Source organism: Ambystoma mexicanum, chromosome 6q (genome assembly GCF_040938575.1).
Source record: "Ambystoma mexicanum isolate Mex_15411 chromosome 6q, UKY_AmexF1_1, whole genome shotgun sequence".
Lineage (NCBI taxonomy): Eukaryota > Metazoa > Chordata > Amphibia > Caudata > Ambystomatidae > Ambystoma > Ambystoma mexicanum.
In genome coordinates this window covers 362,756,273-362,900,451 of record NC_090937.1, presented here as the reverse complement: position 1 = coordinate 362,900,451, position 144,179 = coordinate 362,756,273, and the positions used below count along the sequence as shown (strand labels likewise).

Below are 144,179 nucleotides of genomic sequence, written 5' to 3'. Positions count from 1 at the left end.
CTCCACCAATGAGTTTGTCATGCTTTGAAAGGATCCATCAGTATGTAGGAAAGGGGATGGGACATAGGAGTAAGAAACAGTTACTCACTGTAGTGACTACTGTACTCCTAGTCCATAGTCCCCTTTCCCCCATTCGCCTCTAAATCGGTTTAGTTGGGCTTGTAGCCAACGAGTGGGAAAAAAGGAAAAAAGGACTGGTGAGCGATGGATACGCCCTGCATTCATTGATTTAAAGAGGACTTTTTTCCGTGGTGCAAAAATGCTCTGGTCCCGTCCCCGTGGGACTAGGTATCCCATCAGTATGGAGGAAAGGGCACTATGGACTGGGAGTGCAGTAGTCACTACGGTGAGTAACTTTCTTTCTTGACACCTGTACTGTTTGCTTCCCTGCCTATTGGTGCTTGTCGTTTTGGGCTTCCTTTATAAATGCAAGTCTAAAAGTGATAGACCACAGAGGAGACTATTCAGGATGTTCTGTTAACACAGTCATGGGATAACTGGAGATGTCTGTATGCTCCCAGGTGAGGTGTCTGACTAAGTCACCTGCAAAACATGCAGGCAGGGCCAATTCTCATGAAGACGCAGCAAATATGCTAACTGCACGCTTCACTGCGCCTTCTCCTGACGCCCAGGTGCCATGCCTAAGTGGGCCTGGGCGTCGTCGCAGTGCATGACAGTGCACAGACTGCAGTCCGCCTGTTTCTGTCCAGAACGGGCGGATTGCAAAATCCATGCAGTACTTTCGTGAAATAACGAGGTAATCGTAATTTTATGAAAGTGCTGTCAAGATCACGTAGCTGCTTCTTAAATTGAATCGCAATTAAGAAAGCCCTTTCCTAGCTCTCGGGTGTCCGGGGTGCAAATTGAGTTGTGAAGCCTATTCTAGCAACCGTCACTTATATTCCGAAAGTGGCGCTTTCCTGCCGACTGCGGAACAATGCACCACCTTCAGAATAGGTGTTAAGTACCGAAAAGGTCACTAAAGCTTTCTGCGACCTTTTTGGTACTTAACACCACCTTGAGAATCGAGCCCTCTGTCTTACAATAAGCCTGTTCTGCAGATGTGATAGCCATTTGTTCATTGTGCAAACTGCTCATAAGCCCAGGTACCAGCAGAGTTTAGCAGACGGGCTATAAATGTGATTATTACATGCAAACGGAAACTGCCAGAGCCTTCCTTCTTCATTTACACCGTTTCTCCTGTTATCACAAGTCGAGGTAGGAACATCTCTTTAAAAACATACCGAGCTCAAGACAACCCAAGCTCAGAGCGTGGTGCGAGTTTGATTAATGCTAGACACTGCTCCGCATTTGCAACTTGTCTCACTTAACACTAATTCTTTCTAGGCCGTGAGTCACTGAGTGAGAAACGAGCTCTGCCCCAGACTTGCTGACTGCCTGGGATCTCTTCAGCGAAAGCTATTTTAGGATGGTGTTCACAAGTGTGGGAAGAGTAAGATGAATAATGAACAAGAATTCACATGAATGCGATTTTCAGAAATGTAGAACCCTGACGACTTCGTCTTTGTTTAAGCTTTGCAGCACTCCTGTAGATTTTAACGTTTGGCACGCTGCAGTATTTCGCTTTGTTTGCTTGCTTTTATAAATTGTATATGTTGCTGCCATGTCTCGTTGAAGATATTGTAATTCGGCATGAACTAAATTAACCACAATTTCTGGGAAAAGTTCATGCTCTAGATCTGGGTTCTGTTACCTTTTGTTTGCCAGAGGTTTTGGACTACCACTCCCAGCAGCCCAAGCCAGCATAGTCAATCTTGAGGGATCATGGCAGTGGTTGTCCAAAACGTGTGTACAACCACAAGCTGCAGACCCCGGATCTAGGATATACTGTGTTAGGTTCCTATTTCTTTGGCTCTTGAAATGTCCTATGTTATGGTACGTGGGATTTGTACAGTGCGCCTATGCCATTAACACACATCTCTAGCCAATGGCCATTTTCTTATGTGATTCCTAAATTCCTTATTTGTGTTTGATGGGCATGCTGTGTGCCAAAGGCTCCATAATGGGACAGACCTGGCTGGAGGCCACACTCCCATTCCAGCCCTCCCTCCTACTTTCCAGTCCAGGTTTGTGAGAGGGTGGGCTAGGAAATGGCCTAGAAACTTAGCAGCCCTCCTATCACCTTCCTGTCTGGGTTTGTGAGAGGGTGGGCCAGGATATGGGCCAGAGACATAGCAGCCCTCCCATCACCTTCCAGTCTGGGTTTGTGAGAGGGTGGGCCGGGATATGAGCCAGAGACTTAGCAGCCCTCCCATCACCTTCCAGTCTGGGTTTGTGAGAGGGTGGGCCAGGATATGGGCGAGAGACTTAGCAGCCCTCCCATCACCTTCCATTCTGGGTTTGTGAGAGGGTGGGCCAGGATATGGGCCAGAGACTTAGCAGCCCTCCCATCACCTTCCAGTCTGGGTCTGTGAGAGGGTGGGCTAGAAAATGGCCTAGAAACTTAGCAGCCATCCCATCACCTTCCAGTCTGGGTTTGTGAGAGGGTGGCCTAGGAAATGGCCTAGAAACTTAATGGCCTAGAAGCTTAGCAGCCCTCCCATCACCTTCCAGTCTGGGTTTGTGAGAGGGTGGGCCAGGATATGGGCCAGAGACTTAGCAGCCCTCCCATCACCTTCCAGTCTGGGTTTGTGAGAGGGTGGCCTAGGAAATGGCCTAGAAACGTAATGGCCTAGAAACTTAGCAGACCTCCCATCACCTTCCAGTCTGGATTTGGTGAGGTGTCTGTGCACCTGTGTGAGCTCCATTCCTATCTGGCGGTGTCAAATTTGGGGATAGGGGCCCTAAAGTGGTGCCACAGCTACTCAAAGGAGTTTGGTGGTGTGTTGACAGGGAGGTTAAAGCGAGTTGTTTGTACCAGGACAAGACCGGGAGAGGAATGGTCAGTTAACATGTGACTAATTGGTTGCACAATTAGTGCCATTGATTGTGACACTGCAGAATGGTAGGCATTTGGAACACATATGTTAATTGTAAATAGGCATTAACATGCAGACCAGCCTACAAAATCGCCAGATTATATGTGGCTGCCCCTTGTTGGCATCTTCCAGGCTTTGTAATTTTACTGTTTTCTTAACGGGCTATGGCAACATAATCAGTAGTTGGTTCCGCAGTGATTGCATTTGAACCTTTTTGAAATGACTGAAATGAATTCCTTCTGTAATGTACATAGAAATATGGTTTCATGCAACCCAACCTAAAAATGCAAGGCATCTACTTCCCATGGAGGTTCTGTTGCTTTTGTGGGGCTCGCAGAAGCGTCTTGTATAGTGAGCACTTCATTCTTTATTGCTAATGATTCATGACTTAATGGCATTGATATTTGCTCGGTTTCACCATGAAAAAGGACATTAAATTAATTATTAGGTAATGCGCCACCCAGTTCTGCATTATGTCCACAGGTGCAGACCACGTCTGACAGCGTGTTGTGGGACACATTCCCTGTTTAAAATAAGCATGGTGAGGACACTGCTGAGTAAACTGTCAGGCTATTATGCAAGTCTATGCAAAAAGGAGGAGCATACTCGTCCTTGGCACTTAAGGGGTTAATAGATTTTTCACCAGAGTAACAACGCCCGTTTCCAAGGACACACACGTGAACGTGATCTATGCCTCCAACCATTACTCTGACTACATACAGTGGGACAGCACTGGCCTCAGGTACCCTTGACCACTCAGGAGTTGTCTGTCCCCAGGTTTTCACGGATACCCTCCACATCTCCGTTTACAGCCTCTCTGTTGAGAGGAGGTACAAATTAATGAAAGGACCCTCTGACATTTCAACCACCTCTTAGACAAGAACCTGTGAATGGAACGAGAGGCACTGATGGGGAAGATGCAACCTTCCTTGGTGAGGATACACCTGTCCATGGACTCCTGGCGACCTAAGGAACTTAGTCAAGGAATTCACAAACATTACAGAGGAGCCCGAGAGATTTGTCGCAGAGTTCTATAGCATCATTCAATATTCCAGCCACTCATGGGCTGATATGAATCAGCTCATGAGGGTGATTATGCCACCAGAGGTTAGACAGAGAGGCCCAGAAGCAGAAGAATGTATAGCGCCTGTGACACACTCCCAATTGAAACAGGGAGTAATAGTTCAGATAAGGACCCTTTGTAGTACCCTAATACCTGCAGTGAAAAAGTCAGGAAGAGATACATAGAGATTTGATTAGGTCCTGAGAGCCATTCGTAAGTAACTATAACAGCTTTGTCAGAAGTTCCAACCCAGTCAACTGTAATATCCTTCATTACCCCGACCTCCATTCATTTCACAGTAGTAGATTTATGTTCAGCTTCATCTCAATTCCCACACAGCAAGATAGCCAGTATGTTTTAGATTTGTCCTACTGTGGAATACAGTCCATGTGAACTACGCTCCCGCAGGGGTATGCAGAATCACCTTTGCTCTTCTCACGGCCGATCAAGAAGGACCTAGGTGACATTAAATTCACTGGAAATTCACCTATGGTTCAGCACATTGATGACCTTTTACTTGCCTCACATTCATATAAAGCCTGCAAACAAGACACACATGCACTGCTAATGGCATTTGTTAGCAAAGGACCTAAACGCAAACTGCAGTTATGCATGGAAAGAGTACATTATTTAGGGCAGAATATCATGTTGGGGCAGATGTTTATAAATGCAAACTCCAACCAAGCTTTACACCTGAGTGCACCCGTATATGCTGAAACATGCTTGTTAAATAATGCATCTCTCTTTCTTGCAACCGTGATCTGCTTTACCGGTGATGTCACTCATGACGCCATAAATTATGTCATATGTGATATCATGTAATTTGTGACTCATCTGGGTGCTTGCGGGCTGCACAATGCAGTCCTCATAGCTATGGTGATTTAGCTTCCAGCCCCTATCAAATTTCAGGGGTTTTGTTGCATTAAATTGGCACCTTAACATCACTTCAACTAAAGATGTTTCACTTGCATCAGATTGTTTCACATTAACAGTGCTTCAACTGACTTTCAAATGTTCTGTTATGCTTTAGCTCCCACCACCTTTAATTCTGTTTTTTTTTCTGATTACATAACTGATGTTGTATCATTTGTTATCAATATCTGTTCTTGAGCTACACAATATCAGGTTGCATCTTTTTGTGTGTACACTAGATAAGAAGGAATTAGTAATGGTGTACTGTAACGAGGAGTAGTGTTGGAAGGGGAGTAAACCCATCCCACCACCCTATGTGCTTTAGGGTGGGGTGAGTTCCATTAGGAGAGCTGCAATAGACCGGGGGGAGGTGGGAGTCCTAAAGGTCCTTACACAATTATAATAGTGTACGCAATTTAGATGGTAATACACGGTGCACGAATAAAAGCAGATGCCATTTTGTAGATATTAAGTAGCCAGAGTTGAAACATAGGGCCTGCACGGCCATGCAGTATTTAGTGCATTAGACACAGGCTGCAAGACTGAAGGGGAAATCTGAATGGACCCAAACCCTGACGAGAGAGGTCCATGCTGATAAATTCTACAGACACCGTTCTGTGTTCTAGAGTTGTTGCTAAGAAAGAATGTGCCCTGCAAGGCTACAAGACAGTGTTGGATGCCTTGGCGTACGTATCACAAACAGGCTATAACAGGCCTCAGATCCCCACCCAGCCAACTACAAATCATAGCCCCTACAACTGTCCTAGTTCCAAGACCCCTGAATTCCGAGACACCAGCTGACCCCAGACCACCAACCATAAACCAATCACCATAAAAGATCTAAGAGCATGGTCATCCTACCTCTATTTCATACTGACATGATTTGTAATGCGAGGTACAAGGAAGGATCAATTATAGTTCAAAAGCGAGGGTTGAAACCTTGGAAGCTGAAAGACATGATCAGAATGAGTGAAATTTGTGTGGGTCAGTGTGACCTCGAGACTCCCCCTGTGCCAGTCTGTGAGCGTGCCAGGTACACTGTATAATGATAGAGTAGCACTGTTAGCAAATGTAGATAATTGTTTCTTTGGCCTTGGTTTCCTTGAGACGATTATTATAATTGGATGACGAGCCAGCAGATCCCACGTGATGGAAATCGGACGGACTGGGCTGGGACCAATGGCCTGGCATCCACTATGGAGCAGACCGACCATGTATAGGGTTGCACCAACCAGCCACGTGGGTTTCCACCATATGTAGTGATGTGTTTTAAGATGCTGTGTCTCTTTTTAAGCTTCTGCATGTACCCTTTTTTTGCAGAATGTTCCATGGCAGCAGAGTTCTTTGCTGGCGCGCATATTTTTGTAGAAATAAATACTTGTTATCCATGTGAGACTTTCTTTGGCTTTTTTCCCTAGCAGGTTGTATTTTTTCTGGTGTGACCGTTTATGGATGTGCCTTCAATTGGTGACCCTGACGTGACCCCAGGACCGCCCATGCCTGCGAAGGTGTCCAGGCAGCTTCTCCAGAGGGGCCATGCCCACGTACAGCGACCTGTCCCAAAAAATGCATATTTCCAAATGGTTTTACAGGAGCCATCTTTGAAAAATTCCTCTCTGCTCCTTGGAGGAAGGCACGGCTCCGAGGAGAGTGCATGCTGGTGTTATTGGGGACCCTGTGATGGAGGAGTTATGGTGAACACGCACATGCAAGTATAAACTTGCAAGTAATAACAATTAGGGGACGGGTTTATAGGAAGGGGAGAAGGGTGTGAGCAGGTGGAAAGTGAGATTGTTGGTGTGGCATGGGTGTGGTTTGTTTTATCTTTTGGTATTATTAACTTTTTAAGGAAAATATTAATGAAAGGAAAATGAAATGTTAGGGAGCCTTCCTGAGTGAGGGGAGAGGGTGATAACATGTATATTGTGTAACAGAGGAAAATGGAAACAAGTAGGAGCCCTGCATAATTAGTGGGCTCGGAATAGTAGTTGTTTTTATTTTAGCTTGTTATTTTTGCTTGTTTTGTTTGTGTTTTTATTGTGTAGTGTGGAGCCCCGAGGAGGGGTGTTGTGTGAGGGTTAGCCATATCGCCAGCTCTATTCCTGCTTTCGGTTTCGCTTCCTTCATGGTACTTGTCCCTTCTGCCCTCTGTCATTCACCTTACAAGGGCACATGCTGCACGCAGAGCTGGTTTGAACCGGTGCCAAAGTAAGGCAGCCCACACAGTTCAAATTTCAACCTTTGGAACAGCACCTAAGGACGTACCGGGGCCAGCAGCTGTGCAGGATCTCACTAGCTGACCCTGTAGCCCTCTTCCGAGTCGCACAGTGCCGAGTGCGTTCGGACAGTTTTGATTTTGTGGGTGTTGAAATCATAACTAAAATGCAACAAGTTGCCTTGCATGCGCTTTAAATCTTTGCTCCTAAAATACCTTAGTGCAGAAAGGCGGATGGGCACTTGTAGATCTCAGGAGTACCTGAGGACAACATTACTCTTTCAGTTTTGAGGTTTCATTTAACAAACAAACACATCTTGGATGATGTAGTCAGTTTTCTGTACCATTCTAACATCAAGTTAGAATGGTACAGAAAAAAATTAAAACTGGCAGCACTTTTTAAATCAACCACCTGACTACGGATACTTCTAGAAGCCTTTCTTTTTTCGATACCTTTGCACCCCGATTTAGCGTTTACCCATGGCGGAAAGCACTACAAACACTCTTGTTTACCTCAGGGGTCCTGCGAGAGCACAAGTATTTTCAACAGAATATTGCAGGCTGACCTAGGAAACATTTAAGTACCCAGTACAATCATTCAGTATGTGGACGACTTACTTGTATGTAGCGATAGTGAGCAACACTGCGGCAGAGACTCTATCACACTCCTACAGCTACTAGCCCGGAAGGGATACAAGACTGACAAAGCCAAACTACAGTACTGCCAACAGGAAGTGCTGTATCTAGGCCAGATAATATCAGCAAATGGCAAAAGAATCATACCAGACAGAGCAGTGGCTGTGCGTGCCACCCCCGTCCTATAACAGTGAAAGACATGCAGACATCCATAGGGCTTTGCAACTATTGCAGAGCATGGATTTTAGACCACACAACATATACCAGGCTACTCCTTCAGCAGGCCCCCCAGGAAGCACAAAAAGGCAATCACTAACTGGAATGGACAGCAGACATGATACAAAAATGTCAATGATTTAAAGGAAGTGATATCTACAGCTCCAGTGCTCGCCACCCCAGACTATACACAGGAGTTCTACATATTCTCACATTCTAACAGTCAACTCATGACTGCAGTACTGACCCAGAAGAGTACAATGGGCCACAAGCCTATTTCAGTGGCATGCTTGACTCAGTGATGCAGGAACAGTTTATGTGCGAGCAAGCGCTTGCTGCAGCTGCGTTCGCGATCGAGAAGAGTCCCACAATCGTGAGTATACAAGGTGTTTTTCTGATTATTTGAAGGTCTGGTCATAACATACTCAGCGGGTATGGGTACTGGGAGATAGGCTATCATTTTGGCCTCTGCAGTAGCATCAGCGTTTCACAGTGAAATTTCATCTGTGCTATTGGTATGGGCAGCACATTTAACAACCGCCACTACAGAGGGTTGGGACAACGCTGAGATCAATATGTCTAGTGGTGCGGCATGTTGAACTGGGGAACCGTCCGCTCTTCAGAAACCCCTCCATTTCCACTGCAACAGACCGGCATGCACTGTTGTAATGACATATTACAACAGCTGTGCCTATTGCCTATTGCACAGCTTATTGAGCTGCAAGGCAAAGCACCAAATGAGGAGAAAGAAATATGGATAAAGAGAGGGTGCAAACAATCCCAGACTGAACTGGTGTGGAGACAGGAGTGCACTGGTAAAGCAGTTACGTGCCAGGAATTTATTCATAATAGCTTTCAATCAACTTCACCACCCCTCCCACAGCTCAAAGCAACACTTTGCATCTGACATAAAGGACGATTGGTTTGTGCCCATTCTCCAGGAGTACCTCACAAACATGACCATACATAGCACCACGTGTCAAGGTTTCAGCAGTTGCCCTGCTGTGGTAACAAACCTGTGCGTGTTTGCTGCATTTGGGACAACCTCGACCCTGACTCCTGCTGTCGCAGAATCTGCACGGCGTCGAGACATCCTGCTGATCGCATCTGAACCTGCCAGTACCGAAACGGAACCAGAGAAGCCTGGGTCTGCCTGCATCGGGACCGGTGAGTAGTCAATACCCTAACCAGTCGCCCTCCCGCAGGAGCCTGTGGCTTTCCATCGCTGTTGTAAACAGCAACCCTTTTCCGCACTCGCGCCCTGCTTCTGTCCACAAGTGGAGGCCGTGCTTGAGTAGCGGGGAACTGTTCTTCATCGTTTTGTTCACCTCTCTGAACTGCCTGATTTCCCTGAAGAGACTCTCCTTTGCCCGTTGGCACCCGCGTTTGCAGGTACTTTTGAGCACAAGGCTCCACTCTTTGTAGGGCTCGGACTTCCTTCTAGTTAGGTGGCCTCTAATGTCGAACTGGGTCTAACGATTACTTGCACTGCCTGTTTTCCTCCCCATCTAGGTGGTCTGCATATTTTGTGCTTCTAAGTCTTTAGACCCCTTGGTCTTGTTTATATATTGTATTGCTTGTGATGTGATGGTTTATTGGAGTTTTACCATGATTCTTTACTATGGTCGATGTTACAAAGGCCTTGTAATAAATGTGTAAGCCAGATGGCAGTGACAGAGCAAGGTTCCTGTGTAGGCTGGTCAGTCCACTGGATGGCCCAGGGACGCTTCCGAAGGCTTACATACAGGATTTGGTGAAGATGCAGAGAATAGTTGTTCCCACTATTCTAAAGGGTCGAAGCGCCAGTACAGGCCTTCTCGTTCAATCAGAGGCAGAGTGGTCTCGCAGGACATCAGCAGTGCAGGGTGCCAAACCTTCAGTGGGTCACCAGCGATTCCTCAACTCAGCTTCTTAGTTGCAGGATACTTGGCTCCTTTTCCTTCGTTCGTGAGAACTCAGGAGATCGACATCATAGTGGGGTTTTCAGCCTCCTCTTATCCAGAGTTCCCTTCGCGCCAAAACGGAGAGGACCCAATGGGAGATCTGCTCACAAAACACTCACACCATACGTGGACCTATCATGGACCACAGTGGTCCCAGGCATTCAGGACACTCTAGACACTCTGGCACCCAGAATGTCTATTGGGAACAGACATCCCAGCCCACATCCTGGAGGCACACACAAGGCATGCAGAAGCCCGCGAAAGCGTTGTGTTTCGCGGGAAAGTGCATGACCAAATAAGGACTGCCCCGGGTCGGCTCAACCTGGGGGAAGGTGAAGGGGCAAGACGGTCAGCGGACAGGACAAAGAACCTCGTGGCATGGCCATTTTGGGGTCCCATAGAGGTGGGGCCTCAGCTTCTGTAGGGCCCACACAACAGAGAAACATTCTTTCTCTACTGTGAACCGTCTGAGCTCTCTGTCCTTAAGCTGGTGACCAATGAAACCAATAGGGTGTTCCTTACCCTTCTCATCGACTTGTGATAGTACAGCTCCTATCCCAGTGTCAGAGGCATCTGTCTGCACAATAAAAGGTCTTTGGTAATCAGGGGCCCTGAGAACAGGGGTCTGGCACAAGGAGTCTTTTAAGCCATTGAAGGCCTTCTCACACTCGTCAGTCCAAGTTACCTTCTTGGGTTCTTCGGAGTGGTGAGAGCAGACAGAGGGGCAGCTATGATACCATTGTCTGCCATGAAGTTGCAGTAATACCCCGTGAGTCGTAAGAAGGCTCTCACTTGGATCTGTGTAGTGGGGGTAGACCAGTCTTGTACTGCTTGTACTTTACTGGGAAGAGGCTGTATCCTCCCTCCACCTCCTTCATGTTCAAGGTAAACCACAGAGCCTTGTCCAATCTGGCATTTACTAGCCTTTATGGTCAAGTGTGCTTTCTGAACAGCCTGTAGCACAATCCCGAGGTGTTTCACATGGTCTTCCCAGGTGGCGCTGAAAACTGCTATATCATCCAGATATGCTAGACAGAATTCATCCAACCCATTTAACACGATTCACAAGCCTCTGAAAAGTGGCAGGTGCATTCTTCAACCCAAACGGCATTACCCTGAACTGGTAAAGACCGTCTTCTCCTTGGCATGTTCTGCTAGGACTATTTGCCAATAGCCTGTAGTGAGGTCAAACGTGCTGAGATACTTGTAGGCACCCAAGGTATCCACCAGCTCATCTGTTCGAGGCAAGGGGTGTGCATCTGTCTTGGTGACAGCATTCAGAGCCCTGTAATACATGCAGAACCTCAAATCAGAAGTACTTGCCTTTGGAACCAAAACCACAGGGCTGGACCAAGGACTAATAGAGAGTTCAATCACCCCAAGATCTAAAATTTTGTTGACCTCCGTCTTAATGTAAGACCGTACTTTGTCTGACATTCTGTATCCTCTACTTTTGGTAGGTACGCTGTCTCCTGTGTCTATGTTATGTTTGCACCGAGGTGTCAAACCAGGGGACTGCGAAAACAGGGGGGAAAATTGCCTAAGCAAACTTTTCACCTCAGCCTGCTGATCAGAAGCCAGGTGAGGGGCCACTCGGACACCCTCAAAGGAGCATCTGAAGGACCGCTTTGGAACAGGTCGGGGAGAGGTTTAGACTCCTCTTCCTCAACATCTGAGGCCAGTAGCAGTGCCGCGATTTCGACTCTTAGGACGAAAGCCTTCAGCCTATTTACATGGAATACTTTTGGGGCCTGTCCAGGCCTTCCAAGGTCCACTAAATAGTTGACCTCACTCAGGGGCTCCACCACTGTGTAAGGGCCTGACCATTTATCCTGTAAAGCTCTAGGCATTATGGGATTCATGATCAGGACTTGCTGACCAGGTATGAAGTTGATGAGGGAAGCTTTCTGGTCATACCAATGTTTCACCAGGGCTTGTCCTGCCTTCAACTTGTCACTAGCCAGACCCATCAGGAGTACCATCCGTTTTCTGTGCCCTAACACATAGTCTACTACGTTGGTAGTAATAGGGGGAGTGGGCATCTCCCATCCCTCCTTGACTATGGCTAAGGGTCCCCGCACAGGGTGACCAAACATAAGTTCGAAGGGGCTGAAGCCAACACCCTCCTGTGGTAACTCTCGGTAGGCAAACAGTAAGCTTGGTAAAAGAAGATCCTATTTTCTTCTTTGGGGTTCTTCCGGAGCGCCAATCATACTCTTTAACGTTCTGTTGAACTGTTCCACCAGACCATTGGTCTGGGGGTGGTATGCGGAAGAGAACTTGTAGGTGACCCCACATTCTTTCCACATATCCTGCATATACTTTGACATAAAGTTGCTGCCTCGGTCAGACACAACTTCTTTAGGGAAGCCAACCCTAGTAAAGATGCCAAGTAACACTTTTGCAACTGACTTGGCAGTTACAGTTTTTAATGGGATGGCCTCAGGATACCTGGTAGCATGGTCGACCAGCACCAGGATAAACCTATTGCCCGAGGATGTTTGCAGGTCAAGGGTACCAACAATGTCGATCCCTACCCTTTCAAATGGTATTCCCACAACTGGGAGTGGTATGAATGGAGCCTGGATTGTTGAGCCACTCTTACCAAATAACTGGCAGGAGGCACAACTCCTGCAGTGACTTTCTACTTGCACCCCCATCTTGGGCCAGTAGAAGTGCATGGGTAACCTTTGCTTGGTCCTCTTAATACCAAGGTGACCAGCAAGGGGCACTTCATGCGCCAACTACAGGAGGAAGGGTCTTACAGCAAGGGGAACCACCAACCTCCTATGGTCTCCTTCTGTAGACTCTGTGGGCTCACTATACAGGAGTCAACCTTCCCAATAAATCCGATGCTTCCCAGGAGGTTCACCCTCAAGCTGGGAGCAGGCCTGTCTCCTTAGGCCTTATAAATAAGTTCCCTAGTCGGGAACTTACATCCCCTGCACGCTATCCTTTGTCTGGAAAACCAGACCAATAATTAGTAGTGTTCAAACATGCCGTTAAAACAATTATATATATTTAGAAACAGAATATTCTTGAAAGAAAATTTCTCAATCAGACAATTTTAGGTCACAAGAAACCATCTTCTTTTTATTCATGATGTCGAAGTCAGGAGAGGCCCAATGCGTTTCGAGTGTTACACACTCTTCATCAGGGGCAATAAGTGATTTCTAAAGAGAAATTACAATTGTGCTTACATTAATGATATGACATAATTTTTAACTATTTTGACAATATATGCTCAATACATAAGTACCATATATCTGTCTTTACATCCTCTTTGTATTTTCAGTAACCACTATACTCATCTTTAAGCATTCGTCTTAACCATTTAGATGCTCTAGTGATAGACATCTGGATGCTATTAAAAAATAGTCCTTAGAAGCCAAGTCTATACTATTTAACATATTATTTGCAAAAATAATTGGTGAATAAGTGCTCCTAAATGTGACGGTCAAGTGGCTAAAGAAAAGAAATTTTAATGTGCAGATAACTAGGCTAAAAAGGAAGGCCAATTGAAGATTCTAACATTGTGTTTTAATCTTTACAAAGCGCTGTCAACAAGCTGATTTCAGGGTGGGTCAGTCCTCAGGATTGTGATTTCCAAATTAAACCGCTTAATACGGTAAGAAGCTATTAAGGCTTCCACTTCACAAAGTGATATCTGTTGAATAAGGCCAAAATGTGACCAGGTTATTGATCAGTGGCTGAAAGGGATAATTTCTATTTAGTGCATAAAAAGGGGCTTACATGGAAGTCCGGATATTCTCTCCTAGTGTGGGGGCAGCGGTAGGCACCGGCTACAACACAAATAGGTCAGGCTGAAGGTCTCTGTGAGTTCAGCCCAGGTCTAAGGAATATAAAATAATAAGGGCTATGGTTAGACTACTGAGGATAACCCGAAGTTGGAGTCCACCAATAAGTGGGTCTAACTCTATCTGAGGACAATAATCTTACCTTCAATCCGTAGTACTGTACCTTGGAGTCAGGATCCCTCGGGATGGCTGGACTCCATTTTGTGTGTTGTACGTGATTTATGTGTCGTTAGGCCATGACGTCATCACGCGCATGCGCGTGTGACGTTGTTGCTCGGCAACATATACTGTTTTGGAAACATATTATAAACTGAGCATGTACATATCGCTCAATGGAAGGGGATGAGCGTAATCATCCCGCACTAAAAATGAAAAATTAAAAATTCGAGAGTTGTGTAAATAGTTCCGGACGTGCTGGCTGTCTGCATAGTGACGTCATCACGTGCTAAACGTGCATGACGTCATATGTAAACAACAGCCATCCTGGTTAGATCCCGGGTATGTTAAGTTCCAAAAAACTAAAAAAGGGGGGTGGGGGAAGGGGGGTGCAACTCTCTCTTGATCTCTATTAGAGGAAGGTAAGTTTTAAGTGGTACTGAGTTCTACTTCCGGTGTAAAAATCTGTAAACACTATTTTAAACTCGAAGTACTCCGGATGTGCAATTGTCATGAGAAAAATAACAAAGATTTTTAAGAGATTAAATAGGCTGCCTATACCAAGTCTCTCATGCTCCTTTAAATGTGACTATGGGGCCCATGGAGGATATGTTAACTTATTATGGAACAATACTAAGAGACTCCCTGGTATTCAATCCATATGTAGACATCTCAACCGTTTTATCCTGCATTATTCAATTATTCATGTTCGTACTTTTGAATGGGAGGTCATGTTGACAATTAGATGTCCGCTGTCCTTCATTGGGTTCACATTATTAACATCAGTTGTTAAAAGGTAAAAACACGGTTTTCCACATGTATGAGCAGAAGTGTTCCAAATGGTAATAAAGGTTCTCCTGTCCTGCAAAACAGGTTCACATTCGTTCACATTCTTTCCACATGCATGAGCAGAAGTGTTCCAAATGGTAATAAACGTTCTCCCCGACTAGGTAACTTATTTGTATTGTCTACATATCACGCAACCTAGGTGTCAAGGTTGCATCCTTCTCCCCTGCACCTTAAAACACATCCTCAGTTACACTCATTTTCCTTTCCATATCTACTATGCCTAATTCGTATTTGACTTAGGGTGTGCTTGTGGTGTCTGTAGTTCTTCTCACTGTCTCCTTAGGCCTTCCAGAGATGGGCACTCAAGTTGGCCTTTACTGAATTCTTCCCTGTCAGGACCACCTTCTACTAACAAGTCATTTAGTTCAGGATGGTCATTAGGGTCAAATACTTCAGGTATCGCCGCCTCCTCGTCAGGTCTGGGCGATTGACCAACTTCCTCCACTGCAGTGGTAGGTGAGTTTGGGGGAATATTTTCTTTCCCTCGTTTTGGTTTTCTGACTCCTTTAGCCTTGGGTTTCCCCTTGGTTTGAGACCTTGTGCAGGGTCTGTCGGCAGTGTCTCCCACGAGCCCTAACGCTCAGAGATCGTTGCCCAACTAGATCTTTCCTGGGCCGTTCCTCTTAATGCTCACTGGAACCCTGACTGCTGTACCATTGATAGTAAGATTTACAGGTATTACTGGAAACATGCGAGGTGGGCCGTCAGCCAACTACGTGGGCATCAGAGTAGCTCTGGCAACTTCCTCTGAGTCTCCCAAGGTAGAATCCACTACAGTTCGACTGCACCCACTATCCCTAAGAGCTGGAGTATCTACTCCTTTGATCAGCACACTGGCCCTCATTACGATACTGGCGCTAAACCATGGCCATATTAGCACCATGGTTGGTGCCGGTATCGTAACGAGTCCGCCAATGTTCAATGGGGAATTACCACCCCATTCCAAGGTTGGCGGGGCGGTAATTCCCCATTGAACATTGGCCCTTCCCCATTCCCATTTTTGCCCCATAGGGCTCAATGGGACTGGGGAAGGCGCTAAGTACGGTACCGCAAATTGCGGTACCGTACTTAGCACCAAGGTCCCTTTGCGGGTCCCTACTTTAACGGCTGCTCTAGACCAGCCGTTCAGGTCGGGTCCCGCAAAGGGACCTCGTAGTAAGGCGCTAATGGGTTAACGGCACCGTTAACCCATTAGCGCCAGGGTCGTAATGAGGCCCACTGTCTTTAAAGTAGTGCTTGGTATTATCTGGAATCCTAGCATAAGCCTCTGTGACTTTAGGCTCCCAGGAATTCAGGAAAACTAAAACTACCTCAGCTTCTATCCCACTGTGGAAGGAGTCTGAGGAGAAGGATGCTCCTGTAATCTCTTCTTCCTCGTAGGAGGAGAAGGCCAGATTAGCAGAGTGGACTCCCAAAGGTTTAACCTTACACCGGGGATCCCCCTTCACGTGGTCAGTTGCTCCACAAGCAAAACAAGATCCATTGGGTCTATTTTCATAGGGAGGCTTATTATAACCAGAGTTCTGTTTCGGAGGCTGACCTCCACTACCCTGTGAGTTCTCTTGTGTCTTACCCTTATTTTTCTTTTTGTGGCCCTTTTGAGAAGAAGATGTATCAGTTTCTCCACCCTCCTTATCTTTGGACTTTTTCCCTTCCTCCTGCTTACCAGGCTGAGTCTTGTCCTTATGGGACACTCGATGTGACACCCACAAATCTGCTGCAATGGCAAGCTTCTTTGGATCTATCTCCTTAGAATCTGCCAAATGCTGCTTAAGCTCAGGGGAAGAAGATGCAAACATATGTTCTAGCATGTTTAACAAAGGTAGCGGGCGCCCCTCTCTCGCAAGAACAGACATGATAACCTGTTCAGTGGTTATTAACCACTTGAGAGTTCGCAGCCACTGCTTTTACCCACTGTGCCTTTCACAGATGGGAAATATCCATTTGCATATCAGTCTTTGTCCTGCCCAGGGGCAGTCCAGCACCGAAATACAATGGCAATTCCAATCTGAACGAGAGTACCACCAGCAACCCCATACACGTGTTTCACCCTTGTTGGGGATCATCAGTGAGGTGAAGCTGATGCCTCTCTAAGCACAGTGAGAGGGAGACCACGTCTGGTTGCCCCCAGGAGACCTAGGGTTACCAATCCCAGGTTCCTTAAAAAATAGTTTAACAAAGGTAGCGGGCGCCCCTCTCTCGCAAGAACAGACATGATAACCTGTTCAGTGGTTATTAACCACTTGAGAGTTCGCAGCCACTGCTTTTACCCACTGTGCCTTTCACAGATGGGAAATATCCATTTGCATATCAGTCTTTGTCCTGCCCAGGGGCAGTCCAGCACCGAAATACAATGGCAATTCCAATCTGAACGAGAGTACCACCAGCAACCCCATACACGTGTTTCACCCTTGTTGGGGATCATCAGTGAGGTTCTAGCATGACAAGACTTATCATACCTTCAAAGGTAGAAACCTTATAACCTTCGACCCAGCCAGTCAAGTTTTTTTAAGGATTCGGTTACATAAGATACCCAAGTACCACCTTCTTTTTTCTTATGCTCTCGGAATCGTTTTAAATATTGGGCAGGAGTCTTTCCAAACTTTAAAATGAGTGTTTGCTTCAACATTGCAAAATCTGCTCGCTCAGCCTTTGACATTTCCATAATGGCACTGCAGCCAGAATGGGGCAGTCTGCTGAGTAACCAGTCAATTTTATCAGCATTGTCAACTTGTTGAACTTCACATGCATACTCAAATGTATTCAGCCAGTCCATAATGTCATTCTTTTCCTCATACACACTGAGCAGATCTTTTGGAAACCGTGGATGAGAGGAGGCCCCAGACCCATGTCCAGGACCCTTGGATCCATTGGCAACTTGAAGCTTGGCCAGTTCTGTTTAAGGGCATGTCAGTTTCCCCGTAAGAATGGAGCGAAAGAGTGCGGCGGAAGGCTGCGCTTCTCCGGCAAAGTCTAGATCATGGTGCAAAACAACAGCAAAAAGTGTGGGGGTTGCCACATGGAAGGAAAATTACCTACAATTATGAAATCTTTCCTAACACATGACCATACACAGCACCAGGTGTCAAGGTTTCAGCACTGGCATGATGCTCCGAACCTTACGGGGTACTTTGCCCTGCCCTATTGGGCTGTTCTGTAAGCTACACATAGATCATGCGTACATGGGGTAAAGATGCAAAGGGTCCCAATATTTGATTGCTGTGGTCTGCCCTTTTTCACGGTGGGTTGAGGTTGGACCTTGTGCACACCCTGATGCCTAATGTGCAGCCAAATTCCTTGTCCATGAAGTTTTCCCTAATGGGGTGTGTGCTATGTGCTAAGGTCTGACAATTGCACACATTTTTTCTATGAGCTCTTTAAAGAGATCACAGCACTACTTGCCATTGAGCAGCAGATGTGTTCAATTTACCACCCCAGGAAAACAGTCATGTGGAGAGTATGAACGGCCTTCTCAAGAGCAAACTATCTAATCTTTGCACCACATTGAAGAAGAACTGAATGCACTGTTGCCTTTTGCCCTCTTCAATTTACGCACACAGCCCAGCAAGGACCATCATTTATCACCCCATAAGGTGGTTACTGGTTGGTGCATGAGCACCCCCATTTCACTTGTCAGGAGGGCATCAGATGCCCATAGGGTGGTAGCGGTCTTAGGTGAAGAATTTAAAGAGTATTTGACTACCCTAACACGTGAAATTAAATGTGTCTCCCAACAGATTGCACTGCCCCAAACAGAAGACAGACTGGACACTGCAAACACAAAAGCAACAGGCCCCCCGTTCGCTGCTGCCTGGAGAACTCATTTACGTAAGGAGTTTTGTCCATAACTGGAACAACCCCAGATTCCTATTGCTATAGGATACACCTTTCTGACATCTGAAGGGCACCTCCAAACATTGCATAAACACCTTAAAGACACCTGATATTGCTCATTTACCTCAGTATTTAAGTAGGTGTCCAGATCACGAAACCAGTTATAAGATCTTTCTCTTCTTCTCCCCATGTCTCTCTCTCTCTCTCTCTCCCTCACTCTTTCATTCTTAACTCTCTCTGTATCTCTCTTTCTCTCTCTCTCTCTCTCATTACTCTCTCATTCTCTCTCTCCCTCTCATCCTTTTTTACTCCCATCCTTTTGTGTACATTATTTTTCCTTCCCTTGTAGGTGAGACGACGATGGAACCAGTATCTTCAAATACTTCTGTGTATACTGGGAAAAATGTTAGTTATGAAATTGACCCTGGATGTTCCAATTCATATATGTGTGGCATGCATTTTGCTGCAGGACTATTTACCATTTTAATGCTCCTGCTGGGAATCTATTGATGAGCATCATTTATATAAAAGAGGGGGGAGGAGGAGGTGCACTTACAAACCCCACACACATTACTGTAAACATGCATAACAACAGTGATGATCGTAATAACAATGATAATAGATCAACAAATACCCCTGTACATATGAGGATGACTGTGGGAGCGATATTAGAACATTTTTTCCCATTTGTTTTAAAAAATATTTTTCATAAAAATAACCATTTATGATGATATTAGCACTAGAAGTGTTGTGAGTAAACCCATTGGGCCACACAGAAGAATGAAATGGCAAGCACAAAGGGTGAAGTTCGACACATACCACGAGCTAGGCCTTGATGCTATTGAAGATGACACCCTGAGATGACTAACAGTTGGTATGTGGATATTGCCGTAGGGAGACAAACAGCAAATGGTAGCTGCTTCGTGTGTTCACTAATCCCACATGCGTCCGGGGCACCCAAAGTATTAATACCACAAGAAGTACCAATCACAGAGGCACGGTGCGTGGTTCATCTTGTGCTATTTATGGTTAAAAACACCTTCCAGGCACACAGAGTGCCACTAGAGCTCATCGATTCAGGTCCCCTGCAATGTAACAATAATCCGAGAGATATTAAATGCCTGCAGAAACCATATTTTGTGATCCAAGGACTTAAATATATAAACAGTAAATGACAAGAGACCATGCTCAGCTGTTTGGCAAAAAGGCCTCTTGAGGTATGAAGAGGAACTCCGACTCGAGTGCAAGCAACCTGCGCACAGATTTGCATAGAGCACATCAAAAAGTTGACATCGATTGCAGCGATGGAAAAACCAGTGAAAGTGCACCCAGAAGAAACATATGAACTTTGCTTCCATAGTGAATTAACTATTTTTATCGGCTCTAACGAACGATGCAACAGGAACTTCCTAAACCCAGACCTGAAGAACGGCACGCAGCTGTGATGGATTACTACTGGGTCTGCGGCCAACAATCATACTTGCACCGCCCGCCATCATGGAGGGGTTATTGTTCGCTGATAATGCTGCACTCAGCACTACTAGTAATCCCAGAAGAACATTTGCAAAGGGGGGCCAATACCCGATACAGCCCCAACCGTCTCTCCTGCGCTTGACAAACAGAATCCGTTGCCATTGCCAGAGTTTCACATGATACCCAGAAGAGGACAGTGCGAAAAGCTGCGGTGGAAGAAGAGATCGAGTTATCTAGAGACTCATCCACTTTGCTTGCTGAAATCCCTGATGAATATAGACTTTTCAGCTCAGCGGAAACCTTCTTTGCCTCCCTATTGTTATCCGGCATGCAAGCAGTGGCCAATGCAAAATGGCTGCAAATTATACACTGGGAGCTGGTCTAGTTGGCAAATGACACTGAGCATGAGTTCAATATAATAAAGTTCTGCTGCGTGCCATGAGGCTGATGACGATGCATAACCGTTATGTCCTCGATATACTAATGGCTGTGGAAGAAGGTGTGTGCTGAACAATTGGGGATTCCGGCTACACATTTGTACCTCCCAAAGACGCAGAGAATGAGTAATTATCCCACATTGGGCACTTTGAAACACAATTTACTTGTTGTACAAGCGCCTAAGAAATGTACAATAAATATAAACATAAACATAATTGCAGCAGTAAATGGTCTAGGAGTTCATATGAACAAAGAAGGAGGAATACAAGAAAATGACTGGTTTGATGTTGCATTTGATTGGGCCCCTTCTTGGCTGGGCACCATCGTGAAGATGCTGGTTCCTGTCATACAGTTCATCTTGGTCATCTACTGTACCTGTCAAATGGGGCTCCGGTGTTGTGCCAAAGCAGTGCCAAGTAGTGCAATGAACATTGTGTCAATTGGGGTTTCAAAGGTACCTTGCAATACAAAAGATAGTGAAATACAAACTGACTACGCATTCCCTCACATGATTCCCATCCCCTATGGAGATGAAGTATACCAATGTTGAGACATCATTTACTGGACGCTCAACACACGGTCACAGTCTTTTCAGGCCATCGTAATCTACTGGCCTTCAAGACCATGAAATGTACCACAGCCAGACAAGCACGTTGGCACTTGTTCTTCTCGCAATTCGATTTCACGATTACCTTCCGTCCGGCCAGTCTGCATGCCAAAGAAGAGGCTCTTGTTAGGGCGAATTCTCAAAATGTGCTAATTTCCCTTACCTTTTGAGACCCGCAGCAACTTTGCTGGATTTCTAGGATTTTATTTTTTACCTTTTTTCCCACTCTTCCATGTATTTTGTGTGTGTTTTACTTTTGTGTTCTTTGGTTATGGAGTTTTAAAACAACTCCAGTGGCATCATCTTTTTCTGTCTGTCACACAGCACCTTCAGTCAGTGGCACAGGGGTGTCTTTCAGACTCCCCAAGGTTTAAATGCCTTCTCTGGGACTGACGACCATCTCCCAGAGCATGTAAATTGGCTTTACTAGTTTTTTTTAAATGTACTGACCAAGCACACACTATCTTCTTATAGAGTGCTGGAGGAGTTGCCTAGCTCTACCTGAGTCAAAATACTCATTTAACAGTAACATGTTACCCTTTCCTACTTTAAATGGCTGGTGGCAGTGGTTTAGATCAACTACCGTGATTTTTCCCAACCGCTAACAACGGTAGCTAAAAATCGGGTCAGCCATGTTTTTCAATATGGCGCCCAAGACCTATCAGTAAAAACAGACTCTGGTCATCTTTTTTCGCCATTTCTGTTAGGAAAAGTCCTTCTTGTGTTTGTCTCTGGGCGCCAAACCAGGTTTGGTCCCTTTACCCATTGGCCTTTGGCAGCTTCAGTGCTGAAGCCCTCCTATGGCGCCAGGGTGTCTGGGGTGGACAGCATGTGAGGGAGGTGGCCAAAGCTCCCTGTGCTCAGTCTCCTAGGAGACCTGAATGCACTCTGGCGTGATTGGCCGGCTGGCTGTCCGTCAAGGACAACCCCACTGCTGTGTGAGTAACAGCCAGGCTGGAATGAATGGGGGAAAACTGTTTCAAAGCAGGTCTCTGGGACTTGGAAAGCAGAGTCGACCACTGGAACGAAAGAACCAAAGAGGAGAGGAAGGAAGAGGACCGCTGCAACTCCTGGATGGCCGGTGAAGCCCTGCTGCAGGTCTGAATTGCCTGAAACTCTGACGAAAGAGAAGCCCTTCAAGGTTAACTTCTTCCCCTGAGTTTGGTGGGAACAACCAACTTAGAAGCCACCTGGACACCGTCCTATTGTGGTCGAATTTTCATCAGAGTGCTCTTCAAAACGGGATAGCCAGAGGGAAGGAAACCAGCTTGTAGACTTTAAGGCACTCACACCTTAAACCGACGTCTTGCTACAGCTTTTGGCCTCTTCCCTAGGCAGTGCAGGAACCTCCCGATGTCCTCCTTTTTGTACCCACGACTGAAGCTCAGGAACAGCGAGATCTGCTCGAACTGCCAGGAACAACTGCCTCCGCTACAGCTTTCTTCATTGACAAGGTACTGTGCAAACGCGGCCCGGACATTTTTTCGGCCATCGAGAAAGTGCGTGAAACTTTCCTCAACTACGAAGGCTTGTCCTTCCCTAAACATTCGTCAAAATTTTCGCCTAGCCCAATCCTTTAAAACTCTGTGGCAAAGACTTAACCGTTATATACCAGAACTGTGCTATCCTATACAAAAGACTCTGAACCATTGACTTTGGCCCAGGCCTGTTGAGAAGAATTGCTGGTTGTATTTAACTGAAACCCTTTGCCCTGCCTATGAATGTATTTGGGCTGTCTATTCTTATAACCTTGTCTTATCCCTCCTTTATTAAGTATCTGGAGTGCCATTTTGCTCACACTTCATTTTGGAGCTAAACTTGTTCAGTTACTTGTTGGATTTTTGTGGTGTATTAGTGTGTGATATTGAACTGCTTATGCTAGAGTAATGTTTTCTAACTGACTGAGTAAACAGATGTATATTCTTGTACCAAGAAACCTTGAGTAAGTGTATATTTGAATCACTGTATTTGTTGGTAGTTTGTGTAACTTGTTCTACTGCTCACTTAAACTCTTCAGATAAGTCTGGCTGCTCAGCCATTTCTACCACTTTACTGTGTAGTACAGGCTTGTACCAAAGGTGAAATTGTGCTTATACTTGTAGTCCTAATTGCATATAGTGTTCCCAAAGGGTACTGCATGTGATTCTGCCTAACAGCTCTCTCCCACCTGGACGTCAACCTACCCTTGGTAAAAACTGCTTCTCCTTTTGTTCTCTCTAATCAAGCTATTTGCAGTTGTACCCCACAACCAACACTCCAAACATGTATCCAGGATTGGGTTGCTCTTGGGCCTTCCGAGATACAGGACCTGAACCTACATGTTGTTAACAGGCTTCCATATGTACAGGGTAGGATCTACATTCACTGCTGGCGAGGCACAATCTCGTGCTCTGCTCTGGTCCCACAATTCTTTATTTGCTGCACACCTTGGCAGACAGAAGTCTATAGAACTCCTGCACAGATGGTGTTGGTGGCCTTCAATGCTATGTGACCTGGTCAACTACGTCTCCTCCTGTGCTATCTGCGCGCAGTGCAAAACCTCACCTGGCCAATCTGTGTGTCTGTTACACCCTCTTCAAGTTCCACATAAACCATGGCACATGATTTCTATGGAATTCTATAGTGGAACTGCCCCCATTGCGGGGCTTTGACACGATCTGGGTGGTTGTTGACTATTTTACCAAGATGGCGCTTGTCATGGCCTTCCTTCAGCTCTTACCTTGGCAGAACTCTTTCTTAGAAATGTCTTCTGCTTCTTTGGTCTACCATCTGTCATTATCACTGATCAGAATTCTCAATTCACCTCCCATTTCTGGAAAGCTCTGTGTGCCTCGTTCCTTATTGAAGACAGATTTTCCAGTGCCTACCACCCACAGACCGATGGACAACCAGAATAAGTGAATGCAACACTAGAACAATACTTACGTTGTCTATGCATACAGCATCAGAACACCTGCTTGATGGTCTTGCAGACTGCTGAGTTTGCCTACACCAATTCTTTTCATTCTTCGACCAAGGTCTCTCCTTTTTATGCCCTATACAGCCAACACGCCAGGCTGTTTCCCTTAGACCTGTCTGTTCCTTCAGACAATCCAGCTACCCGGGCTTGTGTTCAGGACCTGGTATCTGTGCACAAAGACATCAGGAGACACCTCATACAGGAGCAGGAACACACCAATCAGTTTGCAGATCTATGTCGATCCCCGGACCCGGACTACCAGGTTGGCATGCTCGTCTGGTTGTCCTTCAAGAATCTTAAGATCCCTGGCAAGAAATCACTGCTTCCCCATTATATTGGGCCTTTTGCCATATCCAATCTCATCAATCTGGTGGCTGTTCGGCTGGATCTCCCTTCTCGTTGGCGGGTGGACCCTGTTTTTCATGTGTACCTTCTTAAACCTTGTTTGCCTGCCACTTGGTTGCCTTCTCTCCCTGCTTCAGTGCTGGTTCAGGGTTCTGAGGAATATGAGGTCACTGCTATACTGGACATGCAGTTGCGTGCTGGTGTTCCCTACTACCTGGTGAACTGGAAGGTGTATGGCCCGGAGGACAGGACATTGGAACCCCTTGACAATATCCATGCCCTGAGTTTGTGCTTTCATGAGCTTTCACTATTCAATCTGCTCGCTGGTCTAGTGCCCATGTCACCCATCCACATCTTTCTCGAAGGGTGCTTTTGCCCCATTGCTTCCCTCTCACGGCATCTCCTTTTTTCCAACGTTGGAATTTGTCAGGGAAACGTTTCAAGCTTGCGGTTCATTCACACCCTTTTGCTATGCTGCGTTCCTCTATGTCGTGCAGCAGCTACCGTCGCAGTCATGTGACTATTGGCTCCACCCCGCGGTATGGCTCGCACCCTTCACAGCTGCACTTCCACCTCCGTTAGACGCCGCTTCTGATTAAAGTCTTTACTTGTGCTTACGGTTTGTATTTTTCCTGAAGTTCTGACCTTGCCTTACCTTACGGACTGCCTTTGCCTTGTGTTTTTGCTGGGAACTTGCCTGCACGTTGAACGGACCTTCTGCCTGCCCTATGGAATGCCTTTGCCTTGTGTTTTTGCTGTAAACTTGCCCGCTCGTTGATTAATCCGTTGCATGCCTTATAGATCGCTGCTGCCTTATGATTTATGATTTTGTTCTGGAAATGCTCATACAGCAAAACGAACCCTCTGCTTGCTTAAGGACTGCCTCTGTCTTGCTGCTTTCCTATCATCCATCAGGGAAACCATTTCATACTGTTAACAACTCCAAGAGACTATTTGGGACTGCCAATTCGTTCTGTGCACTAATATTGGATGCCTTGCTGCTAACTCAAGTGCACCATCCCACCACTAGCGTGTCACTAGTGTGGCTCGAGTTTTCGTCCAATGCTAATTAACCCTTCCTCTCTTTGTTTCACCTTGTGGATTGACTGGAACCCTGCCTATGACCGGAGTACCTTTAGTATTCTCATTGGGTAAGAAAACTGGGCCATTACTTGTCTTTTCCTTTCCAAATTAGTAGAGCTTGTGTGTAATATTTCCTTATCTCACCGGCTCTTAGATTCCTGAGGGTAATAAAAACAACCTATAGCAGACAGCCCTCGTTGCCCGCATCAGTAGGTTAGTTATTTCCCATAGTGTTATATTACTCCTGGTTTTTGAGGCCTCGCTCTAATGATATTCCTTTTCTTGCAGCCTGGCACTACTGGCAGTGTTTCTGGTGTTCTTTCCCGCTCTTTCAGGTAGAGGGAGTGTATCATTGGAAAGAACTCCCTCAAGTAAGGAAACCTGGGCCGGGGTCAGTCAAGGTTACCCGACGCTGCAGGTTTTCCTTCGTCACCTCCTATTCCGCCATAGGATGAGTACTGACATGCAGCCAGTGGATGTCTCATAAGTGCAGAGAGAAGGGACTGTAGGGTTGTAGAAATAGACCCTTAAGTGATGTGGACCGCGGACGCATTGCAAGGCAACTGGTCATGCAGAAGCCTGGGCCCGAGTTCCGAGGGTGACCAGGTGACCAGTGCACGGAGCAGTCAGGTTCATCAGCACGGAAGAGGAAGAGAGAAAGCGGAAGCGAAAAGGAAGGTCTTGAGTGGCTTCTGGAACTGGAGGTGGTTTTGCTCAAGTTTGAGAGAGGCAGGGAGGGTGTTCCAGAGGGAGGCCCCAGCCATGGAGGTAGATCTGCCCCCAACTCTCTTCTTGGAGAAGAGTCTGACCCTCAGAGAGTTGAAGGTGGATGAGCGAAGAGCTCGATAAGGAAGATGTTTTGGAAGAGAAAGTTGGAGGTAGAGTGGTCCCAGGCCCCAGAAAGCCTTGTGAATGATGCAGAGGGTCTTGAACTTTATCCTTGCAGCCACGGGGAGCCAGTGAAGAGATTTCAGAGCTAGAAAGATACTATCCCTAGTCTCGCAGTCCTGTTCTGTTTAAGTTGTAAAGGTTGAAGAGTAGAGGCAGGAGGATTTAGAAAGAGTCTGTTGCAATTGTCCAGCCTAGAAAGGACCAGAATCTGGAGACAGTGAGCTTCTAGGGGAAAGTGAGAAAAGTAAGAATACTTCTGAGGAGTTGCAGCTAATAATTCGACTTCTTAGAGACATCAGAGATGTGAGGAGAGAAGGAGAGGGTGGAGTTGAAGATGACACCAAGGTTCTTAGCTTCACAGGAAGGAGCAGGAAGAAGGCCCAGAGTGGGCGGCCAGAGAGAGAGAGGAAAGGAGGGAGCAGGTGTCCAAATGAGTCTTACTAACATTAAGGCAGAGATCATTGGTGGCACACCATTCCTGAATTGCGGCCAGGCAGTCAGGTATGAGAGAAGAAGCAGAGGTGGCTGAGGGGAGCCTGAAAGAGAGCTGACTGAGTATCATCTGCAAAACATTGGGAATTGGAGCGGAAAGAAGTGATGCATTGGGCAATAGGTGCCAGCTTGTGGTTGAAGAGCCAGGGAGAGAGGTTAGACCCCTGGGGAACACTACAAGTAGAGAGAGAGATATATGAGAGGAAAGACCCTAGTTGGACTTAAGAGGGCCAGTCGGTGAGAAAGGAGTATAACCAGGCCAGGGCCTGATCAGTAATGCCAAGGTTGTCCCGGAGACAATTGAGCAGGATGGCATGGTTGACTGTGTCAAAAGCAGAGGATAGATCAAGGAGATTGAGGACAGAAGGAAGATTAGAGTCAAGATTGAAGAGCAAGTCTTCACATGTGTTCAGGAGAGCAGTGTCTGTTCTTCTGGCAGCTCTGATACCAGACTGGAGGTCATGGAGGCAACCAATAGATTCGGTATGCAGATTAAGCTGGGAGATGGCCAGCTTTTCCAAGAGTTTTCCCGGGAAAGGAGTGATGGAGATCGGGCGATAGTTAGCCGGAGAGGAAGGATCAGCTGAGGGCTTCTTTAGAAGGGTGTGCACAAGAAAGTGCTTAAGGGGGGAGGAGAAAGTTCCAGTGGCAAAGGAGTGATTGCAGAAACCAGCCAAAGCTGGAGCAAGGGTGTCGATGTGGTCCTTGATAGTTCTGGATGAGCAGGGGAGAACCTGCTTTGATGAGACTTTCATAGATTGGACTTGTCTAGAAACATCGTCACGGGTGAAGAGGGGAAAGGAGGAGAAAGGAGGAGGAGGGACGGCCTCAGATGGGACAGGAGTTGTAGAGGAGGAGGAAGAGGAGGTAGAGGATGAGAGGGTGGACAGGATGTCCTGAGGTTTAGTAGTGAAATGAGAGGCCAAGGCCGTGCAGAGGGCCTGGGAGGGAACAGGAGAGGTAGAGACTGCAGCAGGATTGGCCAGCTCCTTTCAGATTTTGAAAAGTTCAGCCAAGTTGTTAGATGCCACAGAGATGCAGGCTTGGATATGTGCTCTCTCCTTAAGGAGGACAGAGAGTCTGTACTGCCTTTGGAGCAAGCGGCAGGCCAGTTTGTCAGGGGGTGCGCCCGAGGGCCTCCACTTCCTCTCGGCGAGGTGAGGTCGGAATCGTTCCAAGAGTTGCACTTGGATTGGGCTTCAAGTATATCCTCATGACAAGGGCAAGGACATCCAGAGTGTTAGAGATAGAGAGATGAAGGTTAGAGAGGGCTGTGTCAGGGTGTGAGTCAGCCAAAAGTGCCAGAGGAGTAGAGAAAATAGTGGAAAAAGCCTCAACTGACACATGCTTCATGGGTCAGATGACCGAGAAGGTAGGTGGCAGTGCAGGAGTCTGCTTGACCTGCAGGGAAGAGAGAGGTAGGAAGAAAGGAGAAAGTGATGAATCCAAGAGAGAGGAGTGGAGAGAGGGTTAGAGAAGGGGAGGTCTGTGGAGATCAGAACATCCAGGGTGTGCTTCTGCAGAGTGAGCCAGGCTAGAGGGAAGAATATATAGAGAGAGAGAAAGAATCACAGAGGTTGCAGAAGGGCTGGTAGCATCCAGGTGGATGTTCAAGTCTCTGAGGAGGAGAAGTTGGGAGGTAGAGGCAAGGAGCAAGGAGGAGAGCTCAGCGCACTCAGAGAGGAAGAGGACGACCTGGCCAGGCCGCCACTAGATAGCGCCAACATTGAGCGAGCGGCCAGGAGAGATGGAGAGCCCGCAGACCAGGCATTCAAAGGAGGAGTAGTGCTGCATAGGAATGATAGACGCAGGGATCCCCCCTGGGAAAATCAAGGCTACACCCCCACCGAGATGGTCGGTTCTGGGTTAAGAGAGGACCTTGTAGCCATCAGGAAGGAGAGTGTCGAAACTTGTGACAGAGATGGCTGTGAACCAAGTCTTGGTGAAACAGAGTATATCCAAATCAAGCTCTTCCAGGAGATGGCAGATGTCAGAGGAGTGTTTAACAGCTGAACGAGAGTTGAGAGTGGCGATGTGAAGCAGGTTGTCACATTTGAAGGACCTCCGGGGAGGGGTACAGGCCAGAGGTACACGCTGGAGGTGCCCGAGGATCGTCATAGGAGGAAGGAAGAGAAGCCAGGGTAGTCAGAGAGGGAGAAGAGAGTGACTGAGGGGTGGCAGAGGAGGGAGGCAACAGGGTGGCTGGAGAAGCATCAGGGGGTGCCAAAGAGATGGCAGAGGAAGGAGGCATCAGAGGAGCCAGAGAGGGGTAAGAAGGGATATCAGGAGAGGAAAGGAAGTTGATAAGGCGCAGGAAGCACCTATCAAAGAGGAGGAGATTGGCCTGAGGTCCCTGGACCAAGACAGTGCCATTTAAGTAGACATTAATGATGGTCTTAGAGAAGTGAAAGGGGCCAGGAGGGCCTCCCACCGGGTACCACCATTAATGGGAGAAGAGGAAAAAGGAGAGAGAACAGAGACCATATAATAATAATAATAATAATAATAATAATAATAATAATAATAATAATAATAATAATAATAATAATAATAATTTAGCATTTATATAGCGCTACGAACCCTCAGGTATCTGAGCGCTGCTTATTATTACCCACGGTGTGTGGTGCCTGGGGGGTCCATAGGCCTGGAGAGGGAACGACAAAGAGTATGTCGGAAAGGGTCTGTCTGGAGGAAGCACTGGTATAGGTATCAGCAATAGAGAGGCCTGGGTTGGAGACCAGGATGTCCCTTTTGAACCTCTTCCTGCCAGACTTAGTGAGAGGGATAGGATAGTTGATTGAAAAGTTTAGAAAGTTGGGTGAGACAGAGAGCACCATAGGGGTGCAGGGAGGAAAGAGGGGGGTAAGGAGAGGGGAAACCCGGTAAGCGAGGGACTAGGGGAGGTCCCACGGGGGGGCAGATAGGAGGAAGGCACTGGGGGGATGCAAAAGGGAGGGGGGCACAACAAAGAACAAGAACAACAGACCTAAAAATCAGATGCGGTACAGGACCATCAGAAAGAAAAGAGCACAACAGGGAACCTAGAAGTAGAGAATGCAGATTTAGTGCAGAACCAGGCAAAGCACACATCACAACAGGGAGCCCGGAAGTAAAGTAAGAAGATGCAATACAGGGCAAAAAGCAAAACACAGTGGTCAGCAGGGAACCTGGAAGTGAAGAATGCAGGCAATTGCAATGTGATGCCACAAACCATGGATAGCAACACAATATCAAGAACCTTAGAGAGCAAACACCAAGTCAATACAATCATGATGTTTGCCTTCATGACGTTCTGTGATGCACTCCTTTGAAGCTTGGCAGTGGATACCTGCAAACCCTCCACATCTTCAACTAAAATTGTCTGCTCCACCTTTTTTAGCCTCCCTTCTATGTGCACGACAGAACATGGAGCGCTTGACAAACCTCTCAGGAACTGAGAAGAAAGACACACTCCTACCCAAAAGGAACAACCTCACAATCAGGATAACACAACTGTGGGACAGCTCCCCCAAGGCAGGAGCGCTACTTAACATGACCCCTCTATATGCTTGGTGACTTCCCTCAGGAGCTATGTGGTAGGAACAGGACAAAGTAGTAACAGAGGGGTTTACATGATAATATCCCCTTTTCTCTCCAAATTGTAAGTTTACCTGTGGGCAGGAGGAAGCCTGCTTAGAATAGCATGAAATATCCTTGTCCCAGGAAAAGGGAAGAATGAAGTAATAAAACAGATCAGATGTATCCTCTAATTTAACTGAAAAACCCTCTGGAAGGGTCAAAGACAGAATGGACAAGGCTAGGATAGCAATATGCTGGACAGAAGAGAAGAAAAAGGAGTATACACTAAATACCTAAATATAATATGCGGCAGCTCTACGGGAGAAGAACATGAAGTATCCGTTGTGAGAACGCATTGCAAAGTGTCTCATGTCCTCTTAAAGGATCCTGTTGCTCGGAACTGGTCTAACACACTGTGCTATGTACCACGTCACGTACGAGGAAAGGATCCACATGCCGTGGAGTAAGTGTCTGTTGGATTTCCCCGACCGGCTTTCCTGAGGAGCTGTCAGGGAGCTGTCAGGTATACCACCCAGCCTCCGAGGTAAGAGGTGAGTAGGGGATTTCATCTCTCTTGATACAACTCACCAGGTGTAGACTCAACAGTGGCCAGCTTGTCATCCAGCTTGTACACCTGTTTATGGGGAGTTTTCATTGAACGTGAAGTACACACCTTTTCTGGCATCACCTCCTCACCCCAGCCCCCACCCTTCACTTCTTCTGCATTTACACCAGCACTCCCAATTTCTTTTATTTGTGTGGGTTGGAAAGAATCAGAGTGTAAAATGCAGCATTGTAAACTTTTTAGAGGGATTATGGGTAATGCATATCCCTAGGTTACCCTGAAAGTGAGGGCAACTATTGCTCTGTTGAAGAAGTAGAGGCCAATGAACGCACAGTATTGAACAGGATGAGGTTTAAAGAATGAGGAGCAAGTCCAGCCATTGATAATACCAAGCTAGGCTCTTAGGCAGTGAACCCCAGCCGAAGGTTTCATCCCAAGAAAGAGTTGGGGATACTCTGCGTACTGGTGGATTAAGGCCCCAGAACCTGCCACCAGGGGCCCCTGAGCTACTTGTAGATGTTGAATAATTAATGTTGGAGACAAGAATGGCCGATGTGGTACCTAACACATGAGAAGGAGGACTGACTTGGACAAATAAGCAAATCCTGGCATCCCCTCCCACTCACTCCCGTCATCTCTGGAAATGCCCCAGATGTGTTAGGGAATCGGGACAGAGCTTGTGCGCTGCACGGTTGACGCAGGAGCAACTATTGACTCTTGTATAAACTTCATATTGCTCGTTCCCAGACATAGTGACTAATGTGGATATTAGAGTGGACATCAATTAAATGCTGCACACTCCAAATGTATTTTGTGTTTTGTGCACAAGCTCAAACCAGTCACACAACCTCTTTTGGGAAATAAAGCCAAAATTACTATAGTGCCACCACCAAACCCCTAGAGAAACAGCTAGTGTCGCTACACACATGTTCACACAGTATGACATTCAAACAATGTTTTGTAGAAGAGCGGAACGAGTGACACTTTATTTGACTATCATCAGGCAGGTGATGGCAGTGCCTCTAGACCAGAGACCAGAGAATAGACCAGAGGCCTAAAGCCACACCATCTCTCACATGCAACTGTGCTACAGATTTATGGATCCTTATGTTGTGGGAGCTTTAGACTGTGACCAATGCGAGACTGACTCTCGTGCCACGATCGTTGCTTGCTTCAGCAGTAACCCACCTTAGAAATCCAGTGTGCGCGTGCCCAGCTGCAGGGCCATTGCAAGGAATTTTGCTGCGGCACTGGAAGTGTCATTTTTGGTACCCCTCCTTTATCTTATAAAGCGCTGATGTTTTACCCTACCAACACATCTGGATTGAAAGTACATTTCGAGGGGATTGGGTCCTCCGACGTATTCCATATCTATGTCATGTAATCACCACAGCTGTGCTGCTTCGAAAATTTTTTCGGCGTCTGCGTCCTGCGTCGATGACGTCGATGCGCCGTCGTCGAGGACCTCCTCCGACGTCCCACGTCATCCGATGTGATAAGTAGGACGCACGACGCCCGTAGCCTCAGTTCCGTTTTTTCCGCGAACGTGTTGCTTCGTGAATCTCGGTTAACGCCTCGACTCTTTGGAGTTCTGTTCTTCTCGGTTCTTCGAACCTGTTCGTTTTTGTGAAAATCCTTCGTGTGAAGATGTCTTCTACTTCGTCTTCGACCCTGCGTCCGGGTTTCAAGAAGTGCGGGGAGTGTGGGTCCAAGATGTCGGTGACGGACTCGCACGACGCCTGCCTCTGGTGCCTCGGGGATGCCCACGACACGGATGACTGCCAGTCGCTCACGTCCAAAGCCTTACGCGAACGTAAGAAGTTGTTGTCGGTAGGTCGGGTGTCCAAGCCCCAGAAGTCGAAGTCTGCAGGGCTTTCGACGGATGATTCGAGGGGTGACTCTCTGCGTCATCGTCGGAAGTCTCGTGGGTCTCCTTCAGGGAGTCGGTCTCGCCACTCCTCAGCCTCTTCGAGGCATTCTCAGAAGCGCCGACACCGGTCGTCTTCCAGGTCCTCTTCGGAGGACTCTGCCCAGCACGTTGCTTACCCCACCAGCCGTGCGACGCCAGAGGAATGGGCTTCCTTCGGGAAGAAAATGCTGGCGATTCTTGAGTCGCAGGGTACTAAGCCGTCCGCGCCCCCGAGTGGGGTCGGTCGTGAGAGGTCGAGAGACACCGCTCGCAAGAGTGGTCGGCACGAGTCACGGGAGAGGTCCCGTTCGGACAAGGAGACTCGTTCTCGACGTACCCGTTCCAGGTCCCGGTCCTCGACGCGTTCGAGACCGTGTGCACCTGTGAGGTCTTCCAGGAAGACATCGATGTCTGAGGCGTCGAGGGCGTCGACAGGCTTTCTCGAGGCTCCGCTCCGAGGAAGTCGTCGAAGCCGTCGACGCTCAGGTCGTCGAAGGACACGCTCGGGGCTCTGGCTTCGAGGGCTGTGTCGACGCCGCCGATGCTGGCGGCGCTGCATCTGACGTCGACGCGGATTTCCTCGACGTCAACGCCGATCCTCTCGGCGCCGATGCCTGTTCTCTCGACGCCGGCGCCGATTCGCTTGACGCCATCGACGCCTTTCGTGTCGTAGGTACCCCGTGGCATGGGGGAACCCCCTAGGAAGGCTCTGGGTAAGAGCAAGCACTCTCGGGTGCCTTCTTTTCGCCACCTGGAATATATTTCAGAGGCGGATGAGGATTCTGATGGCCTGGTTCCTAGTCAGGTTCCAGATGAAATTGTCTCGGGCCATAGTCAGTTTGACGATTTGAGGCAGTCACTGCATGATGCCAGTGGACTGGACACCTCTCCGGAGGTGGAGTTTTGTAGGCCTGAGCCTGGCTCTCATGCCGATTCCTCGTACCGGTGCCTTATGGCTAGGGTTTCTGAGTACTTGGGATGGTCTGCTCCCCCAGGGGAGTTTGTGCAGGATGATCTAACGGACATCCTTGATGTTGGTCCCCCAACTGATCCGGTACTGCTGTTCCATATGGCTTTACAGAGAAGGGTGGCGGTGGCTTGGACTGCTCCGGAGAGTCTCCCGGCGGTGGGCAGATCCTTGTCGTGAAAATTCCGTCCAGCCAGTAGCGACACCTGCTACTTGACCAGGCACCCCACTCTGGAGAGTTTGGTGGTGCAGGCGGCCACGGCCCGGCAAAGCAGGCGTCGTACCCTACCATCCCTCCTGATAGGGACGACAAACGTTTTGATGGCTGGGCAAAGAAAGTGTTTTCTTCTGGTGGTATGGCGCTTCAGGCGGCCAACTCCATTTGTGCCTTGTCTCGTTTCACACACACTCTGTGGAACTGTGTTGCGTTAGCAGTTGAACATATTCCCGAAGGGGACGAACGGGATGGTTTCCTTGCTATGGTCCAGGATGGTAAGGATGCCATGTGTGAGTCCGTTCAGTCGGGTTTGGACTTAGCTGAATGCGTCAGTAGGTCCGTGGCGGCGAGCACCGTGATGCGCAGGTTTGCATGGTTGCGGAAGTCGGGGTTTGCTCCTGATGTGCAGTCCCAGCTCCTCAACATGCCCTTTGACGGGGAACACCTTTTTGGCAGCAAGGCTGATGAGAGCCTTGAGAGGTTGCAGACCTCAAAAGCTGCAGCGAAGTCGTTGGGCGCTGCAGTTCCCCAACCTCCGCCTTTTCGTCCCAGGGGACAGCAGTGGAGGGGTGGTTCATTTCGCTATTACTCGTCCTTCAGTAAAGCGAGAGGAGGTGGCAGTCAAAGAGGCCAATGCAGGGGTACCAGAGGTGGACGACAGGGTACCCGTGGTGCCAAGGCCGCTCGGGCAGTTGCCTCTTTGCCCTCAGGTAACGCCGCAGCCGCTCCCACTCAGTCATGAGGCCATGTCCCATGGTTCTCCGGTTGGGGGAAGGCTGGCGCAGCATCTTGTAGAGTGGCAAGCCATTACTTCAGATGTGTGGGTTCTGGAGATCATAACCCACGGCTACTGTCTTCCCTTTCGGCACAGGCCTCGCGACAATCCACCGGGGAACCTCTCTTTGCAGAGTCCGGATCCGCTCCTTGCTCAGGAAATTCAAGCCCTGCTGGAGAAAGGCGCCATAGAACTGGTGCCTGTAGCGGAGAGGCACAAGGGATGGTATTCCCCTTATTTTTTGATTTCGAAGAAAGACAGGGGATTGAGACCCATCATGGACTTGCGCGGTTTGAACAAACTGCTCAGGAAGGACAAGTTCAAGATGGTTACTCTCTCTCAAGTCCTTCAGGCCCTTCAGCTTCAGGACTGGTTGGTGTCACTCGACCTCATGGATGCTTACTTCCATGTGCCGATCCATCCCAAGCACAAGAAGTACCTGAGGTTCGCGGTTGGTGACTCGCACTTTCAGTTTCGGGTCCTGCCGTTCGGATTGACCTCCGCCCCGAGGGTTTTCGCCAAGCTCATGGTGGTGGTGGCAGCGCATCTCAGGCAAGGGGGGATTCACGTCTACCCCTACCTGGACGATTGGTTGATCACGGGGAGCTCTCCCGAGCAAGTCCTGGATCATCTGTCCGTCACCTGCCACTCCCTTCACAGGCTGGGCTTCTCCCTCAATTTACAGAAGTCCCATTTGACGCCAACACAGCGGCTCCAGTACATCGGAGCAGTGCTCGACACTTCCCTGGGGCAGTGTTTTCCTCCCCAGGTGAGGGCTCTTCACATTCAGCAGATGGTGCACAAGTTTCAGCATGCCTAGATGCTCCCAGCGTTCGAGTTCTTGAGGTTGCTGGGCCTCATGGCATCCTGCATTCTTCTGGTGCCAGAGGCTCGCCTGCGGATGAGATCTTTGCAGTGGGCACTCAAGACTCAATGGTCGCAGTCCTCCGGCAGGATGTCGGACCCGGTTCAGGTGCCGCCCTCGGTCGGCCGGGACCTTCTGTGGTGGGCCGTCGAAGGCAACTTGATGAAGGGGGCTCCATTTTGGCTTCCTTGGCCGGAAGTGACGATCGTGACGGATGCATCCCTCACGGGATGGGGAGCTCATGCCAACGGGCTGACAGTCAGCGGTCATTGGTCTCCATCGGAGTCCAGACTCCATATCAATCTGTTGGAGCTGAGGGCCGTCAGGCTAGCCCTGAAGGCTTTTCTGCGGACTGTGCGAGGAAAGAGCGTCCTGATCCTGACGGACAACACAGTGGCCATGCACTACCTCAACAAAAAGGGGAGGCAGGGTCACTTCCTCTGTGCAGGGAGGCGATGCAGCTCGAGTTCTGGGCCATCCAGCAGGAAGTTTCGATCTCGGCAGTCAGCTGGCCGGAGACGAAAACGTGATGGCGGACGCTCTGAGCAGGCAGAGCGTGATCTCTCACGAGTGGGAATTGGCTCAGGAGATTCTCCTGGAGATCTTCGCCCTTTGGGGGACCCCTCAAGTGGATCTCTTCACCTCCAGTGTCAACCGGAAGTGCGAAAGGTTTTGCTTGCGGGAATTTCCTCCAAAAGGAGCCTTAGGAGATGCGTTCGTGGTGGAGTGGTCATTCCTGCTGCTGTACGCGTTTCCTCCAGTCCCCGTCATCCCGCAAGTGCTGCGGAGGTTATGGAAGTTCGGTTCCCGGATGATCCTCATTGCTCCGGCGTGGGCTCGGAGGACGTGGTACCCGGACCTTCTCGACTTGTCCATCTGCCCTCCACGTCGTCTTCCCTACCGAGACAATCTGCTCTCACGGGAGGGGGGTTAGGTTCTCCATCCAGAGGTCAGATCCCTCAACCTTCACGCTTGGCTTCTGAAAGGTTGAGGTATAAGGATTGGGACCTCCCTGAAGACGTGATGGAGGTGTTGCTTTCGGCCCGAAGGCCAGCAACAAAGTCTCTGTACCGTTTCCGTTGGCGTAAATTCTGCGACTGGTGCAGAGTTCAGAATGTGGATCCTTTTGCATGTGACATCCCCATGGTTCTGTCCTTTTTACTTTCTTTGACCCACAGGGGCTTGCAAGTGGGTACCATTAAAGGTTACCTGGCGGCGCTGTCCATCTTTAAGCGCTCGTCTGAAGAGTGTTCTTACTTTAAAATCCCTTTAATTTCACAGTTTCTGAAAGGGCTCACTAATGTGTTCCCTCCGTCACCTTTCCTGGTGCCCGGTTGGGATTTAAACCTTGTTCTTAAGTTTCTAATGGGTGCTTCGTTTGAGCCTTTACATTCTTGCCCTTTGAGGCTGTTAACTCTGAAAACTGTGTTTTTAGTTGCGGTTACTTCCGCTCGCAGAGTGAGTGAGTTACAGGCACTTTCAGTTAAGCCACCCTTCACTGTATTTCACAAGGACAGGGTTGTCCTTAGAGTTCGTCCTTCTTTTCTTCCGAAGGTAGTGACAGAATTTCATTTGGCCCAGAAGGTTGTTCTTCCGGCATTCTATCCTCCTCCGCATCCTGGTAAGGAAGAGGAGAGGCTACATAGGCTTGATCCTAGGAGAGCTTTAAGCTTTTATGTTTCACGCATGGCCCGGGTCAGAGTGGACGATCAACTCTTTATTGGTTACGCTGGAAAGCGTTTGGGGCAAGCTGTGACGAAACAGACTTTGTCTTGCTGGATTATTTTGGCCATCTCGGAGTGTTACCACTTGGCGGGTAAGGACCCACCGGCTGGCTTGCGGGCCCATTCTACCAGGGGTATGGCTGCATCTACTGCCCTGCAGAGGGGTGTTCCTATTCGCACATCTGTGATGCAGCCACCTGGGCTTCAGTACATACATTTGTACGTCACTATTCCCTCGATTCCATACGAGGACAGGATCTGGCCTTTGGCAAGACAGTCCTCTGCTCTGCTATTTGATTGGCTATTCTAAATTTTGATTCTAAATTCTTTCCCTCCTCCTTGCTCTGGTACTGCTTTGGGAGTCTGTCATAGATATGGAATACGTCGGAGGACCCAATCCCCTCGAAGAACAAGTTACTTTCTTACCTGGTAACGTTCTTTCGATGGGATGGTCCGACGACGTATTCCATATCGCTCCCGCCCTGCCTTCCCCGCTGCAGAATTTCTTTTGCGATTGCAGCTTACGTTCCGCAAGGCTTTGTGTCTGACTGGCAGTTGCCTAATGTCACAAGTTCTGGGGGAAAAAACTACAACTGAGGCTACGGGCGTCGTGCATCCTACTTATCACATCGGATGACGTCGGACGTCGGAGGAGGTCCTCGACGACGGCGCATCGACGTCATCGACGCAGGACGCAGACGCCGAAAAAAGTTTCCAAAGCAGCACAGCTGTGGTGATTACATGTCATAGATATGGAATATGTCGTCGGACCATCCCATCGAAAGAACGTTACCAGGTAAGAAAGTAACTTGTTAATTTTTGCAGCCATTTAAATGATCTTTTTTATTCATTTTATTGCTTTTCGATTACTTTTTGGATAATGGATTTTTAAATATATCAACAAAACAATGTAACCGCTAAATAATCCTTTAAAAAGTCAGCAATGTGTTGGGATTACCTTTGCCTTAATTAGTCATCTTTATAGTTTTAGGAATTTAAAAAAATCAAAAACAATGTAATCTCCCAAAAATTCTAAAAAAAAGTACATCTGCCTTTTTTGGTTATTGCGGTTTAATGCACTCGAACTATGTATCAAACGTTATTATTCCAGAACCTGAAATCTAAAAACAATGTTAATTGCAAATCACCCCCCAAATCATCCCTTACAAATATGGCATAAAGTAGTTTGGGTGAGATATTCCACGAGGATGTAATCGTGTGGGAATCCTGACGAGGATCTCAATTCTAGCTTGAAGGTTAGCAAGGTTGCGGCAGCGGCACGACATTGGGTTTGTGAGTAGTTCAGCATCTCTCCTTTGCTGCTAACATTTGACAACATAGAGTTCCCTCGCTGCCTTTCCCATGGTTAAATGAAGCGTGTCGGACACACCTTGTCCAAAAGACTAGGTACCATGATTTCACTGGATATGGTTGTGCATTTTAGGTCTTTAAATTGGTGTAAAGTATTTATTTATTTATTGTTCGCTTGTTATGCGCTTATACAGCAAGTACATTCTGTTTCAAAGTGCCCACAGGGCATCAAGGAGGGGACATGGGAATGAGACACATTAAAATACATAAAAATAATAAATACAGTAGAGGGGAAAAAAGGACAAACCTACTATGCCTTGGCCCTCATTACGACCCTGGCGGAAAGTGACTGACCTGACCGCCATAGCGTAAATAGCGTTTCCGCCATTGCACGACGGAGCAAAGTGCGGCTCATTCCGACCCATCGGGCACGAGCACCACGCCATGGCGGAAGTGCAAAGTCCGCGATGGCGGAAATGACCCCAAAACGGCCCACACCGCGCCGTACGGCGCCATAGGTGCAATTCCGCCACCCATCTTAGCGGTCACCGCAATGAGCGGCAATCGGAAAGTACGGTGACCGTAAATATACGGAAACGGAAGTAAAAACATGGTCCCGGAACGGGAAACAGCACGCCGTACACCTATAAAAACACAATTCCCACACAACCATTAAAAATACTACCCTGAGACTCATCCCAACCCGTCATCCACCCTAGTGAAACCAAGAAAAATGGGAAAAGTAGCGAAGAAAGCATGCGACCGCAAGCGGCAGGTCCACTTCTCCCGTGAGGAACTCACCGTGCTCACAGAGACCCTCCAGGAGAATGCTGCCGTCGTCTTCTCGACGCAAATGACCAGGACGGCACTTGCGAACAAGAAGGCCATATGGGCCCTGGTGGCACAGCGGGTAAGTGCGGTGGGGACCGCACCCCGCAACCCACAGCAATGCCGAAAGCGATGGGACGACTTGCGGATACGCGTACAGAGCATACTATCCGCCAACCGTAACATTGCCACAGCTACCGGGGGAGGATCGGAATCACCCATCAAGTTGACCCCCTGGGAAGAAATCTGTGCCTCCACCATTGGAATGGAGAGTATAGAGGGAGTCGGAGGGATGGAGAAAGGAGTGCAGACATCCGAAGAATCAGGTAGGTGGGCCAAATAAAACAATGCTAAATCCACAATGTCCAATCATGTGAAGTACCATGTGTCCACATAGTGCAACAGTAACACATGTCCAGGAGAACGTCCACATACATAGGCCTGATAGCACACTTTAAAAGTCACATTAAATACATAAATAATTAAAAATCCTAAAAACACCCTCTACACGTGCAGCAGGCACACCCTAACTGCAGGCTGCAAAACAACTGCATCCTCAATCCACACAAAAATGAAACCACCTCCAAGGCCCCAACCCAAATCACCCTCAGGTACCACCCCAATGCATGTGATACATTGCCATTCCAATTTCCACAGACCCATTAATAACGCTCGCCCTCCTTTACTCCACCACAGGGTCCGATTCAAACGACGAGCTCCAGGACACCCCTACCAGCACACCTGCAAAGAGGGCCAAGACCAACGGCCAAAGACCCTCCACCTCAGCTGCACGCATCAAGACACGGCAGCAGCACAAATCAAGTGGCAGCACACAGGAGGGAACTTCAACAGGCACCCCAGCAGCCAGCATGCCCACAACAGCACCACCACAGGTCCCCCCAATGGATGCCACAGAAGGCACTGCTTCTGGTGGCAGCAGCACCATAGGTGACACTGCATTAATGGCAGCATGCTCCGACACAGAAAACGGGGATGTCGAAGTAAGATCCATCCATGACCTGTCTCAATCCCCCTGTCTGTTCCATCCCGTACACCATGAGGATACCACGCAGGGGCACCCACAAGACGACGACTGGCCATCCCCCACAAGCCCTGTGGCAAGGCAACATGAGGTGACCAGCCCCTCTGTGACACCACCGCAAATGGCCATGGCACAGCAGAGGCAACAGTCCCTCGACCAGGTGATCGTGCAACAGCAGCAACTGGCCACGCTCCTCAAGGACCATGCTGATGAATGTGGGGGTACTAAGGCAGCCATGGAAACATCAACTGAGACACTTAGGGCAGAAATGGAGAGAAGTACAGAGACACTAAGGGCACAAATGGAGAGAAGCACCGAGAGCCTGAGAGTAGAAATGGAGAGAAGCACCGAGAGCCTGAGAGTACAAATGGAGAGAAGCACCGAGAGCCTGAGGGGGGAACTGCATGCGATGTCCAAAGACGTATGTGCTGAACTTGCCGCTGTGCGCCGTGTGCTCACTGAGCTCTCACAAACCCTTAGGGACATGCATGGACGTGAGCAGGCAGAGACATCATCCGTTGCAAGTTCCGTCCAGGGCAGCCCCCAACGTAGATCTGGGAGGAACCTGCGCTCCACAGGCAGGGGTGCCCCTGATACCCGGAGAGGGGGCTTGCAATAGCGACTGCCCACTGACAATGAGCATCTTTGGACACTGGTGTTCGGGGGGGAGGTAGGAGGGTGGAGGGGGTGTGTTGGGCTCACTTGGGTGGCGGGTCGATGGGGTGTGTAACATGATTTCACATATGCCATAAACAATGCACGATCATCCAATGAGATGTGTGGACATTGATCTTTGTGTACGAGGCCATTATAGGCGTACAGTCCATATTGTGCATGTTCCAGACACACACAGTGCCACAAGTCCCGTGTCCATGTATCAGCCACCAGGCGTGAGTGCTAGAAGCATGCATCTATGATATGCTGACGAATGTCACGGCCCTCCTGTGCCTCGCAGACTCCTTGAGGTGCTGCCACATCCCCACCCTCATCATGGCCATCTTCAGGTGCTTGCAGTTCTGCGTCAGGGGGCACGGGCACATTTCTACGTACGCACATGTTGTGTAGCATGACACATGCCATGACCATCTTTGCAACCTTCTCATGGCGGTACAGGAGTACCCCGCCAGACCTGCTGAGGCAGGGGAAACGAGTCTTCAGTAGGCCGAATGCCTGTTCTATGACTACACGGGTACGTGAGTGGGCATGGTTGTAGTCCTCCTCATGCTGGTCCTGTGGGTTCCGGAGTGGTGTAAGGAGCCATCTCTTCAGTGGATACCCGGCATCACCTGTATGTGGACAATAAAGGATGTTTGTGGAATGACATTGCTACGTACGCACCCCCCCCTTCCTGCCAGGTCATTGCCGCATCACATACCCCACATTATCATGCATGAAATGAGACTCACCGAGTAGCCAGGATCTGTTCCCTGCGTGTCGCTCCATGTAGCGTGGTATTGTAGAGTTCCTCAAGACCATAGAATCATGGGTTGATCCAGGAAATCGGGCACAACAATGTGTAATGATCCTGTTGGAGTCACACACCATTTGTACATTCAGAGAATGAAATTGTTTTCGGTTGCGGTACTGGGCCTCCATGGCATGTGGGACGACCAATTCCACATGGGTGCAGTGGATGGCACCAATGCAACCCGGTATGCCGCCAAGTGCATGGAATCCCACTTTTGTGTTCGTAATTTCCTGCTCCGAGCGTGGTAGAGAGATGTAGTCGTCTGCGTGCCTCAGGAGGGCATCGAGCACTTGCAATAGTGTCCGTGAGAACAGTGGCTGTGAAATGCCATGCAACTGTCCGACTGTGTGCTGGTAGGTGCCTGTGGCCAGGAAGTGGAGTACAGACACCACCTTCAGTAGGGGTGGGATGGCGGTTGGGCTATCTATCATGCTGACAAGGTCAGCCTGTGTCATGTCCACAATGGCGGTTATGGTGTCCCGGTCCAAACGGTAGAGGGTGTGGATCTGCTCATCAGTGAGGTTGAACGGATGTGCTCGGAGGCGTGGGATTGCGGGCTGCCTGCGTGGTGGTAGTGGCTGTGCTGGCGGCCCTTGCTGGCCCTGCCTTGCCCTCCTCCTCCTCCTGCGTCTCCTCCGTGCGGCCGGTTGTTGTAGTAGTTGGGGTTCGTCTTCTTCTTGAAGTTGGAGTACTTGCAGTGCTATCAGGTCCCCCAGGGCCAACATCGCTAGTCCTGCCGGTAGCATTTCGGAGTGGGTGTGGTTGTGGGAGGGGGTTGGGTGTGCAATTTATGTGTTTTCAGGCTGTATAGCCTCCACCTGTGGTGATTCATTCCACCTGTGCAAGCTGCAATCCCCTTTGGGCGAGCACGTCCCGCACATAACGCTGCAATTCGACGAATGGCATCTTGCTATTACAATCATGTATTTGTTCCCGATGGCAGTGTAATATTGGTTGATATGTTCATTCTGCTATGGTCGAGTAACGGTGGACCCTCATGCAACACTGTACCGAGGTTCGCCGACGGGCGGGGCGTCCCATTTGTGAGTGAAGCCAGTTGGCATTTTCACACACTGCCGCACTAGATGGATGAATTTGTGATTTCAAGCGGTCACAGTTGCCTTTTCGACGTGATGTTGCAAATGAGGAATTCGAAGGACGGCGCTTTCGGTTTTCAGCTAGCGGCGAGGAGATGCCCACAGGTTTGACTGCAAATATAACGTTCTATTGTTCAATGTCCTTGGGACAGGGGCCATGGCGAGAATGCAATGATTGATATGAATAGTATGGGATGCGCAATAGCGTAGTGGACGATGAGGCCGGACGTTCCCAAATACATGTTACTTCACAACACTGGAATTACGGGCTGGAGCACAGTGGATTTTGCAGACTGCATAACGCACAGACTCAATGGAAATTTCACATGTTATGTGAGTATGAAATCAGGCGTTTTCATTACGGGATGAGGGAATGATGTATGGATGCATGGACAGATGATTTAATACAGAGTTTGCCATGTACAGGGCTTTTTGGAATCTATCCACCTCCCCTGCGCTATGTGATGCAGTGCTGCCATAGTGGGAACATCGTCTATCTGCCCTTGTTGTACCCTCCCTGTCTCGACGCGCCTTCAAACACTTGTGTCTATGCACGTTACTAATCCCATCTGATGGATTCTGTTTTGACAGACGCATGCACAAAAACACTTGTTTGTAATAGTGTTTTCACCTCGATATATATAGTTATGATTCGCAAGTGGTTTTTGGGTGGAAATAATCCTTTGGAGTGGGCTAGCATGCATATGGCTGTGGATTTAGTGTGATCATTGAAGTGAGTAATTCAAATGAAGTTCGGATGCCCATACTATTCTTTTTCATTTCATTTGGGTGACAGGTATCTCCTCCCCTTTTGCCACTGCCATCTGTATGCCACTCCTGCAGATGGATTTTACTCCCGACACCTGCTGCTTCGTGTTAATCAGTGGAGCACCATTTCGATCTTATGGGACGATCGCCAATGGGCCACATGCCCTTACGCAGTACTAGTGGCTAGGAGCAACATTTCGGCCTTTCAGCTGGACTAGTGCCTACCTAAAGGGCGGCCCTGCGGTTCTAGGCGCTTCCATGTTGCCTTTTTGAACGTGAATGTAGCCCCTGTGTACCATGAAGGAACAGGGCGTCACACAAGAAGAAGCTGGTCATTTATTGCGGGATGCAGCCCACAATGATGAAATATATTTTGGAGTTCATGACCTAATGGCTGTATGGGCTTGGTGATTTTGTTGTGCATTAAATTTCTATTCTGATATGAACCGTGTAGCGTTCTTCTTTGCAAGTGATGTAGCATATTCCTATTTGTGGAGCGATGTATTGTGAGGAGATCTGCATTGGGTTACGGCTTCTGAGTATAGTTGCGTGGTACTGTACTGGGCGCGTTTGCCTACGAAGCCCAGTGAGGTCAGGGATAGGGGCTGCCAATATGACTGTTTTAATGATGTCATGCTCAGGGGCGGGGGATTAGCATTTGTGTAACAGATGCCGGTCAGCCAGGTGGATTGGTGGAATGATGTGATTATCAGGATATGGCTGGTCACAGGTGCCTGTGTTTGCGTGCGTTTCTTGGAGGGAGACTGAGGTCATGTCCATTGGAATAGCTTCTGTATTCGTGCCATCTGTGCCCTGCAGCTCCCATTGGCCCCTCTTGAGATGAGCCTGGCTGCTCAGTCACTCTGCCAACTTGTGTGGTACATGCTTATGCTGATGGTTGGTTTGTTTACTGGCAGGAGTACAGGGCTGGTGCAGTCTCACTCAGGATACTGCTTTGGATGTTGCCTTACACTGGTGTCAGTCGATGGGGGGGCCTGTTTTTGTTTGTGTCATTTTTCTGTTCATGTTGCTGGACTTGACCCTTCACATGCCTGTGCTGCATCAGTGCGGCAATGGTGCCATGGCAATTATGGATGGCCACTCACAAGGCACTTGGAGCCCCTGGATTCATTTGTTCGTTGGCAGGCATGGATGACTTGTACATTTCACTGGTTGCATTGTGTGACTTCATTGCACCTACGAGGATTTGTACAATGTGGCCAGGGAGTGGTGTACAGGCACTCAGTAGGGCCGTTTACGGTTGGTTCGCGATGCCGTACTTCTCACCATGGCGGAATGGTACTTTCCGCCGTGCTTGATGGCGTTAGGTGCATGTCCGCTAGGGTCAGAATTCGCGTACCGTTGCGCCATGGTGGTAATTACGGTTTGGCATGGCGTGCATGCGCGTACTTGGTGCAGTTAGCGTTGGCGTTCACTACGGTGTCGCTAATGGCATCGTACTTTACGGTGACGGGTCATGATCGCACCGAGCGCTATTCGATGGCGGTATTGCATTTCCGCCATCGTTTTTCGATTTCCGCAGGGGTCGTAATGAGGGCCCTTGTGAGTATTCAGAATGTGCAAGTGCAAGAGACGAGGGGAATGGGGGTAGGTGCTGGAGAGTCCGTGCTCGTGGGTGAGCAACAGATGAAGTGCAAGGCATGGGTGTTGCTATGTCTGGAAACAATCTGGGGCTACACTAATGTCAGGACTGTCTGGACTCTGGGCTAGCTAGCCTTTTGGTTGTAGCTCCTCAGATTCTATCCGGGGCTACAACCAAAAGACCTGGGGCTACAGCCCCCTTAGCCCCCCCTAGCAACGCCTCTGGTGCAAGGTATAGTAAGTGCGAGCCTCCAGGATGGAGGGTGTGCAGAGGCAAGTGCTGTGGATAGGCAGAAGCTGGGGGCGATTCGGTGTGGGAGGTCAGGGCCCCGAGGATGCTTAAGGGACCTGGACACCAATCAAAGCAACTGTGAAATTAGCAGAGGAGAGAAGGGGGGCAGGAGGAGGTAAAGAGGAAAGTCTTTAGGAGCTTCCAGAATTCAAGAAAATCCTGCTCAAGACACAGAGGTAGAGGGAGGCTGTTCCATAGAAGGGAGCCAGCTGAGGAAAGCGATCGACCTCCTGCCCTCTGTTTGGCAAAACGTTCTTATTAAAACAATAAACTCTCATTGTGAGTCTGTGGTAGTCCCATTTTTGGCATCAGGTAAAATGTTTAGAATAGAAGATCCTAATGCTACAAGAGACTTGATCGTAGTTTAATGCAATCAATCACACTGCAGTTCACACATGAGTTAACTTTTTGACAACTGTACCATATAGCCCATTTAGTACAGAGAATGCATGAGACGACCAGTTCATCATATCCCCATAATCTTAGATTTATCCTGTACAGCACAATGATGTGCAGAAAGATTACCGTAAAAGCGCAGAAATGTTAATGTGATAGTAGCTATGTTTAGAAAGTAATCACTAAAACGGTATCAGTTAATAATGGCGCCATGAAAAAAACACGTCAGGTTGGCGACTTTTGAAAAAAATGCATTAATGATGCACCCTCCAGGCTATCAAACATTTTCCCCAAATAATCTAGGACTGGAGGTAATAATATATAATTATACCCCTCCTAGAATATTTGGGGAAAGAATTTTGGTAGCCAGGAAAAAGTCACCAGACCCTGACAACTTTTTTACAGCGAAATTATTACATGGAATCACTAAAACGGTATCAACTGGTTTAAAAATAAATCCTATGTATAGATCTATAAGGATATCTGTGTATTGGAAGCTGGGCAAGTGCAGAAGCATCTTTATCCTGAGGCTCTGCCCTTCCTCATCTAAACTTTTACAAGGGGAGGGTAGACATTGGCCCTCATTACGAGTCGGGCGGTACGGGGTTAACGGCACCGGTAAAGGTGCAGGTGCAGTCAACCCCGTACCGCCCGATTACGAGTTCCCCTCGCGGGACCCGTTCTGCACGTCTGGTTCGTAATGGCCCGTTGTTTGCTCCCTCTCCCATTCCCATTCAGCCATATGTTTAGTTTAGGTTTGCATAATGTGATTTGCCAAGTAAGACAATGGGCTCTATCACAAAATTGGTGGTATCCCGGCGGTAAATCTTCTGGGATACCGCCAATGCAAATTGCATTACTGCAACTTGATAGCACCAGATCCTGAGTTGCAGGGGTTGGGAGGTGGTAAGTCCCCTTCACATTGGTTCCATTGGACCCAATGGGACACTCTGGGCACTATTACAGCAGCATAATTAGCGCTACAGTAATTGCACCGCAAATGCGTGGAAAGTGCGCAAAAAGCTGGAGGTAAATTTCCCACTTTCCACCCAAACTCGTATAGGGATGGTTGTGAGTAAAGGGGCAGAGTAATGTGCACTGAACGCCCATCCATCAAATATAAATATCCAATTTTAATTCACCTTTTCTAGCAGTTCAGCAGGCACAGTGCTGAGTTGATCATTTTCAACTTTTTTGTAGTCCTAATAATTCTTACTTTCACACGGTTTGCCCAGACATGTGTACTTCTGCATGTTCCATCTGTCACAAGAGGTGTTTTTCCTAGGCATTACAGAAAAGTGAAAACATCATTAGGTTTCTCAAAAACAGTAATACAGACGAGCCCCCTGAAATTCTTGTAGATTTCAATATATACTAACATCACTTCCCTAATCTAGGTGCTTCTAAACATGGTCTGAGGAAGGAAGCTAATATTGATGGAGGGCTAAGTCCAGAGCCCGAAACAATGTGTAAGGTGGAGAGAAGCTGAAGGGCCTGGGCAGCAGAGGCACTAGAAAGGTGCCGGGCCGTACCAGCATGAAACAGGATGCAGGCCGTAGTCGACGGATAAGGAAGAGGTGGGACTTTCTTCTATGCACTTACTCTATCAGAATTGTCCCTGGACCTACCTTGATAGCAACCTCGTCTGTCTCCTCCCACCTCCACTTGCTTGTTCCCCACAGACCCATCCAGCACTATCTGAAATGTCGTCAGGCCTAGCACGATAGTCGCTTGTTTTGTTTCTCCATTCACTTTCTGCACCCCTCTCCCTCACCTTTTATTTTCTCCGGCTCTACCAGAAATGTCATCAGGCCTAGTATGGTAGTCGCCTGTCTGTTTCATTTCCTTCCCACTCTGCCACTCCCTTCCTTATCTATGCCTTAGCTCTTGTACTATCTGAAATGTCGTCAGGCCGAGTACGATAGTTAATTTCACATCCTTACCCTTCCTGGCCTGTAAGAATGTCATTGTATTTTCCCTTGTTCCCACCCTTGCCTTGAAGCGCTTTGAAATACATTGTGTATAGGCGCTATAGAAATAAATGATCATATCAAGCTGTCCTTATAACCAAAAACTTTATGTGTTTTCCCTTGAAACTAGTTGATAGCTAAATCATTTGCTTGAGAAAATGTGTGTTGTATTATGTTACCTATCATTTGTAGAGCAGCGAGATGTCACAGACATTGCCTTGTATCAATTTGGGCAGTTGCGGTCCCGGCTTGCATGCTTCTGAGTTACTGACGGTCTGCAGTCCAACACTGTGTAATAAACAGCATTAGGCAAGCATTTGGGACATACATCCTTTGCAAATTGGCAACAACATACTACTGCATACAGCAAAACATAAAATGGCAGAACAAACTATCCCTTATTGGTTAGCATAGTACTTCTGCAGCTAGGTTGTGTGTGGTTGTGTCATGGCGGGCTATGCTAATTGCTGGTGCATGGTTCATGTCACTTGGAATGTCTGTGATATGATACACCATGTCAGTTTATGTTATGTGTCAGTGGGCCTTTTTTTCGATGGGTTTATTTACCAAATGTTTTTCTCTCGAAAAAACGAATCGAAAAATATATGGGGTTGTGGGTAAGGGCGCATAAGCGGTAGAGGTCTAGGGAATAATGTTACATTAAGAGGGATGGGTGGGTTTTGGGGGTGCTGACCCAAAATAAAAATAAAAACAAATGTATGAGTTTACAAAAAAAGTTTTGGTAAAAAAACATAGAAAAAGGACTGTTGTTGTAATAACATAGAACCGTGTCAGAGATCACTGTGCATGTTAGTGATGAGTGATGATTACAGTGGGGAAATACCAATGTTCTTGGGTCGCAGACTCGCGGCTCACCTTGACATGTGTCGTTGGGTGCTTGCAGATAAATGATCATCAGCTGGACCTGCTGGACCCACAGCATGCAGTTTTTAGCAGTTTCAGTGACCGGATACACACTTCTGGAGGCGTTTTTAAGTTAAGGATGTGTCATAGATCAGTCTAACAGTCTGCTCAGGGGAGAACATGATTATTAAGAAACAAAGATCTCCTTCTGTGACAGCAGGATGTCCTACATGTGGGGCCACATGGTAATTTCCCTGGTACTGAGCAGTAACAAAGACAGGGAAAGATCTTCAGCATATTCCCAATAGTTGGGTTGGAGACTAATTATTCCTTGCTGCCCCTTTGGATAATCTTTCTATGGACTGGGGAGACAGTCAGTAGGAGGAGCCTTTTATATTAACTGTTCATACAGCCTAAAGTGGGGTGACTATGAATTGGCAAGAGAGGCTGACAATTGCTAAAATCAATACCGTTAAATGAGTATAATATTATTTCTTGGAAAGATTAAATTTGGCTTCTATATTGTGTTTAATGCCAGAGTCCAGCCTCTAAGGGCAGGATCGGGTATCAAACCTATACTGCTCAGTGTTGTTTTTCTTCCAAGACAAGCATTTTGCCCCTGAGCTATCCTCCTGGGTAGAGGACTCCAACATGAAGCATTGTATAACATCCTTATATTCTTATTTTCCTACTGTATAAAAGTCCACAAAACTGGCATAACTCATGCTATACAAGACCTAGTTGCACATATGCCATTTCAGAGTTCTAGTGACATTTGCAAACCAGTCATCATTCTCCCTCCTGGTTTGTTATCATGTCACCAGAAGCTGTTTGCAACTTCAGGGCAATTGGGCACAGTTACATTATTGCGCTCAGTGGCACTGCTGCTATAAGTCTAAACAAAGCCAGGTCAGGTTAGAAACCACTACGCAAAGAGGCTTGCAGAAATCGCTAACTGATCGCGTTCAGCAACCGAGGAGCTGTGTCTTGTGCAAATTTGACACGCTTCCCAGAGGGGCAGAATAAAACAGTGTTCCTGGAGCCCAAACCAGGCGAAACACGTTCCTATCTACAACTTCTCAAATTTCGGAGGGTTAGGCTGAGATCTTGCATTTGCTATTTCTTATGCGTTTACTTCCTAGCGTCTCTTAAAATTCCATCCTTCCCAATACATTTCAAATGGGAGTGGGACTCCTGCTGCTTATAGAAGACTCCTCCGCATCCCTCAGCAGATGGTAGGTCAACACATGATGCAACCCCTTTCTACTGATACACTCTTAACATCCTCCACCACCTCATATAATAAGGAGGCTCACACATGCATCCTCCTTAATGTGTGATCCCTGTCTAAACATAGACTAGAGATTCCTGATCTCATCACAGAACACAAGCCATCTCTCCTCTTCATTACTGAAACATGGCTCAAATAAGAACATTCCCCAGCTATAAAAGAAGCTATACCCACAGGCTGCAAAATAATGGTTAAGCACAGAGACAGAAGAGCGGGAGGAATTGCGCTTAACTTCAAGGATTTGCTACAAATCCCTGGCCTTCCAGAACTCGACTCACCCCTATGTGAAACACTTGTGTATAGGCGCGTTACAAATACCATATCATATCATATCATATCATATCCCTGCTCATTATATGGAATATCACTCACTCCTTTTACATCACCTTTGTTCTCATTTATAGACCTCCAGGCTACAATGCCAAATTTGGAGTTGAACTCGCTGACCACATTTCCAGTTCTCGCTCTGGGCATCACAGCATATGCATTCTAGGTGATTTCAATATCTGGCTAGATTCTCCCTCAAATAGACTTTCGAAGACACTAATCCCTCGAAGGACTAGACCTCCATATGCTCTGCCACAACGCAACACATATAGTTGGACACACACTGGATGCTATCTTCAGTTCTCCCAGTCTTTGCCTTCCCTGGAGATGCCATGGGTAGATCACTCTGCCCTATTCTTTGCTGTGGTTGCATCAACTAAGCAGGGGCTTTCGGGTTCCATGGGAAAATACCCCTTGCAGAAATCTAAAAGGAATGAATCTAGAAAACACATGCATTTCTTTACTGAGGAATAACAAGCCTACCTGCTCTGCTATCTCAAACCCTTTAATAGCAGCAAAGGCATTTGATACCTAGTTGACGGGAGCACTTGACGCCATGACACCCTCTAAACAAGGCAATAAATCCAGTCCATGGAACAAGCCTATAGGTTTTCTGACCACCTGAAGAAGTTAAAGAAGTCAAGCAACTCACTGATTAACATCTGGAGAAAGTACCACAGACTGAGTGACAGACTAGCCTACTGAAGAGATAGATGTGGCTACCATTCTGAGATAAGGAAAGCCAAATCAAAATACTACTCTCAAACGGTTCTTAATTCCAATAACCTCCAAAGGGAGGTTTTCAAAATCATCTCATAATTCAGATTTCCTACTGCCCAATCAACTGCCGTAACCCCTTTCCAAGAACTCGGTATCTCACTCTCAGAACATTTTGACAACAAAACCATGTTGCACACACAAATCCAGGCAAAAATCACACCCGATGGGTCTACCATATCTCCCTACCTTCCCACTCACTCTTCCCATCCTAGCCATAGACCTATTCCTCTCTTTTGCACCCCTCTCAATAGATGAATTTGAGTCTCTCATCTCTAAGAGCTCCACGTCTGGCTCACCAGTGGACCCCTGCCCTCTGGCTGTGCTCAAAGCACTTCTCACTCTTCCTGAATTGGCTTAAGCCACCAGAACTCTCTTTAACTATTCCTTTTTGACAAGCTTAGTCCCCCAGATTTCAAATTATCCTACTGCAAACCTTTACTTAAAAAAACAGGTCTCAATCAGGACATTCATATTAACTACCGATCATTTCCAACTGCTGTTACCTAGCTAAACTGGCACATAAAGCTACTTACAATCATCTTATGAAATTCGTTCAAGACCAAGATATGGGTTTCAGACTTGGTCACAGCACAGAATCTGTTCTACTCTCTATCTGGGATGAGATGAAACTTAGCGGTGAATATAACATGGTCTCAGCTCTTATTCTCCTGGACTTATCAGCAGCTTTTCACCTGGTTGAGATGAATAGCCTGTGACAGCACCTATTTGATTGTGGCATTAGAGATAGAACCCTTGGTTGGCTAATGTCCTTTCTCACTGACTGATCACAGTGCATCTACATTGCTCCTTTCCATACAGAGTTAAAAAACGGTCAGTTTGGCGTACCTCAAGGGGTCTCGATATAACTCTTACCCTTCATCCTCTACCTCAGCGCCCACCCCTCCTTCCTAAAATCTCTCAATCTCTCCTGCTACAACTATGCAGGCGATACACAACTCAGCCTCACAATACAGAACAATTCTGCCCCTCTGTTCGACACCTCAGGATGCATTTAAAAAAACACTTGGATGGCACACAACCATCTCCTGCTAAACCCAGAAAAAACAGAAGTCCGTACAACTGGTACAACTGGGAAAGCATCACTGAAACCCCTTCTCCTAAAACATACAGAACGAACTGTTGCAGCTCTATCTGATGCCCAGACGGTCACAAATCTAGGGGTGACTCTGGATGCCAACCTCTTGCAAGAACCCCATATTACCTTTGCCGCTTGACACTCTTTCGCTCTCCTGATAGATCACCCGAAAGCCCTTAGAAAGATCCTGCCATGTTTCAAAAGATCCTGCCATATCTTGCCTTTCCCCAAAGATACACGGCTATTAAAGCTATAGCAATGACTATACTAGACTACACGAATGGCCTTTACCTAGGTCCTCCAGCATACCTTATTGCCTGACTCCAGAGAATCCAGACAGCAGCTGTGCGACCTTCAGTCCCTACATTGGCTACCCTTAGGTAGTAGAATTGCCTTCACAACCCTGCGCATAACATTCCAAGTAATCCATGGAAAAGGGCCCAAATGTATTCAAGCAGAACTCACTCAATACACTCCCAGCTTAAACTTCCAATAAGCCCTACGCATGACGTTGGCAGTGCCATCCTATTCCAAGAAGAAATGGGGAGGATGCTCCTTTTCTATTACAACACTACCCACAATTTAAAAGAGCCATACAATCTTGGCTTTTCACCTATTAATAGCTTTGTATATTCGCCTATCCTCCTCCGCCCAGATATCGGTCCAACGACACACAGAAGCCACCACTTACATCCTAATTGCTTATGGAAGCAGGAAGTTGGAAAACTATTAATCTTTCTCACGCCACAGCACCTACACTCTACGGTCCTTTTCAATATCCTATGTATACAGTTCCAAACCTCGCAATCAATGGAAGATTAGTCTTCCCTGGACACATCTTGCTCTATATATTTATTTTCACGTCACCTGTGCACCCTTCAATTTTTGATCACCAATTAATCGCCACCAAGAATATTTGTTTCTATCATATCTTACTGTAACCCCACTCATTGCACTCCTGAATGAATGATTTCCCAGCTCACCCAACCATATTTATCAGCAACTCACTTGGCTCTTTCAAATAAAGTTTACTGATCAACCCTAAATTGCACTTTGTGTATTCTTGCTTAGTAACCTGTTTAACATGTTAACGCATTATATGACATTTGACTCCTTCCAGCACTTTCTCTGAAGGATTCTTCAATTATAAGGACCTGAATACCTTATAGCAGCATTCTACATAAAAGAGACACTTGCTCTCCTTGACCTGATGCCTTGATTTCGGCTTAGGCTTTGGAAGCCCGGGTTTGACTATATTATGGCTTTGTTGCTTCAGACCCTATATTATGGCTTTGTTGCTTCAGACTCCATCTGCGCTTGACTACTGCACGGAGGATTTTTACATCCTTGCACTTCATCTTGCCAACATTATCGATCTGTCATTTCGGTGTTTCTGGACACTGAGGATAAGCCTCATCACCCCAATGTCTCTACCGGAATTGTAAAAAAGCCTTACTGGGTTTCTTCCAGACCCCCGGGTAACTCTCTAAATCTGCCTGATATATTACTGTGAATCTCTCACAATAGGCTGTTCCCCCCGGCTTGCTCTCTACCAAATGGACCCTAAATTACCTCTTTTCCTGCCCATCATAACATATCAACTGCCCGTACAGCTGGTATGTTATCGCAGCACTCCCCCCCAGCTCTGAATTACTTTGCCCTTAGCACTGGTGCACTTTCCACTCATGCCCCACTTTCCTGCCCATTTTCTAGGTGCATTGTATATGATGTTGAGATTAAAGCATCATGGTCCCTTCTTAGTTAATGCAACCTACATTTCTGCCTGTTAATTGCTGTTACACACTAAAGGTTTATTCTACACTTCAACACATGTTTGTCATAATATACATGGATATATCACTATGGCCTTCCAGCCAGAAAGCTCCTGCAACCAGTAGGAGCACAGGCTACCCCATGCTATCTACTGCAACCACCATTCTCGCACAGTATAACACCGTTTACCAAATCTCATTGGTCACTCTACAGCAGAAGATAGGGTCATGCCTTTCTGTTACATAAAGTGTGCACTCTCGTTCTTACCCCGTCACAGGATGCTATCTGAGTATGGCTCGAGTTGGGGGAGATTTGTATGTCATTTCACTGTTTTTTGCCCTCCAACTTGTCTTTCAGCACACAGCCAATGCTTGGTGCTGACACCTCTGTCTTCTGACTCAGTAGCACCAAGTATCTCATAAGGGATACAATGCGAATATCCGAGCTGTAAACCTCTTCAACATCCAGGAACTCCTGAGCACATTTCAAGGCCATCACACATCCATAACCTACTTATATAGTTAAACATATAACACATTGCATTCCTTAACTGACAAAAACATTGATTTGGCCAATTATGTACTGCTCCTAAATGTTTTCTTGACCGCTCGGTCTAAACCTATACTACTGTAAATGCTCCCCAGCTTACTCAACCACGCAATCCTCATGTTACCTTCCCCTCTCACTGCCACGCTTGACCTCTGATCTGTCTCCCACTTTTTCACCCACTGCTCCCAATTACTGCTTACCTTTACCCTCATGTCATTCTCACTCAGACCACCATCTGCTTTGCAAAGTGACACTCCTTTCTAAATGGAGAGGTGAGGTATTTTGTGCAAATGTTCAATCAAGAATTTAGAATCACAAAAGTTTCCCAACAGGACAGGCAGACACTCTATTTTTGAAGTTGGGAGTAAAATTATTTTTAGAGAGCAAAACAGTAATTTCTATTCCCATTGGGGGTATCTTTTAGGCGAATAAAAATGTATTTTACGTCTAAAACAGACATGTTTTTGTAATCCATGTGTATTTTTACCTACAAATTCAGGCACAATAATAACATGCATGAGCACCTTTAAACTCCTTTTTTTAGGTAAGGCACTAATAACAATGGTGTTCCTTTTTGCGTCACTGCTTTACTTGTACCAGTGACTCACACATATCGTGGAGCTGTGTTTGGAAGCAGAACCCTGTGAGTCCTCAGTAGACTATTTTTTGTTGTGAGTATTTGTACTAGCATTAGTTTGTACGCCCCTTATCTGTCAGGGCTGGGACCACTTTTTGTATTGCCCACATTACTGCTTTGAATTCTGTTACTTCGAGCCCTTCATCTGTTGTGCGGATGAACTTCTTGTTCTATGGGGAAACCCTGGGATCATTGCACTTCAGGACAGGGTCCAAGCGTGCCGCTCTGGTACAGTGATCAAGGGTACATAAAAAGCAAGCATTGCTCCCTCCAACCATGGCATGCTGCGAGTAATAGCCCCACTGGTCTAGGGATCTCACATTCCTTTATGCTCAGGCAACAGGCCTTTATTTTGTGAGTACTGCTTCCATTACACCAGTGCATTGATGCAAAGCCCCATTGGCTATAACCACATTCCATGGTCCACTCCAAAAAGGCTGTTCACCTGCTCTATCCAGCTCCACCTGAGTGCTCTCTCTGGGTCTCCTCACCTGCACGAAGCAGGCACTCCTGCAGCCCACTATGTTGAGCACTATCAGGCAGATGGCCTCTACTTGTATGGGCCTCCCTGAGACGTTCTGACCTCCTCCAGCTGCTTTCACTTCCTGTAGCATGAACGATGCTCAAAGCTACTTGTGTAGTTCCATCTGATTTCCCTGCAGGCTAGTCTCGCCGAATCCCGGTTCCCTGGATCCAGTTTTGGACCTGTGCTGTAGCACTGGCAGGGTTACCGCCGGCCCCGTAATGAGGCCCAGTATCTAGAAGATCAACTGTACACTGCATTTCAAAGCCCAGCTTCTCCTCACCGAGCGAAGGCTGTTCCCTGCGTTCAGTTCTCTGTGCTCATAATGTCCAGACACGTACGCTAGGAGCCTTCTCTTTTAATCTCGGAATCTCACACATAGCCCCTTCAAAGTACAAGCCTCAGAATGCAAAGTGCTGCTACAAAACATCACTAGCTGAATGTGTCCTAAGTAATGAAGACTTACTTGAAATCCATGAATGTAAAAGAATGCAGAATATTGGGAAGCCAGGTTGTAACCACCCAGGTCTGCACTATTCTCTTGGGGGCACAGAAGAGATCAAATATTTCCAAAGAACATGTTTAAGAAATTACTAACAGAGAAGTTAAGATAGTTTGTGCCAGACATTAAATATGCCCCCAAATCAAGCAGGCTTATCCATAACAATTCTGTTTTCATATATGCCAACATAAAATCACTGGCAAGGTAGCTGAGTGGTTTGATACACCAGCCAAAGAAAGGTTTTTAAAGCCTATCAATAGAACCATTCACAATGAGCTGGACTAACGTAACACCCACCAGCACATTTCAATATAGCTGCATGCCATTCCGGGTTCATTGGTGGCTTCTGGGTTCCAACAAATGATGGACGCAACGCATATTAACTAGAGAAGAAAATGTGTCGTACTTTCAAGACCAGATAGTAATCTACGCCAAAAATGAAGAAACTCAAGATATAGCTCTGGAAAGAGTCGGAAAGCAGGCATCCGAGTCAAACGTGTGTTTTCAAGACATACACTTTTAAGTACTCTTGGTATGCTATAACCTCTGAGCGCTATGACCGAAGCACCCATGCGAATCAACAAGGACGAGCCTAAATCGCATTGCTTGCTGAATGTTAAGCCACATTTGTGCCCAGACTTTCAAAGAGGACCAACCACATGTGGTTGTTACTTAAGAAGGATTTGGAATATGCTACATCCGCCGTACAACTGGGGGAATTTGAACAAGTCAAACAGCTGATCAAGGATGCCCAATGTCTACAACCATTTAATCCAGAATGGGGCACTAACATTACTGACAGAAGTGCACACAGTGTGGGAGCTACTTAGACAGAGAAGAAGGGAGATACGGAAGATGTAGTTGCATTTGCATCAAAAGACTTGAGCACAGCCAAAAAACTCCACAATTGAGAAAGAAATGCTTGCATGTGCATGGGCGACAGAATATATACGCACCTATTTGTGGGGCATCAAGTTCATTTTAGTCACAGCCACAAATCTTCAATTCACTTGTTGAGACCCGGTGGCACTAAAACAACCAAGCCCAGTCTACCCCGATTGTCAGCAAAGCTACAAATACCAGGATGGAAAAATTCACAAGCTGACTAGATGTCTTGCCTACCTTTAAATCTACACAGGAGGACTCCTTATTGAAGGAAGAGTGTATTGGAGCATCCACTGATGATGTAAATGGATAAGACAGTCCCATACTGAGTCAAAACACATTTGAATGAACTGTTCATTGAAGGACAGATATTGTTGCAGGGTGGCAAGGCTGCCTCAGGGAATTTGGAGAGTGATCATTGAAAGGGCACATGAATGTTGTTTGGTTTGCTCTGAGGCCAGGTGCAGGATAAGATAAATGTATTGGTGGCCTTTCATGAACACAAAGATTGCTGATGAAAGTCATGAATATTTGAATTGACATAAACGCCTACAACTCAGATAGGCATCTCTACTCATGACAGACATGCCATCAAGAACCTGGTAAAAAAAACGTTACATGTCTTTACAAAGAAAATTGTATACTGAATGCATGTTTCACCGAAATATTTCCACCACAAATTTATGATTTACCGAATGTATATTCATGAAAAGAAAAGTGTTTATATACCGAATCTCTTTTACCAAAAACATCACGGATTCGATGATACATTGAGAAGTCTGAGAAAAGAACCCTTAAATTGTTACAATGCTGTACTAAATGGAATTGCGTAAACAAACAATAAATTATAACGTTTTTAACAATGGGTTGAGGCAATTTTTTTTAAACGTACAATCCAAGTTTAAAGAGCTTTATTAGACAATTCAAAAGACAACAAAGTCACCAAAAAATGCAAATTGTGCAAGTAAACGCACACAAAAAAACACAAACACAACAGAAACATTATCGAGATACCCAACAGAGACTAAAAGTATGCATTTCATCAAGCGAAAACCAAGAGAAAATGAAATAGTTGAACATACATAGCCTTCAACATAAAATATCAACAAGAATGCATTTCATCATGCGAAAACCAAGGACATAGTTGAACATGTATAGCCCTCAACAGAAAGAGTTAAAAGAATGCATTTCATCATGTGAAAACCAAGAGAAAATGACACACTTGAACATATATAGCCTTCAACATAAAATGTTAACGAGTGCGTTTCATCATGCGAAAACCAAGAGAAAATGACATAGTTGAAAATATATAGCCTTCAACAGAAAGTGCGTGCACTTTCCGGAAATAGCTTTTCTAAGTTGCGCTGTTGGCTGGGAGGAAGCGCTGCTCTGAATTAAAGTCGGACGCTGCTACGAGTATACGGCTGTAACTCTGCCCCCTCCACAAAGGAAGCTAATTATTCAACGTCTGCGCGCTTTCCGGCGCGCGCGCTTTCCGGACGTAGCTTTTCTAAGTAGCGCTGTTGGCTGGGAGGAAGCGCTGCTCTGAATTATAGTCGGACGCTGCTACGGTACGATCCATGTTTACATGACCGTTGAAGCACTCCAAAGACAGTGGATGTTCTCCTTGATGAAAGAAGACGCTGTGGACATTATTGTGGACATTATTTGAATACTGATTAATATTATATCTCTTGATTTATAGAGTATATGGCTGTAACTCTGCCCCCTCCACAAAGGAAGCTACTTATTCAACGGTCCGCGTGCTTTCCGGCGCACGCACTTTCCAGAAGTAGCTTTTCTAAGTAGCGCTGTTGGCTGTTTGCTGCTTTGTGCAGCCTACAGTGTGCCATAGCTTTTAATACTATTAGTCCCTGGCATATCCAGATTTGTTAACAGAAAGTGGCACTTGACCCTTGTGAGTCACGCTGTTGAAAGCAAACTGTATGGAATTACGATCAGTTGGTAGTGCCCAAGATAAAGTCCTAAAACACAATATGAAATTGAAAGTTGAAGCTCCCCAGCTAGAGTCTGGAAATAGACCGAGTAGAGTGTGCAAACGGAAAATCATCTCCAAACCAGGTCTACTTACCGACAGTAAGCCAGCCAAAATGACCACCTTTTTTAATAAAATGGATTTGGCGATTCGAGTAATTCCCACCCAGTTGAGTGCCCGAGATAAGGTAAATACTATGAATGAGTTAATTGAAGAACTGGCAAGCAGCCTACCGTGCATTGGTGCTAAACTGTTTGCTGAAATACTTCAAGAGCCTAATGATTTAGAGCATATGAATAATGAAAAGAGATGTGTGAATGGATTCCAGAGTGACATAGTGCATGATTGTACAACGATTGCAATATGCGAAAAGTCTCTCTTCTTTGATAAACCTAATCCACAAGATAGATTAGTGGGTGACCCAATCATTGGAATAATTACACATGAAGATGGGCAAATGCCGAGCTATGAAGGTGTGGAAAGTGTACCTGCTAAGGTGACTAACCTGTCTATAATGAGCGAAAGGATGACAGTTTCCCTATCTAATTTAAGCTTTGTCTCTAAGAGCTCTGAGGAAATATTAGAAGCGATGAAGATTGCTATAACTAATCTGGGAGACAAATGGGACACTATTGAGTGTAAGCTGGTTGGACACTCTGTCCTACTCCATAAGAGCATTAACAGAGCCAATAAGATGCTAAGAGATGTAGGTGTCAATACTGAGTTTGAGATACTGAAGATGCTTCCAATGGCAAAAATAGATAAATTAGCTGCGGCTAGTAAAGAGTCAGTTGACACTGAGACGACAGCTGATTGTACCATTCCTGATATGGCCAAGACTGCAAATTTTGGACAGGCCGCCAGGAGACTAAAAAAGAATAGACTACCGAAAAAGAAATCTATACCTCAAGCTGCCATGTATAGTAGTGGCAGTGGGAGAGTTACAAAAAATGGATGTATAGTGAAAGCGGCAATTGGTGTGAGTATTGTAGAGAAGCCTATCCCTTTTCTCCCTTCCACTACCCCCAATGTTCCCAATCCACCTAGACCGATTCCACTAACTAAAGAACCCAATTTTGTTGGAGACCACATAGTGTCCATTCATGAACAGTCATCGAAAGTCCCATTAAAAAAAAAAACGGCTATTGAAAAATGTGAACTCTAGACAAAATTCGCAAGATATGAGACTTGTACCAGTTAATATACGCCCAACGTTAGATGAATGGCTAGCAATGACCAAAAAGAAGAAATCAATAAAAAAGAAAGGGGAGAGTCGACAGGGTATAGCAGATACAATACTGCTAGACATGCAAAGGTTATTTGTAGAGCCCAACATAGACAAATCAGATAATACGAAATCAAAAATGGGTAAGAGAAATAAAGCGGATGCTTCTACTACTGAATTGCCATGCGCGCAAAAGAAGACAATGTTAGATGATAGCTACTCTACTCATAAAAATGACCCAACTAACAATGTCAGAGGCGTTGGGAGCACCAGGGACCATGGGTTGCTGTGCCCTCCATCTCTGTTAACAGTGCACTAGCAGCCAGTCGGTGGAAACTGGTAAAAAGGCCCTTCACGCCTTATCGGGGGTACGAGTGACACAACCCACAGTGACACACAGCAACAACCAGCTTGGAACTGTAACATTTGTTCCCATGGAATGGACCAGAACCACATGTCCGCTATCAGCACCCCAACACCTTGGATGTGTTGCAGGGATCACTGGCACAATCACGTAAACCCCTTAACATCAGCCCAACACACCATCTCTTGCAGGGATTACCTGCCAGCACTCAAACAACAGCCCAATACATTATCTCCTGCAGGGTTTACCTGCCAGCACCTAGACTTCGCTGGCCCATTAAAATGCGCACCGAGGCGCCACAGCCCCATTCAGCTGTCCCAGCAGCCAATCAGACACCGCAGCCCAACAACCAATGGGGATCCCGACATCTGGCCAATACACACGGGCCTTTCAAACAATATAACGCCACGGGATAAACTACTCACTTGTAGCTGAACCCGGAGGCAGAAGCACATCAACTATGAGAGGTAAGATGCACCCCAACCTTGCGCACGGCACTTTGCCAAACGACCTACACTCATGGGTAATTGCCTATTTCATTCCCTTCTTATCCTTTCCCATAGCCATCATTCTGGATGGTTCGTCACGCATCGGTGGCTGCCCTTGATCTAATTAGGAGGTGGCGGGTGGCTAGGGACACAGACTCTCACTGTACCTCCCTCCACGCACCAAGGCCAAATATGTTATTAATGGGGCCGCACTATAACGTACACCAGACGTGAGCGCATTACGAACGCTGTTAAGTGCACTAGAATAAATAAAGACACACACATGATTTGTAAACACCCATGGACCCTTCCCACATCCCCCCCTTGGGGCCAACTGAGGGAAGGGTCCCCGGGCACCAGCGCCCTCATGACCAGGACCACCATGGGCGGGTGGCCCGGGACACAGACACCCACTTCACCCGCCTCCACGCACCAAGGCCAACCTCAAATAAACAGGGCCGCACAATAATAACACAAGCCGCAAACACATGGAAACGCTTTATGTGCACTAGCCAATGCACGCACGTATCGTTGTCAACCATGGACCCTTCTCACAACCTCCCTTCTGGGGCATCCTGAGGGCAAGGTCCCCGGGCACCAGTGCCCCTATCATCAGGACCACCACGGGCCACAACCCGCACCAAGACCCCAGTACTTACCAATTGGGGCGGCACTATATGCACATCATGCACTAAATGCACTAAATGGACACGGGCCCTTCCCGCAACAGCCACGCAGGGCAATTGAGGGAAGGGTCCCCGGGCACCAGTGCCCCTATGACGTAGACTGCCAAGCGGCAACCCACCTCAACTTAAGGCGACTTCACTCTCAGGACCGCTCGGTGTTAACTCTCCAAATAATGTGTGCACTTAACCACAGGACTCTGATGAATTCAACACTACACCAATCATTGTAGCCATCAGGCACGAGCTATTGCCAACCATATACAATTTTCCATTATCCTTAGGTATTGACCTCTGAGAACTACCTAACTGGGCGGACCACAGCCCTCACCAACCCAACTACCTAGTATTCAACTGACGTACCTGCACCAAGCAGGACTCAAGACAATCCTGCCTCATTACCTACCAGGTGAGACCCTAGCCAATTGACTCAACCACTGCATTTCCAATACTAAGAACTTCTTGGGACCAATTCCAATCAAACTTACGGAAATCTCTTCTTTTCTCTCCCCCCTATGTATGAAACATTGTTCAGTGAATGCTATATTTAATAATCTGCTTTGAAATGCATGTACCAATCTGCAAACAAATATGAAACTGTATATATATCACCTTCACTGGGAATTGACTCACACCCACGTAATGTGTCCAACCACAAATGTCACATAATGTCAACATAATCACGAATGGTGAATGCCCGATCTGGGGATCACATACTCACGAAATATGTATCCAACCTTTATGTATTAAAAACTAAAACTGGTAGCCTAGAAAAAGACCTGTTAGGTCGAAACACGTGTCGGCACCACTTGCTATACCATCAAATTGATGAATTCAAGAGAATAAAAGATTGGAAGAAATGAAAATCACAAGCTTTGTGGAACAGCATTTGTCATGTGCCAAAAAAGCAATGGAGTAAATCCTAGCATTTTAAACAGCACACGTGCCGAATGAGTGGAAACTATAACAACTCTCGCTTAACTATGTCAGAGCTCTGCAGTTCCAGGCGACTGCTAAGTCTGTTATAGTTGAGATACTGAATAGAAGGCGCCTACTAGAGCTATGCACAGCCATTGTACCACTACGGATGTTAACTTCTAGAGATTTAGTTACACCAAGCGTGGCCATCACCAATGTGTGGTGTATTGATAATGTCACTTTGGATTACATCCTTATCCATAGTGATTTATTTAGCCAACTTGGTTACTCTTGTAAGGAAACAAAAATGCAAAAAGTTAAATATCAGGAGATATTTTCAGGTCTTAAACCGATTAAAAATAGAACTACAAAAGAAGATAATGTGTCAATTAAACTGACACACAATTCTAATAAAAATGGGGGAATAAGTGGAGGAATGAATAACTCTGATCCAAATAAAGCTGGGAGTCCGACAGAAATGAAGGCAAAACAGTCAGACATACCTACAAATACCGTAGAGACTAATGGATATTGGCAATGGCTACCCATAGCATTCAAATCTCATTTTTAACAACATCCCTGATGAGATACGTATAATGCTATCATGGAAAACAAGAGGTAATCATCACTGTGTAGCTGAAGACGGTAGCTAGTGAATCTTGATTCCTTTTGTATGGTTGCATTACAAGAAACATGGCTGCACAAACCTTGTGACATAGATGGTTGGTGCACTATACAAAGTTTGCCAGTGAAGGGACCAAGTTGCAGCCATTAGACACCCATGGGTTGGGAAGAATACGAAATGGTCCACACAAATGGTGCTGGCAGTAGAGATTTGGACTGACATACCTGAGATACCGAAACTACTGTTAGTGAAGACTTATAATCCTCCGTATGGGGCGTTTAATAAAATCAACCTTGGTACGGTGACCAAAATCTTAAATGAAGCGATAGAAGGATTGCCCTGTATATTAGTTGGTGACTTAAATGCAAAGATAGTGATACCTGAGAATGTAATGAATGATGATGTCTGTTTGGGGCCGATAGTCCATGGTTTTTCAAATAGACATGGCAAACCCTGGGCTAACTTATTTCTCAAGTATCACCTGAAAATGCTGAATGTTAATACATGTAGTGATCCTAATAGTAGCGCGACTCGTGTGAGTGGTCGAAGTTTATCCACAATTGATTATATAGTGGTGACCGATAGTGCCAATGATTTAGTGTTTGATATGTCAGTTGGTGTTAGAGAAGAAAGTGACCATCTTCCACTCTATTTGCTGATGAAATGTATTAAAGAAGAGACCTCCTACCAACTTAACGGCAATATTGAATTTAACAACTCAGCAAATCGGATCACATGGAAACCTACTAAATTACGTAAAGCCAAAGTGATAGCTGAAGCCGAAATCACACTATTTAATGAGCAGATGGCTGAATGTGCCGAGGAATATACTAATGAAATAATAATTACATTTGAACAGGTAGTTAATAATATCAAAGAGGTCTCAAATCACAAAAGAAAGAATTTTAGCACGAGTGAAAGATGGAATCTTTCTAATAAAAAACACTGTTTTTGATTGGTCAATTCAAAAGGCAAAACAACAATTTAGGCATAGGATCAATGATATAAAGAATGTCCAACCGAGTGATGCAACTAATCTGATAAAAGCTGCCAAAAAACAACATCATAGCTGGCTTAGACAATGTTGTACACTTAAGGCTAATGGAATCTGGTGAGATATTGCTACACATGCCCGGAACAATAATCATTAGGCCATGTGAGCGGCAATCAATAGAACAAAGAAGAGATGTTTGCCTATTAATGGTGTACCTGAAAATCTATGGATTACACATGTTAGAAATACACTTGGATTAGATGGCCCTAATAGTGAAGGGTGTGAAATAGTTAAAGCTAGATGGCATGGTAGTTTTACGGTTGACAGTTTAACAAAACTGATAAAGCAGCTAAAGATCTTGAGGGCAACAGGCCCAGACGGGACCTGTAATGCTCTTTTACGGATGGCGCCAAAGCTGTGGGCGAAAGCCCTATTCACACTATTTCGCTGGATTGAAAATATGCGACTATCCCTAATTCATGGCGAGAAAGTATAATTCTTCCAGTCCATAAGAAAGGAGATTAGAAAGAACCTGCAAACTACCGGATGTTAGCCATGTTAGGCATTCCTGCTAAAATATTTGCTAAAGTGCTGTTGAATGAATTGAATGAATGGATTAGTAATAATAACATTTTACCAAGTAATCAATCTGGTTTTAGAGCTCAATCGTCAACTATCCATAATATTGTCATTCTAGTGACTGCAGTAGTATATTCATGGGCGGTACGGAAACCTCCTGTATATGCTTTATTTATTGATCTAAGTGCAGCATTTTACACTATTTTAAGAGGCAAATTATGGATCAAGTTAGGAAAATGGGGGATCCCGCCTGGACTCCTACATATGATCCAACTACTATATTCAGATACCTCTGTATGGATTAGGTTAGATGGAGAAGGTAAACTATTTGAAGCGATATCTACCTGTCGTGGTGTTAAGCAGGATTGTACCCTGGCCGCAACACTGTTCAACCTTTACCTGGCAGATATCCCAGATTCAATTAATGGATTAGGAACTGATGATGTTAAGATCTCTTCATTGCAATTAGGTTAGCTTGGGTATGCAGATGACCTAGTGTTACTAGATTATACCGCTGCTGGACTACAAACTAAATTGAATGCATTGGTAGAATATCTAGAGAAAAATGGTCTTTTAATAAATATTGGTAAAACAAAGGTGATGGCATTCTTAGGTAACAGCAAACTGAGTCGATCTAACACCTATAAGTGGTTTGTGATTAAGACTCAGCTTGAACTTGTGGAATGGTATAAATACTTAGGAGTCATCATAGACCATAAGTTGGTATGGAATCAACACTGGTCAGAGACAAAATTGAAATGTAAAAAAATAGCAGGTGCACTGAACCAATTTATAGGCAGACAGGGTGGGTTTTCTGTGCAAACGATTGTATTGTTATACTCTGCTAAAATTGTTTCATGTCTTCTACACGGAGCCGAAGTGTGAAGTTTGAAGGAAATATTTTAAGACAGCTTTTTAGACTGCCAACTAATGTATCGTGTGAATATCTTTTACTTGAATGCAATTTTAGATATGCCAGCGACATTTTAGAATATAAATCAGCAATGTTGTTTGTGAAGTTATATACCCTGAATAATAACACATTTATGGTATACCTGATGAAAATATTCAATGAGACTGAGAATTTTTTGTAAACTCCAAACTATTCACAACATATGTATGATATATATCAAATGGGCTAAGGAGAATATGTTAAGATGGATGTTTGTACCACATGTAAAAGCAAAAAGTCTTTTGAAAATGGCGATATATACTCAAGCAAAAGAACGAGACATGATACATTTAGCATCTATGTCTACTGGTGGGTTATTCCCCAAAAATTGGTCTATAGATAGAGGAATACCCAATTATCAAAAAGCGTTCTCCCACCCGACGACAGTGAGACTATATCTGCAGTTCAAATTGAACAAATGTGATACAATGGAAGTTCTGGGAGCTAGACTTGGAATTACACGAATACTGAGACTATGTCCATTATGTGGTAATGAAAAGATAGAAACAGCTAAACACCTAATGAGTGATTGTGAAAGCCTAAACCAGTTGAGAATTAACTATCTGAAGCGATATAATAATTAATGTAAGGTAGAATATTTTGAGACAATATGGCAGAATCTCCTGGGTGGAAATGATATTAATTTTATATATCATATGATGAAATTTTGTGAATTAAGTGTATCCATTTTAAGAGAATTGTTGGCTGGTATTTTATTCTAAGAGGATATTAACAAATTGTTTTAGATTGTTTGAGATTTTTAAAGTTTTGTCTTTTACCAGAATGTATGTAAATATGTATGTAATATGTGAAGCCAGTGATGGCTGTGCACATATTTAATAATAAAATTGAAATTAAATTGAAAGTGTTAAAAAGAATGTGTTTCATCATGCGAAAACCGAGAGGAAATGACATATTTGAACATATGTAGCCTTCAATATAAAGTGTTAAAAAGAATGTGTTTCATTATGCGAAAACCAAGAGAAAATCACATAGTTGAACATATATAGCCTTCAAAAAAGTCTGTAAAAATTGGAAAATAGACTTACCACAGCAATCTGGAAAAGTGGAAACTATAGGAAGCCAATAATAAATCCAAACATCCAGGGAAAACACCATAAAAAAACAAAAATAGCACAGGAGAACTGGAGAAAAATCAGAGAGAAATCGAAAATAGCCTTGGACATTAATGGCTCCTTAGACTGCATGCACCCAGAACACAAGTACTGGTACTTGTTGTAGAATATCTGTCAAAGTGGGAATAATTGTAATGTGTGCTTGACATTACCAGGTTAACAGAAGTCGAGACTCTCAAGTCAATATTTGTGCAGAAAGGTCTGCCCAAAGACATGGGGCCTCATTGCGAGTTTGGTGTTAAATCCACTGAATTATTACCAATCTTGATTACCATTACCATTACTGCCACTTGGTACTGCAGCTTTACAGAAGCATTACAAGTGGTGGTAGGGTGGTACTCATCCCCATTTTTGGGCTCCATGGCAAATTCAGTAATTCTGTCTGCAGTAATTATGCCGATTTTGCTGATTTTTGGCGGTAAGGTGGAGGATTTACCTCCAGCTTTTTACTTGAGGTAAATACTGCAACTTGGCACCAAACATGTAGTACGACGGTGGGGTAATGCAAAGATAATGAGTCAGTAACTGAATCACTGATGCATTTCTGTAGTTTTTATACGCATCACCGAACTTGTAATGAGGCCATATGGTCACTGAGGTGCGTGCAAACGTAAAAAGACAGTGTTCTTTACAAACACCACCTTCTGCTAAAGAAAGAATGTGGTGCAAAGACATGAAAGCCTCTGCTTTTGCATGTGCCTGATTTACAGCTAGACAATAGCCCTAGCAACCATCAGGAATGCACGGCAGCCACATGGAGGGGATTCTCTTCCCAGCAGCACTGGTTTAGCATTTCTAAGACTGCAGCACCACTTTTCTAGTTTAATGAAGTTTAAGAAAACGTTCATCAATTTGAAAAGTGGCAGTCTTTTAAGAAATGCTTGCAATGCCGCTGGAACACGTGTTTCCACCAGAAGGAGAGATTTTCGCAGCTTTTGCTGATGGAAAGCACGACATCTCCTCTCTAATACTTGCACCCACTTTCCGAATGGTGGTGGTGGTGCTGAAAAGTGAAGGGGAGAATGTTGTATTTTCACACTCTTTTTATCGTGAGCTCAGATTCGGCCCCTGACAATGGAGAGCAACTGACATCGCTGAAAATGGAGAACAGACGCAAGGGAATGCGCAGGGGATGCGCACTGCATGACTGTCAATCTGACCTAGTTATGTATTTTTTTTTAAACGGAACCGCAGTGACATGAACCACAGCTGTCCCACTTGAGGTTGCATCCTTCAAGCAGGGATAGATATGTTAAATGTGAAATGTTTAAGGTATTTATACCATGCACCGTCACCAACGGAGTTGGTCCCCAGGCGCTCTGGCGGATCTGTAAACGAGAAGGTGGGATGGGTTAGTAAGGTGAAGAGGGAGTAGGATAGTGAGAGGAGTGGTGTTGTGTTGGTAGCTTCTACTTGGAAAACACCGGATGTTGAGCTTTGGTGAGAGTATCGGATCGATGTTAGTCTTCGTGTGCTGTTGGTGCATCTTATGTGTTGTTGCGGTCTGGTGAAGTGCGTGCGGATTGTTGTGCGAGAGATGGTTGTGTGAGTTTTTTCAGTGAGGCAAGTATGCAGAGATTTTGAGTTTTTTGGTTAGTGGGTTATATGACATTTAACATGCTAACATTCCCAATTCCGTCCAAGTGCGGCACCTGCCAGCCCCCAAAACTCCATCCAAGTGCGGCAACCGCCAGCCCCCACAATCCCTCCCAGACTCGACTCCCGCTAGTGTCCACAATTCCATCCAAGTGTGGGAAATGTTAAATGTTAAGGGTATTGGTACCGCTCCCCGTCACCAACGGAGTGAGAGTGGTGGTGTTCTGTTGGCAGCTAGATATGCTTTTCTTTTTTTGTTTGCGTTTCACAGTGATGGACAGATAACATTTGTGGAGAAGTTCTGCATTGAATACAAGCGAAAAGAGCGCGTCCTGGGCGCTTTTTTCATTTGGGTTCATTTTTGAGTATCAGCCCCCTATGTGTTAAAAAATAAAAAAAAAACGCTGCTGGTGCTCTTCTGTGTGCGCTTCCTTTTGTTCTGCACTTTTGTATCCGAAGCAGTTCAGTGAGTAGACATGAAGAAGCCTTTTAAATAAAAATACGACACGTATTTTTAGACAAAATTATCTTTTAAAATAAAGCTTTACTGTCTAACTCAACAGCCCCTTCCTTACAGGCACACAGTAATCTATATGCAAATAGCTGTCCCATTTATTTTCAGTGAAAAGCCGTTATCTGAAAATGGGTACATCCCACCCCTCAGGCCCCAATCCCACATGGCCAAGACCACCTGCAAATTATAGGGCTCTAGAATGCTGCTCTGAGGAAATGAAAAACGCAACCTAAATTCTTCCAGCCCACATTTAATCACTCAGCGAATTGACTAACACAACTGGTGTTCCTGCTGTCAGAAGCCAGGCCTTTCACCAAGCAATACGTTGTTGAGCTGCAAACAAAAACACCTCGCATGAAGCTAGCTGTGCTTGAGGGAAACCGCCGACATTTCCTTTTTTTTCAGCTCAGTTAGCAATTGATTTTAAGGGAATCTGAAGTTTTTAGGCCTTGCGCTCTCCATTTTATCTTGCACAGCTTGTTTTGGCAGACCCTATATTTAGTGCGGCGGTTTCCAGCATAGCTCCCTACGCAGGAACTCTTAGAAAGTGCATATCATGCGAGGAGCTTCATCCCCCTGCCCGACGGCGAAGAGGCAGTTCTCCATTGCATCAGGCCCATAAGTGTCTCTTTTCTCAACACGTCGTTCAGCGCTTCAGTTCGGAGCGGAGGTGTAAATGCACGTGGGCGAGTGAGCTCTGGGAACAGAACCCAGAGAGGAAAATGCGGATCTGTCAGCCCTTTGGCTCACTGGGACAATGTGAAGGTACAGAGGAATGTTTTGCTGGGTTTTCTTCAACGGTAATTACCATTATCACCTGCGGTAATCTGAGAAAAATCTGCATCATTAGATAACAACTGACGTCATGGCGGTAACAAGTACAACTTCACTTAAAGCACTGCTGGCAGCATTTCAGTATTGCTATTGTATATATTTTACACATTTTCATCCTCCTCTAAATGATAGAAATTGATTATGTACAGTAGTCAGTCATACCGCTTCTATATATTTTTCTTAAAATGATGAAGGTGCAAATCTAACCATTTTATGCATAACAGGTTAAAAGTGGTCAGAAGGTGGGCATTGGTGGTGCCCACTTTTTCAACCAATTTCAGTGTTCCCCATAGAAAAAAAAGTTTTCCTCTATTGGCGAAGCGCTTCCATTCTGCATGGGGAAACCACAGTAAAAACATCATGGGACTTTTTACCTCGCCTCTTGGGTACAGGCAAAACTTCCAGGTATCACAGAAGGGGATGTGATCTAGTCATTCTGCCTGGACTGCCCCTTTAGGGGTTGGACCAGGCCTGATTTTCCATGTGACCTTTCCTATTCAGTAATGGCATGGAAGGCTGAAAAACGAGGGTTGCCCAGAGCAATGGCAGAAGGTTTCTTTCATTCCAAAATGGCCACCATACTCTTCTGTTTTGATTACACGATGACATTTCTCGTTATAATCAGATGGCATTTAACAGAGGTGACAATCCAGCATTAAATACCCCCACACACTGCTAATGTAGTGGGTGGAAAAAACAGGGTGTATGTTTTGTTAAATACTTGCATCCTTTGCCAAATCACTACCGTAGTCTGTCAGCGCTCTTAGGTTTATCTGTGGAGTGGCGTACTGTAACCCGGACAGAAAAGGAGTGAGGGGAAGGTTTGAGGATGGGAAAGCAGGACATAAATGCAATGAATTCAGGAGGGAAGGGTGCAACTGGGGAAGAATGCTTTGTGATAGCATGTTGTGGGTCAGTCCTTCTAAGTGTACCATGGTTCTGCAAAAGGGAGGAGGTGGATATGTCCTAAGGTGTTGTTATAATTCCATTGTGTTTCCAAGGCAGATTTGGAGAATTGTTAGTACATAATGTAATGTTGGGTTCCTGAGGAGCTCGAGAGTGTGCATGTGCCCAATACCCGATTGCGGTCTTAAAGCCACTTTCCCGGAAGCCCAACGTACAAAAGTCTGCGTCACTTTGTGTGCCACTCAGCGCGTCAGGTTTCTGTGTCTGCGAAATTGAGACCGTCGGGCGAGGCCTCTGGAACTGGTAAGGTCAGTGGTGGGGGTGGGGAAGTGGTGCTGTGGGAGTTGCACAGCAAGAGTAGGTGTGCAAGGAACCCCCACCCCTGTAACAGACAGGGGAAAGGCGGTGTGAGGCAAAGGATTGACCTTGCGATGGCATCCTTCATGGTTGCCTCCTGCAAATTCAGTCTTTTGTTTGCAGGGTTTAGACCCCGAATCGTAATGCTGCTTGTTTTACTCTTACCACCAAAGTTGAATCAACCTATCATCGGTTGTTGTACAGGTAACTACAGCTTTACGGGTTTTTGCTACCAATGTTGTGCTCACTGACCTGTACAGCACTCCGTTGCTCACGGAGCTATCAAAATGTATAATAATACGGTTGCAATCATTTGTTTCAATAAATATTTCCTTGTGCTTGTATCCTGTATAACATATAATGAAGTGCCCAGCTAACCATTGTTTAAAACCTCTCAGCTTCAATAGCTGTTTGCTTGGTATCAGATACAATTTACAGAAAAAGCTAAGGTGCAATAAACTCTCATTAGTTTGAAGGCAGATAGGGTACAATTGATCGACACACCCAGTGCCACTGCTACTGCTTTATGTGGTTACAGTTCTGAGAGGTACATTAAGTCTGGATTGTGTTAGCAGATTTCTCTGGGTTTTTTCTCTGTGAATGGGTCCCAGAAAGATACAGTACTAGCACATTATTGATAAATAAGTAGTGGCATGTGAAGCCGTAGAGAGGGTTTCATACCATACTGTCGACAAATCCCTGTAGGGAGTGAACAAATTGGAATTTCATTTAGGAATCCCAGGGCAACTTATCCTGAAGAGGGAGTCCCGAGACCACCCCTCCGCACCACCAAGTTTATGTCAGGCCGAAGAGCTAGGAACGCCCGCCGCCATTCATCTTACATCAGCTGAATCCTGAGTGCACCAATAATTGACAAGTACACTGAAAGATATCCTCTCAGCCAGTCATATAGATCGATTACAATGCAAGTCTTCCCGAGTGTGGGAGAAGAGATAGTGATCGTGGACGGAAACACCTATATGGACAGCCTTGACTAAGCACCAAGAAGCCATGCTGCTGACGTCATTAGTGATACCATGTCATAGCAGCGTTAGACATGAAGCAGATGTGCAGTCCGCACTGCACCACATAAACACAGACTCATATAAATGAAGAACATGAGCATACAGTACTATAGCTAGAGGACAGATACACATACATGCTGTCAATGCTTTTAATTTTCTGTCATTAGCCAAATGCAGTAACGCAGAACCGCAAGGCACAAGAGATCCTGAGCAAGGTTGCTGATGCTTGAAGATCATTTTCGCATGGACATACAGGAGTATATATGGAACATGATTGAACCACGTATAGCTAACCCATAGGGAACATAGCCTAACATGGGCAATGTAGAAACTGCATTAAAAGGTTTAGGAAAATTACAGCAGGCATCAAGCCACTGAGCAGGAGACAAGTAGAGCTGGCTAAAGCTGCACAGAAAGCAAGACATGTGAGACAGGCTCACCGTCAAGGTCATAGATATGAAGACACATTCTAATCCCCAGGCGACAAGGAACCAGCTGCAGAGAAACAGAGCTCACATTTGTGATCTTTAAACACGTGGTGCAGCCAAGCAAGACAATGGACAGTCATCCACAGTGAGAAAGATGAGTCGGTCTCAGCAAACTAGAAGCAGATCGCAACAAGTGTTGCTACCGTAAGGAGAATATTCTCATAAGGCAAGGTGGTGTACACAAGTTACAATACAGACACATAATCGTTCACATCACCTTGAAGAGGTGCACCTTGAGCTGAGAACTTGATCGAGTCCCAGGCCTGGGGTCAGCCTCTCTAACCAACCACAGTTCAGTATTCCAGGGGTGGATGGCAAAGGGCATGAACCAATGGTAAGATCAATACTCTCCAACAATGTAATAGTTCTTCAGGATGGGACAGTCCAGCCACCTGACATGCGAGGACCAGTAGAATAACACCTATAGGGTCTACTATAGGTGGTAGAGACTCTCGGTGGCCAATCCCCCATGGTGATAGGTTTTTTGGTTAAGAGCCCCAGTGATGACGCAGCAATGCAAGAAAACCGGCCTGTGTGCCGTGGAATCTCGAGCTGTACCAGAATTCTTGCTGTGTTTGTGCACTGGTCCCTGTTGGTTTTATTTGCAATAAACCACAGTCTGACTGAGTCCTCTGTTTATTCTGTGGAGGGTGTTAGGCCCTCCAAGTCCCCCTGCATTGCTCTGGCATACCTGGGAGTCCTACCTAACAAGTTGGTAGCAGAGCTGATGGATGGCTGCGTCAGGCCGGTACAAAGTCATATATTGCGCCACGGAACCTGAAAGGCTGCAGTGCCCTCACATATTTCGAGAAAGAGGGGGAACGCGTACCCATGGAAAGGGCGCCAGGAGCCAACTTGGAGAATATCCTGCCTGAAGTCAGTGAGGAGTCCAGGCAGACCAGGACTTGGAAGTGGCATTTTCTGGGGGACACGGCAGCCGAGTAGCGCTAGCAGACCACGGAGTGTAAGTATTGACCCAGTCACACGGAAACTGTCGGTGTGAGGGACGGTATTGAGTATTGTGAAGTATTGTTTATTATCATCGAGTATTGGCAAAGCATTGCTTAGCATTGTTAAACTTAGTAGGGACATGAGACGTCATTATTTGTGGGCAGGGCATATTCAAGCTTAGAGGTAAACGGTTGTGGCGAATAACCTAGACTACTGACTCGAGGACACGGATGACAGGAGTTATGTAAATAGTGGATTTCTTGTGGGTTGGGCGTTTTAGCTCGGGTCATAGATGACAGTATCCCTGTAAGGTTTAGCAAGAAAAGCTGGCCTAGATTGCGGAAGGTGAGTCGACTTGTTAAGTCTCCTGGAGAGAGACGTTTTGCATGCGAGGCGACGCAGCGGGTACAGTTTGCTCACAAGAGAATATTGGTATACTCTGCTGGAGGCTGGAAGACAGCTTTTGGGTTTGTGTTGGGGTTTTGTGCATTTTGGGAGTAATGGGTTGTAGCATTGTGTGTGCGGTATTCCAGTTTTCAGCACTACAAAGTTAGTAAATTGGTGATGTCACCCATGTTTCTGCATAGGACACAGAGAGCATGAGACGAGCATTGGAAAATTGGATTGGCAGATGAGGTGAACAAGTGGTGGTGCACGGAAGGCGCATGCGGAAGATTGTGGGTGTGGCTGAGGAGGCAGTGAACTTGTAAAGAGGGCAGAGCGCAGAGCATGCCTGGTAAGGTGCGGAGCCAGAGAGGCTCGTAGTAAAGTAATACATTGTGATTGCATTGTGTTCCTGCCTTAACAGCTAAGGATCGAAACCCTTAATTTGAGGTCAGGTAAATGCAAGAGCAATGTATCAAGGTTTGTGCAGGGGGACATGTCCCTCCAGCACATGTGTAAGACACTCCCACCCTATCGGGAGAACATATGCAAATATAGCATAAAATGGTCTAAAGGTACAGAGGGCAAGTTAACTAAACCATGGTCACCTTACAGAAGTGCAGCAATCACTACTGACACACATACAGGGCACCTATAAGGGGAAGAAGCTAACAAGCCAAATAGTGATATTCAAATTGTGACGCATGTTCCAGGAGGGCAAGGGGGATGCAGTGAGGCATCAGTGGATGCTGAGCCAGCAGGAGTTACCGGGGTCCACGACCCCATCTTCCGCTCCCCCACCCATCCCTTCGAATGTGGTCTCTGATGACACAGACAATGAGCTAGGGATGTACCCCATACGAGAATTAAGAGCAGCAGAGGGGTATTCAAATCCAGCATTTAAACCACCACCATATACTCGGGAAGAGGGGCCGAGAGGCGCAGGGCAGCCGATCGCTGAGAAGGGAACGAACAGTGAGGTGCAGAAGGGTGAAAAGGAGGGGCTAAGGGGAATAGCCACAGGCAAATGGATAGGGGGATAGATCCTCCTAAAGCTAGAAGAGAAGACAGATGCGGAAGCAGAAGAGGCAACAAAGGCAATGGAAGGGTTAAAAGGTAGTGGGGAAGCATCGGATTGGGCTGAGATAATGGAGGAAACAGAGACAGGGAAAGAAAAGAGAGGAGAGGTTAGAGACAGAGGACAGGCAGAGAGGAGAAGAGAGGAAAGGATAGAGAGAAAGAATAGGGAGAGGAAAAGGGAGGAAGAGTTGGAGCAGGTACTGAGAGAAAGAGAAGAAAGGATAGAAAGAGATCGTAGAAAAAGAAAGTGAGAGGAATGGGAACAACGGGACAGAAGGATAAGTGAAGTAGAAGCGATTGAGAGACGGAGGGAGGTAGCAGAGCAGGGAAAAGACAAGGCGATTGAGAGGGAATAGAGGAAGTTTCAGGTGGATAGATTGACAAGCGAACACACACGCAAGAAGGAGGACAAGTGAGTATTAAGGGCTGTAAAGACACAATGGACAGCAGACAGAGGAAACAATAGTTTTGAGGGGGAAAGACGAGCAGAGCCAGGCAGCATGGGCAGGAGACCGCAGAAATGACTTCAAAAGATATCAACATTAACTTGAAACCTCACACGGACATGACAACTAGGAGGCTTAGCTTTGTTGACGATGTTTGTAGCAACATGGGCTTGGGGTCTGACAAAGAAGGACCGAACAGCAGGGAAGGTATAGGGGGAGCTGCGTAGGCCTCAGTGCACAGGGTCAGGGACAGATTAGAGGGTTACATGGGAGAGAAGGCCAGGCAGAGGGGGATCAGGAGGAGGCAGCATGAACAAGCAGGCGCAATGACTGATGGATGACTTGTGTTCCCTCAGTGATGTAACAACATATGTAGACAGGCATAGTGACCGCCCAGGACGAAGGAAGGGGGAGACAGCAATAGTATGCCCGAGAGAGAGGGTAACAGGGGAGCACAGCAGTGTCCGAATACCTATACCAGACCCAATAGATGTGTACGAAGGCATCGAAAGCGAGGGGAGACAGGTCAGGCTGACTAGGAGTGCACATGGAGAGGTAGGGTTTACACAGATGCCCTTACTGGAAAGGAGATGGATGTGACCTCAGTATATACCGTGAAAGCACATCGACTATGAGAATGTGCAGTGCAGGTTGCCATCATTATCTGCGGGGGCTGGGAAATTGACATACAAAATGGAAAGGATGACAGCAGGCCAGAGTTTAGCAGTGGGGCATGTGAAAGGACTGTTGATAGTGATCTTCAGGGAAACTGCAGATGATGTAAGGAAGAGGGTGGGATCCCCGGAGAGATGACACAAAACATGGCACATGACAGTTCACCATTCACAAACTGCAGGGCTGCTGTATGGCAAGCCTTGAGGGCACAATACCCTGACATCAATGCAATTATGTCTCACAAAATGGAGGCAGACAAATACTCCTTACACTACATTAAGGCGATTCAAGAGCTTTGGTGCTCTGAAACCTGTGAACTGTGGATCAAAACAGTAGCAATATTTTATCGCATTTTATGCCAGGGGCTACCATAGCCCATACAGAAACAGTTAAGGAAGTTGGTGGGCATGGAAGTAAAGGCATGGCAAGAAATACAAATCACAATCATTCACCATTGTAGGCTATGGCAAGAGAAGCTGAGGTCGACTATGTGAACTGGTTGTCCTTGAATCGACCTATCATCGGTTTTTGTACAAGTAACTACAGCTTTACAGGTTTTTGCTACCAATGTTGTGCTCACTGACCTGTACAGCACTCCGTTGCTCACGGAGCTATCAAAATGTTTAATAATACGCTTGCAATCATTTGTTTCAATAAATATTTCCTTATGCTTGTATCCTGTATAACATATAATGAAGTGCCCAGCTAACCATTGTTTAAAACCTCTCAGCTTCAATAGCTGTTTGCTTGGTATCAGATACAATTTACAGAAACAGCTAAGGTGCAATAAACTCTCACTAGTCTGAAGGCAGATAGGGTAAAATTGATCGACACACCCAGTGCCACTGCTACTGCTTTATGTGGTTAAAGTTCTGAGAGGTACATTAAGTCTGGATTGTGTTAGCAGATTTCTCTGGGTTTTTTCTCTGGGAATGGGTCCCAGAAAGATACAGTACTAGCACCTTATTGATAAATAAGTAGTGGCATGTGAAGCCATAGAGAGGGTTTCATACACTGTTAGTCTTCCATTTGATGAACTCAGAGCTATAATCGAGCATGCTTTGTCATATCCCCATCCCTGGGATCCCATCTGGTTTAGAATATGCTACATAAAGGCTTCTTAAAAGAGATGAGCCAAGTGTTTTATAGGAAATATTATTTTAGTTAGTGGGTCTATGGTATTCAACCAGACAAAGCTCAAAAATAATTGGGGTAGATTTGAGCAAATCAGTAACATACTGTAGACAAATCCCTGTAGGGAGTGAACAAATTGGAATTTCATTTAAGAATCCCAGAGCAACTTATCCTGAAGAGAGAGTCCCAAGACCACCCCTCTGCGCCACCAAGTTTATGTCAGGCCGAAGAGCTAGGAACGCCCGCCGCCATTCATCTTACATCAGCTGAATCATGAGTGCACCAATGATTGACAAGTACACTGAAAGATATCCTCTCAGCCAGTCATAGAGATTGAATACAATGCAAGTCTTCCCGAGTGTGGGAGAAGAGATAGTGATCGTGGACGGAGACACCTATATGGACAGCCTTAACTAAGCACCAAGAAGCCATGTTGCTGACGTCATTAGTGATACCACGACATAGCAGTGTTAGACATGAATCACATGTGCAGTCCACACTGCACCACATAAACACAGACTTGTATAAATGAAGAACATAAGCATGCAGTACTATAGCTAGAGGACAGATACACATACATACTGTGAATGCTTTTAATTTTTTGTCATTAGCCAAATGCAGTAACGCAGAACTGCAAGGCACAAGAGATCCTGAGCAAGGTTGCTGATGCTTGAAGATCATTTTCGCATGGACATACAGGAGTATATATGGAACATGATTGAACCACGTATAGCTAAGCCATAGGGAGCATAGCCTAACATGGGCAATGTAGAAACTGCATTAAAAGGTTTAGGAAAATTACAGCAGGCATCAAGCCACTGAGCAGGAGACAAGTAGAGCTGACTAAAGCTGCACAGAAAGCAAGACATGTGAGACAGGCTCACTGTCAAGGTCAGAGATATGAAGACACATTCTAAGCCCAAGCGACAAGGAACCAGCTACAGAGAAACAGAGCTCACATTTGTGATCTTTAAACACGTGGTGCCGCCAAGCAAGACAATGGACAGTCATCCACAGTGAGAAAGAGGAGTCGGTCTCAACAAACCAGAAGCAGATCGCAACAAGTGTTTCTACCATAAGGAGAATATTCTCATAAAGCAAGGTGGTGTACACAATTTACAATACAGACACATAATCATTCATATCAATTTGAAGAGGTGCACCTCGAGCTGTGAACTCGATCGAGTCCCAGGCCTGGGGTCAGCCTCTCTAACCAATCACAGTTTAGTATTCCAGGGGTGGATGGCAAAGGGCATGAACCAATGGTAAGCTCAATACTCTGCAACAATGTAATAGTTCTTCGGGATGGGACAGGCCAGCCACCTGACATGCGAGGACCAGTAGAATAACACCTATAGGGTCCACTATAGGTGGTAGAGACTCTCGGTGGCCAATCCCCCATGGTGATAGGTTTTTTGGTTAAGGGCCCCAGTGATGACGCAGCAATGTAAGAAAACTGGACGGCGCGCTGTGGAATCTCGATATGTACCTGCATTTTAGCTGTGTTCGTGCACTGGTCCCTGTTGGTTTTATTTGCAATAAACCACAGTCTGACTGAGTCCTCTGTTTATTCTGTGGAGGGTGTTAGGCCCTCCAAGTCTGCAGACCCCCTGCATTGCTCTGGAATACCTGGGAGTCCTACCTAACAAGGTGGTAGCAGAGCTGATGGATGGCTGCGTCAGGCCGGTACAAAGTCATCTACTGCGCCACAGAACCTGAAAGGCTGCAGGACCCTCACATATTTTGAGAGAGACGGGGAACGCGTACCCATGGAAAGGGTGCCAGGAGCCAACTTGGAGAATATCCTGCCCGAAGTCAGTGAGGAGTCCAGGACGACCAGGACTTGGAAGTGGCATTTTCTAGGGGACACGGGAGCCAGGCAGCACTAGCAGACCACAGAGTGTAAGTATTGACCCAGTCACACAGAAAATGTTGGTGTGAGGGACGGTATTGAGTATTGTGGAGTATTGTTTATTATCATCGAGTATTGTTAAAGCATTGCTTAGCATTGTTAAACTTAGTAGGGACATGAGACGTCATTACTTGTGGGCAGGGCATATTCAAGCTTAGAGGTAAACGGTTGTGGAGAATAACCTAGACTACTGACTCAAGGACACGGATGACAGGAGTTATGTAAATAGTGGATTTCCTGTGGGTTGGGCGTTTTCGCTCGGGTCATAGATGACAGTATCCCTGTAAGGTTTAGCAAGAAAAGCTGGCCTAGATTGCGGAAGGTGAGTCGACTGGTTAAGTCTCCTGGAGAGAGACGTTTTGCATGCAAGGTGACGCAGCGGGTACAGTTCGCTCACAAGAGAATATTGGTATACTCTGCCTGGAGGTAGGAAGACAGCTTTTGGGTTTGTGTTGGGGTTTTGTGCTTTTTGGGAGTAACGGGTTGTAGCATTGTGTGTGCGGTATTCCAGTTTTCAGCACTACAAAGTTAGTAAATTAGTGATGTCACCCATGTTTTTGCATAGGACGCAGAGAGCACGAGACGAGCATTGGAAAATTGGATTGGCAGATGAGGTGAACAAGTGGTGGTGCGCGGAAGGTGCATGGGAAGATTGTGGGTGTGGCTGAGGAGGTAGTGAACTTGTAAAGAGGGCAGTGGGCGGAGCATGCCTGGTAAACTGCGCAGCCAGAGAGGCTCATAGTAAAGTAATAACATTGTGATTGCATTGTGTTCCTGCCTTAACAACGAAGGATCGAAACCCTTAATTTGTGGTCAGGTAAATGCAAGAGCAATGTATCTAAGTTTGTCCAGGGGGACATGCACCTCCAGCACATGCGTAAGACGCTCCCACCCTATCGGGAGAACATATGCAAATATAGTAAAAAATGGTCTAAAGGTACAGAGGGCAAGTTAACTAAACCATGGCCACCTTACAGAAGTGCAGCAATTGCTACTGACACACATACAGGGCACCTATAAGGGGAAGAAGCTAAAAAGCCAAATAGTGATATTCGAATTGTGACGAATGTTCCGGGATGGCAAGGGGGATGCAGTGAGGTGTCAATGGATGCTGAGCCAGCAGGAGGTACCGGAGTCCGCGACCCTGCCTTCTGCTCCCCCACACATCCCTCCGAATGTGGTCTCTGATGACACAATGAGCTAGGGATGTACCCCATACGAGAATTAAGAGCAGCAGAGGGGTATTCAAATCCAGCACATAAACCACCACCATATACTCTGGAAGAAGGGCCGAGAGGCACAGGGCAGCCGATCGCTGAGAAGGGAATGAACAGTGAGGTGCGGAAGGGTGAAAAGGAGGGTCTAGGGGGAATAGCCACAGGCAAATGGATAGGGGGACAGATTCTCCTAAAGCTAGAAGAGAAGACAGATAGGGAAGCAGGAGAGGCAACAGTATCCTTTGGTTCCAAATCCAGCATCAATTTTGTGCATCATTCTGGCGGAAACTACCTGCTTCACGGTCATAGACTTGAAACATTCATTTTTCTCAGTACCACTACACCCAGACTCACAAGACTTGACTTCCTTTAGATATCGAAACCAGAAGTGGAAATATGCAAGGCGCCCACAGGGTACTGGGAGTCACCCTCTATATTCAACAGGGTCCTCCAGGTGGACCTAGGCAATGTACAGATGAAAAGCATGGTTTTGCAGTACATAGATGAGATTTTGATTTACAGCACTACAGAAGACACGCGTAGAAATGACTCAGTGCATATGCTGACTGTTTTAGCCGACAAGGGATACAAGGTGGACAAGGCCAAACTACATTACTGTCAGAAAGAAGTAGTATACGTTGGACAGAAAATTTCCCAAAATGGCCGACAGATCATGCCAGAGAGGGCAGAGACAATACACAGGATAACCAAATCCACGACAGTAATGGAAATACAGCCGTTCTTAGGATTGTGCAATTACTGCACAGCTTGGCTATTCCACTACAGTACACACACAAAGCCTCTCACTGGGTGCTCTGGTAGAGGCACAGAAGGGACACAAGACAATGAACCGGACAGATGAGATGACTGAGACATTCAATACACTAAAAGAAGCTATATTATCAAGCTATACTGAGACACTCACCTGAATCACAGAAAAAGGATTCAGGTTGTCTCTCAATCATCTCAGTTGTCTTGATCTATTGTAGAAGTAGTGAATCAATGGAAAGGGCACGGAACACAGGTAACAGGAATTCAACAGGCTGCAAAAAAGACACCATTCAGTATCTATACCAAATGAACATAAGGGTCTTCTAAATTAAACATACTGCTGTACCAGATATTAACCAAGACTAACCTGTACTGGTCTTCAGAAGCAAAGATATCTGTCCATGGTTCCGAATGAGTAATAACAGTTCAAGGTAGTCCAAGAAAAGCAACCAACGACCAGACAAGGAAGGTTAGTGTTACGCTCACTTGGTCTCTGCTGAGGCGTTGGGGCATGGTTGCAGCCCTCTTTGAACATGAATCACCCTCTTCAGGCCTCTCCCTCAGTAGAAAAGCTGTGAGCAGTGGTATGTGGTGATACTGCTCTTGCGTGGAGATAATAGTGTGTGAGTGCGCCAATCTTTGATTGTTGTACCTCTTGAACCCTTCACCCCAAAGTATGGCTTCTGTGAGCATATGCCGGCCCATTAAGCTCACCTGTGAATTATGGAAGATAAGCTCTCCGTCCTGCAACTTCTGTCAGGGGCGCGTCGAATGGGATCTAGTTTCTTCACTGATCCCTGATAAGGATAAGTCCAGTCCAGCTGCGACTATGCTTCTCCTTATGATTGGTAAGTCTTTCTTGAGCTCTTGTGATGCTGTTCGTTCTGTTTAATGTCTTTATATGTTGCTCCTTTTTATGACCGTAATAATCTCTCTCTTCTGTTTTCTTCCCTTAGATGGAAATGCAGCCTCAATTCTGCTGTGAGACGCGAGACGCGGCCGGATGGAAGATGGATGCTACCGCAATGTTCGACAGCAGGTAAGTGATGGTTTAAGGAAAGCGCAAAGTATGGCTAAGTGCAACCTTAAACTGACTGTTTTTTCGATGTCTAACCTTGTCTTCTGTTTTTCCTTGCAGGCGCTGCTGTCGACGATGGAGCGTGTCGTGCTGCGGTGCCAAGAGGAAGATATTGGTGTTCCGGAAAGTATAAAGATGAATACTTGGTTCGCCGAAGAGACGTACAGGTAAGAACAGCTTCCCACAGTTGGTAAGTATGCTGGCAGGAAGCAGGATGTCCAGGAAGCAGGATCTTCAAAGGTAAGTCTGAACTCAGGCGACGGTGAGTGTTACGCGGCTTGCAAGTGCAAAATAACGCAAAGCATCTGTTTTGAGGATCGGAGCATCTTATATAGCAGAGATCGTGGGCACGCCCTTTAGGGCCGGCTTACCAGCCACACCCTGCCACTCCTAGAGTGTGAGCATGTGCAAAGGCAATCCATTAGCAGCCACACCCAAGAATACACTTGGAGCTGCTTAATGGATGGAATGGTCAAGGTTAATGCTTCCTGCTTAATGGATGAAATGTTAAAGGTTAATGGATCTGAAGTGCTGTGTCCATAATAAAAGCTTTTTGGTGTTAAATCGATGCTCTTGTTTACTTTTGTTCTTGAGCCTGGTGCCAAAGGCGCCAGGACAGTGTCCACCCAGGTCTCGTGTGCATGCGACCTCTGAATGCCTGTGCCCCTGACTTCATGACCATGACAGTTAGTATGGGAGCTGCTACCCGAACGTCTAGAGGGACGCACTAGAATTGTGTAGGCGCACTACTGGAAAGCATCCATACAGTTCAGTGCACGTATGTGGTTCTTGGTAAGCAAAGAAAAAAGCAAATGACTGTGGTAGTAGCTGGGAGTGGCACAACCGTGGCAAATAGCAGTTATAGTTCATCAAACGTAACCAGAATTAAAAGAAATCAGGTGCCCTTTTTAAGTCTGCTGAGGTGAGGCAGTCTATTCCGAGTGGGGATAAAAAAATAAAGAGAGGCAGAAAAGGTCTTTAACTCAAAACCAACAACTGAAGACGGAATTCCGGATACCAGTTGTTAATCAGGAAACGAAAGGGCAGCGCAGGTGTATTTCAAAAGAATAAACACCCGTGCTGGAAAACAATGGTGGCGTCGGAGGAATTCTTCCGAGGAGGCGCCAGAAACACTCACTGGAAAACTGCTGGGAGCAATATAGCCATAGAAAAGGCTCGAAGAGGGCTCAGCGAGGCTCCATGAGAGAGGAATGAACACCGGAGGCTGGCGAGCAAACTGGGTACAAAGTAGCTGATTCCAAGCTTACCGATAACAGCTTCAAGAACGGAAAAACAATCAGAAGCAGCAAAATGCCGCCTGAGGTTGATTTAAATAACTTCAACCCCAACGTTCGTAGAATGCCACTCAGAATCATGTGACATCAAGCCCAGCGTCTTTGAGATGAATGCCGTCTCCAAGGCAATTGTCCATTTAATCACCAATGCGAATAGAACGGCCGGGTTGCTGTTCTTTGGGCGAAATGTCTGCGTTGACGCTCCTTTAGAGCAGACAGTCTAGCCGAAGCAGAGAGAGATGCTGAGGCCATAGCAGGCATGACAGTACCATCCCCCAAAGGCCTCGCAACACCCCACCTTGAATGGAACCGACGAAGCAGAATGGGAACATGGATATTAGACAATGGTTTCCAAGTCCTGTCCTCCGGACCATAGCCTTTCCAATCCACCAAGTAATAAGGCTTGCCGGACCGCAAATACATGTCCAAAATTGCGTTTACTTGATACTCTTCAGAACCCCTGCCTGAGACCACCAGAGGACTAACAGGCAACCAAGTAGAAGGCAGGCATGGCTTTATGAGGGATACATGAAAAACCCGGTGGACCCGCCAACGGGTTGGTAGACTCAAATGAACAGCCACTGGATTGACCACACTGGATATAACATAGGTCCAACAAACCATGGAAGCAGTTTCCTCTTTCCGGGGATCTTCAGATTCTTAGTTGACAGCCAAACCTTCATGCCAACCTGACAGGCAGGAGCCGGAAATACTGCTTAGAACTTCCTGTGCTCTTACCAGGTGCTTCTTAATTCAATTATGTAAAGCGGAGAGGTTCCACACACTGTCCACAGTGGCCTGATTGTCAAGAGACAGCATTGGGTCCAAAGGAATAGATCTGTGATGCTGACCATACAGTGAAAAAACGGGTAAGTACTAATAGAGGAATGCAATGAATTATTATATGCAAACTCAGCCGATGGTAAAACAGATAACCAGGTAGATTGGTATTGTAGGCATAGGCATTGCAGATATTGTTCCATGGTACTATTTGTTCTTTCAGATTCACCATCCTTCTGAGGGTGGTATGAAGTAGACATTCTGTCATCAATGAGAAAGGCAGCACTCAAAGCCTTCCAGAAGTGTGACGTGAATTGAGAGCCCCTATCAGTAATGATTATTGAAGGCAGTCCATAAAACCGAAACACTTGTCGCATGAACAAATCAGCGAGTGTAGGCGCTGTGGGTACTTCAGTGCAGGGGATGAAGAGGGCAAGTTTGGTAAAATAATCTACAACTACCCAAATGGTGTCAAAACCTTGGATTTCTGGAAGCTCAACCATGAAATCCATGGAAACCAGATTCCACTGCTTGTGTGGAACTGGGAGATGTCGCAAAAGTCCTATCGGTTTACCGGGATTTACTCTACACTGAGCACAGACGGAGCACGACGACACATAATCTGTTACATCACGTGACATGGAAGGCCACCAACACCATCTACAGAGTAACTCCAGAATCTTCTTCTGACCTGGATGTGCCGCCACCAGGGGATCATGTCCCCATTGTAATGCCTTGTTACGTGTTCCATCGGTAGGAAGGAATAAGACTCCTTGGATGTAAGGCAAACCATTGTGTATGTCTAAATTGTAATCTTGGTTTTCGCATGGTTTCTGGGACACCCAATCTAGCAATGCTTCCTTGAGCAATTGTTGTGCCGAATAGCTGCAGATCACATGATTGGCCAGAACAGGAAGCTGCTCTGGATGGACGTTGGGAGATCCATTATCCAAATGCGATAAAGCGTCTGCCTTGGCAATGTGTCGTGCAGGATGATAGGTGATGTGAAAGTCAAATTGCATAAAAAACACATGCCAGCGAGCTTGTCGGGCTGTTAGACATTTCATAGTCTTGAATACTTGTAAATTACGATGATCTGAGTAGACTGTCACTGGCTATTTGGCTCCCAGAAGATGATGCTGCCATTCCATTAAGGCGTCCTTGACCGCAAGCAGCTCCCTCTCTGTAACGGTATAATTCTGTTCATATGGAGTTAACTTACGTGAGAAGTAAGCTACTGGATGCACTTCTTTAGTTTCCAGACATTCCTGAGAGAGGATAGCTCTGACCGCAATACTGGAGGTGTCGGCTTCCACCATAAAGGGTAGTTTCGGATCTGGATGCTGCAGAATGGGAGCAGTGGTGAAGGCTCTTTTCAAAGAGTCACAAGCCCCCGAGCGGCATCACTCCAGCAAAATGATACCTTGGAACTAGTCAATGCAGTGAGAGGCACCACAATCAGAGAAAATGACAGAATGAAACAACGTTAAAAATTTGCAAACCCTAAGAAGGACTGCAAGGCCTTTGTGTTGGTTGGTATCAGCCAGTTCAGAATGGCTTTTACTTTGGATCGATTCATCCGAATCCCATGACTAGTTAGGTCGTATCCCAAAAACTCCACTTCCTGTGCATGAAAAACACACTTCTCGGCTTTCACGAACAACTGATGCTCCCGCAACCTTTGCAACCCCATAAACACATGTTGATCATGCTCTTGATACAATGAGGAATATATGAAGATATCATCTAAATAGATGATCACATATAGGTCTAGGATGTCCCTAAATATATCATTCATAAAAAACTGAAAAGTGGCTGGAGCATTACAAAGGCCAAATGGCATCACGAGATATTCGTAAAGACCATACCAAGTCGTAAAAGCGGTCTTCCACTCGTCGCCTTCTCAGATAATCACCAGATTGTTTGCTCCATGGAGGTCTAGTTTGGTGAAAATCACAGATGTCCCTAATTGGTCCAAAAGGACTGAAATTAAGGGTAAAGGGTACTGGTTCTTTACTGTTATGGTGTTAAGAGTTCTGCAATCGATACATGGTCTTAAGTCCCCTTCCTTCTTGGGTACGACGAACAACGGGTATGCAGCAGGGGATTGTGAGGGACGTATGAATCCCATCTTCAATGCTTTGTCGATATAGTCTTTCAGAACTACATCTTCCTGACATGTCAAAGAATAAACCCGTCCAGCAGGTATCTTGGAACTGGCTATTATTTCAATAGGGCAGTCGTATGGTCTGTGAGGCGGTAATAGTTCTGCCATGCCCTTGTCGAAAACATCGGAAAACCCAGGATATTCACTTGGTATCCGATTTCCTCCTGTTCCTTTATTTACAATGGAACCGATGGTTGGAGCCAGATCAATGAAAGCTAAACAAGGAGATGACCTAGCAACCTCTTGATCTTGGAAGCAATGGTCATTGCAATATGAAGAAGGATACTGCAGTTTTTGATCCACCCAGTCAATGGGGGATTGTGTAAGGTCAGCCATGCTAACCCTAATATCAACTTGTATTGAGGAGCAGTGATGACATCAAAAACCACCTCTTCCGTATGTCCATTGGACGTGATATCCGTAAGAGAATAGTCTCCTCAGTGACCATGCCAGAAGTCAATGCTGAACCATCGACCGTCTTGATGGTTTCTGGCAATTTCTTTGCAACCACAGGTATAGCGGATGTCTTGGCATAATCGACATCTATATAGTTGTTGGTTGCCCCTGAATCAATAATCGCCAAAGAATTAACACATGTCATGGCAAAGTACAGGTCTACTGAGACAGTAATTGGTGGAATAGATGAGCAGTTACGGGAGTCCAGATTCAAACCCGGCAGAGGGACCCCTGCTATTGCCGAGCTCTTGCGTTTCACGACCGCCTTACTGTTTTTTTTGGGCATGAAACCAATAGATGATCAGCAGAACCGCAATACATGCATAAGTTGTTTTTCCTGCGGTTTTCCATTTCTGCTGTAGATAAACGACCGTGGACCGCTCCGATTGGGTTCGGGCTCTGTTGATGGAACTGCAGGGACATCAGGACGCATAATAGGTTGTATCTTGGGTTTCTTTTCCCCCTTCCTTGCGGATCTGCAGGCGTCTATCTGAAGAACCAGAGCCAATAATTCTAAAAATCCTAAGGGTACAATAGGTACTGTAGATAGAGTGTCTTTAAGCTCTTCGGATAGGCCTTTATAAAACACTGCAGATTTCTTGTCCTCAACCCAACTGGTCCCAGTAGTTAGCTGATTGAACTTAGCCAACAAGAACAGACTACCTTGTTGTAATCTCAATAATTCCAAATCAGTTGCTTCTGTAGCATAATGCATGTCAAACACCTTACGCATTGCTGAGAGCAGGGAATCACAGTTGTAAAGCAGTGGACTGTTAGACTCCAATAATGGATTAGCCGAAGCTGCTGCTGTTCCTCCTAAATAAGAAAGCACAAAAGCTGCTTTGGTAGTCAGATCAGGGAATGAGGCTGAGCGGCAAAGGAAATGGAGGCGGTATTGATTAACAAATGTCCTATATGCTTTGGGGTCACCAGTGAACCTCTTAGGAGGTGCCAGAGGGATCTGCGTGGACATAAGCCCAGAAACAGGATCCTGGTGAGGTAAAGGATAGTCCGACCCGGAGGCAGTAGCAGCATGGGAGAATGCACTGCATTCTGTAATACATCGATACGGTGACGTAAGGCATCTTGCACAGTGATCATGTTGTTTCACAGATCAGAGACCAGCTGCTTCAAAGCTGCCAAGGCGTCCGTGCCCTCCATTATGAATGTTTAAGGCTTCTGATTCTATCAAGCTATACTGAGACACTCACCTGAATCACAGAAAAAAGGATACAGGTTGTCTCTCAATAGTCTCAGTTGTCTTGATCTATTGTAGAACATAGACCATCCAATTGATGTACCTCTCCAACTGATTGAATTAAACAGCTAGAATAGTGAATCAATGGAAAGGGCATGGAACACAAGTAGCAGGAATTCACCAGGCTGCAAAAAAGACACCATTCAGTATCTATGCCAAATGAACATAAGGGTCTTATAAATTAAACAGACTGTTGTACCAGATATTAACCAAGACTAACCTGTAGTGGTCTTCAGAAGCAAAGAAAACTGTCCAGGGTTCCGAATGAGAAGTAACAATTCAAGGTAGTCCAAGAAAATCAACCAACGACCAGGGAAGCAAGGTTAGTATGGGAGCTACTACCCGAACGGCATGAAGGACACACTAGAATCTGGTAAGTGCACTACTGGAAAGTGTCCATAAAGTTCAGTGCACATCTGTGGTTCTTGGTAAGCAAAGAAAAAAACAAATAACTGTGGAAGTAGCTGGGAGTGGTGGAACCATGCCAAATAGCAGTTATAGTTCAACAAACATGACCAGAATGAAAAGAAGTCAGGTGCCCTTTTTTGTGGTAAACCAAATGAATGTTGTTGAGGTGAGGCAGTCTATTCCGTGTGGTGATAAACAAATAAAGAGAGGCAGAAAAGGTCTGTAACTCAAAACCAACAACCGAAGACGGAATTCCGGATACCAGTTGTTAATCAGGGAACAAAAGGGCAGCTCAGGGGTATTTCAAAAGAATAAATACCTGCGCTGGAAAACAATGGCAGGGCGGGAGGAATTCTTCAGATGAGGCACCAGAAACGTTCACCAGAAAACTCCTGGGAGCAATATAGCCGTAGAAAAGGCTTGAAAAGGGCAGAGCAAGGCTCTGTGAGAGAGGAACGAACACCAGAGGCTGGTGAGCAAACTAGATATAAAGTAGCTGATTCCAAGCGTACCGATAACAGCTTCAAGAACGGAAAAACAATCAGAAGCAGCGAAACACCACCTGAGGTTGAGTTAAATAACTTCAACCTCAACGTTCGTAGAACGCCGCTCAGAATCACGTGACATCAAGCATGGCGTCTTTTTGAGATGGATGCTATCTCCAAGGCAACTGTCCATATAATTGCCAACGCAAATAGAATGACCGGGCTGTCATTCTTCGGGTGAAATGTCTGCGTTGACGCTCCTTTAGAGCAGACAGTCTAGCTGAAGCAGAGAGAGATGCTGTGGCCATAGCAGGCATGACAAATATGCAAATCTCCAGTGTGAAGGATCCAGACTAAAAAAAGGATTTATTTCTGTTCTCACACACTGATAGGGCAGTGATGAAGGCAGTACTGTCACAGCCCAGCACAAAGTCATCTCCTCTGCTGTGGAACCTGAAAGGCTGCAGGACCCTCTCATATTTCAAGAAAGATGGGGAACGCTTACCCATGGAAAGGCCGTCAGGAGCCAGCTTGGAGAATATCCTGCCCGAAGTCAGCGAGGAGTCCATGCAGACCAGGATGGGGAAGTGGCAGTTTCTGTGGGACACGGCAGCCGAGCAGCGCCAGTAGAACACAGAGTGTAAGTATTGACCTAGTCACACAGACACTGTGGGTGTGAAGGAGGGTATTGAGTATTGTGGAGCATTTTCTTAGTGTCATTGAGTATTGTCAAAGCATTGTTTATCATTGTCAAACTTAGTAGGGACAGAAGCGGAGGTAGACGTCATTATTTGTGGGCAGGGCATATTCTATCTTAGAGGTAAACGGTTCTGGCGAATAACCTAGACTATTCACTCGAGGACATGGATGACAGGAGTTATGTAAATAGTGGCTTTCCTGTGGGTTAGGTGTTTTAGCTCGGGTCATAGATGACGATATCCCTGTAAGGTTTAGCAAGAAATGTTGGCCTAGATTGCTGAAGGTGAGTCAACTGGTTAAGTCTCCTGGAGAGAGACATTTTGCATGCAAGGCGATGCAGTGGGTACAGTTCGATCACAAGAGAATATTGGTAGCCTGAAGGCTGTTGGGTTTGTGTTGGGGTTGTGTGCTTTTTGGGAGTAATGGGTTGTAGCATTGTGCGTGCGCTATTCCATTTTTCAGCACTACGAAGTTAGTATGGTGACATCACCCATAGATTTGTGCATAGGACTCAGAGAACACAAGACGGTGAGCAGTTAGCATTGGAAACTTGGATTGGCAGACGAAGTGAGCAAGTGGCAGTGCGCGTAAGGTACATGCGCAAGATTGTGGGTGTGCCTGAGGAGGAAGGGAACTTGTAAAGTGAGCGGTGTATGGCGCATACCTGGTAAGGTGGAGCTAGAGAGGCTCATAGTAAAGTAATAACTTTGTGATTGCATTGTGTACCTCCCTTAAGAGTGGATGATCGAAACCCTCAATTTGAGGTCAGGTAAACAAAAGAGTGATGAATCGAGGGATGCGCGAGGGGACACGCCCCTCCAGCACTTGTGTAAAACACTCCAACCCTTTCGGGAGAAAATATGCAAATATAGAATAGAATGGTCTAAAGGTACAGAGGGGAAGTTAACTAAACCATGGCCACCTTGCAGAGGTTTCTCCAAAGATGTGCAGCAATCACTACTGACACACATACAGGGCACCTATAAGGGGAAGAAGCTAACAAGCCGCATGGCGATATTCGAATTGTGGTGCATGTTCCAAGAGGTGAGGGGGATGCAGTGAGGTGTCAGTGGATGCTGAGCCAGCAGGAGGTACTGGGGTCCGCGACCCTGCCTCCTGCTCCCCCTAACGTCCCTCCGAATGTGGTCTCTGATGACATAGATGATGAGAAAGGGATGTAACCCATACGAGAATTAAGAGCAGCAGAGGGGTATTCAAATCTGGCAAATAAACCACCACCATAAACTAGGAAGGAGGGTCCGAGAGGCACAGGGCAGCCGATCGCTGAGAAAGGTCCAAACAGTGAGGTACAGACCGTTGAAAATGAAGGGCTAGGGGGAATAGCCACGGGCGAATGGATAGGGTGACAGATCCTCCTAAAGATAAAAGGGAAAACATATGGGGAAGCAGAAGGGACAATGAAGGCAATGGAAGGGTTAAAGGGGAGCGGGGAAGCATTGGATTGGGCTGAGATAATGGAGGAAACTGACAGACGGGAGAAAGAAAGCGAGGAGAGGTTAGAGAGAGAGGACAGGGAGAGGAGTAGAGAGAAGAGGGTAAAGAGAGAAGACAGGGAGAGAAGAGTGGTAAGGATAGAGAGAGGATATGGAGAGGAGAATGGAGGAAGAGAAGGAGCAGGTACAGAGAGAAAGAGAATAAAGCATAGAAAGAGATCATGGAGAAAGAAAATGAGAGGAACAGGAACAATGACACAGAAGGAAAAGAGAAGTAGAAGAGATCAAGAGTCGGTGGGAGGTAGCAGAGCGGAAAAAATGCAAGTTGATTGAGAAGGAACAGATCAAGTTGCAGGTATACAGATTGGCAAGGGAATGCGCACGCTAACAGGAGGACGAGCAAGCAATACGGGCTGTAAAGACACAATGGACAGCGAACAGGGGAAATTATAGCTTTGAGGGTGGCAGACGAGCACTGCCAGACAGCACAACCTCATGGGACAGGAGAACCACAGTACGTGACTATACAGGCATAGGGCTCTTGCGGAGGGAGGCAGCAGACATGACTTGAGGGATATCGACATTAACTTGAAATCTTGCATCGACAAAATTAGGAGGCTAAGCTTCGTAGATGACTTTTGTAGCAGCATGGGCCCGGGGTGTGACAAAGAAGGACGGAACAGTGGGGACGAGAAGGGGGAGCTGCATAGGTCCCAGTCCACAGGATCAGGGACAGATAAGAGGGTGAAATGGGTGAGTGGGCCAGGCACAGGGTGAGCAGGAGGAGGGAGCATGGATGTGCGGGACACAGGTGACAGATGACTTGTGTATCCTCAATGACATAACGACATATGTAGACAGGCTTAGAGAACTCCCAGGACGAAAGAAGGGGAGACAGCGATAGTGTGCTTGAGAGAGAGGGTAACAGGGGAACATGACAACAGTGTCCGAATACCCATAAAAAACTCCTCAACTCAAAACCCAACTGTCAGCCCAACCTCTCTGCCTGCCTCCTTGATATTGATCGCTGGATAACCACAAATCACCTCCTCTTAAATCCTACCAAAACTGAAATCATGGTGTGCGGCAACACCAAGATTCTTCCCCACCCTCTACCCTGGCCATCATTCATGGGCAATCCACCAACCACCTCAACCACAGTAAAAAAGCTTGGATGCACTCTTCACTCTGACCTAACCCTCCCTCGCCAAACCAACAATGTCTCTAAATCCTGCCATTACCACCTCAAAATTCTTAGACATATTTTTTCGCACCTCTCCGTTCCCAACCAACTCGCCACTGTACAATATATTGTAATGTTAAGACTGGACTATGCCAACTCCCTCTACCTCGGAATCCAAGCATACCACCCCATCAAACTACAAAGAGCACAAAACGCTGCAGCAAAATTGCTTCTAGCACTTGGCCCAAGAGATCACACCTCTCCAGCTCTCAGAACTCTCCACTGGATCCCGGTTGGACGAAAGGTGACTTTCAAAACCTTATACATCTCCCACTGAGCGATGCATAAAACCGGACCTTTGTACCTACAGGACAAGCTAAAACCCTACCACCCACCGCGCACTCTAAGATCAAGCTCTGCACTCCTCCTAGTGATACCGAACACCAACTCAGTCAAGTTAGGAGGATCATCATTCTCAGCCCTGGTCCCCACTCTGTGGAACTCGCTCCCACCCCACATTTGACTCACCCACATTTGACTCACCGAAGACTACATATCTTTCCACAAACTACTGAAAACGTGGCTCTTCCATTAAAGAATCGATGCTTAGAATGAACGGAATAAATAGCCACAACAAATACAAACCAAAGTTGCTGAACAAATAAAACAAAGAGTAAAGGCAGTCGATTGAACAGATGGAAAGACTAAAACAGATAGACTGAATAGAACAAATGAAGTGGATGGAATGAATGAAGTAGATGGAACGGATGAAGTGGATGGAACGGGCGAAGTGGATGGAACGGGCGAAGTGGATGGAACGGACAGAATGGATGGAACGGACGGAGTGGATGGAACAGACAGAGTGGGTGAAACGGACGGACAGAATGGGTGGGACGGACTGGATGGAACGGACGGACTGGATGGAACAGACGGAGTGGATGAAACAGATGGAGTGGATGGAAAGGATGGAGTGGATGGAATGGATGGATCGGATAGAGTGGATGGAATAGATAGAGTGGATGGAATGGATAGAGTGGATGGAACGGATGGAGCCGATGGAGAGGATGGAACAGATGGAGTGGATAGAACGGATAGAGTAGACGGAACGGATAGAGTATATGGAGTACATGGAGTAGATGGTGTGGATGTAACATATGGAATTGATGGAATTGATGGAACTGATGGAGTGGATGGAACCGGATAGAGTAGATGCAACCGGATGGAGTGGATGGAACGGATGGGAAGGATGGAGTGGGTGGATCGAGAGGATGGGAGGGGATGAGTGGATGGAGGGGATGCAGTGGATGCAGTGGATGGAGGGGATGGAGGGGATGGAGTAGAAGAAGGGATAGAATGGATGAGTAGCTGGAGTGGATGGAACGGACAGAGTGGACAGAACGGATGGAGTGGATGGAACAGATGGTGTGGATAGAACAGATGGAGTGGATGGAACGGATGGAGTGGATAGAATGGATGGAGTAGATGGAACCGGACAGAACCGGTTGGAACTGGATGAAGTGGATAGAATGGATGGGAAGGATGGAGTGGGTTGATGGAATTAGATGGAGTGGATGAAGGGGATGAATGAATAGAGTCGATGGAGTGGATGGAGAGGATGGAGTGGACAGAGGGGACGGAGTGGATGGAGGGGACGGAGTGTATAGAGTGGATGAGCAGATGGAACGGATGGAGTGGATGGAACGGATGGCGTGGATCCAACCAGATGGAGTGGATGGAACGGATGAATTGGACGGAACGGATGGGAAGGATGGAGTGGGTGGATCAAGAGGATATAAAGGGATGAGTGGATGGAGTGGATGGAGGGGATTGAGGGGATGGTGTGGATGGTTCGGATGGATGGATGAGTAGATGGAGTGGATGCAACGGATGGAGTGGGTGGAACAGACAAAGTAGATGGAACGGATGGAGTGGATGGAGTGAATGGAACAGATGCAGTAGATGGAATGGATGGAACGGATGAAGTAGATGGAACAGATGAATTGGATGGAATGGATGGATGGAATTGGATGGAGTGGATGGAGTGGATGGAGGGGGTGGGGGAGATGAATGGATAAAATGGATGAGTAGTTGGAGTAGATGGAACGGACAGAGTGGATAGAACGGTTGGAGTGGATGGAACGGATGGAGTAGATGGAACCGGATGGAACCAGATGGAGCAAATGGAATGGATGAGAAGGATGAGTGGGCAGATGGAATTAGATGGGGTGGATGAATGAATGGAGTAGATTGAGGGGATGGAGGGGATGGAACCAAATGGAACAGATGGAACCAGATGGAACGGATGGAACCAGATGGAATGAATGGGAAGGATGTAGTGGGTGGAGAGGATGGAGGGGATAGAGTGCATAGAGTGCATGGAGGGGATGGAGTGGATGGACTGGATGGAGTGGAGTGGATGGATTAGATGGATTGGATGGAGAGGATGAAACGGATGAAACTGATGGAGTGTATGGAATGGATGAAGTGGATGGAATGGATAAAGTGGATAGAACGGATGAAGTGGATGGAACGGATGAAGTGGATGAAACGGATAGATAGATGAATTAATGGAACGGACTGAACGGATGGAGTGGATAAAGCAGATGGAGTGGACAGAATGGATAGCGTGGATGAACTGTATCGAACAGATGAACTGGATGGAATGGATGGAGTGGATGGAATGGATGGAGTGGAAAGAGTGGATGGAATGGATCGAACCGATGAAGTGGATGGAATGGATGGAACCGATGGAACCGATGGAGTAGATGGAACCGGATGGAACGGATGAAGTGGGTAGAATGGATGAAGTGGGTAGAATGGACAAAGTGGGTAGAATGGACGAAATGCGTAGAATGGACGAAGTGGAGGAAACGGATAGAGTGGATGGAACAGATAGTGTGGATAAGACGCATAGAGTGGATGGAACGGATAGTGTGGATGGAACGCATAGAGTGGATGGAATGCATAGAATGGATGCAACGCATAGAGTGGATAGAACGCATACAGTGGATGGAACGGATGAAGTGGATAGAACAGATGAAGTGGATAGAACGGATGAAGTGGATGGAACGGGTAGCTAGACGGATGGAGTGGATAGATAGATGAATGTATGGAATGGATAGATATATGGTTGGATGGAGTGGATAAATAGATGGATGGATGGAGTGGATAGATCGATTGAGTAGATGGAATGGATAGGATGCAAGTGGATGGAACGTATGTAAATGGATGGAATGGATGTAAGCGGATGGAACGGATGTAAGCGGATGGAACAGATGAAGCAGATCAAACGGATGAAGTGGATAGAACCGATGAAACAGATGAAGCGGATGGAACGACTGCTATGTACCTCTATCCCCATGTCACCATATCCATCCTGTCGCTTTATAAACGTATGTCACTATGTACACCCCCTGTCCTGGACTCATGCCTGGCCGCTTGCGCTTCACTGATAAACCACCAAATCTCACTACTACGCTTAGTCTCTCCTATACACCATCACTTAACCAGAACACAGCTATGCTATGACACATTCGGCCTAGCTGTTCTCATACTAACATGAACCGACGAACACCTCATCATCCTGATAAAACACAGCTAGCTGAGCACATTATGGCTAGCTTAGGCATCTCCTCAGGCCTATCACAGCCAGAACTCAGTCTGAGTGTACACCCTCCTGACTGAACACATCCAACTGATTTCCTCAGCACCACTCCTACCGCTATGAAGCAGCTAACATGCAACAACCACACCAGCTGCACACATATCCGGTGCGCCCATGCACCATACTACATTCTCTCTCTCTACTGACTTGAACTGCGGTTCCCGAGAGCGTTCAACCTACCAGCGATTTGAGGTCATACCAATGATACATAAGGTGCTATGTAAATGCCAAGTAACATAACATAACATACCAGACCTAATACGCAAGCATCGAAAGCAAGGGAAGACAGTTCAGGCTGACTAGGAACATGCATGGGGAGGTAGGGTCTACACAGATGCCCTTACTGCAAAGGGGAGGGGTGCGACCTCAGTATATACTGTGGAAGCATATCGACAAAGAGAATGTGCAGTGCAGCTCACTATCATTATCAGCGGGGGTTGGGAAATGGATATACGAGATGAAAAGGTTAACATCAGGCCAGAGGTTAGCAGTTGGGCATGTGAACAGACTATTGGTAGTGATCTTCGGGGAAGCTGCAGATGACGTATGGAAGAGGGCGGGATTCCTCGGAGTAACGACACAGAACACGGCACACAACGGTTCACCATACGCAAACTGCAGGGCTGCCGTATGGCAAGCCTTGAGGACACAATACCCAGACACGATGTCATTATGTCTCACAAAATGGAGGCAGACGAAGACCCTTTACACTACATTCAGGCGATCCAAGAGCTTTGGTGCCTTAAAACTCGTGAACTATGGGATAATACAGTAGCAGCATTTTATCACATATTATGCCATGTGCTACCAGTGCCCGTACAGAAAACAGTTAAGGAAGTTGGTGGGCATGGAAGCAAAGGCATGGCAAGAAATACAACTCACGATTGTTCACCATTGTAGGCTATGGCATGAGAAGCTTAAGAAGAAGGCGGAGGACAAAAAGGTAAATGAAGCAAAATTAGTGCAGAAAGAACTATCGAAGTACACAATGGAAGGGCAGGTACTGAATAGCGCAAGCACACAGGAGACACAGCAACCGCAGCAGCAGTATACACAGTCGCCCATGGGGGGAGGGTTCATGGGGCGCGGTCATTGAGGGGCCATGGGTACAGACCGCAGACACATCACAACCGAGGGAGATTTCCAGGAGGATTTCATGGATACACAAAGCAGGGCCCAGGGAATTACGGGGGTGGTTTCCAAAGTCATGGGAGGGAGCCACCACAGTGTTGGTCACGTGGGCAGCTGGTACACATTTCAAGAGCTTGCAGGAACAGGGGGATGCAGCAGAATTGGGGAAGACCATACCAGCAGACGTTTCAGGAGGATCAAGGTGATTACTATTTGCAGGACCAACCACAGATACAACAAGGACAGACACAGGGGGGGCTCCAGCAGACACACTAGCCCATGACACAGATACCAGAGATGCCAGCACCTGTACCCCAGATACAAGCACCCATACCCCAGATGCTAGCACCCGTACCACAATATTTACAAGCATCACATATTCGAGGAAGCTCACAGCAAGTGCCACAAGTACAGGACAGTGTACAGCTAAACGATGGCACATGCCCACTTATGGACTCCATGGGCACTGTAAACCATTAGGAAACTGAGAGGGGTCACCATGATAGGGAACAATCCATTCACAGGAAAGGCAATGTCCATGTACCCTCAATAGGACAGCCCACAGACAGACTTGATGTGTTCCCTCCTGTCGATCACACCCAACCCTCCAGAGGAACATCACATAGGGGTGGCGATAGGTGACAAGACTTTTTCCTTTCTTGTATATACACGGGCGACTAGGTCCTGCATTCAGGAAGGAGCATTTACATTGTCAGGTGATGCCATGAGTACTCAAGGATTCTCTGGGGCTTGGGCAGTGGTTTGTTTTACAGATGATATCTCTCTTTCTATAGGAGAATACAATCTATCTCTGCCTTTACTATACTTTCGACAGACACCTGTAAATATACGTGGACGAGACATTATGAGCAGATTGAACATAACAATTTCATTTACAGACAAGGGGATAGTGTGTTCCACACCAGGAATACACATGCTCAATGTAAAAGAGATCATTCAAGCCTATTGTGGGCAGAAGGTACAGAGTGGGGTGCCAGTGGACAAGGAGCTGTTCCAGTACGGAACTGACATGGCAATTGCATGGCTCCCAGTGATTGCAGGAAAGATGTGGCAGATGCCAAATGAGTACTTTTTCAGACCAGAGCTCCCTATGGACGAGAAGGAAGGGATGATAGTGCCAATCTAGATCGAGGCAGTAGTTCTGAGGGACAAGTTGATAGCAGTACATGGGATGGATGACACAGGTCGGTCATGGCCAGCAGTGATCGTGGTGGGAGAAGGGTGCAGCCTGACCACAGCGTCAGAGACGAACAATCAGAACACCAGATGATGTTTGAGATGACTGTGACATACTGGCTGAGCATACATTACAGGGAGGTGCCACAGAAGATGGCAATGGCGCTGGAGGCACCACAATCCTTCAGTGAGGAGGATCTGGCCAAGGTACCCAGCATCCTATGGACCACAAGTCCTTATGATCTGTGGCTGTTGACAGGAATAGGGGGAGTGAAGCTAAAGTTGAAACCAGGAGCAATTCTATCCAGAGTAAAACAGTATCCACTTTCCTAGGAGGCAGATGAGGGCATTTATGAGATGATTGTAGCACCAGTGGAGAGAGGCATCCTAGTACCGTCAGAGTCCCCATGCAACACAGCTGTGTACCCTGTCAAGAAAGCAAAGTGGGGATCATGGCATTTTATTCAGGACTTAGCCCCTAAACCATACTGTAGAGGCAGAGTTTTCTTTGGTCCCAAATCCAGCGACAGTTTTGTGCAGTATTCCGGCTGAAGGTACCTGCTTCACGGATATAGACTCGAAAAATGCATTTTTCTCAGTACCACTACACACAGACACACAAGACCTGACTTCCTTTATGTATAGAAACCAGAGGTGGAAACATACAAGGCTCCCACAGGTGTACTGCGAGTCACCCTCTATATTCAACAGGGTCCTACAAATGGACCTAGGCAATGTACAGCTGGAAAGCACAGTTTTTCACTACGTAGATGACATTTTGATTTGCAGCATGACAGAAGACACGTTTAGAAAAGACTCAGTGCACATGCTGACTGTGTTAGCCGACAAGGGGTACAAGGTGGACAAAGCCAAACTACAGTACTGTCAGAAAGAAGTACTATACAATGGACAGACAATTTCCCAAAATGGCAAACAGATCACGCCAGAGAGGGCGGCGACAATACCCACGACAGTAAGGGAAATGCAGCAGTTCTCTTCTTAGGGTTGTGCAATTACTGCCGAGCTTGGGTGTTCAACTACAGTACATACACAAGGCCTTTACTGGGTGCTCTGAAAGAAGTAAAGACGGGACACAAGACCATGAACTGGACGAATGAGATGACTGAGACATTCAATACACTAAAAGAAGCAATATGCACAGCTCCAGTGTAAGGGATACCAGACTGCAAAAAGGATTTTTTTCTGTTCTCACACACTGTTGGGGTAGTTATAATGGCAGTACTGACACAGAGGATAAGTTTGGGACACAAGCCCATTGCTTAATACAGTGGAACACTTGACCCTGTAATGAGAGGATACTATAAGTGTGAACAAGCTTTGGCTGCTGGTTCATTTGCATTGGAGAAATCATCAGGGACTACCATGGGGTGCACTACTATGCTTTACGTGGAGCATGCACTTTTTGCGATACTGCAGAAGCCAAAGAGCACTTTGACAACACAGAGAGCATCAGGATACAAGGTGATACTATCAAACGCCTCACTTAAAATAGTGAGGTGCAGACTTGTCAAAACAGCAACCTTCCTCACAGATGTTCTGCAGGTAGGCTGCTATGCACACGACTTTACAGCAAACATACAGATGTTCAGTGAGACCTGCAAAGACATGAGGACGCACTTGAGGGGAAGACGTGCTGTACATTGACGGGTCTTCAACAAATGACCAGACAGATAGTGTCAGACATACCGGGACAGCAGTGGTGAGATTGAGGGAGCATGGAACAAGTGAGGTAGTGAAACGTGCACGATTACCACCACATTATTCAGTATAAGCAGCAGAATTACTGCCCTTAATACTAGCATTAGAAAACACTAGGGAAAAGGAAGTGACAGGGCATCCGGGCTCAGCGTACGTGATGTCAACAGTACATTTAGGTCTGTCACAGTGGATCAGGAGAGGCTCCAGGAGGGCAGATGGGACACCAGTACAGCATGCACTTTTATTGGGCAAACTGATCGAAGTAATTGATGATCCTACACAGGAAGCCATAGTGAATTGCCAGGCACAAACATGAGGGGAAGACGGTATTTCAAGAGAAAACGAAGCAGCAGACTCAGAAGCAAAATGCGCAGCATATTTTAGAGAATTACTAGAGATGAGGGCAGCATCACATGTCCATAATGCAAGGACAATGATACTAAAGGAAGGGTACAATGTGCTACTAGAATCACAGATCATGGAGTTGCAGGGAGCTGCACCCAGGGAAGAGAAGGACTTGTGGATGGAAAGGGGTTGCACAGTGTCTCCAACAGACACCCTATGGTGGCAAAACAAAACAGGGAAGGTGGTGATACCTCTGGCAGTATTGAACACAGCATTTCCACAGTTACACTATCCCACGCACACTGGGAAAGAGGTCATTGTCGCCCATATTGGAGAAACATGGTTCTGTCCTAATTTGGCAGAACACATGGTTGAATTTGTGAATAATTGTCTTGTATGCAAACAGTACACAGCAGGACATACATTGAGAGTTGTGAGAGGAGCCATAGCACATCCAGCAGGTCCATTCCAACATGTACATGTTGACTACGTTGACATGATTCAAGTGTGCCAAGGGTACCGCTACATGATAGTGGTTGTATGCCCATTCTCTTGGTGGATTGAGGCAGGCCCCTGCTCTCATCCTGATGCCCTCAGGGCGGCCAGGTTTCTGATCAGGGAAGTATTCCTGCGATGGGGCGTGTATGAGGTTCTGCAGTCTAACAACGGCCCTCACTTCACCAATGAAATGTTCAAACACATCACCAGGTTCTCCTGTGCATACCAACCCACAAGCAAACGGGATGTATGAAAGCATCAACAGCCTCCTGAAGGAGGCAATAGATAAGACAAAACAGAGAACAGAGAAAAACTGGCTACACTGCATACCACTTTCATTGTTTGCATTGCTCAACAATATCACAAAGAGGGGGGACTGTTACAGGGAGAGGTAGGTCACTAGATCAGATTATTCGAATCAAATGTCCTAGTGCAACCCAATTGAATTAAATTCATATCCCCTCATATGAAGAGCAACACAATGTCAACCATAAATTATGTCATATCTTATTTTCAACACAATACAATATACTAAAATCATACAATGTGATAATCAAACCAAAAATTATTTGAGAGATAAATATAAGCCCCAACTCATGGGGGCACTTTGACATTTACAAAAACATATAAATATGAATATACATATAGAACAAAACAAATGAGTCAAGAAAAAAATAAATGAAATCATTCATGAGCGAGAGAAGAAAGAACAAACATAATTATACATTTTTCTTGAAAAAAATGTGAGCATCATCGGCTACAGTTGGCCGTTATTAACAAAAAAATGCAAATAGCATAAAGCTTATGTCTACAAAGTCTGTTCAGTTACTAGTTAAACAGGAAGTTTCTTAAACCCAAACGTCGTTGTACATTCAAATGAAACAGGTTTAAAATGGAGAGAACAAGGTAAATCAGTCCTCTTTAGTTTTCCAGAGCTAAGAAGATTCTTGAACTGAAATCGGGTCTGCCAACGCAGGAGGGGGGCAAAGGAAGAAAAAATCCTTCAATTTTTTGGACCCGTTATTACTCGTGGCCCAAACTTATGTTAAGGTCTAGTGCAAGGATCTTCAGTCCCCTCTCATAATCATACGTTTTGGCGGTATGAACATGTGCGTTCAAGTCGTTGGTCAGGAAGATCCACCTTCATCAGGGCAGTGGTAAACAGGACCCTGTGATTGTGGAGAGAAAACAGAGAAAGAAAAAAGGGAGAAAAGACTAATGAGAGGGTGTGGAAGACAGAAGGGGATCACCACTTGCCTCGAAGCAGGTTAACCTGTGTGGGGGATGTGAAAATGTACAAGTACAGAGATATACCTAAAAAATATCTCTATTTGTATTTTATTAATGGGACAACTAAAAAGCTATATGTTGATATCCCTGAACGGTGGTGTTCTGACAGCATAGAATGAATACCACCAAACGGAAAAACAATTCCTAGCTATGTGAGCCCTTTTCAGGCACAACCACAAGGATTCCAGATTGAGCCCCTTATCAATTTGTCACAAGTTGATAGTTGCCGCATTGAATATTTAGAACAGTTGGATCTGCGGGGATAAGGCGAGAGATGTCTCACCTTACAAAATATCCAAATATCAGCATGTGATGCAGGAAGAAAAGTTCACATTGCAATACGAGTCTACGGACGCTGAGATGTCGAGACGTCATACATAGCCAGCTGCTACACACAGTCTAAGGTACCTAGAATTGAAGAGTATCAGTGTCAATGGCCTATGGAGTGGATAGAACCCATATTTTATAAATATAGAATGCTTTTGTACCTGGGTAGCAGGAGAGAAGATGTTACCCAGCGGTCGCCTGCTGTGTTTAACGCGGCGTCTCAAACAGGATCATGAATGGTAGCGGGCTCAGGCTGCTCTCAGTGTGATGTACCTACGAAGCAGGGTCGATACGAAAGAATCGTTTAAAATGATGGCGTGCAGAATACCCCTGAATAAACTGACATGTGAATAAATGCATGATCTCTATACGTTCTCATGCGTCCGGACATGTCTAAAGGTAACTGTGAGAGAGCAACAACAGATCTATGAGCCGAGTCCAGAAACCGAGCGTCGGAAACCCTGTGCTTTACACCCGTGCTCTGGAGCAGCTCTCTGTGGGACACAAATATGCCTACACTAGTAAAAACGCCATGTATGGAACTCATACCTCCAAGCTCCAAACCGGTCTCTGGCCGGGAAAACGAAAAGCCGCGCAGATACGGCATATTGTGGTATGCGGAAGTAAATAAAGGGGTTGTTACAGTAACAAGGTCACGTGTAGGTGACGTTGTGACAAATAATTTGTAGGTGTCGGAAGCGCTGCAGGCGGAGCCGGGGAAACCCGGTGTCCACAGGTCGTGGTGTCTCGCATGTATGAGAGTACACGAAGGGTTGCCGTGGTAACCAGGTGAGGAAAATACAGCAGCGTGCAGGGTAAAAGATATGAGGCTGCCAAGGGCAGTGGTGCGAACGGTGCAATCTCGACCCTTCTGCATAACGAAATGATACAGAGCAGTGCTGGCGTGTGCTGCTGCGAATGAAGCGGAATGTGTTGTATTCCGGCAAAAACGAGTAGCCCAGAGGCACGACCACATCTCTAATGGTGGGCCGGGACAACAGAGAGCAACGGAGGAGCACAGTCTTTAGAGTGGCAGTGGCCAAAGGTATGGGGCCAAGTGTGACCCCCAACTGTCACATGGGGAACATTGGGCCATGCCTTGGTCTCTGTGGGGGAGATTGGCAGATTAGAAGCACAAACTCCCACCGTGTATCTCAAAGTTACGGTGTGCGCTCACAGGAGATACCCAGTAGTGGAGGTCCAGGTCATTCTGTGTACAGTGCATGCTAAGCCACTCAAAAGGTTACTTCAGGAAGAGACCCCCTTCTGGGGGAGCACCGTAGGGGTACTGAGGCCGATGTCCCCACCGATGAGGGCTATATGTGAATGAGTCACATGTTGGGCAGATGTGGCCCGTGTGTCTATTAACCAAGAGAACATTGTTCATTCAGTCCATTTTCAAAGGAATCTAGTCTATGTATCCATCTCTTTTCCATATTGAGTAGTCTGTTCTGTATGTTGGGGCCCTTTTGGATTTTCTCCAGAACCCACCAAAGTATATCATCCGGTGTGTGATGTTCGTTCAGGAAGTGTGTTACCAGAGGGGCTGTGTCATTTTTGCATCGGATTCTAGACCGATGTTCTAAAATGCGGGTCCCAACACTGCGCATTGTTTGGCCTACATAGCGGAGGCCGCATGGGCACTCGATGGAATAGACCACTTGGTTGCTCTTGCAGTTTGATTGATGTTTGAGTGTCCATTGTGTACTGCCAATCTCGAATGTTTGAATCTTTTTTGTAAATTCACATACAGAGTACGAACCACATGGATAGTGGCCCGTGACCTTCCGTAAATTCCAAAGCCCTGTGCGAGGTGTGTCTCGAGTGAATGCTGAGTGTACCAGATGATCCTTAATATTCTTTGCTCTCTTAAAGGCAAATCTTGGTATGGGTTCATCCCAGAGGTGTAGTCTCACTATGGGCCACTGTTGGCGGATCACTCTCTTGAGGTCAAAAGAATTAAGGCCATGTGTGATCACACAAGTAACTCTCTCTTCTCAGGGCTGGTTGGTGTTAGCCCGCGGTGTTAAGAGTAGGTCATGGTTGGTGAACCTGGCTCTTTTGCTTGCATTCTTTACCAATCTCTTGGGATAGCCTTGTGCCCGTAGTCTTGTTTCTAGGGCACTTGCATTGTCATAAGAGAAGAGCAGTTCCTGCGCAGCCATAGAAACTGGCCATACGGGAGATTCTGTTTGATATGTTGCGTATGATTGCTTTGGAAATGCAGGAGGGTGTTCCGATCAGTAGCTTTCCTAAACAGGTGTCACATGAGTTTGTCCCTATTCCACAGAATCTGTTAATCCAAAAAGTGTACTAGGGTATTGCTGTATTCCAGTGTGAATTGGATATTATTGTTACGTGTGTTGAGCCATTCCCAGAATTCTTTAGGAGATGTCTCATCACCAGTCCAAATGAAAATAATGTCATCGATATATTGATGCCAATGATCGATTTTTGAGCTCCATTGATTGGTTTGACTATATACAAACTGATCCTCAAAAGATGCCATGAAGAGGATTGCTAGGCTCGGGGCAAAAGTAGCGCCCATTGCTGTCCCTTTTATTTGTAGGTAGAACTGGTTATCGAATGAGAATTTTTTTTCCCAAGTGCCAAAGTGGCCAGTTCAATAATGAACTCCGGTGGGACCTGTAATTGACCATTCTCTCTGGTCAGATGTTCATAGATACAGTCTATAGCTGCCTCTTGTGGTATAGACGTATATAATGATTTGATATCCATGATCACCAAGAATTGTTGTTCAGAATCAAAGGGGAGATTCTCAAAGACTTGAATAGTATGCATGGTATCCCTAAGATATGATTTCGTTTTAATGCTTAACGGTTTAAGAAAAAAGTCAATGAAACAGCCAATAGGTTCCAGAATGGATCCACAACCAGAGACAATGGGTCTCCGTGGTGGATCTAATAAGTTTTTATGAATATTGGGGAGGGCATATTAACATGGAGTTCGGTCTTGTGATGTGGTCAAAAAAGTGGCGTCCTTGTCTGTGATCCAATTCCTTTCTAGAGCAAAGTTGACCATTTCAGAAATTTCTGTTTTGATTTCTTTCGTCAGATCTTTCCTAAGGGTGCGGTAACTATCAGCTGGGTCCGACCACCATTTAACGCCCCATGAGGTGGTGACAGGACGGCGCATACAACTCCCACTGGCTCCTCCCACTAGTGATTTGAAAGATGCTGAGAGTAGCACAGATGTGTTAGGTCGGGAGTTGTACGATTACATTACTTCCTTGATTGCAAGTGCCTCTTTTTATCTCTCGCCAGATACAACGGTTCTGGGCAGGCCCAGAAGACAACGGAGAAAGCTACTGCAACAATGGACAAACAGTCTCTGGAGTAAACGGACAGGTTAACATTGGAGACGTGGTCCTGCTATGAAATGTTATCTGAAAGTGGGATGCACCCAGATTTACGGGCCCCCACACCATTGCAGCAGTAGCAGATAAAGCTGTCTGACTGGAAGGAAAGACAGTGTGGAACTACTTGTATGGCATCAAGCCCTAGAAAGCAGCGGCTTCGCCTGGCAACGAGTTCAACAGGGCCAATGATCAGCAGCAAGGAGAGCAAACAAACGATTCTGAACGTACACTACCGAGTGGGTGACACCCAATGACTACTTGCTCAAGGGCAGCAGAGTTAGGGACTGGACTGCTTATAGACTTAGAATGAGGATACACTGTCCGTTTGTTATTTTATTCTCTACATACATTCTTCGTGAAAGTCAACTGCAATAACTGATGTTTGTTCATGTTACCCACTGACAATCACCCTGATACTTTCTCAAACCAATTTGTCCACACTGTGAGAAGATCCAGTAGTTTCCAAGCACAATCACCCAGAGTATATTATCTCCCCTTTGTAGAATGTTTGGCCCAAGCTTAGCCACAACTCGAACAAGGCAACCCTACCCTCCTATACTTGCCACACCGAGAGACCCAGCAGTAAGAGCAGTGTGGAAGCAAGTGTTCATTTTTGCTCGCAATGATTATCTAGTTCATAGGGCTTAAAGAAGGGCTTAAAGAATTAACTAGATATTAACAAATAATGCACACTTTCGCACATTTCAGGCAGGCAACTATATCTTCAATCTGCACAAGGATCAAGCAGCACAGGTAACAATGGGTGAAATAATAAAGAATGTGATTATATTGTTGTGTCTCCTTAGTCCAAGTGTGGTATTTGCTTTTTATATTTTGGAGAATTTAACTTGTTGCTAGTGTTACCGTTGCATCCTCTACTAACATTCCCCTGACCCAAGCAGGTGGAGCAACCATGTCAGGTGGACAGGAGAACACTGCAAGCACAGTAAGGAGGGGTAAGCACAGTGCTGACACAGACATGAAAGGAGTAAACATGTATCTCACAGACAAAGCTCGAGTGTCTAACAACATGTGGTACAAACACATGACAAAGGTACGTAAAGAAACCAGTTGAGAGAGCTGTAATGTCTGCTCATTAATCCCCTATGCCATGAGTGCCTCCAAAACGTTTATAGCAACTGAAATACCAGCAGCAAGAGCTCAATGTCTGATCGACCTGTCGTTGGTAATAACCAGATGAATATTTTAGGGGGAAAACAACAGCACTGAGATGGATGTCCCAAGCTACATTCCCATACAAAGACAATTACATAAAGACACTAGACATGATGAATAATTACTAGCAGTTATATGAAGCAATACAATACATAACTGATAGGCCTGAGAAAGGAGAGAAAAAGACAGTAACATTGAAGGAACTGCCATGCCCATGGATGAGAGTGAAAGAGACAGAAGAAGAAACTGGGTGCTGGGAGAGACCATAGATGCTCGTGTATGGTCAAGTTTACACAGAAGATGAATAAAGGATGGGGTGGTGGGAACCAAGGACCTGACACTAGCGCAATCACCAGTGAATTAAGTACAAGAAGAAAATGGCAAATGCCTGAAGGAGTGGGAGGCAAGTGGACCAATGCCTATAATACCCTTGAAGACCCCTGCACTGTGTTACCAAAATGACAGTGAAGTGGAAGTGGGGCAATATACAGGCTGCAGAAGCATAGAAAAGCATGTCTCAATGAAATAGGCACTACAGTTCTGAGGGATCACTACTGGGCATGTGAATCCAAGGCATACAAGAAGCTGCCACCCAAATGGGGAGGTGTTTCTCACTGGTACACATCAATATGCCTTCATTGTTCATGCCGCGAAAGGATGTGAAGCTCGATGAGTTTCCAAAAATGGACACTAACAGAAGAAAGAAGAGGTCTGTAGAAAAGGAACAGACAAGCAAGAGAAAAAAGCTGGCAATATTGAAGAGAGTAAAGAGAGGAGGCAATCACTTCTCAGAAGCATCAGAAACGGCACTGGATGAAGTACCGGCCGAACACCGGCTGTTCAGCTGAAAGCAGAAGTTCTTCACATAATTTATCCTATCTGTACAGACTTATATGAATGCGAAATGGCTTCAGATTACCCTTTAGGAGCTGATGGTGACAATAAACTCCACAGTGAATGGATTCAATGAAATAAAGGAAGAGAACCGAGCAGTACTGTTGGTGGCACTCCAGAACTGACATGTTATGGATTACTAACTGCAATAGAAGGAGGAGTTTGCGCAAAGATTGGAATTTCCTGTTGCACATTCACACCCTGACAACGACGAAGATTATGGGACACTGATGGAAGCAATAAATCAGCTATCATAGTTTCATGCAAAGATGGAGGAAGAAGTCAAGGCGACTGGAAAGGATCAGAGTTGGATAGCATACATATGGTTGTGGATGCCGTCATGGCTATCAGATGGGCTGAAGGTGATACTGAGAGTATTAATGTTGGGAGGAGAGACAATGTGCGTGCTGAGGATTTGCCTCACCAAGTTCCGAAAGAGAGCAGAAGGAACTATTGGAATGAAGGTATTGATGGATGTGAATATAGGAGGCGCAAGAGACTTGATTGTGGAAGAAAGAAACAGGCTAAGGGAATGTATAGTGAACTGTCAGTTATTCCCACACAAGGCAATGAAGCTCGCCAACCTGTTCGATGTGAAGTAAAATGGGTGAAATGGGTGTGGTGCAACCCGGATGGAATGTGCAGCTATATGAAATGGACTTTCCACGATCATGTGAATTACTATGGATACCTCAAAGGAATTACGAAGATATGGCAGCCGAGAGCAAAAGGATTAACTTATAGAGATGTGGTCGACCAGAGGGGAGACTGAAGAGGGAGTCCCAAGACCACCCCTCCATGCCCCCAAGTTTATGTCAGGACGAAGAGCTAGGAACGCCTGCCTCCATTCATTTTATGTCGGACGAATCCTGAGTGCACCAATGATCGACAAGTACACTGAAAGATATCCTCTCAGCCAGCCATACAGACCAAATACAATGCATGTCTTCCTGAGTCTGGGAGAAAAGCCAGTGATCGTGGACAGAGATACCTATATGGACAGCCTCAACTAAGCACCAAGAAGCCATGTTGCTGACGTCATTAGTGACATCACAATTTAACAGCGTTAATCATGAAGCACATGTGCAGTCCGCACTGCCCCACATCAACACACACTTGTATACATGAAGAACATGAGCATACAGTTCCATAGCTAGAGGACAGATACACATGCATTGTCAATCCTTTTATTATTTGTCATTAGCCAAATGCAGTAATGCAGAACCGCAAGGCACAAGATATCCTGAGCAAACTTGCTGATGCTTGAAGATAATCTTCATGTGGACATACAGTAGTATATATGGAACCTGATCAAACCACGTGTAGCTAGCCCATAGGGAAATTAGCATAATATGGGCAATGTAGAAACTTCACTATACGGTTTTGGGAACATTACAGTAGGCCTCAAGCCACTGAGCAGGAGATGAGCAGAGCTGACTAAAGCTGCACAGAGAGCAGGACGCATGAGACAGGCTCACTGCCAAGGTCAGAGATATCAAGACAAATTCCAATCCCCAGATGACAAGGGACCAGCTGCAGAGAAACAGAATAAATCCTCATAATTGTGAGCTGCAGAGCTCAAATTCGTGGTCTCTAAACACGTGATGCAGACAAGCAAGACATGGACAATCATCCATGGTGAGAAAGAGGAGCCGGTCTCAGCAAACCAGATGCAGATCGCAACAAGTGTTGCTACCGTAAGGGGAATACTCTCATAAGGCACGGTGGTGTACACAAGTTACAATATAGGCACATAATCATTTGCATCCCCTTGAAGAGGTGCACAGCGAGCTGAGAACTCAATCGACTCCCAGGCATTGGGGCAGATGCTCTAACCAATCAAAGTTCAGTATTCCAGGGGTGGATGGCAAAGGGCATGAACCAATGGTAAGCCCATTACTCTGCAACAATTTAATAGTTCTTGGGGATGGGACAAGCCAGCCACCTGACATGCGAGGACCAGTAGAACAACACCTACAGGTTCCACCATAGGTGGTAGAAACTCCCAGCCGCCAATCCCCCATGGTGATAGGTTTTTAGGGGAAGGGCCCAATTGATGACGCAACAATGCGAGAAAAACGGCCTGTGCGCCATGGAAGCTCGAGCTGTACCTGAATTCTTGCTGTGTTCGTGTACTGGTCCCTGTTGGTTTTATTTGCAATAAACCACAGTTTGTGCTTCCCGTCTGACTGAGTCCTCGGTTTATTCTGGGGAGGGTGTTAGGCCCTCCGATTCTGCAGGCCCCCAGCATCCCTCTGGCATATCTGGGAGTCCTACCTTACAATCCCCTGCAAAGTAAGGAGGGCATGGGTAAGTTTGGCATTAGATGAGGGTATGAGAAGAGAGAGAGAAAAAAGAAAAAAGTGCAAGAATAAAGAGGAGAGGGGGAGAGAGGGAGGTAGTGAGATGGAGACTAGACCGAGAGGCAGAGGAGGAAAAAGAGTGGCGGTAGAGGAGAGAGAGGGGTAGAGGGGGAAGGAGAAGGAGATGAGGTAGCAAGAGATATAAAGAGGCATTGAGGGGTAGAGACTGAAGAGAGGGAGGGAGAAAGAGACAAAGAGAGAGAGAGAGAGACATTGGTGGACTTCAAAGTCCAAGAGGGCCTACTCGTGCCATTGACCACAATCTGTGGAACCTTGGAACAACTCCAGAACTGTGACTTCATTTGTGAAAACCAAACGGGAATTGTGAGTTGTTATGTGTGAAGCATTAGATGCTAATTATTAAGTATTGTAGACTACTTCTTGACTCATGATCACAGTTCTACCTTGGACAAGGGTTGAAATATCCCTCTGCCTGAATGGACTTTTTCTTGAACTTCAGCCCTTCTTTTGATTACATGTTATTCTGGTCATAACATGGGAAACTATACACTCATCACAATTATCACTATCATTCACCCTTACGTTTTCATTTCCACCTATGTTGTCAGTTAAATATGTATGCTTCTGTCTCCCTGATTTTTCCCACACTTATGCTATTCTTGGCCCTGTCACCTATTCAGCCCACCAGATCATGGTCTGGCTGCCACCCTAGGTGGTTTCACAATTTGCATATACATTGGCAACACTAAGTGCTTTAATGCCACTACAGTGGTGAGGCAAGAAGTATGAAAGACAAATAAAATAACACTCTGAAGGACTGCTTTACTGAACACACCCAAGTACGGTTGGTTAAGGAAAGGGTTGTGTGGGTTGAGAAGGCCTTATGGTCAAAGGATCCCATGGGGTTGGGGGCTCATGTGGTGAATACCCCTCCTAAAAAAAAGTAAAGGAGAAAAATAAAACATGAACTGTTGCCAAAAATAGAAATCACAATTTTGCCTACTTTTCAGGGAGTTGAAGACATGGGCAATTCCCATGTCTGACATACAACCAATGTGTTCAAAAGGGTTTCCAGGGTACTAATACAGTATTAAATACAGATTAAAAACACTCTTAACATAAAATAATGTACAGAACACCTCTGACAAGAACATCTTTGTTCTGGTATTCAGCCTCTCCTTAAATGCTTGTAGGCCTCCTTAGAGCTTTTGGAAGATATGCAAGTAATCAAAATAACAGTATGTACTTTATTTGCCTGTTTCTGTGACTACCACATAACTGGCCGACCTTAAAGCAATTTGACAGTTGGACAATCTGACCACAGTAGTGCACATTGACTCCTTTGCTGCTGCACTTAAGGAAAGGACATATCACCATGACATGAAAAGGTTAGCCTCTGCTGCGGGATGGAGGCAATGCTGCATTTGGCAAGGGTGGGGCGGTATGTAAACCTCTAGTTACTCCCTCCACCAAACACACAGAAGCCTGCATGCGCTCCCTAGCTGCCTCTGGAATCCCCTTGAAGCAAGGAAGTACATGAAAATATTATGGCTGCATGAGTTAAAATGTTCTTCTTTGTTAGTTATGACAGTTATGATAGATTGTCTTATGTCATGCCATATTACGTCATGTCTCGATATGTTGTATTTGCAATGCCATGTCGCTTTGTAAGAAGGCCTCAAGGCCTGTGCTTTATGTACCAGACAGTCTCTGTAAATGGGCCTTATCATGGAATGTCCGGCTAGATTGTTGCTGTTAAGTCCTGCTGGGCATTATTTGGATATATGAAGATTCCATGATTTTGGGGGGGAAATTGCATTTCGTTGCCATTTTGTTTGATGGTTTTACCACTTTTTTACTGCAGAAAGTGGAGTACCCCCACACCCTCACATACCCCTATTCCCACCCCTCCCTTCATAAATACCTAACCGAAACGCCCAGTTGTGGTAACAAAAAGTAGTAAAATGCGGCAAAAGAAATGTGGCAAAATGCAATTTGGCATACGTGGCTAGAACCCCATTATTTTACAACCTCAACTCTAATTTAATCATCTCACATTGCTTCCCACTGGCTTATTTACCAGCACACTACATGTTATGTCAGTTTCTATTATTTGATGTTTCATTATGTCAATTTGCATACATTTCTAATCTCCAGCCGCCTTGAAGCATCAGACTCTACACCCCTGTTTTGAGCTGAGATATGCATGATGCCCTCTCGGTTACTGCAGTCCAGGTCGCGAGTGCCACACAGAGGCTGGATTAGGCAGATGATCTCCCATAAGGGCCCAGCCACAGCCCAAGAGGAGTCCTGCCTCACACACACAACTAGAACTTTCCCCATCCATTTCCTAGGAGGCCTCAAGAACCTCCAGGAAGTCCGGTCTGGGGCTTTGCTCCCAGAGAAGCCATGGTTCATATTTCCTTCTGGCTTTCTTGTCTATAGGACCTGAGCATTCACGGCTGTTCAGTGGATCAGTGGTCTAAGTAGAAGGACTTTTCCCTCCTGTTTTGCTGGGCATGGTTTCCACATGCCCAGGCTCACAATGGCACGCGGGCACTGTGAAGGCTTTGATGGCTGGGGAGTGCTGAGCCTAAGGCAGTGTGCAGTGTTCTTAAACAGTGTGCACAAACAGACAAGCCCAGGAGCTTCAGGACTACTGTAGTGGTGGGCTGGTGCAGTATAACACGTTTGTATCATAAAGGAGGACACATTTGTTAACGTTTTCAGGGAGTTAAGAACATGTCAAATTTGTATTTCTGACAGACAACCTCTGTCGAATCTTTCAACTCAAGAAAGCTGCTCAGATCCCGTTTTTTCCTAGCCTGTGCATCCCCTTCTGTTGCATGCCAATTCTCTCCACTTTGGCTGGTTGGATGGCTGGGGAGCCCGCCAGTGCTGACCTCTGGGCACACTTGTGCTTACGTTGTTGGCTTGCCACCTGAACGGTTCCTTCCCTGCCCCTGCGTCCTGTAATTTGGCACTTGTGCTGCAAAAAGCAAGATCAATCAACAAAGCAACTCACAGGCTTAAAGCATCATTCAAAGCCTAGTAATATAGACAGCGTAACAGAAAGGTGCCAGACTGTCACTGCATAGAGAAAGGCAGACAGCTGGCCCTTCCACTTAGTCTGTTTGTCCCTCATCCAGCTCTGCCTTTCACACAATCTAATGAATGTAACTGCAGGGCAAGCTCAGACTATCTTTTCTCTCTATAGATGGCTATGTATTACTACAAGTACTAAAGATTGCCCCTTCGCTTCATTCAACGGTGTGACACTATATTTGTATCCAATGTAAAACCTTTCTATTGCATTAACTCGATGTTACAGGCAAGTGGACATGGGTTGAACGTGTCCTTGACATATCTGAAAAACGTGTATGTAAGTGGCATGTAACTGCACGCTATTCAATGTGCTTGTGTTCTGCATATAAGGTGAGGCAGAGCCCTCAACTGCAGACAGTTGCCCTTGAATTCGATAGTCTATAATAGGTGAATATAATAGGTGAATTTATAATAGCCCCGTCCTTCTGCGACTCACAGAATACAGCTGAGCCCCACGAAATGTGTGTTCCAGCTGTCACATCGTCACTGACATACTAATCCACTCTGCTCCTAAACACTGCATTGCATGGTTGGTGTAATGTCTTTAAACTAGTCATCTTTGCTAGTAATTTAGCAGTCGCCTAAATTCTAATGACTATTTGCATTCAATGTAATGTTCTTTTATTTTCATGTCACCCAGTATAGACCCTATTGGCCTAGTGCCAAACCTTTTGTATGGTAAGAACATCACATGAACACATCTGAGTTGTAAACAGCCTACTAAATCAACAGTCGTTTGTGATTGAGTACATGAATGGTTGCAGAGGTATCTAAACTAAGTATCCTTTTTACAGAAAAGACAGCAAAACTGTGATGTGACCCTTCAACAAAAAATGACACCCCTGTGCATCTCCAGATGAGATGACGTCTCTTTATTATTAGGTGCTGATTGCCAAAATTGGCTAAACTCTACGAAGGCTAAAAACTATAACAATGACTTGTTGCCACTCCACATCATTAATGCATCTGTTGCCTCTTGAGTATCCTTTTTATGTTGACTCTTTTATTCTTCATGGGCCAAGGGAATGCTTCTCTGTTTCTAAGTTGGGCCAAATGCAGCCATTGTTTAAAAGATCCCGTGCATTATGTAACCAAAGTTCGAAATATTAAGTTCATTGTTCATTTGCCTTTTAAAGGAATGCGCCATGCACACCATGTACCGTCACATCGGGGGAACTTTTGACCACTCATCATTTATTTGGGGCCTGTCATTCTGGCTTCGGGCCCATCAGTGCCATCCAATCAGCAGCCACCCAGTGTGAGGAGGATGCCCTCCATACACTGTATGGTGCAATCACTTGTTTGCTTTTTCTCCTTGATCTGGTCCCAGCCTTTGACACTATAAACCACAGGACACTCTTGCATATCTTGGCCACATGAATGGGGAAGGGGGCACAATGTCCTGGAGTGGTTGCCCTCCATCCTTATGGGCCATTCACAGTTCGTTCAGGTAAGCCCCTCCATGACAAATCGGTATTCCCACCACGTGTGGTGTACCCCAAAGTTCGATACTGTCTCGCGTGTTATTTAACATCTACTTGGAGCTCCTGAAAGATGTGGTGGAGAGGACAGGCATTGCCATAGACCTGTATGCAGTTATATTTAAAAGTGGCATTAATGCAGATACCAACTTCTTCAGGGACCTTCTGGGTGCCATAGTGAACTGAATGTCTGCTCACTCCCTCAAACGTGATCCCTCAAAAATGGAATATATGTTGACTTCTTGTCATCCTGCAGCATTCTTTGGTGCATAAATGGTAGGTGTTACACTCTTCTCTTGGGATGACACCTGCACTTGTTCCTTTAGTCTGTTCTTTGGTTTTACTTTAGATTCATTTCTAAATTTCTATCTCCACATCTCTAAACTGTCTCATACCGGCTTTTTCTTATAAACGCTATCAAGACCAATACAAATATTTTTTCCCCATCAGACTTCCCGTTGAGGGTTCCGGGAGGTGCACTAGTCTTTTAAAATCTGTTTTACACGCTGCTGCAGTTGTTGGCTGGTGCCCATAAATTCTACCATGTGGATACCCCATTTTATTGTACCTGCATCGCTTAACCCTACATTGCTGCGTTGAGTTAAAATATGCTGCCGGACCATCACGGCTCTTGCCCTGCGGACAGCCTCTTATTTGCTTCTTGCTGGGAGGACTGCAGATTGAAGGAGGCTAAACATCAGTCTAGATACGCCAACCAGGCATACTCAGCGCTGCATCACAAGTGCAGAATTGCATTCTCATTGAGATTTATTTGATAAAGTGAAGACCCCAGGGGTCTTTATTGAAACCTCATGTGGTTTCAATGAACCACATGAGGACGGTGTTGTAAAAAAATCCCATTATCATCTATGAGCGTTAAGGCAGTTGAAACCGTTAGTAACACGGAAAAATTGTGAGACTCTCGTCAGGGCTATCATCATGCCGCGCTTAGATTTTGCAATACACGGCTCAGCAGCGCAAGCAAAGAGTGCCTTCAAAAAGTCCAAATAGTCAAAAATGAGGCAATAAGGATTGTCCCTAGGATGCAACACATAACAAACACAAGGAAGGAACTCACTGGCTGCCCGTTGCCACAAGAGTTCCCTCAAGATGATTTTAATCACCCACAAGTGCTTCTATGGAGAAGCACCTCTCTACCTAAAACAGAACCTGGTTACATATTAGGCGGGCAGAACCCTTCACTGCTGCACCACCCACACCCAGAGGTCCCTAGAGCGAAAAGGAAAAGTGGAAATGGTCAATCTTTCCCTGCGTTGGCAGCACAGGTGTGGAACACTCTGCCTGCAGAACTGTGCCAGAAAAAAACCTACTGAGTTTCAGGAAGTGGCTAGACTCTACTATTTGAATAGCAAGCTCATCTCAAGCCACCCTTAATGTTCTTGTCTTGTCTGCCTGAATCATCCTCGAGTCAATATGCGGCCTGATGCCTGCGGGCTACGGCTCGTTAGAAACAAACAAAAGCATACATAAATAAATCAAATGAATTTGTTCACCTAATAGCCTTTAGAAAGTCGTTCTGCAGTGGGGCAATGATACTGCCTCCGGTCTTGCCAGACAGCTGACAAGTGGGACAGGTCTTGCAGTGAGCTTCCATGTCTACTCCCATCCTGTGCCAATACAAATGGGCAGAGATCCTTTGTTGGGTCAAGGCCACCTCATGTGCTAATGGAAAAAGGAAGGACCTGTATACCTTGGATACAACCAACGTCTTGACTGCACCCAGTTCAGGTTGCATGGGCTCACTGCAAAGGAGCTCACCCTCCCAACACATCTTAAAAATCTTAGACACTTCACCTTGTGCCCGTGCCTGGGCCTGTTCCCTCAGACCCTGAAGACAGTGGCACTCTCTCTGACCCTTACACAGTTCTGCCGTAGAGGGCTAACATTCAGCCAACAAGCACTGTAGGTCAGACTGATCCTCTGGGGTGAGTACCTCTCCCTTAGTAGGGTCCTCTGGGTCATCTCACTCAGGAGTTGAGTCTAGGGTCTGCCTTAAGGCCAGTAAGACTGGCATCCTTCTCATTGGGACCTCTGCTCCCACATTCATTCTTCAATCTGGCCGCCCTCCTTGGGCCCTCCTCCTTTGCCATCCTGTGGGGCAAAAAACATTGGTGTCATCTTCGACTCCACTCTCTCCTTCTCTCCTCACATTACTGACCTTGCTAAGAATGCCCACTACCAGCTGCACCTCCTCAAAGGCACTCTTCCTTTTCTCACTTTTCCTTGCCCTGGTTCTCTCTTGGCTAGACTACTGCAACAGCCTCTTTCTCAATCTGCTGGCCACTACTCTCTGCCCTCTACAACTAATGTAGAACAGGACTGCAAGACTTATCCTTGGTCTCAAGCCCAGGAACCATATCTCTCCATCCCTGAAATCTCTCCACTGGCTCCAGGTGGCTGGAAGGATCAAGTTCAAGACCCTTTCAATCGGCCACAAGGCTTTCTGGAGCCGAGATCCACACTACATCCAATGCTCTCTTCCAAGATACCTTCCTTCTCGAGCCTTTTGCGCAGCTACCTCCAACTTTCTGAGGTTCAGACGCATCTCTAGGCAGAGAGTGGGGGGTAGATGTGTCTCCTCTGCAGGTGCCTCCTTTTGGAACAGCCTCTCTGCCTCTCTCAAACTTGAGCCGGACCACCTGAAATTCCGGAAGCAGCTCAAGACCTTCCCTTTCTCCTCTGCTTTCTCTCTCCCTCCAATGCTGACCTATTTATTTGCTGCACTGACTGACTGTTTGGCTATCCTCAGAGCCTCACTGGATAGCAGGCTCCTCCATGATCAGTATTCTCTGGCTGTCTCCTGGCCTACCACACACTAGGGGATGTAACTGTAACTCCTACAGTCCCCTGACTGTTCGCACTTACCCAGAGCCACGCTGCAATGGCTGCACTTACTGAGAGCAATGCTGTCCTGATTGCACTTCCCCTTCCCCTCCCCCTGCACCATGTGCGGTCGCACTTGCACAATCTGAATGATTCAAGGCCTAGTAAGATTGTTTGTCTTGTCCTCCCTCTGTTCCCTCTGTTGTCTTGTCGCACCTAGAAACACTTGTGTACAGGTGCATTATAAATGACATATCATATCATATCACTGGGTCTTGTCCTTCAGGAGCTGGGACCACAGTGGGTGCTGCTGAAGCAGCAGATAGAGAAGCAACCCCCTTCACAAAGGTGGTTGTCTCACTCTTACTATTTGCCTTGGGTTTCCCCTATGGCTTGAGTGATTGAATATCAGTCAGACCCTGTTTGACCTGTGACCTAGTGACTGACCAGTGACCTAGTGACTACAGCAGCAGTTAGGGGTAACCCATCACAAATCAACCCCATCTCAACTAAGTCATTACCCAACATGATGTTGTCAGGCACTTTGGCCTGTGCCAGGACAGGAAGCATTGCTGTCTTGTCATCAATCTAAATGGTGACGAGGGCTACAGGTGAAAGTTTGGTGGGCCCACCAGCTAACCTGGTGCTTCTAAAATATTCAATAATGTTCTGCTTTACTCCCACAGGGTCCACTGCCCCAAATTACCTGAGATGCCACAGGAGAACAGGATCCAAGACGAATCTGGGAACGGTGGGTGATTCCTGAGGCTGGAAGATGCTCTTCCCCGTCACAGTACCTTTCATGCCCTGCCAGGTGAAGTGGTGGGAGTTCTTGGCTTTGCTTGATGGGACCCCTTGAGGCTGAATACTCTTTGCAAGAAGGAGTCAGTGGGATGCCGAGGCCAAGAGTAAAGGAGGAACCAGACAGTGTCGGTAAGGCAACACTTTCGGTCTTTGCGGTGGTCGCCGTTGGCAGGTCGTTACTCCAGCTGTGGCTGTCCCTCAAAGGTGAATCTTGCTGTGGACTCCGGAAAGGCCTGGCCAAAGAGTGTAAGATCCTTGGATGCCTTTCGGTGATGATGGGTTCAGTGGCAGAAGTAGGCTTCACGTTTCAGGATTGTGTGGTTTACTGACTTTTGGTTCAACCATGCTGCAGCAGCAACGTGAACCTCTGGAGGACTTCTGGAAAACTGGTCTCGACCATTGGACTGGACTATGGATCCACACCAAGGGTGGACCCTTGGGGCATCTTCTGTGGTTTTTGGTTGTGGGAAACCCACCGGTGGAACTTCGTCTGCACATAGTGAACTGGGATCTTCTTTGGTGGTAAAAAGTGGTCTGATGTTGTGTCAGGGATGTCCCTTGAAAGGTTCTTTGATCAGGTGGAACTTTTGCAGCTCCAGGTGTAAAGCAGCAGTATGTTAGGGGAACCCCTCTTCTGGGTGATACATGTGAATCTGGCTTCCAGCGGTCACAAACAGTGCTCTAGACCCTGGACGAAACTGTACTTCTTCAGATCAAGATGTCCAAGCACTCTTCTTCTGGACTCACGAAGACCCCTTCTCTGGAAGCCAGACACACAGGACTGGCTTCCAGGGTACTTCTGATGAAGAGTAGCAGGTGCACGATATTCCCTCTTAGGTCGGAAAGAGGTTACCTGTCCAGGTCCTCTCTTGATTCCGTCCTTAGGTCAGTTCAGCAGTCTTTGGATTCCTTGAAGAAATACAGCTCCAGACTTCTTTCTCCGAGTCGACCCAGGATTCAAGCTTCAGGTTTCAGCTTCAGTTTCAGAACAGCTTCAGTTTCAACTTGCAACTTCTGAACAAATTAGTGATTGAGCGGTCCATAGTTATCCACATGTGTTCCCCATTCACACAGACTGAGCCAGGCTCAGACAGCCAATCATACCCGAGTGCAGGGAGCCAATCAGACTTACAGACATTCAGATTTATAGACAGGGCATTCACCCAAACCAGACATCCATAACACAGAATGTGGATTGGAGTAAGCACCCAGCCTTTTAGAACACTACACAGCATTCACTCCAGTGTCAGTCGAGGTTGTCCCATGCATTGTGTCACACAACCAAAACTGGACACCCACAACACGGAATGTGAGTTGACTTCAGACTACATTCATACAGGTCCCATCACAAGTGTGTACCCACAACACAAAGTCCCTGGGAAGGCTTCAGTAACTGACAGAAGTCAGCCTCAGAGTCATATATGGTCTTTCCACCCGACAGTTAATCAGGGAGAAAGGGACAGAGTTAGTGCTTCCCAGGACTTTGGGAAACAAGGTGTAAAGGCAATTGAAACAAATAGGTCACAGTGGCAATCTCGAAGCCACTCTCAAGTCAGCATGTAGCTGCCACAGGCCATACCCTGCTCTTTGGTCAACATAGATGGCCAGAAAACACACTCAAGGGGTACAACAAGGATACCACGGAATGAGAACAACAAACATGGTGATCCCCATTTTCAACCTAAGCCGACACTCATTAACCACAGATGAAACCAGTGTATTAAGCAAAGGACTAAGTTTTGTGCCCAAGAGTAAAGCGGATCGCTTCACAACAGAAGTTGAACTACGAAAATTCTAAAGAAAGTGTGTTTCAGACAAATATTTCTATACAAAAAGGAAGTCAGATCTTGTGAGTCCTTATGGAGGGAAAATGAGAAGAACGCGTTTTCTAAATCTATAAGAGTAAAATATTTAGCCTTAGATGGAATATTACATAATATCGTGCAGGATTTGGAACTAAAGGAAACTTTGCTTCAACAATGTTGTTTAGGGACGAAGATCCTGAAAAATCTCCATGACATCCCAGTTGATTTATTCAATGTGTACACAGCCGTGTTGCATGGGCACTTAGATGGCATCAATATTCCTTGCTTCATTAAAGCGGAAATGGTCTCAAATATACCTTCATCCGTTTCTCAGTACATGGGATATGGTTTTGCTTGTGGCAAAATTGCTCCTGAATTAGGCTTGATTGTAACTTCTCCTACTCCTTTTAATAGGACCACATAACATGGACTGGTAGTCCATAAAATATTTGGCACTTTCCCCAAATCTTCCTGGAGGAATGGCAGTTTCTTTTTTACCATCACCATTCTCTGCGGTATTTACACATTCTCCACATTAATCCAATAAGTGAGACTTATAAAGAATACAAACTCATCAGAATAATCATCCCTCAAAAGCTATTTGTCTGTCAAGTCTGTCAATCTTTATCCTTCACTGAGGGCTATCACTGCTCTCCATCCTCTACCCTCATCATCTGTTCCATGGACAACCACTCTTTCCTCTCTGACCACTGCTGCTTCTAACTCTAAAGGGAAACCTGTCCTTCTTCGTCATCCATGGGTATTTCTGGCCTAAACAAAAACTTTTCAGGTATTCTCAATATTTTATCTACAAACTTAGATAACCACGATAATAAAACAGTCACTCCATACAAAAATACTTCTGGATCTAAAGGGACTCCTCGTAATGCTTTCTGGCCTTTGAAGGCTAATATGAATTTGTTCACATTCACATAATGTATCCCTAGAGTGGAACACACTATTCCCTCATCAGTAAAAGATATTGTCATGTTAAGTTTTGTCATCAAGTCACATCCTAGTATGTTAATTGGTGCCTGCGAGAAGACAATAATGGCATAGACATGTTATGTTCTCCTGTAGAGATTGGCAAATCATCTGTAAAATTAACTCAACTCATTGTCCCAGAGAATCCCTGTGCATTCATAGCAATGCCTGACATTGTTTATTTTCCTTTCGGATTTAGGAACTAGTTGCTCCAGTGTCTACAAGAAATGAAAATGGCTTGCCTCCTATTATTACCTTGACCCTTGGTTCCTCTTGGGGGACCGGTGTCACTGGTAGTACTGAACAAATCAGGTTGCTCTGTGCACTGTCCTATTGTGGATATAAATTCATCCCTGTACCTGTGAAAGGATGTCCTCCTACCACGGTCACACTCCCTAGTTTAGGTGTAAGTGTTTGTGGTATTCCTACATTTGTGTTCTGTTATGAAGTTGTCTCACTGTATGTAAATAGTTATGGCCATGCTTGCTATTCATAGAGAGCAGGGTGTTCATTGTGTATGATGTAATATAGTTCTATGTGGAATGTCAGAGTATAATATAGTTCTGAGCAGGGTGTCATAGCCTGCCTGTGGCCAGAGAATGTTTACTCTTAATGTTGTTTCTACTACTGTTTGCACTAGCCAGCCAGGTGTAAGGTTGAGCTGGGGGTCTGTACTTCATGACCTGTAATAAAGGTTATTTTATCTCATTGGAAACTGCTTTGGACTATTCTTCGTTGGCGACGAGGATCTTCTGACAGACCCCTGGCACTGCAGACTAATGGATTAGCAACATATTTGCTCTGCAGTTACAACCTTGAAGCCGCTCCGCCATCCAGCGTTTGCAGCAGATGACGTGGGTGCTCCAAGGAGTGACTTGCGTTGACATATTCACCTCCAGACAGAGAAAAGTGACAAGTCACTCTGCCTTATATTCCCTAACTAAGGCGTTCGTAGCGGCCAACATTGGGCAAGTATAACAACAGTGACAGTGTGCGATGAGCAAATTGAAAGGCTCAAGTACGTTTGAATTTACTGTGCAGAATGATATTGGGCTGCAAAATAGAAATATTAAGTAAACACTCAAGGCATCAGCAAGCAAAACAAATACAGCAGAAAACAAGGAGAAAGAACTGAATGATCACTTCATTTACATATACAAAATAAATTAAACAGATGCAAAGTAACTAGAACACAAATGAAAGGTTCAAGAAAAAACCAATTTTGAGCCTCCTCCCTTATTATTCATTAAAAATTTAGCACATTGATGTGTAAAAAAATCACACATAGACTTACAAAAACTTATTTTTATATAGTTTTCGGTATCTGCTTTTTTCGTGGTTTAAGATATACTTCTGAACATCATTGATTACAAAAAACAAGCAACCACCGTTTCCACAATCAAAACAAAACAAAAGCAAGTTGGTACTCTTGCACACGGTTCTATACAGAGAAACTAATACAATTACTACTGTCGCTATCCAAAGAGGGCGACAGGGGTCAAGATTCAATAGACAAATGAACAACAGGCATCTAATACATATCTTGGTATAAAACAGTAAACATTGTTGACACTGTGTTTAGAGGGAAAGTGCGTCTACACCTGGTGTTTCAGCCCTTTAATGGGGCTGTGTGAGCCAATTTCTTCCTAGGGCCTTCGTCAGGACAGAGGAGGACTACGCAGTCAGGATGTTCAGGAAGTGCTGTAAAATGAATGAGGTATAATGAGGGGAGGCTCCAAGCATAATAGCAGGAAAACGGTGTCCGGTCAAATGGTCGAAAATAAAAGATCGAATGACCATTTGATCGAAAATCAAATGGTGGAAAAAAAATGGTCGAATTTTTTATTTATTTATTTATATATTTTGTTAGTTTTGTTTGGTAAAAAAAATGTATATAGAAAAAGGGGAGTTGGGGGGTAACCCCCCCCCATTAAAAAAAAAAAAAAAATCGACCATTTTTTTTCGACCATTTGACTCTCGATCAAATGGCATTCGATCATTTGGTTTTCGACCAAATGACCTGCAACCCAGGAAAACGTGAAATAAATCGCTGGATGTCCATCATGTACTTAAAGGACATCACTTACCTGTGGGGACGAGAGTCTAGCCACAGGTGTAAATGTAGAAGGTAATCCCAAGACCCAAGTCACCAATGGGTAAAAGTCACAGTGGACACCTAATTTAGGAAAATGGAGGAGGATTTAAGGTTACTAAATATATTTGTGTCATTTAATTCAGGGTGGAGTGTGTCTCTACAACACACTGAAAAGGTGGTCTTACCTATTTTAAGGCAGCCGTGAAGTCAATAAAATTGAAAGCTTCAGCATGATAGTCATGGCGGTGCTGTAAGTGCAGAGCTGGAGGAACACAAAACACACAACAGCAATAATGAGTATGTTGGTGTGGACTAATCTTGAAAGCATCATGTCGAAGAATATATTCAACAACTGGGAGTGCAGTATATGTAATAGTGAAGCAACTGGAAACATGGTTACCTAGATTAAGTAAGCCACGTAGTTAGTGGATCGCTGATGGCACCATCATATTTGAAAGTGTCTGCATCAATAATGTGGCAAGCCCTGAGTGCTGCAAAACACATGTGGATATAGATTAAAAGGTGCCTATGGCAGCGGATCTCCGAGACGCACTACTCTAAATATTCTGCAAAGGCATTCTCGTCATACCTTTCTAGAGGGAGTGTTAGTCCCTGCGGTCGACCAAGGCAGCTGCAGAGTCTTGCAGAAGCAATAACGCAGGGATCTCGAAGCGCTGCTGTTGAGTCCCTCAGTTGACTTATTATGTATCCAGAATAGTGAAACATACATGCATATTGCAGAGTTGATTAACACCTCATACGCTCGATAAAGAATTATCGTGAGACACATTGGAGTCTAGATAATTGTTGTTCTAATTCCCGTTGTGTGTTAGTGTCCGTTCCCATGGCAATGAAAACAGAAAAACACGGTCTACTTTGTACTCAATCCAGCGTCTAAAGGGATAATTGAATGAGTATCAGAATAGAAGAAATTTATAATAGAAAAGCTGAAATGATGCCGGCCCCATGTATGTGTCCGTAGCCACGGTACACAACGTGGAGCACCAGTCACGTGTGCACTCAAACAAAGTTGTATAAGTACATAGGACTCTGAGCACACCAAGTCGAACTGTCACTGAAATACCGGTGCTAAAGGCACGGTGTACCGATTCAAAAGCGATCGCAAGTAAACGTTCGGCACCGTAGCCCAAGCCTTAAGGACGTGAGTCACGTGTGCCAAAGTATTAAGTAATGTCACTCACAGTCATCATAAAGAGTTGAAAGGGCATGGATTAGTAAACCTCATGGCCTTGCAGCTGTGTCGTGCTAGGCGACAGCTGAGGGGAGAGGAACGAGTCATGTACACGCGATGTGTGGGTAGAACGCGGAATGGTACACACAACATTGCACAGGGTACAGTATACATCAGACATGTAAAAAGGTGTCAAAAGAAAAACAATTACTGTAAACACGTGTTGATCTCTCTACGGTGAATACAGATAGGGTTGGCCCCTCAGTTGACTTATTATGTATCCAGAATAGTGAAACATACATGCATATCGCAGAGTTGATTAACACCTCATTTCACAATTTTGGTACAAAACAAATTCCTTGTGTAAAGGGATAAGATCTGCAATTCATAAAAACAATCCATAAACAAACAGTCAGCCTATCTAAGACCAAATCTCATACCTCTCAATTAAAGGTACCTATGTGAAGATATTATGTGTCTGAGGCAAAATGCATTGACATAAAAAGGATTTCCATTCCACAGATATGTTAAGGCCTGTATTTACCATGTCTAATCTGTGGACCCACCTCTGTTCTAGCTGTGTCAATGCTTTATTCAAATAACCTCCTCTTACTGTTGGTGCTAGTTTTTGGATAATAAACCATCTGAGGTCCAAATCTGTGTGCTTCAGGAGGCAGAAGTGGTCCACTAGGGGTTTATCAGGGACCTTTTTTCTGATACAGGATCGATGTTCCGAAATGCACATTTTTATGGGACGGATAGTTTTGCCCACATACAAAAGGTTGCAAGGGCTCTCAATAATGTAGATCACTCCCTTGGAGTTACAATTTGTGTGTTGTTTCATTATCCACTTAATGAGGCGATTTGAATAAAGCATTGACACAGCTAGAACAGAGGTGGGTCCACATATTAGACACAGTAAATACAGGCCTTAAAATATCTGTGGAATGGAAATCCTTTTTATAGGCCAATGTATTTTGCCTCAGACACATAATATCTTTACACAGGTACCTTCAAATGAGAGATATGAGATTTGGTCTTAGATAGGCTCACTGTTTGTTATGGATTGTTTTTATGAATTGTTTTTATGATTGCTTATCCCTGGAATTTGTTTTGTACCGAAATTGTGAAATGAGGTGTTAATCAACTCTGCGATATGCATGTATGTTTCAGCATTCTGGATACATAATAAGTCAAGTGAAGGGCCAACCCTATCTGTATTCACCGTAGAGAGATCAACACGTGTTTAGAGTAATTGTTTTTCTTTTGACACCTTTTTACATGTCTGATGTATACTGTACCCTGTACAATGTTGTGTGTACCATTCCACCTTCTACCCACACATCGCACGTACACCACTTGTTCCTCTCCCCTCAGCTGTCGCCTAGCATGACACAGCTGTGATGCCATGAGGTTTACCAATCCATGCCCTTTCAACTCTTTAGGATGACTGTGACATTACTTAATACTTTGGCACACGTGACTCACGTCCTTAAGACTTGGGCTCCAGTGCCGATCGTTTACTTGCAATCGCTTTTGAATCGGTACACCGTGCCTTTAGCACCGGTATTTCAGTGACAGTTCGACTTGGTGTGCTCACAGTCCTATGTACTTATACAACTTCATTTGAGTGCACACGTGACTGGTGCTCCATGTTGTCTAACGTTACCATGGCTACAGACACATACATGGGGCCGGCACCATTTCAGCTTTTCTATTATAAATTTCTTCTATTCTGATACTCATTCAATTATCCCTTTAGACGCTGGATTGAGTACAAAGTACACCGTGTTTTTCTGTTTTCATTGCCATGGGAATGGACACTAACACGCAACGGGACTTACACAACAATTATCTAGACTCCAATGTGTCTCAGGATAATTCTTTATAGAGCGTATTTGGTGACCACACACTCGGATATTCATCTTAATATCCCGTTACATGCGGACACCATTCCAAAATGGCCTTTGCTATATTTATCCTTGGCGCTTAGCAACGGCGTCCTCACCACTGTTTGTTGCATGGAAGTGGGCTCAACAGCAGCGCTTCGAGATCCCCGCGTTATTGCTTCTGCAGGACTCTGCAGCTGCCTTGATCGACTGCTTGGACTAACACTCCCTCTAGCAAGGTATGACGTGAATGCCTTTCCCGAATATTTCGAGTAGTGCGTCTCGGAGATCCGCTGCCATAGGCACTTTTTAATCTGTATCCACGTGTGTTTTGCAGCACTCAGGGCTTGCCACATTATTGATGCAGACACTTTCAAATACGATGGTGCCATCAGCGATCCACTAACTATGCAGCTTACTTAATCTAGGTAAGCGTGTTTCCAGTTGCTTCACTATTACATATACTGCACTCCCAGTTGTTGAATACATTCTTCAACATGATGCTTTCAAGATTAGTCCACACCAGCATACTCATTGATGCTGCTGTGTGTTTTGTTTTCCTCCAGCTCTGCACTTACAGCACTGCCATGACTATCATGCTGAAGCTTTCGATTTTATCGACTTCACGGCTGCCTTAAAATAGGTTAGACTGCCTTTTCAGTGTGTTGTAGAGACACACTCCACCCTGAATTAAATGACTCTAATATATTTAGTAACCTTAAATCCTCCTCCATTTTTCTAAATTAGGTGTCCACTGTGACTATTACACATCGGCGACTTGGGCCTTAGGATTACCTTCTACATTTACACCTGTGGCTAGACTCTCCTCCCCACAGGTAAGTGATGTCCTTTAAGTACATGATGGACTTCCAGTGATTTATTTCACATGTTTTCCTGCTATTATGCTTGGCGCCTCCCCTCATTATCCCTCATTCATTTTACAGCACTTCCTGAACATCCTGACAGCATAATCCTCTTCTGTCCTGACGAAGGCCCTAGGAAGAAATTGGCTCACACAGCCCCATTATAGGGCCGAAACACCGGGTGTAGACGCACTTTCCCTTTAAACACAGTGTCACCAATGTTTACTGTTTTTTTTTTCCAACATTATTTTTATTATTTTTGGCATAACAAGACATACAGGTTCTTTGATTGTTACATATTTGGTAAACTGGATACAGCATTAAGAAGCGGTAAGCGCATTGGATATAACTGAGTCTTAGCAAATTATACAATGTCTTCAAAAACAAAATTGTTAATAACAACTGAGGAGGGGGACGAGAAGTGGGGGGGACATGGAGCTGTATACACAATGGGAACAGAAGGCTGCTTAGTTTGTTCTTAGGGTCGTTTCAGAGGGTCAGTGTGGCCCCAAGCTATGTTTAGGACGGGTTCTTCGCAGTGGACTCGGCGGAGTTAGTGGGGTTAGTTTGCTTGGCTGCCTGTGACTCAGGGGTGTGGAGGAGCCCCGTTGCTTCTCAAGCCTAGTTTTATTGTTGTTTTATTTCCAGTCCTGGGTTTCCATCCAGCGCAGACTTGGGGGCTGCCTTGCCACCCCCGGGAATTGTTGCACATAGTCCAGGAAGGGGGCCCATATGCGTTCGAATTTGGGCTTGTTGCCTAGTCTGATGGCCGTGACTTTCTCGGCTGCCACAATTTCCCAACATTTGGACCACCACAATTGCGTGGACGGGCCCTCCGGATTTTTCCAAAGTCTGGCAATGGCGATTTTGGCGGCTGTGAAGAAGTGGGAGCATAGGTCCGCCATGCAGCCTGTAAGGGGGAATTGGCCGTCTCATGTAGCCCCTAGCAGCACGATTCCTGGGTCCCAGGTAATGTTAAGCCCAGTGATTGCTTTGATCTGCTTCAACATATTTTTCCAGAATAGGGTGGCTTTTGGGCAAGACCAGAAGAGGTGGAACAGAGTTCCTCATTCTGCGCACCCTCTCCAGCACTGAGCAGGGATCGCTGGGTTGCACTTATTTAGGTTGACCGGGGTTCGGTACCATCTGTAACAGACTTTAAACACACTTTCTTTGTTTGTTATGCACTTTGAACTTGTTTGTGCTCAAGACCATATATGGTGCCATTCCTCTGGTTCGATCAGTCTTCCAATGTCTTCTTCCCATTTCAACATATATGGTTCTTTTTTAGTGGAGTCTGTTCTGTCCAGTGTCTTGTACAGTGCGGAGATTTTCCCTTTCGGGGGATTTGCTAAGAGGGTGAGTTCTAATGCCGTTAGCTCTCTGCTGCCCTGTTTCCTGACCTGGGGATTCGACAGCCAGTGCCTCAGTTGCGTATAGCGAAATCTTTCAGTTTACGGAATCTTGAATTTTGCTTTGCACTCCTCAAAGTTTAAGGGATGCCCATTCTCGAAAAAATCTGCCATAGTTTCTAAGCCGCCGGCTCTCCACTCAGTGAACTGGTTTGGTGAGACTCCTGGGGAGAAGTCTGAGTTCCCCCAGATTGGGGGGAGGGGGCCCATTGTGCCCCTGCATTTCCACCGGCGGGCTGCACTTTTCCAGCTGGCAACCGTGTTCCTTGTTGCTGGTAGGGGGCCCAACCTTTGGGTTCCTTTGGATTCTTTGGAATGGGGCAGAGCTTCTAGCGCGGCCCTACTCCAATCTTCTTCTAGTTGTAACCACCTGTTGCGGTTGCCGCTGAGCTTCCAGGCAAATGCAGGGGCCAGCTGGGCTGCTAAGCAATACCTTGCTACATTGGGGGCCCCCAGGCCACCCAGAGCTGTACTTCGGAGCATTATGCATTTCGGGATACGAGACTTCCTCCCTTCCCAGACGAGGTTTAAGATCTCCCTTTGCAGTTTCCGCAGGGCTTCCTCCCGGATTGTCACAGGCAGTGCCTGTGCGAAGTATAGCAGTCTTGGAGTCAGGTTCATCTTTATTGCTGTGATTCGGCCGAACCAGGAGATTTCTTGTTTCTCCCAATTGATGTCAATTTCTAAGTCTCTGAAGAGCGCCGGGAAGTTTGTCTTATACAGCTTCTCAGTTTTGTTGGGTATCTGTACTCCCAAGTAGCTTATACTGCTTCTTGCCCAAGGGATCCCGAACTCCTCTTCGAGATTGGATTTCGACTTACTTGGAATATTGATGCCCAATGCTACTGATTTGGATATGTTTATAGTGAATCCTGAGGCCGCTCTGAATTCTTCGAGAGTTCGCCATAGGGCTCTTATTGAATCTGCCGGAGGGGTGAGCGTGAGGAGCACATCATCTGCGTATAGGGCGATTTTGTAGGTTTCACTTTTGTGCGTGAGGCCGTGTATTGATGGATTTCGGCGGACCCTGTCCGCGAATGTTTCCATTGATAGGGAAAAGATGAGCGGGGAGAGTGGGCATCCTTGTCTCGTGCCCCGGGTTATGTGTATGCTGCCGGATTTGGCCCCGTTGAGGCGTAGGCTCGTAGAAGGTCTTTGATAGATGGCTAGGACCCATTTCCTGAAGTTTGGGCCGAAGCCAAAATGCTGTAAGATTTCCTCCACGTAGCCCCAGTCGAGCATATTGAACGCCTTATGTGCATCTAAGGAGAGGACTGCTAACCTTGAGCTCAATCTGTTTGCTGACTCTATGATGTTGATGGTTTTGCGGATGTTGTCTTGGGTGCCCCGTCCCGGGATGAAGCCTGCTTGATCTGGGTCAATGATCTCTGGGAGGGAGGGGGCCAATCGATTTGCCAGAATTTTGGCAAATATTTTCACGTCGTTGTTTAGAAGCGCTATGGGTCTGTAAGATGCACATAGCTTTCGGTCTTTCCCCGGCTTTGGGATCAGTACTGTTATTGATTCGTTCATTGACGCTGTCGTGGAGCCGGTGGAGAGAAATGAGTTGAATAGATTTGCTAGTTGCAGTGCTAGCAGGTGCGCAAACTTCTTGTAAAATTTTGAGGATAGCCCATCTGGCCCGGGTGTTGTGTTTTTCAGGTGGCGGATCGTTTCGCTAACTTCCTCCGCTGAGATTAGGCCCTCCAGGTCCAGGAGTGTGGAGGATGGCTGTGGTTTTGGGATGGGGCCAAGAATTGGGTAATGGCTGGGATTGACGTCGGGGGTCCTGCCATAATTTCCTTGTGGTGCTGCACCATTATTTCCAGCTTTTCAGGGTCCAGGTGGTGTTGGGAGCCCTTTTTGTCCAGAAGGGTTTGGATGTGGTTACTGGTTTGGAGTCTTTTCAGTTTATGTGCTAGGAGCCGGTTTGCTTTGTTGCTGTTAAGGTAGTAATACTGTTTAGTGTAGGTCAGTGCTCTGGCGGCTCGGTCTGCTAAGTGGATCTCTAGCTCTATTTTTGCTCTTTTTAGTTCTCATTGTGTTGTTTTCACATAGCGTTGTTTGAGCTTGGTTTCTAGTTCTACGAGTCTTTCCTCTAGCTTTCGTTGCTTCCGCAGGTTTTGGCGCTTGAGTCTCGCTGATGAATCCATCGCCACCCCTCGGATTACCGGCTTCATGGTGTCCCACGCTGTTGCTATTGGAGTGTCTGGGGTTGTTTTCTCTCTGAAATAATTCTGAATCGCCTCCCCGAGGTCAGAGCTGGCCGCTAGGTCGGTGAGGATGTAGTCTTGCAGCTTCCATTGCCTCTGAGTAGGTTCGGGGGCTCTGTGCAGCAGCAGCATCATCGTGACTGGCGCGTGGTCCGAGATTGCAATGGGTCTGATATGGATGTTCTACACGCAGAGGGCCATGGTGTTAGCGGCGAGCATGAGGTCAATCAGCGAATAGCCTCAATGTACGTGTGAAAAGAATGTGTAATCTCTTTCTCCCTTGTTGCGTAGTCTCCAGATGTCTATAGCTTCGGTTTCCCGCAGGAATTCCGCCAGGGATTTGCCGAAGTCTTCCCTCGAGGCTGGGAGCGTCTTATCTACCCTCGGGTCTGGGGGGAGGTTGAAATCCCCTCCAATTAGCAAGTGGCCTGTGGCGAAGGCCATGATGGTTGGGAGGAGGCTCCGGAGGAATTGGTCTTGCTCTTTGTTTGGCCCGTAGATTGCCATCAGGGTAATCGGTAGTTCGACTAAGAGTCCTTTCAGGAGCAGGAATTTGCCTTCCGGATCTCTTTTGATGGTGAACTGTGATAATGGGAGATTTTGGGTTAAGAGGATAGCGACACCCCTCTTTTTCTGTGTAGCTGAGGTGAAGTAGCATTTCGGGTAGCGTCGAAAACGTATTAGCTTTCATCCTCCACGATCAAGTGGGTTTCTTGGAGGAAGACGATGTCCGTTACTAGTTGGTCTAGTTTGTGCTCCACTGATTTCCGCTTTCTTGGTGCGCTGAGCCCCTGCACATTCCACGTCGTGATAGTAAGTGTCCTGTCTAGCGAACCCATCCTTTAAGTCCTAGATAGGACGCTTCGTAGTCTTCCCTGGAGATTTCCTGTTCCATGTCGTCAAGTGTTGTTATCCGCCATGTACCCCATTTTATGTGGGTCACCCCCCTCCTTCCCACCCTCCTTCCTCCCCCCCAACAGTAACTAGGTTTCCGGACCAGCCTTCAACTAATGGGGCATTCAGCCGGACCAGTGTAGTACCTCTGTTTGGAGGCAAGCGTTGCCTCTTCTGTTGATCAGTAAAGTTCAGGTAGAGGCTAAAGAGTTCATTTAATGAAGTCAGCTTGAGGCCTTTCGGCGTCCCACTCAGCAGTTGTTGTCCCTTTTGGGCTTGCCCGGTGGGCCGCGAGGTCTGTGACGCTCTGCTGTTTTGGTCCAAGCTCTGGTGGGGGCTCCGCGGGGTCTCCCCGGGGCCTCTGCAGTTTCGGCGGGGGGGGGGGGGTCCTCATCGGCCTCCGGGTTCATGAATCGTTCAGCTTCTTTAGGAGACGGATTATCCGAGGCCCGGCCTCCCAATTGAAGATTAGAGCTGTGGGAAAGCCCCAGCTGTAGGTTGTTTTCCTCCCACTCAACCATTCAGCAAGGGGCTTGAGGGCTTTCCTCTTTGCGAGAGTGGACGCAGCCAGGTCCTGGTAAAGGGATATTTCCGCATCTCGGAAGCCGATTGGGGCCGAGCTTCTGGCTTCGTGCATTATTTCTTCCTTGACTTTGTAGAAGTGGACTCTCGCCAGAACGTCCGGAACTGAATTTGCGTTTTGTCTGGCTCTAACCCGGTGTACCCTATCCAGTTCCAGGGGGGGCTCTGTCTGGGAGCGTTAGGATGAAGCGAAATAGGTCGTTGACATAGGAGACAGACCTGTTTTCAACTTCTTCTTGCTTGTTCTCGAGGGCTTCGCATCTGGCCTCTAGTGAGGTGAGTCTGTTGGAGCCTTCCCCGATCTCGAAGTTTTGCTCAAACAGTGTGGTCTCAATTACTTCTGTTCTGGTTTCGATTTCCCCGACTCTTTTGCCCAGGGACGCAATTTTACCTTTCAGTTCTTCTGTGCCCTTGTGATACTCCTTAGTTATGGCAGATAGGAGCTTGTGGAGGTCAACTTTCGTCACTCCCTGGGTTAGAGGCTCATTGTGGGGGTCTGGGGACGCACTTGTCGTGTCATTACCCTCCCCTTTCTTGGACTTTTCACCCATGGTGGTAGATAGTAGGGTCGCTATGTCGGTTTGCTTGGCTGATTTTTGATTCCTGGCCATAACTCCTTGTGACCCAGGCAGGAGCTCATCCGACCCACCCCTGAGTTGGTTCTTTTTGGGCACTCAGGGTCCCCCCGCGACTCTGACCCCCCTGCTGGGCAGGTTTGTGTCGTGACTCTGCTGCAGGGCCAGCCGAATAGTTGGTAGTTGAGCTTACAGAGTCTTGGAATCTGGTGGAGGGCGGGCAAACTTTGGGCCCTCTTTGGATGGGTCATTTCTCTGGGGGGCCTGGGGTAGTCTCAGGGGGAGGGCGCAAGGGAACCCTCGGGGCCACGGGGCTCGGTAGGTGGGAATGGAAGCGGACTCCCCCTGCAGTTTGTGCCCAGGTCTCTCTTAAGGAGGGAGTCTCCTCTCCTCGTCCGGAGCCGAAGTAGGGAGATTGGTTTGCCAACCTAGGGGGCTCCTACTCGATGCGACAAGTGCCGCCCTACCTTCCTCCGGGAATGGACACCGGGGCCCGCACAGTCAGGATCGCTGAGGTGCCGCTCTCTCCCCGGCTTCAGAGACCGCTGATGGCAGGCTAGTAGAGGGGGGTCCCCTCCGCCCCTAGCTCCGGCTAGGGCCCAGGGGGCTCTGGATCACCCATGGGCCTCTGCAGACTGCTGGTAATAGAGAGCCGATTGGTCCGGGAGGGGGAGGAAAGGGAGCCCCAGGCCGCACTCCTCCCCGGCTGGATTCACTTTGCTGCTGCCGAGGATGACTTGGGGGAGGTGGGTCGCCGGCTTCCGCCGGAGAAGTGGTCGTACTAGCTGTTGTGCTTGGTCAGGGACCCAGCCCCGGTGGAAGGGGGACTGGAGAATTCGGGAGGTGGAGGCCGGATTCCGTGCTTCGAGCCTTTGGGGCAGGGCCTGTCCCGCTGCTGCGGATGGGGTGCCGATGCAACCCTGCACTGGAGCTGGAGAGTTCGTTGGGCTCTAACTGTGAGCCGGGCGGGGCCCGCTGCTGTCTGTGCTGGTCCCTACGGGTGCAGATGGTGGGGGGGCCGTGGGCGGTGATGCTCCCCCGGGCCATTGGTGTAGAGGTGAAGCCCGGGAGGAAGAGCACCATGCTGCCACACTCTGCTCGCTGTTGGTCTTCGGGCCCGGCGGATGGACCTCCTGCGCCGAGACCAGAGTGCTCCCAGGGCTTCGTCCGAGGGCGGGACCCGCTGCTTTTGCAATTGGGCCCTACGCCGGCACAGGTGCAAGCTGGTGCGATCGGGAAAAGAAGCCGGACTCCGCGCTTTTGGCCTTCGGGGCTGGGCCTACCCTGCTGCTGCGGATGATATTCCGATGCAACCCCGCACCAGAGCTGGAGGGTTCATTGGCTCTGTCTGTGAGCAGGGCAGGGCCCGCTGCCTCCCGTGCTGGACCCTGCAGGCACAGATGCTGGGTGAGCAGCGTTTCAGACCTCAAATGTGGGGTTCGGAGTCCTCCCAGGGCTTCGTTTGAAGGCAGGACCCGCTGCTGATGTGGTTGGGCACTGCGCCGGCACGGGTGCAAACTGGTGAAGCTGGTGAATTTGGGAGAGGAGGCTGGGCTCCGAGCCTTGAGCCTGCGGGGCTAGGCTTATCCTGCAGCTGCGGATGATCTTCGGCTCCGTCCCCGCACCAGAGCTGGAGGGCTTGTTGGGCTTTGTCTGTGAACAGGACAGGGCCCGCTGCTGTCCGTGCTGGGCCCTATGGGCATAGGTGCTGGGTGAGCCGTGGGCGGTGGTGCTCCTCCGGGCCTTTGGTGTTGGGGCTTTGCAGGCTTCATAGATATCGAGGGGCGAAGCCCGGGAGAAGGAGTCCCACACTGCCGCACTCTGCCCACTACTGGTCTTCAGGCCCGACTCTTCGGGGCTCCCGCGCCAAGACCGGAGTGCTCCCGGGGCTTTGTCCGAAGACGGGACCCGCTGTAATTGTAGTTGGACACTGCGCCGCCACAGATGCGTACTCCGGCGGGGGTGCACGGTACTCAGTCTTCAGCCGTTTCTGGAGGGAAGATTGCGATCAGCTCCAGAGTGAGCACTCGCAGTTCCCGCTCGGTTCGGAAGTTGGAAAGAGAGTCGGGTTACACCACGCCGTAGTCCGCCATCTTGGGCTGCCGCCCGCTTCCCCACTTCTTGACGGAGAGATTCGCCTCAAACTCAGTCCACTTTCGCCTCAGGACGGCGGCATTGAGGGATGGGCTGCAGAAGCCTCCAGGCTCCGCAGGACGCCGACTTTGCTTTCGAAAACCTGAACCTTACTGGGGAATTACGGGCAAACACACGGTCGCGGCCAGGAGCTCTCACCGGACCCGACTGTTCACCATGGCGCCAAGCCACGCCCCCCAATGTTTACTGTTTTATACCAAGATATGTATTATATACCTGCTGTTCATTTGTTTATTGAATCTTGACCCCCGTCGCCCTCTTTGGACAGCGACAGTAGTAATTGTATTAGTTTCTCTGTATAGAACCATGTGCAAGAGTACCAACTTGCTTTTGTTTTGTTTTGATTGTGCAAACTGTGGTTGCTTGTTTTTTGTAATCAATGATGTTCAGAAGTATATCTTAAACCACGAAAAAAGCAAATACCGAAAACTATATAAAAATAAGTTTTTGTAAGTCTAGGTGTGATTTTTTTTACACATCAATGTGCTAAATTTTGAATGAATAATAAGGGAGGAGGCTCTCAATTGTTTTTTTCCCGACCCTTTCATTTGTGTTCTAGTAACTTAAGCCCTCCTGGGCAGAATAGGGTTGATCCTCCAGGAGCCCTTTCTTTACACTTACAGGTGCAAAATAGATAGCACTTACCTTTAAGGGGAAATGCACATAAAGTAGGAAATATCAGCAAGCAAAACATATTGCAAAACCCAAAATGAAAGAACTAAAAAGAAGTTTTACCTACGTATACAGAGCAGCTAAACAAGTGCAAAGGAGAATATGGCCATGACAGGTGTGCCGGGAACTTTACTGTTTATGGCATGCCCAGGAAACCCAAAGGTGAAGTGGCCTCAATGGGAAAAAAGGGTTTCAACACTACATTAGGGTGGCATGCAGTAACTCAAACTCAATGGAAAGAAAGGTAGCACTGGTCATGCATTTTTTAGGTTATGAGGGGCAGAGGATATATGACACTCTTCCAGATATAACAGGAGTGGGAGTCGGAGATGACATGGCAGAGTTGGATATTGCCTTAAAGAAGTTGGATATTCATTTTGAACCTAAAACAAGTACTATTCTTGAAAGATGCAATTTTGGGGTGAGCGTTCAAGAACCTGGTGAAAGCATAAAGGAATTTGTAACAGCGTTGAGACATCTAGCTTTGTCATGTAAATTCAGAGACTCATTTGATGAACGGATAAGGGATCAATTTATGATCAACTGCCGAAGTAACAAAATCAGTGAAGAACTATGGTTGCGAGATGAACCGTCATTGGATGAGGTACTCAACTTACCAAAAAGAGTAGAACACACCTTGGCATGTGTTGCGAAGTTGTCAGAAAAGGATGGCAAGGAAGGAAATATTGAAGAACTCAATGTAGTAGAGTCAAAACAGAAGAAAAGGGTGTAGGAAAAATTGCATAAAAGGGAGAAGGTGAAGCCTGAATTCAAAAAGGAAGTATGGAAAGGGGAAAGAAGGGAAGAAAAGAAGTGTCTATGTTTCAGATGTGCGAGTAATTCACATTTTACGGCAGCATTAGCATGCCTTCGGAGGAGGGCCATATGTGCAAAGTGCATAAAACGTGGGCATTTTGCAAACTGTTGTAAAAATGACCAATCTTTCCAAAGAAGTGTTTTGGTAGTAAATCATGAGGAGAGGATTGGTTATTCAGATGAAGAGGAAAATCCAAATGTGTAAAAGATTATGGTTAATGTCATAAATGATGATGATGAAATGGAGTGCGAGCATCCTTATGCTATTGTGAAACTTAATGGGTGTGATGTTAGGATGATGGCAGATTCGGGATCTAAAATTTCATTTATATCCAAGAAGGTGTTTGAAGAGGAAATGAATGGGGATGTTAGAAATTTACTCGAGCCATACTTTAATCCTGGGGGGTATAACAATTACCGGATTGAACTTTTAGGATACTTCATCGCAGATTTTGAATTTAAGTGAAGGTATGCCAAAGGAAAGGTTTACATCACTAAAAAGGTGTAAACTTTGTTTGGTTGGAGGGACCAGAAAAAACTAATTGTAAGATTGGATCCCAATCAAAATGAACAGGTGAGGCAGATAAATACTTCTCTGTGTGTGGAAGATAAGTATGAAAAATTGTTTAGAAAAGAGATTGGTAAAGTGAGAGGTATTCAGCGTCAGATTGTGGTGAAGAAGGGATGTGTTCCCGTAAGAGCAAAGTTGAGATCTGTTTGTTTCGCTTTGAGAGAGGAAGTAAAGAAAGAACTGGAGAAATTGACAAAAATGGGTGTGATTGAAAGAGCTGGTTGTGTGGAATGGATTTCTCCACTAGTGATTGTAAAAAATCCATCTGGAGATTTGAGATTGTGTGTGGATTTAAGGGAGGTAAATAAAGCGATTATGGCTGAAAGACATCCATTGCCCAATATGAGTGAAATGTTATCGATGGTTGGGCAGGGAAACATCTTTTCCAAACTTGATATGCCATCTGCGTACCATCAGGTTGAACTTGAAGAGAAGTCCAGAAAGTTAATGGCTTTCATCACTCATGAAGATGTATTTCAGTAGAAGCATATGCCATTTGGGCTGGTATATGCATCCTCCGTTTTTCAGAAAATGATGGCTAGGTTGGCAAAATAAGTGGTGTATTTTGCTTTCAAGATGACATTCTAGTATCTGGAGAGAATGTGGACAAACATGATCAGTGGTTAAATGAAGTGTTGAACATTTTGAGTGAGACTGGCATAACTCTAAGGAAAGACAAGTGTTATTTTGTGCTGACAAGGTAGAGCACCTGGGACATGTAATATCTGCCCAGGGTATAAAGCCGAAAGACTCAGTGGTCACTGATATCAAAGAGGTTGCAGATCCCAAGAACAAAGGGGAATTACGATCTTTCCTTGGAATGTTAGAGTTTTATCAAAAATGTATAAAAAGTTATGCAGAAAAGGTCACTTAGATGAGGAAGTTATTGAGGAAAAGTGAAGAGTGTGTGTGGAACGATGCGTGCCAGATTAAGGAGCAATAAATCTGGCCGAACCTTTAAAGAAATTTGACACGAGAAGAAAGTGTGTTCTCACCGTTGATGCGAGCGATGTGGGTTTAGGGGCGGTTTTGTCCCAAATTAAGGGTGAGGGAGGTGAAGAAATTATAGCCAATGCCTCTAGAGCTTTGAGAGGTGCAGAATTGAGGTACTCAGTCCTGGAAAAGGAGGCCTTAGGTTGTTTATGGGCAATTGAGAAGTTCAAAAGTTATGTATAGGGCACACATTTTGTGATTAGAACTGACCACAGGCCATTAAAGTTGATTTTTGAAAACAAAGGATTAGATAAGGTATCCAGGAGAGTTGAGGGATGGGTTACCAGATTACTGTGTCATAGCTCTGAGGTGGCGGGCATATCAGGAAAGGAAAATGTATTCGCGGATTGTTTGTCCAGATTAGCGATGAAGGAGATAAAGAGACTCAAGATGAGGAAATGGAAATGGTTTTTGCCAACACTGATAATGTGGTATGGAAAGAGGAATGGGTGAGAGCAGTAGATAATGATGAATTGTTGTCAAAAGTGAAACTGTACATTCAGAGTTATTGGCCCAGAAAAAGTGAGTTGAGTGTGAAGGAAAGGCTATTTTGGGAAGTTATAGAGGAATTGAGTATTGAAGACGGCATTGTGTTTCAGTGGGGCAAAGCTGTGGTGCCCAAGGAGATCCGCAACAGGATGATTGATATAGCCCATAAGGGTCACATAGGGATCAGCAAAACAAAAGCAGTTTTGAGGGTGGATTATTGGTGGCCCGGATTTGATAAGGAGGTGGAAAAGAGATTGAAAGATTGTATGGAGTGTGCTGAAAGCGGTAAAAGTTTACCAAAGAAACAGCCCATAATCTTTAAGGATATCCCGGGAAGAGTGTGGGAGGAGCTGGCATTTGATGTTTTGTGTCCCGTGGAAATGGGCTATGGGAAAGGAAGGTTAATATTGGTAATGGTTGATGCATTCTCCCGCTGGTGCGAGTATAAGATAGTTAGAGACATAGATGGAGGTAGTATTGTTGAGTTTTTTACGTGAGGTATTCGGGAAAGAAGGATTTCCCAAGTATATTCTGATGGATCATGCCCTTCAGTTTATGGGAGGATGCTTTAAAGAATATGTGAGGAATTGTGGCATAATACATAAGAAGGCTGCATTGTACCATCCCGAAAAGAATGGGTTGATGGAAAGAATGAAAAGATGTGTTATGGATGGTGTTTGATTGGCGAAAGTGTGTGGTGTGTGGTATGAGTAGGAGTTTGGCAGTAGAAGAAAGAATGGTTGTGTTGAGAATGGCAGCACATTCTGTTACAGGAGCTTTACCATTTGAATTGATGAGAGGGTGCAAAGGATATTCTTTGGTGTGTCCCCCTTGGATGGAAAGGGGAGCGGATCGTGAGATTGAAAAGTTGAGAAAAGATCTCAGAAATAAGAAAGAGTAGTTTGTTATGAGGGAGAACCGGAGAAGAGGGAATAAGGAACTCAGAGTGGAATGTGGCGATTATGTTGGGATCAGGAAGCCAGAGATCAAGAAGAAGGGAGTCAGACTTATCTCAGGAGGGAGATGAGCAGTATTCAGGGTTTACACATCAGCACTACAATACTATGGAACAAGGAAACACTGACCAAAGCTTTGTATCAAAAAGAATATATATATATTTATTTTACACACTCTGATGTTCACACACAAATCACTATTATTAAAGCAAGTTAAATCAGTCCAGCAAAGTATTCACAACTCCCTATATAAATTGTAGACAAGTTTGAGCAAGAGTGAAAACTGAGCAAAATAGCACAGTGAAAACCAAGCAGAAATGGCACCCTATCAATTTCTCAAAAGGGAGGGAAAGGACAGGTTATATAGATGTAGACTCTTTAACACACCAGCAACACTTCCCAAGTAGATTGTCAACAAGTTGGGCAAGGCAGTCCTTTAGCATATGCAATACTGAGGTGAAAACCGAGCAACATGGCACTTCACAAGTTTAAAAAGAGGGAAGGCAAAGGTGGTTATAATAGTTAGGTGCACCAACACATTTCTAGGTGAGAAGCAATCTAGAGAAGGCAGTTGTAACACATTTAGCCAGAGTCAATAGGCCTGTGCCAGTGTCAATGGTACAAGGCAATGTGCCCAAGATCAAAATGTTCTAGTAGCTGCAGTCAAGTCTTTGTTTAACGATTCGAAAAGGTGGTTGCAGAAGGTGAAAGACAATGTCAGATGATAGGGGCGGCCAACCCAGTAGGTAAGTAAAGGATTTAAAACACCTTTAGCGATACCCAACGAAACGGGAGGCCTGGCGGAACAATGTACCTTTAAAGTAGAAGAGGCTCCTGCGGTGGCGGTAGTTCTTGGCAGTTCCTGCAGTTTGGGGGATCCAGCAGAGGAAGAGAGGCTCTCGTCGTGGAGGAAGGTTCGAGTTACTGCACTGCCCAGGGATGAAACCAGCCACGGTGCTGTCAAACGAATAAAAAGTAAGCTCCTTTAAATCGCGGTACGGGTGGACGGGTGCCTGGCTATCCGATCTCCTAGTGCTTGGCACTGTCTATTCCACCAAGGCAGGTCCTGGAAGGTGATTGGCAAACTGGTTGGCCCCACCAGCTCAAGGGAAGAAGACTCTTGCAGAGGAAGATCTTCTCAAGTCGTTGGAGAAAAGTGGTGAGGATCTGCAGCAGGGCTTCACCGGTGGTTCAGTCATTGCAGATGTCTTCAGCTTCTCTCCTATTCGGTTTCTTAGTTCCAGTGGCAACGTCTTGTCCTCCAGTCCTCAGGACCCTGCTTTTATGCAGCAAGACCCCCATTCATACAGCCTAGCTGTCACTCACACAGTGGGGTGGCTCTCCTTGTGGGAGAACCCCCCGGCCTATCAGAGCAGAGTGCGACTTGGGTTGCTTAGGCAACCCTGTCCAGGGTGCCTATTCCCCCTCCAACACATCCTGCCTACCCCAGACTCAGTGGCGCCAAGAGGAGGGCTTCTGTGCAGAAGCCTGCCAAAAAGACGAACAAAGGATCCCCAACCTGGGTTAGGATTATAGAGAAAGACACGAGAAAGAAATCTTGTTAAAGTTCTGGCAATAAAAATGTACCGTAGTAAAGTTAATATTAAAATAAACCAGTGGTATGTTAGAGGCTGTCAGCAAAATTGGTAGCCTCGAACAATGGGAAAATCCCATAGGGAAATATTTGCGGTCGAATATTTATGGTAGTAACCACTGCCACCAGCCAGAAACCTTTGAGAGAGGGACTGTACGGTAACCCCTCGAAAATGAACGTAAGGGAAAAACTATTAACCCTTTCCAGTACTTCCATAGTAAGATGGTTTGTACTGGTTTAGTTCATAAGTATTGACTAGTAAAGTCAATGGGGACTTTACATGCCCGGGGAGACAGTAGTCAGTCCCAGGGTATGGAGTCTATGTTTGGGGGTCGCTACGAAACCCCTGTGGTATGGCACGGAGGGTGTTGTGTACCACACATGTTAAAAAGACGATTCCTTTGAGGGTGAGAAAAACCCCATAGACCTAAAGCACATAAAATAGCCTAAAACACACTAGCAATCCATCTAAGAGTGGGAAAAAAAGGGTCTCACTCTTAGCAAGAGAAAAAAATAAACCCTTGAAATCCAGCAAAGCTGCTGCGGGACTCTATAGGCAGTGCTTTAAGTGGGGTAAGAAATTGAGGCGTGGCTTCCATTGTGGGCGTGGCCTAAAACGTGCACAAATCATTGTAAGGTGCGCAAACACATATATAAATGTATGTGAGCATTTATATATTTGTATGCGTACTACTATGGCTTGTGCACTTTTCAAGCCACCTTTTATAAGCATAGAGATTTATAACATATTTCTATGTTTATAAAAGACGGCTTGAAACGTAAACAATTCAAGCCATCTTTTATAAAGCGTTGAGGACGGACAAAACCCGAGGTGGCTTTGTACATCGACAAAGCTTTATAAAAGATGCCTTGAATTGTGCACGTTTCAAGCGGTCTTTTATAAACATAGAAATATTTCTACGTTTATAAAAGATGTCTTGAAACGTATACAATTGAAGGCATCTTTTATAAAGCTTTGCCAACGGAGATAGACGCCTCGGGCTCTGTGATCTATCTGCTCTGAGCAGATAGATCACAGAGCCCGAGGCGCCTTTCACCCTCTGCGAACCCGCGGGCTCCGTAATCTAATCTGCATATTAGATCATGGAGCCCGCAGGTTCGCTGAGGGTCAGTGACATGGCGAGGGCAAACAAAGGAACTGTAACTTCCCTGATGACCCCTCAGATGAGGGGTCATCAGGGAAGTTACAGTGACTGACAGAAGTGCCAGCCAGCCTCAGCAACGCTGTGCCTGTCTGGCACTTCTGTCAGCTCGCCTGATATTAAACTGGCGGGCGCATCTCCCGTCGCGGTTGTGTGGGATGGGGGGCCCCGGCAGGGCCCCGGCTCAGTCCCACTTTTTGGAGACTGCCGTGGCCCGGCCCCGGCAGGCCCCGGCCCACTTTAAGCACTGTCTATAGGTAAGGGAAAGTAGCCTTAGAAGAGAATTCTCCCTAACGGTGGTTGCGGCGAACATGCCTGATTCTGCATGTGATCTTGAGCATAATATTCTTGTAGTTCTGTATTTATATTGTGGAACATAGCCCACAACCACCCATTGGAGCATGCCAGTTTTGCTGCATGTCCCCTCAACTTCTACATGCTCTGGCTATATGTCCCATCCTCCCGCAATTCCAACATTGTTGCGGATGCCCGCCATTAAATCCTCCTCCTTCCTGAGGGTTATGAAATTCACCTCATCCTCTTCCTCTGGGTCCATTACCTCATCCCCTTGGCCAAACATTTTACCCACTCTGATCCATAGGGTATACTACATTACTTTGCTCCACTCATCGCATCTCTTGTGTCGCAATATGCTCATTACTCGTCAATACTGCTCCATCTATGTCTAGTTTTGAAAAACATTTTGAAACTAACTTCACATCCTCCTGCTTTCTACTCTGGGCATTCTTCTTATTCTTCTCTTATAACAATCGGCAATGGTCCACGATAGTCAATTCTATTTCCTGCCATGGCTCCGCTTCCATCCCTACCTGTTTCTTCATCTGCCTTTGCACTGGCTCAAGCAGTCGCTGGCATAAAATGTGGTAAAATAATGCCACCGTTTTGCCCCACGGTTCCCTCGTCTCGAGACGCCATTTGTCTTGAATAGCTCGAAGAAAGGCAAAAGGATCTTCATCCTCACCCATCTTCCTAGTCATAATCACACCCATATATAATGATATTGTACTCTGAGCATTCGCCATACATCTGCTCTGCAATTATGAAATAGCGCTCCATTGTGTGTCGTGTTTTGTGCAGTCACACTTGCATATCCTGCTCGCTTCCA

The 144,179-nt window shown here is 46.2% G+C and overlaps 1 long non-coding RNA gene across 1 annotated transcript; it reads left to right on the top strand.

Moving 5' to 3' along the window:
• The first annotated feature begins 62,488 nt into the window (after positions 1–62,488).
• LOC138515515 (uncharacterized) lies at positions 62,489–107,302 on the top strand. Its single transcript, XR_011282040.1, has 2 exons — positions 62,489–62,615; positions 106,419–107,302. It is a non-coding gene; the product is annotated as an uncharacterized lncRNA (long non-coding RNA).
• The last annotated feature ends 36,877 nt before the right edge of the window (positions 107,303–144,179 follow it).